General features: G+C 33.7%; 3 protein-coding genes and 1 non-coding gene across 13 annotated transcripts in view; 1 reads left to right on the top strand and 3 right to left on the bottom strand.

Moving 5' to 3' along the window:
* Positions 1-26,047: 26,047 nt before the first annotated feature.
* Positions 26,048-86,108, bottom strand: Fmr1 (synaptic functional regulator FMR1). 9 transcript variants are annotated; one of them, XM_072539986.1, is made up of 12 exons: positions 85,983-86,108; positions 84,746-84,862; positions 84,329-84,381; positions 84,122-84,272; positions 73,837-74,000; positions 73,487-73,735; positions 63,842-64,136; positions 59,166-59,309; positions 57,402-57,630; positions 35,965-36,144; positions 32,411-32,536; positions 26,048-30,012 (listed from the first exon to the last, which is right to left on the bottom strand). In XM_072539986.1, the coding sequence occupies exons 1-12, from the start codon at positions 85,998-86,000 to the stop codon at positions 29,828-29,830; spliced, it is 1,911 nt and encodes a 636-aa protein (XP_072396087.1). In that variant the 5' UTR covers positions 86,001-86,108; the 3' UTR covers positions 26,048-29,827. The 9 variants fall into 9 exon arrangements, with proteins under 9 accessions (XP_072396087.1, XP_072396121.1, XP_072396103.1 ...); XM_072540020.1 differs by having other exon boundaries at positions 26,048-30,000; XM_072540002.1 differs by having other exon boundaries at positions 32,420-32,536.
* LOC140432964 (small nucleolar RNA SNORA16B/SNORA16A family) lies at positions 80,123-80,257 on the bottom strand. The gene has a single exon (XR_011949867.1). It is a non-coding gene; the product is annotated as a small nucleolar RNA SNORA16B/SNORA16A family (small nucleolar RNA).
* LOC140447363 (WD repeat-containing protein 44) lies at positions 85,725-118,664 on the top strand. Its single transcript, XM_072539974.1, has 10 exons — positions 85,725-85,936; positions 91,808-92,202; positions 99,998-100,108; positions 100,613-100,806; positions 106,260-106,648; positions 108,570-109,107; positions 110,767-110,955; positions 111,030-111,428; positions 111,889-112,470; positions 118,344-118,664. Exons 1-10 carry the CDS (start codon positions 85,854-85,856, stop codon positions 118,485-118,487), a joined length of 3,024 nt encoding a protein of 1,007 aa, XP_072396075.1. The 5' UTR covers positions 85,725-85,853; the 3' UTR covers positions 118,488-118,664.
* Positions 118,665-138,300: 19,636 nt separating this feature from the next.
* The window catches only part of LOC140447347 (uncharacterized), a 502,598-nt gene continuing 496,719 nt past the window's right edge, over positions 138,301-144,179 (bottom strand). For both annotated transcript variants that reach the window (XM_072539955.1, XM_072539963.1), the window contains exon 4: positions 138,301-144,179. This exon is cut by the window's right edge and continues 10,034 nt beyond it. The gene's annotated coding sequence lies outside the window, so the exon portion shown is untranslated.

Here is a 144,179-nt window from a genome sequence, read left to right as displayed (position 1 = left end):
GTGCACTAGTAAAAGAACTAAAAAGATTAGTAATAACCTTGTCTTACTTATTAACTTGGAAAAGTCCTTTAGGCCTGATCTGGGTACTATATGGTCTTATATACCAAGAAATTCCCTACTTACAAAGAGATAGAGCAGAATTAAGAAACATGGCGCTGCTAACTTCCAGGTATCTAATATCAGAGGACTTTAAACAAAGAACAAAGCACAGAACACATTTATATAGTATTCCATCCTAATCAACGGGTTTCAGAATTGGATTTGAGTGTGCTGACATTCTAGTAAAGTAGGGCAAGATTCAGTATCTAAATTGTGACTGGGGACATGAAAGCCAATCTGTAAAACACATTATGTGTGAATGCCCTCTGCGAGCATTTTCAGGACCATAGAGTGGCTTCCTTTAGAGAGATAAATTGAATACGTAGTCTCGACATTTGAAGACATAAATGGATAAAGATCATATGTCACAAAATGATGTTTTTGAGCAATGATCATTTAGTGTCTTTTGTTTCAAGTTAATTATTTATTTTATAAATTTGCATTGCTACACTTTTTTAACTAGTATCTGAAGGTACTTTTTTACACTTTAAATTGAATTAAAAAAAGGTTACTTCAAGCCAAATATTTAAAATTTTTTGGACATATATCCATAATCCACATAGTAAAAATAATTAAAAAATGTTAGGATTAAGTGAATAAAAGAGTTAAGTATCAAAAATGGGCATTTATTTAAAAAAAAATACAGTACAGGATGTAAAATTAATAAAAACAAATTTTTTAGTAGTTTCATCTTTTCTTTTTGGGATTTTCTTTATTTTCCTTAATCGCGTTTTCATAAAACCATCTATACTCTTTGGGAACAAATTTTATTTGGTCTCTTAAATTTTCCAGTTTTTCCAATCTTAAACCATCAGTTTTATTTTCTAGTCTTCTTGGTCTATATTCACTTTTGATCAGATGTGCTGTCCTTTTTTTTTCTTAAATCTATTTGCTGAAATGGCATGTAGTCATTAAGACATGTCTTATAGAGATAGAAGCCAAATTCGTCCACTCTTATCCATTTTACATTATCACGAAAATTAATCTTTTGTTTTGAACTATTTGTTTGGTTTTTACATAAATAGAGGTTCGTCAGCAGATCTTCAGAGTCGTAGAAAAAATTCTTCATATTTACACAAATGTTATCTTTTGTGCTTGTCGATGTAATAAAGTTACGATATTGATCTGGAATAAAAATTGACTGTTTCCTTAGAACTTTTTCTATCCTTTTAAAGTCCTTGTCAGAATCTAAATAGCTGGGGCCACTTCAGGAAATTTATGCTCTATTATTTTAAAATATCCATTTAAAATGAGGTATTGATATAGACCTACAATTATTTTAAAGACCTTTATTATTAAAGTTTTTGTTCTGATCAGAACATGAATCTGACCATAATATGATCAAATGATTAATTTGGGGATGTTATTCATTTAAAAGCTTACAAAATCTGAATAGACAACTCGCTATTTCAGTACTACCTCGGTAAGTTACATCTTCAGTTCACGTAAGAAAGTAAGATTTTGATCCTGATGAAGTTATGCAATGTATACCAAAATTATATAGCCACATTTGACGTAAATATAATGCTCTTGATGTTGAAAGCTTAGGTAATGGCATCGTTTGTTGTAGATCCATTGGGATGTAGCACATATTGTTGTCAGTTATTGGCTTTTGCCTATCTACTTTTTGAAATTCAAATGCAATGTTACAGTTTTCTTTATGCTCGATAGTATTTTCTCCAGAATCACGTGCTACATGTGTCACTTTTTGGATATCCAAATGATAGACTGAATTTAGTATCGAACACATGGAGATACATGGAAAGTTTAACTAAATATTTTTCACCAATTTGTTGTTCATCACATCTTTTTAGGCATAGTTCATACATTATTGTTACATTTAATAATTGTGACAAATACTTTCTATTCTGATTTTTGTTTCGAGAATAGTGAGAGCTCTCAGCTGAAGACATTTAAACATGTTGAGTAATGTAATTTACTACCTCTTCTCGGATTATTGGTATGTTGCCCTTGTTTACTTGGACTCGGAGCTGATTGACCTTGTTTAAGTTGGTACAGCGAACAAATTGCATTATTACAGACAGATATTTTTCATTTCGTAAGTTACTGAGTATTTAAAAGAACATTCTCTTAACTTCTGCTTTTTACCTCTAGTACGAACTCGGTGCATGAAACTTGATTTATGTCACTGCTTTTAAATAAAAGACAGTTTTTTGCATTATTTTCTAATTTATAAAACCTTTTTAATATAGATTCTCTAACTTTTAGGCTGAATTTGGTTCCACACTTTAATCTGCACGTTGCTTTACATAATACTAAGTCTTCTTAAATTTTTTTTGCTGGTATAATTTTGAGGAACATATTCCAACCCTTTTTCTTTTTGAATTGCTGTCTTTTTTTCTTCCATTCAACAGGGTTGCGTTCTCTTTTACGAGCTTTCTTCTCTTAAAGCTCAATTTTTTTTGCGTCCTTTAAGGTTTGGAAATAGCAGGTCCTTGTCCTTCTGCGGTAACATCTACTGCGCTTTGACTGTCTTCAATGTTGGTTTTTATTTCAAATTCTTCTGTCTTATTTTCTGCATTCACTTCTACTTGGTTGTCTATATTCTGCATATTTTGTTCCCTTTCTTCATTTAACATATTTTTGTTAGAAAGTTTTTCAGAAAATATAGTGGTTTCTTCATAGTAGTCTGATTCATTCGAATAGCCCGTACCTGAAGGACCGAATTCATCACTGGATGACACATATCCGTCTGGTTCGGTTCCTGACTCAGTGTTTTCTAAAATTATAAAACTATATTAGTAAAATTAAAATAAATTTACTACATACTAAGGAATTAAAAACCTTTCTAGTCCGGCTTACGTATGGTATCCATGTGTTTTTTTTTCATTTTATACCAAATATCTCAAAAGTACAGAACAAATTTTTGCTTATTAAAAGCTCTTGGAGAATAATTTTATTAAAGTTTGGACAATGCATAGTGTCTATGAAATCTTGAAACAGCCCAAGTAACTAATATTGCAACAAAATAGTTAATATAGATTAGAAAATATCTAAATAACTTTGATATTATCTTAAAAAGAAAATTATTATTATATTACCTTGTCAACGAGACTGGAAAGGTCAAATAAATATTTCCTTACCGACAAAATTTCCGAAAGTTGATGGTATCTGAATGTCTGTACAATACTGTTTATTGAATAGCTCGTCAACTTTATGGGTATTTAAATCAGGAGGAAATACAACTAAAACCAACAATATTATAAGTATGTGATAAAGACTGCAGTAAAAAACATTAACTGGTAGATACTTTGCATAAAACAAGTATTAAATATACTCATATAAACCTTTATATAATAACGTAAGTAATATTACCTTGTTTAATAGTATTTTCTTCTTTTTGTTGTAGATATAGCCTGTAAATTATTATCTACTTAAAAAAAAAAAGAGAAATTAAACGATCTCTACCTGGCGAAACCGAATTCAAAGTTTTACCACTGTGCCTTCTAAAACTTGCAAAGCAAACAGCTTGATTACTCGGCAAGGGAATCTAAAAGTGCATTCCACATGCCGTTTATTAATCATAGTTAAAATTCGTAGTGAATTCAGTTTCTGGTACTCCAAACGGAGTAAAGTAATAAAACATAAAATAATAAAACAGATGGTTTATAACTTAAAACTGTAAAAAGGTTTTCACAAAATAAATTACACAGTAACACTGATTTCCATAACATAACCTATAAAGTTAAATGTCAGAAAATCAACTGCTGAGCTACTAAACATCTGAGTGGATAAAGGTAATATGTCCGCGATTTTGGACATAATACTTTTGTCCATTAGAATTCGAAAATTTAGTGTGACATATTGCTTTAACATTTTCCTATTTTTTTAATTAGTTAACAATAGGTAATTTTAAAATTTTAAAAAGTTAAACAGCACATTAGAAGAACAAAAAACCAATAAAACAATTTTCTTAAAAAAGTGACATATGACCTTTATCCACTTATGTCTTCATTTCATTTATTAAATATATTTTAGTGTTATTGGTATTGTCTTAATGTTTATTTTATTTATAGAATTTTCATCTCTTTGAAAAAAATAAAAATCCTTAGTTGTGAGTAACCAAATATATTATTTCTTGTTTCTTATATTTATATTGTTATTATAATATATCTGTTATTGTCAATATTTTTTCTAAAATTTAAAGTTCTGGTAGCAACTCTAATAATTTATGATATCTTCGTTCCAAAAATCTGAACACTTGGCTACTCCATTCCTGTTTCCACTAACCTAAGAAGCAAGTAATGTGAACAATGTCGGCAGCATGGTATGCCGATAGTCTCTTTACGGCACTGCTAAGTAACGACCTATGCCACCACACACACAAATTGCCTATAATGATTTCACAGTAACTCTTCGACGGATATACTTCAAGAGTGCTTATTATTTTAACTTTACTTAGGCGTATTCACTTATTGTTGTTGAAAATAATGAATGGGAAAGAAATCTTTTGAGAGTCAGATCGATAAGACACACAGGAAATTCACCAAATTATTGTAGGTGATTATTATCTTACATTAATTATGAAAAATGTGTAATATTCTGAACAATGTTTTATAATAATTGTTGTGTCTATGACAAACAAAAAATAGGTAATACAAATAATCCAACCATAGTTACAACCTTGAAAAAACATTAAAGATAGCAGTCGAATAAATTGGAGCCGAATATAAGTTGGGAGAAACAAAGTAAAAAAATAATTAAAGTATGTAGGGGAGAGGTAGGTACAGTGAGACGGTCGGAACACTGAGACAAACGCGGTAGAGCTTACCACGTTCGGTATTATAAGGTAGAACTAAACGAACATGCCTATTACCACCTTAAAGTGAAGCAAACAAGAAACCATTAAGATTCAACAAGAAATGTTTTAGTTATCGCTGGTCATTTGAAGTGAGTGCATCGTAGTAAATATACCGTATCCACGTGGCCGCTGTTTTCACGAAAATTGAAGTTTCTTAGACAAGGTAGGTTATTCTAACTACAAAGTAAACCATTTTACGAAACAATTAAATTAAAACAAACAATTTTTGTACATATTTTATTAGTTTTTTTATATATTTTTATTAACGATTTTTTAAGGAACAGTGAGACAACACAGCAGATGGAACAGTGAGACGCGTCTCACTGTTCCTTTACTGTCTCACTGTTCCGTTATAGTTGTATAAGCCAGGTCATTTGCAAAATAATTTCTCTTACAGAACGAAGATGCCAAGAAAAAATAAAACAGATCGGAAAATAGGAAGATTCTCTGAAGATATGATGAGACAGGCTGTTGAATTAGTACAAGGTGGCACTTCTATACGGCAAGCAGCACGAATAAAAGGAGTATCTTTCCAAACAGTCCACAGATATGTTAAAAAATATCAACAAGATGAGAACGTCCGTTTATGTCCTAATTACAAAGTAAAACAAATTTTTACTATCGAACAGGAGAACGACTTGTGCGAATATATAATTAAATGTTCTAAAATGTTTTATGGCCTATCAAGAGAAGATACCCGAAAACTGTCATATGAAGCCGCAGTCTACAATAACATAGTGGTTCCAGCAAACTGGCATACTTCAAAAATCGCTTCACTTGCCTGGATGAAAGGATTTCAGAAACGTCATTCCAATAATTTATCCCTCCGGACCCCAGAAGGTTGTAGTCTTGCAAGGGCAACCGGTTTTAATAAATTTAATGTTGAAATGTTTTTCAGTAAACTTGAAACCGTTTTACAGCGTTTCCCTGTGTTTGGAGATGGTAGTCGCATCTTTAATTTAGATGAGATAGGAACCGTTACCGTTCAAAAGTCCCAAAAAGTGTTTGCAGAAAGAGGTATACGACAGGTTAGTAAAGCCACAAGTGGCGAACGTGGAACACTCGTTACAACATGCTGTATTGTTGGAGCATCTGGAGTAGCTATTCCTCCTGCTCTGGTATTCCCAAGAGTACACTTTAAAGATTTTATGATAAATGGGTCGCCTCCTGGAACTTTAGGACTAGCTTCAAAAACAGGTTGGATGAATACAGAATGCTTTGTGCAAGTTGTTAGGCATTTTATTAAGCACACTGGTAGTACTAGAGAAAACCCTTCTTTATTGCTAATGGATAATCATCAAAGTCATCGATTGAGGCAATCGATTTATGTAAAAATAATGGCGTTACAATCCTGACTATACCGCCACACTGCACGAACAGATTACAGCCGTTGGACGTAGGTTTATTTAAGCCATTTCAGACTTTCTACAATGCTGCAGTAGATGCATGGATGATAAACCATCCCGGTCAGACATTTACAATTTACAACGTAGCAGCCTGTGTGGGCACAGCATATCCACGAGCAATGACGCCAGTTAACATCGCAAGCGCTTTTCGAAAATCTGGAATATTTCCATTCGATCGGCATGTCTTCGCTGAAGAAGATTTTTTGTCAAGTTTTGTGACAGATAGGCCGCTTGTTGCAGTTGAAGCTGCTGCTGAAAAGATAAGTGAATCTCCAGATGTAGAAAATCCAGGTCCAAGTCATACTGCTACTACTACTAAAACCTTTGTTAGTCAACAGTTTTTAAGGGTTATCCTAAAGCTCCGACAAGAAAATCTGTAGAGGGCAACAAAAGACGCAAAGGAAGGACGATGATAGCTACGGATACCCCGGAAAAAATGGAGCTGATTAAATCTAAAGAAAAAACACCAAAACAGAAAAAAGTAGCACGGCGCGTATTAGATAGTGATTCTGACGAGCAAGACGAAAATGAGATGGAACTACAAGATTTCAGCGGAGGGGAGGATTTTATTGGTGAAGATCCAGAACCAATTATTTTCGAAGATCTTGATCGCTGTCCAAATGATGGGAATTATGTGCTCGTTGAATTTAACTCTAAGCAAAAGACATATTATGTAGGCAAAGTCTTGTCTCAAATAAAAGAAAATGATTTTAAAATATCGTTTTTGCGAAAAAGCGCTAAATGTGAAAATAGGTTCTTCTTTCCAGTTGTCCCAGATGTCTCACATGTATTAAAAAGAGACATTAAAATGATTTTGCCGCCCCCTTTAATGCAAGGGTTAACCAAGCGCCAAAGTTCGCTTTTAAAATTTGAATTAAACTTTGATAGTCTTAACGTCAAATAATGTTAATTGTTACGTCTCAGTGTTCCCACATTGAAAGGAACAGTGAGACATTTACTAATTTTTAATTTTTATATTTTTGAGGTTTTAACATTAATTTTTATGAGAAAACGACATGATTTTTCAGTTCTTATTTATATACCAAATATCATTGTACAAGTTTAAAGTAGCATTTAATAAAAAAGATATTGGCATTGAAATTTTTTCGTCTCAGTGTTCCTACCACTCTCCTACAGCTGGTTCCTAGCGTATTTTGTCTAAAATTGGGCAGTGTATTTTGAAGGATAAATTCTTCTTAAAATCTTAAAATTTGTCAGATATCTGTTTAACCTCAAAAAATGTCTCCACATGCTAGCAAATAACTAAAAACAAGAATTGTAACAAAATTAGAAGATGGTTGGTCACTATCTGCCTTAATCTTATCTATCTTAATATTGATAAAAGATGGAGAGAACAAAAAACTATCGAAAGAGAGCAAGGTTCTGGAAGACCAAAAATATCTACCGATTATGAAGATCGTACGTACACTTTTGGAGAGATTAGAAGAGAATCCTTTTGAAGATGCAAAAACCGCAAGAATTGTCACAGTTTCCGGGAAAGTAGACACAACAGAAGCAATCAAGACTTTTTTCTCTGAAAAATGGCTTTGGTAGAGCCAATTAGCCAGACTTGTTTGTGTTTATTGTTAAAATAGACTGAATTTTAATTATTGGTGATTGCAGATTTATAGTCAAAATTTTTTTGGTATCAGTTATCAATCATATAGCTAATATTTTTATGGATACATAAATTTTGTTTTGATATATTTTTATTTTGTTTGTTTATTCTTTTATTATCCTCTTGTTTTGTTTTTTGTTTTGTTCTCTTTTTTTGTGTTTTTTGTTTTTTTTTGTATTTTTTTTTGTTTTTTGTTCTATTTTTATTTTCTTAATTGTATTATGTTTTTTTTTATTAATTTATCAAGACTTATATTTGCTTTATACCAACAGTTACAAAATCACGATTTTTAGGACAGGGTCATATATTTACAGATGAGAAAATATTTCAATCCTCTAAAAAGGGCAAAATAGGGATGTAGAGACCATATAATAATTGATTTAATCCTCTATGTGTTCATAGATATCGAGCAGCTGGTCATTTTAGAGCCAATGTATGGGGATGGATTTCATCTAGAGGAATGGGAATGGTATGGCGTATTGATGGCAGGTTTGGTGGGCAGACTTATCTAAATATTCTAGAAAACATAATGTTTCCCAGTATATCCAGAAAATAATTTTATCCTCCAACAAGATAATTAATTGTCCTGTTCACACTACAAACATAATAAACCAGCGGCTCCAGAATAACAACATCTAAACCTTACCATGGCTGAGCTACAGTCCAGATTTAAACCCAATCGAAAATGTCTGGAGGGTTATTATAAAACGGTTGTATCGGCGTAATTTTATTCCTTAAAATGCTGAAGAGCTGTGGCACGGTATACAACAGGTTTGGGAAGAGCTCTCTGAAGAAGACAATTTCATAGTTCCTTTCACGCAGATGGACCGAAGACTACAAGCTGTTATCAATGCTGATCGAGATATTACAAAATATTCATTTTATTTTTACATACCTAAATTTACTATATATTTTGGTCTTCCAGGCCCTTGCTTTCTTTCGAGAGTGTTTTATTAATAAAAAAAACTGTGGTTCTGCTTATGTTAAAATGTTTTGCTGCCTCTGATAGTGCCCTGTTATCTTTTAATCTGGTTACAATTCTTGCTTTAATATATTGTTGAGTTAAGTCGTTTGTTTTATTCCTTAATAATAATAAAAATAATGACAACCTTATTTTATGTAAAAACTATTTTTATACTTCTTTATAAAATGCGAGAATTCAAAATAATATCAAAATTTAGACCTTAATAATTATTACAATTTATGAATTAACATAGGTAATCAATTGTTTGTCGTTTGTTTGTTTAATTTATTATTTGTCTGTCATAATAAATATAATATAATGTCAGACTAATCAAATATACTACTCAAAATGATCAAATCTTACTAAGAGACGTATCAGTTTATTTAGCCCCAGCTGTACCAGCTGTACATTATCGAACAAAACAGAATGCAATTATTCAAAATTTAAATAACTAGATCCAAAAGGTAACTTTATATATTTGGATACTTAGGGTAGCTCCATAATTTCGCTGACGATGCCAAGCCCGAATAAAGGAGGAGGCTAATAACCTCTTCATAAAAAACTATTGTTACAGAACGTCAAAATAGAAAACCCATACTAAAATGACGAAGACAATGACAACAAATTATTACCTTTTCTAATACTTAAAAATCTTTAAAACCATATTAGGTATAGGTTTTAACGCAGCAAGTCATCATTTAAGCTTTTTTTCTGGAAGACGTCTGTTATAAATCATAAATAAATCAGAAATCATCATCCATTCGGTATCCTTGATGTCATTTATAATGTTGTGCTCTAACCATTACTCAGATGTTCTCGCAGTATATAATATCCCACTCTTACCTCCCCTTATAATGATGTGCAGAGGAGAGAGGTCCAGTACAGAGCCCCTGTAATTCAAAGACAAACAAGTTTTTGTCAGCTTGCTTAGCTTGAGGATGCCACTTTTTTGCTGAACCTTTGGGCACCATACCTCTGATGCATATATAATTTTTGGTTTTACCACCATTTGATAAATTTAATATAACATGTCTGAACAGGCCAGGATATGATTTTTATCGTTGTTGAATCTAACTATCAACCCTTCCATGATAAGATTTCACAAGAGATGAGACAAGACTCGCCCTGCGGACAGCTCTTTACTAACTATGCTGACACTGTATTTCCAGTTGCATTATCACGCGGCTCTTCAGCATGCAGTCTATTTACCCACAGCTTGTTCCATCTATTCCTATCAGCCGAATTATCCTTTTGATTTTTTAGTATAAGTAGTTGTCGAATGCTCCCTTTATATCTATAAATGCACCCAGCATCACCTCTTGGTTTTCCAGTACGTACTTTAATCTCTATACCTGTCTCTGAGATACGACAGTGCCCTTTTCCGTAGAGAATCCTACTCTATGCGCATATTGCCCTGATGTATTGGAATTTTAACCAAACACGATCGCTAATGTGCCTATTGAGCAGGTTTTTTTTAGAATCCCCAGTACAAATGATATCAAACTTATCGATCTCAAAGACTTGTCTTTTTCATGTCAGTTTGGCTACGTTTGAGTATAAAAGTTAGCCTTATGTGCCTTAATGCTCTTGATATGTACCCAACTTGTATTTATAATTTTTGAAAATGTAGTTTTTCTACTGAAAAAGAATTGGACAGATCTCCTAATCCGGTAATTTATTCTACTCAAATTAGACCATATTCTAATCCACCATTTTTTTGTTAAAAGCCAGTTTTCACCAGAACTGCATTAGAGTGAAGGTATTATATACATGCTCATTATTTGTTATTTCAAAACAGATATATCAATGACAAGATACCTCATCTGGTTCATGTTATTTTTTAGTAGTTCTGGCGAAGTGATGTGGTTACTGTTATATCAATTACCTCCTTTCATTGAGTAGTTTGAAAGTTTGTTTGTTTTACTGACTCAACTCTTTCATTGGTATTTGTGCTACCACCTGTTAGGTGTTGTACATTCGCATCACAATCGATGAACAATTGCAGTCCATTTATCCTCTACGCTCTTACTAGTTGTTTCATATCACTTGTTGAAGTTTGTTTCTTCGTTTGGGATAAGCAGATAAACTTTTTGAAAAATATATTTCTGTTAGCTGTTGTGCCCTTCCAGGTTTCAGAAAATAAATAACTTCATCCATTGGAGTCCTTGCAGTAAGTAGTACTAACAAATCAACATCTTCACCAACTACAATTGTTGTGTTTGTTGCATTAAATGTTTCAATTGCTCTTTCAATTATGAGGATATCTGCTTCATTTTTAGTTTGTTTTACTGCAATCTTCACTGCAATGTAATAATTTCGGAACCCCATGATGTTTTTGTAGTTCGACGACGTTGTTCTGCAGCTTTAATATTTTTTATCAAGTCACTGTAGCCGACAAATACTACCGTCACTGTAAGCCCATAATGTCTGCGTAGATACTGAACATATTTATCAAAAATAACGCTAAAGGCTAAAAACAACGTGATGTATTAGGTATCCTCCATCAATAATATAAGTAGCGTTTATACGATCACCCGTAGTATTGATTGATTGGAAGAAATCGTAAATTGCTAGCTTTGTTATTTTACGCATTCCACCTACATCGAATAGGCTAATTCATACTCAAGAAATTTTTCAATCTCATCCTCAAAAGTTTCAGTGATACTCATGCGTTGAAATAATAATACAGGGTCTATAACTACTTCTTCTTCGTGAACTTTTAGGTGCTACTCGCAGCTAAAAAAGGAAGTACTTTTTCAGCACGTTTTAATTTTATATCATTAAATGTTTGACCTGCCATTCTAGACATGAAAGCAATACCGACTTCATGAGCTTTGTGGCAATTAATCTTATTGTCACCAACAACTCCAGAAGCAATAGATACGATTTTATTAATTTTAGAAAAAGTATCATGTCATGAAAACCAGTCTAGAAGTTTTTTAATATTTTTTTAACATTTTTTTTACTCCGCGAATCACTTTCATCTACATGCTAATCGGTTGTGTCCATTTGAACATTAGCAAGAACTTCCAACCCCTCCACACAGTATTCATTGCATGTATTCCGTAAACCATACTTTATATATCACACTTTTTTCGTACTTCTTCCTCGAGAAATGCCCCCATCTCTTTTCATAGATTTTACCGTCGATTGTTAAATAATCATATCTGTTGAAGTTCCACAACCAACAGAACACTCAGAACGTCGGACAGTAAAAAATCCTTCTGTAAACATTTGATAAATACTAGGATCCATTAACTCGTTCAATTGAAGCATGTCTTGTAGGTAAGTACAAGTGCGCAGACTTAGTATAAGGTAAATGTCCAGATGCATGGAAATAAGGCAGCATTTCTTTAACGCAGTTCAATCTCCTATAAGTTCTAATTTACTAAACTCCTTTGCAATGGATACCATCCGAAAGTATTGTACCCATGATTGTGCTGTTGGGTCTCATGCCTCGATCCGTTAGTAATTTTCCACATATTTTGAAAGAATGTTATTTAGGATATTTTCTTATTTAGGATAGTAAGTTCTTTAATATTCTTAATGCTAAAGTAAGTTGAAGTATTGTATGAGCTCTAACTGCTCTCGCGTAAGCATGGCCATTAAGCATTTTCTCTAAAGATTTTGGGTGCATAGACTTTAGCGAGTACTTCCTTTAAATCACTTCTTTGCATAATATAACCGATTGCTCCAAAAAATGATATAAGCAAATGAAATCCTCCTAGTCTTATTATAATCTTCGATACTTCATATCGTTCAGGGGCAGCAGATACAATCTAATTCAACCTCTAATTTCAACCCTCTGCTTGAATAAGTGGATTCCATGATATATTTTGTCCATTAATAATCCGAATTCCCTTTTATGAATCCACGTACCACACCTCATGCCTGTACAGAAACTCGCATATTATATACTAACTTGAGGGTACCTACAACCAGTACCGATCCGATAACCATGGAAATTTTTCTTTTTTTTTAGGAAAAATTCCCATACCGACTAGTGTTGGAACCCGTGAAATACTCTGAGTTTTTATACTCGCATGTTAAAGTTCTTACCAGTGAGCCATTGAGTTATTAAATTTACTTGTTAGTTTGCCACAAATATCAAATAATCAAGGCATTTTCATCTGTTTGTCACAGTTTGCGTTTTACTGAGATTTATCCTCTGGCCTATTTTTCTGACTGCGCTATCTAATTCACCAAGAATAAATTATAGATTTGGTTTCGTTTCATTGTTCAATTTTATTCTAGTTCCGTATTTTTTATTTACGCTCTCTGTACTTCTGTATTCTCAATTCGACTATTTTGTAAGATTTTTATTGTGCCAGAGTTCCACATAGTATTTCAACTTTTTCGAAGTCACTGTGAAATTCAAAAGCGCGATTGGTAAAGTAAGATTATTTCGCGGTGTTACTCCTCGAAGTTTATCTATCTGGCCTTCTTTTTTATCTGCAATTCTAGCAATCTGCTAATGAATATACTTAGGTGCAAAATAAGGGCTGCTTCGAACTGTTAACAATATTTTTATATTAAATAATTTTTTATTTATATTATTTGGATAAATTTTGGACAAGTCGAAGAAAATTTTTACCAGATTATTACACATCATTCAAATTTCGGAATAATACTAGATTTAAATGTATGCATATTATATAAAGAATAACAAAATGGTGTTTAAATTACAGCTGATGAATGTCACTCAAAAATATCTTGTATACAAGCGTATATATACAGTGCCCTTTTAAGAGAATAAGGTGTCTTCAAAACTTTTATGTCTGTCACTGGTACGTACTTTATCCCTTTTTCTATTTAAACTGACTTATTTTTTTAATGTAGAGACGACGCTGTCTGTTTTTCAATGTGCCTCCAGTAAGTTGTCTTTACATCATTTTCGTGGTCTTCCTATTGGGGAACCGTCTCTTACCTCTTTACTACTCTATTTGTTGCCATTCGGCTTATATGATCGTTCCTTTCTACTCTTCTATTTCTGACCCAGTCCTTGATGTTCTCCACCTTGCATCTATGTCGTATATCTGTATTTATTGCTCTGTCCCATAGTGTTTTATCTTTTTTTTTTACTAAGTGTTTTCATCTCTGCTGTTTCTAACATCCTTTTTGTCCTCTCTGTGTCAGGTTGTGTTTCTACTGTTTCTACCGCGTATGTCATTGAGTTTTTTGTAAGTTGTTTGACTGTTTTGCAAGTTCTGCCTTTTATTTCTTTTCCGATATTTTTCTTTCTCCATATTGTTTCATTCAAGCAACCTGTGGCTCTGTTCACTTGATCTTCTACTTCTGTTCCGTAGCTAGATAACGTAATGCCTAGATATTTAAATTGTGTTAAACTAGATGTGTTTCGTTTTTATCAGTTCGTTCATTTCTTTTCTTTGTTCTCTGAGTTGTTTGACTGTTTTGCAAGTTCTGCCTTTTATTTCTTTTCCGATATTTTTCTTTCTCCATATTGTTTCATTCAAGCAACCTGTGGCTCTGTTTGCTCTGTTCACTTGATCTTCTACTTCTGTTCCGTAGCTAGATAACGTAATGCCTAGATATTTAAATTGTGTTAAACTAGATGTGTTTCGTTTTTATCAGTTCGTTCATTTCTTTTCTTTGTTCTCTGATCATTCTCCATATTTCCTTTTTTACTTGTCTAACTAAAGTATTCGTTTCATTTTTGATTCGTTTATAGTGGTTATATGCCTTTTGTGTTACAGAATACGTAGGTTTAAGTGTAAACATCGCGAAAACAAAAATAATGACAAATTTTTATTTTATTTCTTTATTAGATCAGTTTTGACATGTTGTTTATTTGTAAACCATTGTTTAAGTGTGCCAAATGACACAGGATCATGAATTTTCATTAACTCTAGATGTTTTTAGAATACAATAAAAATAATATGTAATGCCTGTGGCGCACCCAGAAACCCCCCCCCCCCCAGGACATATAAAGTAAAAAATATATAAAGAATAGTAGGAAAATGTGACTTGTCTTTCACACACAATACAAAATATTCAAAACCCTAATTGAATAATTAAATTACCACTTTAAATATGTAGAACACAATAATTATTGTATAAATACACAATAATTATTAATATTTTTCATTATATTTAGATATAGATACCTAATATTAGGCTTATGACAAAAGTAGACAGAACGAGTCTGTCGCGAATAGCATGCGCCTACAGGACTGTATCTGTGGCGGCCTTGTGGACTATCACGGGTTGTATTCCTTTGCATGTGTTAGCAGTAGAAAAGAGACATCTCTATGAGAGAGGAGAGCATTTGATAGCTATAAAAAAAAGAATAAAGGGAAAGATTAATGGAAAGATGGCAAGAAGAGTGGAACAACAAGAAAGATGTTGCCCAGTGGACCAAGATGCTGATCCCGAGCCTAAGGGACTGAAACATAATGTATAAAAAAATTGGTATGAACCCTGTGACTGTAGGAGAGATGATCGTGAAGATGACGGGAAGTACGGAGGGATGGAATAGAGAAACACCAACCGGGCCAACGACAGAGATAAGATCTAATTACTATTTTAATGGGAATAAGCCGCAATTGAAGGTTAAAATAAGTTTATTGACGTTTGAATCTTTGATCTTTGATCTTGCATGATAAGTTGTTTATACTCCATTAATAGAAAAAAGAATAGCGGTCTTCTAAAGATCTAAAGAATCTAAAGATTGGACAAAAAGTGACAAAAAAGATAAAAGTGACCAAAGGACTTCGCCAAGGCTGCTGCATTGCACCTACACTCTTTAAGATTTATTTGGAGGGGGTTTTGGATATTTGGAAAAGAAAATGTGAACCTATGGGTGTTAAAATTGGAGACCATACACTGTACAGCTTGCATTTTGCTGATGACCAAGTAATACTTGCAGAAGATCAAGATGATATCCACTACATGTTACGAAAAATAGATGAAGAATATACTAAGTACGTAGTAGTGGGAGGTGAAGGAAAGCACTTAGAACTAGGAAGCAAACAAATTCAAAATACTGATAGCTATAAATATCTCGGTGTAAACATTACAAACAATGGTCGGAATACAAAAGAAATAGCTACTAGAATTGGTCAAGGAAATTCAGCAATACGTCAACTGAATAGTATACTTTGGAATAACCACATCACCCGAAACACAAAAATTAGGATATACAAAAGTATCATAGAAAGCATTGCTACATATGGTTCAGAGCTTTGGGTAATAAATAAAAATGACGCATCCAAAATAAAAGCAATAATTATTGGAGAAGATGTTGCCAACTCACTAGAAGAGATAGAGTAAGGAATACTGAAATCAGAGAGCGTATGGGCATAGACATTGACGTCCTGGAAACTATAGAATGCAAAAGGCTGAAATGGTATGGCCAAGTAGAAAGGATGAATGATCAACGATGGCCAAAGAGAATGTTACAGTGGATCCCCACCAACCGCAGGAAAAAGGGAAGACCAAGAAGATCGTGGAGACAAGAAGTAAAAGATGCAATGGAAGATAGGGGTCTACAAGTAGATGACTGGAACGATCGCAAGCGTTGGAAGCTAGGTTGCGAGAAACGGCGGCAGCTGTAATAAACTCGTTATATATATATATATATATATATATATATATATATATATATATATATATATATATATATATATATATAGAATAGCGGTTGGTACCGAAGTACATCTAGCCTTCATCGGCCTAGAAAATGCGTATGATACAGTTCCAAAAGACTTAAATTGTGGCAAGCTTTATAACAACTCGACATTAGTCCATACCTTTTAATAATAATCACAGAAGTATACAGGGATAACACTACTTACCTAAAAATCGGAAATAGACTATCAGAGTCAATAAAAGTAACTAAAGGACTAAAACAAGGATGCAGTATGTCACCCTTACTGTTTAATTTATTTAATAAGGGAGCCCTCCAAAATTGGAAAAACCACTGCCAGGGAATGGGAATTACCATAGGAAATGACGTACTGTTCTCCCTGAACTTTATGGATAACCAAATCATCCTAGCTCAAGATTCTTATGATCTAGAATTTATGATAAAGCGTCTATACAGACAATATGTAAAATGGAGGTTACAAGTCAGCATGAAGAAAACAGAATATTTAGTTATCAATTCAGATGCTAGGTTTGAAGTGTTGATAGACGAGGAGATGGAAATCAAACAAGTGGAAAAATTTAAATATATAGGTGCACTCATTGCTAAGAACGGCTTGATAGAAACCGAAATTAAACACCGAATTAATCAGGGACGTAAAATTGTAGGATGTCTGAACTCCTTATGGTGGGATTGCAATATTTCAAAAAGGAACAAAAAAAGAATAGGGCAAACCATGGTTAAATCAGTTCTTTGTTATGGCTCTGAAGTATGGACAATTAATGCAGACCTGAAGAGAAGATTGTTGGCAGTTGAAATGGATTATTTGAGAAGAAGTGCTAGAACATCAAGGCAGGAAAGGAAGACCAACGAATCTATAAGAAATAACATAAATGCTACAGAAACGGTCATTGACAGAATAGAAAGAACAGGTTCAAAATGGTTTGGACACCTATTGAGAATGCCTGACAAACGTTGGCCCCAAAAACTTCACAAATGGAAGCCCCCTGGAAGAAGAAAAAGATGTAGACATCGACGCTCATGGAATGAAGGAATTAGAAGAGCGATGCAATCGAGAGGTTTGGAGGGGAAGCATGCCTTGGACCGGGAGGATTGGCGGAGGAGAACGGAAATACGGCGATAGCCGTCTCCAAAATCTATTGTATTTACAAGTTGGATTAATGTCAAACGTCACCAAACTTATTTTAACCTTCAATTGTGGCTTATTCCCATTAAAATAGTAATTACTTTAAAATGCCACAAGAAAATAGCTTCAGAACAATAGACAAGATCTAGATAAGAGAAGGGAGTGTTCCAAAAATGTCGTCACCCTTACAGCGGCCACCCCACTTTCGGAGTACGGTACGCGCGACAGTCAACTGCGCACAAGTAAGAGAGTGTGTTTTAGTTCGTAGGCAGTAAAATAGATACCTGAATCTTTGGCACTGCCATCATTAAACTAAAACCCAAATTTTAGGGACTCAAAATGGAGGTAGCATAAGAAAATTTCAAAACCCCCCCCCCCCCCCTCAGATAAATTCTGGGTGCGCCACTGTGTAATGCAATCGGTCCAAAAAGTCAACCTATCGCTTAATTTGGACTTTGGACCAGCTTCTTTTTAACGTGCCTTTATAAAGTCCCCTTGACTTTGGACTTGATAAAGGCACGGATTAACACTGATATTTTCTCTGTCTTTAGCTATAATGAACAGTTGTTTGACTCTTCTTATCTCGGTCCATCCTCTAACATTCGTTAACTATGAGGATTGTTTTCTAACAATTTCCCCTGCGTCCGTCGATTCAACTCATCATAACTAGTCGAAGAATATTATACTATTTACCCCGTATTATATGTCAAAGACATACTATTTTCCTGGATGTGATACTATCAAGCCTCAAGAGTCCACTGCTGAACATAGGCCTCTTCCTCATGTTTCCAACCCCGTCTATCTTGCGCCGCTCTTATCCAGTTTTTATTGAGTCTTCTTAAATCGTCAGTCCATCTTGTAGGTGGTCGACCGACGCTTCTCTTGTCTTCCATTCCAATAACCTCTTTGTCCATCGCCCATCTGTCATTCTGGCTATGTGTCCTGCCCATCTCCATTTTAGTCTAGCTATCTTCTCGATGATGTCAGTCACTCCGGTTCTTCTCCGGATGTCTTCGTTGGTTATTCTGTCTCGCAGAGTTATTCCTAACATGGACCGCTCCATTCTTCTCTGCGTGACTCTCAGTTTGGTAGCTGCTGCTTTTGTTAAGGTAAGTGTTTCTGCTCCGTACGTCAAGACTGGCAGGACGCACTGATCAAATACCTTTCTCTTTAGGCATGTGGGCAGCTCACTTTTAAAAGTTTCTCTCAGTTTTCCAAATGCTGCCCACCCAAGGCCGATTCTTCTCTTCAGTTCATGAGTCTGGTTATCCCTGCCAATCATAATTTCATGTCCCAGGTATTTACCACATTTTAAAAACCTCAAACTGTTATTAGTAGATATTTTTAAGGTCCATGTTTCGTCATCATATAAGTCAACTGATGATATTTCACATTTAATCATGCATTTCCGAAGTTGAAGTTTCAAATTATCTTACCAAACTATCTAAAAGTGACCTAATTTTTAAAAAAGTTGCACGAGCCATATCAATTTTACATTTTATCTCTTTATCTTTTTTCAGCTTAACTTAGTACAAGTAAAATGTTATTCGATATATCTCGTATCGCCACCATCTTAATAGCTGAATTGATTGGCGATACGTCTTTCACAACTAGATCTTTACTGTTGGAGAGGATATTAAATATATATTAAGACGTGATGAATTAATTACGTGTTTGCATTTTAAATTACGAATACCGACTACGAATTATAATTACCTCGATCGATGTGTTTACCTTTTAAACAAATTCAATAAATTATTATGTTTGCTCCGAACGCCACCTGTTAACGTATTAACAAAGCATACGTTGTTTACATATGACAAATGAGCTGTCAAATTAAGACTAAATATTAATAATAAAATATAAATATTGTTTGATAAAAAATTTAATTATTATAGAATATAAACTAAATAATACGTTTTAAAAATAATAATTGTATTTATATGAAATTATTTTAAAACGAGAATTATAAAAATTCAAACGGTTGATTTAATGTTGTTATTTAACGGATGATATTTGTAACTTTTATTACATTTCGACAATCGTTACGAATCGAATCTTTTAGTGACAGATATTCTTTTAATTTTTTACTTCTCATTTAATGTCTATATTAAACGCATGATACTATGATTAAGAAGATAAGATATTGCGCATAAGTCGTGACGCAATTGGAGAGTTGCACGTTCGTAATGGCAGTTTTTTGTATATGTCAATAAATAATCTTTAATAAATAGTTTGGAGATATCCTTTTGTGTACGATTATTGTAATTATTAAACCTTTATTTAATATTATTATTTTGCTAATTGAATAATTTCATGACAGAATGCATAAAAATCCCATTTAACTATAACAAGAACTCGATTTTCTTCAATGACGGCATGCGCGAATACGACAGATTTTGTGCTACGAGAAGATCCTATCTTGTTAGTCATAGTATCATGATTAAACGTGCCTAGAGTAAATATATGATGACTAAAAACGAATGATCGAGAGTAGTGAAGGTTTTTTGAGAAAATTTGTTTTGAAAAGGTCTCGATTGAAAATTGAAGATTAAAACGGAAAATCCAAACTGGCTTTTTCAGTGTTATTTGAATCCGACATGGTAGGACGTTGGTTGTAGTATTTTCCATTGTCTTTCCTTTTGTCATTTACCTTTAACCGTTGTCTGTATTGTTTGTGTAAACAAAAGTCGCTACTAAGGGCACCTTAGCGTGAAGCGTGTGTTCCTGTTCAATCTTTTTGTATAGTCACCCAATAGTGTTTTCAATGGGAAGGTTAGGGAATTGAGTTAATAAACGAACGGTTAGGAAATTGTCAGAAATGAATTTAAAGGAAGTGTAGGAGTTAATTATTTTTACGTATTCAACCAATTGTCTCTGGCTAAATAGGTCTTGAACCTAAGGTAAAAAAAAACCGAAGTATCAACATTTTTGTGATTTCTATTTAGTTTTTGTGAGACATTTATATTGTCGTTTAATAATATCGTTTCTGTCCAGTTTCATTACCGATTATGTTTGACTTTAAATTTTGTATTGTTATAATGATTTTACTGCCTTGTAATTTTAAATCTTTGTCATCATATTATCGCACCTTGAAAACAAAAGTGGCACTATACTGAAAACATAAATTTTTAGTTATAGCGACATCTGCATTACTTTTGACTAAACGCTCCTATTGCAGGGACTCCTGTTCTAATTGCTCGCATAGTTTCTCCTAGAAGTCGCTGGTGTCACTTTTGACTTTTAGGTGTTTTGTCAAAGTGGTAATTTAGAAAGTGGGACTATATCATTTTCCGGCGGGTTGTTGAGGGAGAAGTACGTCAGGGTAAGTAAAAAAGTGACATTTTTTGTTTAGTGCCGGTTTTCACGTAAATTATGTACAGTTATTCTGCCTAGTTAATGAATGAAAAACTGACATTTTAAGTATAGTGTCGGTTTTTGAATAACCTAAATGACTAAGTTCTTATACCAACGAATTAAATAATAGCATTATTCGTTAAGTGCCATTTTTTCTAAGGAATGGAATGAGATTATACTGTTTTTGTAACTCGATAAATGTCAAATTTAGTTTAATGTCAGTCTTTTAGTAAAAATAATAGGAGAATCATGCTGTATTTGAATAAATAAAAGACATTTGCAGTTTCTCGTGTGTAGTGGTTTTATAATAATGTAACATAAGTAACTGTGATTATTTCTTGAAAAAGTACACAATTTTATTGTTAAATACACCATCAAAATATCGCTAACTGCATCGACTTTTTTTGTTTAAGGGGTTATAATCATGGACAATTCACATTACTCTGGACAATTACTCAATCACTCATTACTGGACAATTAGTAGCTCAAAATAGAGGTAGTCAAAATCCAAGTACCTGAAAAAATGGAAGAAAAATGCCGAAGTTTAGTTTTTACAGAAAGTAAATCCAACCATTTACAAACATACAGCAACGACTTCGGTTCGTTTAACAATGAAAACTTACCCAGTGATGACAGTGCTGACTTTTCACCCGCTTGGGACGATGACAGAACCTACGCACCCCCAAAAAAAGATGCCGCAAATCTAACTCTTCATCTACTTCCAGATCTTCATCTTCTTCCAGCTCGTCCTCCTGTTCTACAAGATCTTCTACGTGTTCTTTAAGTTCTTCCTCGCATTCTTTCACTAAATGTGTAGGTTACGTAGACGAAAAAAACGGGTGTGACAGTCCAGTGGGACTGTTGGTGGAAGTTACACTTCTATACACGCATTCGCGGTTACAAATTTATTTGGGAGTCCATCTGCACAATCATTACATATGTAATTCTATAGGTAAGACATAGCAGAAAGAGAAACGGAATTAATAACAACTTACTAACAATGAAGGATTGAATCAATATTTTGATGAAAATGTATATTTTTATTTTCATATATGTATGAAAGGAGTAGAATGCAAAAATTTTTTTACACATACTCTGCAGTAAAATTCATTGTTTATTTTGTTATTAATATAATAATACAATACAAATTAAACTGCAATATTCATAAGTATTTAAAAATGTGCAACATAATTCCATATAATACAATACAAATTAAAATGCAATATCCATAAGTATTTAAAAATGACAATGTAATAATATTAATAAAAAAGTCCTCCCCGACTGGGAATCGAACCCCGGTCTCCTGCGTGACAGGCGGGGATACTGACTACTATACTACCGAGGACATGACACAAACGTATTTCAAAATTGACAGTTCTGGATCATACAGTGATTTATTGAGATTATTATATTGAAATACAAAAGACTAATATAATTATGAATATTGAATAAATAATACAAAACATATCACATAAATAATAATATTAATAAATATTTTATTATATGTATAATATTATATGTATATACAGGGATGAGTGCCTTAAGAACCGGCAAAATAACGCAAAAGATAGAAAACATAATACGTTGTGAAATAAAAAGAGATGTAAGTAGTAGAGGTGAGAAATTATCGATATAAACCTATAATTTACTTTACATTACATTAGATCTATCGAAAGTTTCTCACCTTTAGACGTTAGCTTATGAGCTGGTTGACTTCAGTCATAGTAATACGTATCACGTAATGTAAGTAAAAACAGTTCAAGTACGAGTATGTTTTTATCCAAAATTAAAGTATTGATCAATAATAAACTGTGATTTGAGACGTCGCATACACTCTTCTCAATACAGAATTATCATAGCTTGTTATTCTGTATTTATCAAATTACTACTAATTAAACTGTTTACTTACATTTGCTTTATTGCCTTCAATCAGTTTTTACTTTATGTAAATTAGAGGTTTCTATCGATAATTTCCCACCTCTACTACTTTCATCTCTTTTTATTTCACAACGTATTATGTTTTCTATCTTTTGCGTTATTTTGCCGGTTCTTAAGGCACTCTTCACTGTATATCTTTATATAATATAAATAATATTAAATTATATATACAAAAGGAACATTTTTATATTCGAGAGAGGAAGAGAGAGAAAATATATCTTCTGTCTCTCTCTTACTCATTATCTTACATATGTAATGATTTCACAGATTCACTCCCATACAAATTTCCAACGTGGAGCGCACGTATAGAAGTATAACTTAAAAAAATCAGAACTTTCTTGAGAACGAAATAATCATACATGAAGAAGTAGTAAGTAAAAATAGTGGTGATTTGACGACAATTATAAATGAAAATAATTCAATGCTTTTAACGAGGATTTTAATGAACATATGTTATATCTAACGACATTGGTGATGAGTTGCTAACTATAACAGATAATGAAAATGTTCGGATTGTAAATAATAATGCCGTGGAGGATATTCCATCCGCAATTGGAAATAGGATCGTCAAAAGTTAAAAGACTCTGGACAAGAATATGTTTCGAGTTCTAGATCAAAAAAGGTGTTCCCAGCTAAAACTATAAAAGGTTCTTGTGAATTAAGTTGTCGCTTGAAATGCCCCGAAAAAATAATAAGGAATCAAGAAAACGATTATTCCATGATTATTGGGGAATGGCTTCGCTGATCAGACAAAGAGAATATATCGCGCGTAATATTGAAGAGATCCATCCAAAGTATCAATACAAGAAAGCAGATTCGACTAAAAAGTTAAAAAGTGCGTTCTATTTTGATGTCAATGGTACTAGAAGCAAAATATGTAAAACATTTTTTAAAAATACATTAAATATAACAGATAGATGTATCAGAACAGTTATTAAGAAGAAAAATAATAATATAACTGGTATACTAGAAGGTAAACAGAGAGGTAAACATGAAAAACATCAGAAAGTGCCAATTGACTTGACAGAAGGAGTAAAACGTCACATCAATAGTACACCTCGAATTTATATATTTATAATATAAATATATAATATGAATATATTTATAGTCATTATTTGAGTAAACAAACAACGAAAGAAAATATAGATGACGGAAAAGCCTTAATTACTATTTAAATGGGAATAAGCCACAATTAAAGGTTAAAATACGTTTATTGACGTTTCAATTTCCACTACGGAAATCGTTCTCAAAATACCGTATTTTGTATTTTGAGAACGATTTCCGAAGTGGAAATTGAGCCAATAAACGTATTTTAACCTTTAATTGTGGCTTATTCCCGTTTAAATAGTAATTAATTTAAAATGCCACAAGAAAACAGCTTCAGAACAATATTAGGAAAAACCTTAACACATATTTATTTTGATTACAAACAAGAGATAAAAATAAGCTACAAAACATCCAATCTTTGATGATTTTAAAGAGCTTGACTTGAATAAAGGGATCAATAATATGTATTATGAAAGTATGTTTTGATAATATTTAAGTTTTTTAATTATTTTAAGTTCGAATAAATGTTAAGTTTCATTAATATTCATAGTTTGTTTACTTTTACCAAATAAACGATTTTTCTTTTTAATATGACACAATTTCGTTTTATTTTTCTATCATAAGGTAAATATTAACTTGACTTTTTATTCTAATAATCAGAACTTTTATGTAAAACAAAAGTGGCACTATGAGGAATTTTTTTTTAAAGATTTTTTTCTAAATTAATAGTTACATTATTAACTTGCCTTCTTTGGTAGAAACTTACTGTACTTTAATCAAACTGTTGAATAACATTAATTATAGTATGTAATTCGATTATTTTAGTTCAACATCCATTACAGAACTGTTCGAAAAACTTTAAACGGTCATACTGGTGCGTTATATTGAGGTAGATGTTTTATTCTGTAATATGTTTTTCGGTATCATACATTTTTACATTTTTTGACGTGACAACGTCTTAAATTAGGTTGTGGCTCGGAGTCACTCATGAAAAAGTGTAACGCCCGCTCACGTCTGTTACGATGAGTCACCGAACGAGAGAGAGGCCCGCCGGACCGGCGAATGCCTTGCGTCTCTCTCCCACTCAAACATGATCGGTCCGCTGCGCGCGCAGCACTAGAGAATTAGGCGCGTTGAATCGGTGCGTGCTTGTGTCTCTGTCTTTCTCGAGCGTTCTTGGCGTTGGAAAACCTAGAAAGCGTCATAATACAAGTTCACACGTGTGGTTAAAGTATCGTCAGCTGTGTCTGTAGTGAAAATGTGGAGTGCTTAGATTCGTCATTTACAACAACTACAACAATAAAGGTAAATAATTGTACACTAATATTTCATTATCGTAAACTATGATTGATTGATTAATTGTTAGATTGACACAAAAGTTGAGAAACTGAGTTTATAGGTTATGTCATACTATTGACAAATGTTGATAGTGTTAAGTAAATTATTAGTTTAAATCACTCTGCAATCAATCGTAATTCAGTCGATTCAGTCATATCAATAAATATTCTACCGAGAAAAAGACGTTGTCACGTAAAATCTTCGCCCGTGTAAAACCGACTTTACAGGCAACCGATTTTTTAGGTTTATTTTATTGACTATTGTATTTTGCTTTATATAGGTAAGCAAGTTAATATTAATAGTTTGGTTTAAGTAATATTTTAATATATTGTAACGATTTTGAGTCCTTTATAAATCTGTGTTTGAGAATTATTGGCGCCCATTTGTAACAATTACCATTTCTTGGTAAAACTGTTATCGATCTAATATTCATATCCTTACCCACACCAATTAGGCTGCCGAGAATGAGCAACGAGTCCTTCGTAACGTTCCTGTGTACAATCGCCTCCATTATTCCCCAATTTTTTGTAACATTATAATAGTTAAGAAGTAAATGTTTACTAGTTTCCTTGAAGCAAAAGCATCTAGTTTCATAATTGCTTCGTGCGTAATTTTTAATACTGAATCTAAATCGGTCATCAGTCATCACCGACTATTGGAGAGATTTATGAAGTAAAGGAAGAACATATATAAGGAAAAAAAATCACCTGATTTTTGACTCATTTTATTGATGCAAAATGTGTTGTTAATACACAGCAGATAAACATATTGGTGTAATTTGAAAATAACATGAGCAAATGATCAAAACGCCATAAAATCTACAAAAAAATCAGGACGTGTATTTACATTGTTACACTTAAATATTACAAAAGAAAAGAACAATCTGTAAGTATTTTACAGTGCTACAAACTACCAAGAAACAAAATAAAAAATAATAAATAAAATATATAAATACATAATTGTCACAGAAATATTTAGTTAACCCATGGCAAATAATATTCGACAGGTAGAAGGTCATTACAGTTTCGTCATAGAACGAAAATATATATGGTTAGGGCACAGCTCGAAGGCAAATCGGTGAAATGATGATAATAAACTTTTGTAAATTAAAGATCATATAAAAACGATATCTAGGGATTTGAGAAGTTTTATAATACTGTTTAATGTACGAGAAGTATACCGTGATCTCTTCTGTTGATCTTTACGACTTTTATCAAATATTTCGTTGGTGATGCACCAGAAATGATTATAAAACGACCTCTATATTTGTTTATGTTTCCAGATTTAAAATAAAAGACTTCATTTAATGAAACGTAGTTAGTTGAAAGCCCTCAATAAGTGGATCAATTTCGGTGTATCCTCTAATTTTGCTATGCAGCAATTCCTTCCTGAGATAATCGAAAAAATTTAGTGTCACCAAGGCAATTACTTTAAAAATAATCTTAACTAAGTAACTCATATATATGCAAATAGTTATAATGTTGCTTTTAAGTTGTTCAGATATCTTCTTTCGATTTTTGATAGTTAAAGTATCACTATTTTAAATAAGCGAGAACTTCAAAAAGAGAACGGAAATAGTGGACATTTTCAAAAGCTACATTTTATGTGTCTCTTTTACAAAAGTTACCATGACTGTTTCTAAAAGAATTATCTTATTCTGAAATAGGTAAATAAGCCATAAGTTCGTGACCCGTGTTTTTTTTTTGTTAACTCGAGAACCCCTTGCTTTCAAAGTAGGAAGTTTGCTGAAAATGATCCGCCAATTGAGGGCTTTAGAAGATGCCACAAACAAACAATTCCGGAAAAAGACTTCAAATATTACAACAGAACCTTTGGAAGCACTGTACACTTTAAGGTTTCTGTTTTTGGTGATACTTCTTGAGCTCGTAACCTCAAAATATTGCTTCTATCGATCGTTTGCACGAAAACAGTTCCACTGTCCAAAAATTATCAAGGTTTGTTAGATAAAATTTGTATTTAGGGTATGCATGTCTATAGTAAAATATCCGTGACCCAGAAAACTTGATGTAAACTTCTAATAAATTTTGTCACAGTTATGTATTTAGATAATAAACCCAACCAGGAATTTTCAGGTTTCATTTATGCTGGTCCTCTATAGCTTCTTAGCCTCTCGTAAAATAATACAAGAGTACAAATAGTGTACATAAAAGAAGCAGAGATATTAGCAACCTATCTATAGACTCGCACAAGCTCTTCCACAGAAAGGCGGACATTATAGTAAAGTCTAATTCCATATATATGTATATTACAATCATTTCACCGAAGTTGCTTCTTATCTTATTGATGCCCCCTAGCAAAGTACCTACCGATAACAAATCTTATCGTGTGCGCAAATAGGGAGAGTAACATCAATGTATGAAAAATTAGAAAAGTTGTCACAAATCTTCCAGGTTATATGTACTAAAAGTCAATCACACTCACAGTCTTCTAGCAGCGAACTTGGTGTGATGGTTCACAGAACCAAGCAGTCTTTCAAGGTCTCATCCGAGGTGGGGTAGCAGACCACCCACTATTTTAATATTATTTCATGACTACACCGGGAAAAGATATGCAACACAAAAATTAACAATAACGAAAACTAAATAATGTTCTTATTCTGTAAACGGTAGCCCAAATATGCAAGTTTTAACCACTGTAAGGTTTTCTGCAGAGGTGTTATATAATTTATTTTTATATGATCTCAAAGACTTATTAGACAACCACAATTTCGTACTAAATAAAGTGCTTTGAGGAAAATACTGTAAATCATTTAGAGTACTTCTATATGCCTTTCATCCGACTGAAATTAATAACCTGCACATCTCCGGTTTTCTAATAATAAAACATGCATGCTGAATGTTAAAATTATTAAGAAATTAGGAACTTTATGAGCAGAGATAAGGAACGTTGTCGCTTTACTCTGTTGTACTAAAAAGAACAAAAAAAAAAGATGTATGGTTGAACACCCATATATTATTTAGCTCCCTCTATTAGGTAGTCGTTAAAAGAACAAATAATTCAAATAACAGTTTATCTAGAATAGGATCTAGAAACATCCAAGAATAATCGCAAAAATCACAGTAAGGATGCCTTAAATACTCAATACATAAACAATAAAGTATGGACATTTTCAACCATAAAATGTTTCATAGTTTGATCGGATATTACAATGTTAAATTAAACGAAAAATTCTGGAAACATAGACCAATGAATGTCTTCAAAGCATCCTCGAATGAATGAAAAATTAATCATAATATAATAGTGAAAAATAATGGTTATACACCATAATCTTTAGTCCAACAAAACAGGTTTAAAAATATCACAAGAAATGGATTGTTAGTCATAATTTAGAAAGTTTTGTGTATTCTTGTATGACTTTTGTCAATATTTACCACTACGGTGTTGAAAAAAAAATTTTTTTTTTCATTCTAAAAACATTAAAAAATATCTCGTAATAGTTTTGAATTATGCATTTTAGCGATAATGTGCATATTGCTCTGTAGAACTATTGTCGAACTCCAAGAATTCCTTAATTTCCATAAGCAAAGCGTACGAACACGGTATATAAGTGTATATATACATACATACTCTCCAAAGTGGAAATAGTGGAAATTCTCTTTAAAATATGACATAATATACAAAGCCCAAAGAGCAAAATGACTAGTGGTATGTGCACTATTCCTCATGGTGCTCACAGTATTAAAAATACTCTCAAGATGACTAAATATCCGGGGGGAAAAAATTCTTGGCCCCACTATGCAAAACCGCCATAAAAACGAGAAGATACGAAAGTGAGGTAACAAAAAGAGATGGTAAACAGGAGAAATAGAGAAAAGGCCAATGAAAATAAAAACAAACCCACAACGGGGTAACTATTTTACAAACAGTTTAAACACTTACATCAAAGCAGTACAAGAGAAAAATATTATATGGAAATAATAATTGTTGACACAAAAATGAAGTGAACATGTTAACTCACAGTCTTACTAGTTACGACAAGGACAGTAGAATTAGGAAGAGAAAACCATTTTTTTTTACATAAAAACAAAGTGGAATAATCGCGGAATACAGAATTCTACAGAAAACACGATAAAAACTAATAAAATAGAAAAAATATTAAACTTGAAAAGCACAAGCAACAGGATATAAAATTTCTGAAGATAATTACAGTATTTAAAATATCAGTATGACTAAATCATCCAATAAACCTTCAAAACACTTTATTTCATCTTTACAATCTTTCATACAATACTTAAGTAACTTATTTAAGTACTTTTTCACTTTAATAATTTCAAAAATTACATCTAGACCGTTTCGTCAAAAAGTAACTGCCTAAATTTCCTCCGCCTTAAAAATAAATATAATAAGCGCAGTATCACCCTCTATTAGGAATAATCCAAGAAAACCTCACAGTGCATTAAACCTAAGAGTTCGTTCTACCGAGAATAGACGATAGCGCACAAACTTCAAGACATGCGATGTTGGGCTCTACGTGGCGGTACCGTTCACCAACGTTTCCTTGGGTTTGGGATCGTTCCTGCGCGTCTGGGGAGGTCTGTTGGAGCGGTTCTTGGTGTCGCGAGGCTTCGATATGTTGTCGTGATGGCCGTTGTCGTTATGTGAAGCATCGTTGATTCCTGCAGCGCCGTGGTGGTTGTTTACTGCAACAAAGACTACTTTAAATAAGATGGGGTGAGATTTTAAGTTATATGTTTAAGGGGTAGTCGTATTTACTGTACAATCATTTTCTTACAATATACACTGCACGGCAAATGTAAAGCATATTTCTTTAACTCCCAAAACATCATTTAGTAAAAAATAAGGGGCTATTATGTATCGGGGCATTCTTTTCGTTTTTCTGAAAGGATTTTATTTAAAAGGTTATGAATGATTCCAAAAGACTTGACTATGAAGCCAGTGACAATAAAACTGGTGACGATGAATTAAATTGTACAAAATTATAGTCTATTTTTTTTATAAAATGAATGAATAGAACCGTAATTTTGACATGTGACCAGCATGAGTATACAAATATTAGGAAACTTCGACTGGACGATTACTACTACTATTATTACAGTTTGACGAATCCAAATTGTGACAATGTTTTCATCTTGAACTTGAAAAACTTTTTTTTAAGGAGAAACAAATATTTTCATAGCAATTCTTCTTCTTAAAGTGCCCTCTCCTCAATGGAGGTTGGCTACTACAATTTTAAAATCTTCTCTATCTTCAGCTGTTCTTATTAGCTGTTCAAAATTTAGCCCTGTCCATTGTCGGATGTTTCTGAGCCACGATAGTCTTTTCCTTCCTAGGCCTCTCTTTCCCTCGATTTTTCCTTTCACTATAAGTTGGGCATATTGGTACTTATTATTTCTCAGTATGTGGCCTAGGTATGATGTTTTTCTAACTTTTACTGTGTTAAAAAGTTCTCTTTCCTTGCCTATTCTATGCAGCACTTCTTCGTTTGAGGTATGCGATGTCCATGAAATTTTGAGCATTCTCCGGTAGATCCACATTTCAAAGGCCTCCAATTTATTTACGGCAATTATTCATAGCAATAGACAGTACAAAAAGCGAATATCTCTAATGCACATATCGCGGAAAGAATTGAAAGGGAACGAAAATTATGTGTATGTGTGTGGTTGAGATAAAAAACGAATTAACTAAATAGAATCCGTACAGTACCACAGATCGGGACAATGTGGAATGGATTGGAATGAGAGGAAATAGTTTGGATTGCGAACTGAACACATTTTCTGTGCGTCAATAATGCGCTTATAAAATTTATCTTATAATTGCAGTCTATTGTCAATGACATAATTGATTGTACAGTATATAATAGTTGGGTTAGAAAAAGCAGCAAAATATGGAAATATTTTCCATTGGAAATTACAACAGGAAAAACTACATGAATGGTGTTACATAGTAAGTAAATGGTAAAGTTAAAATTGACCTAGCCTGTGATATAAATACAAAATAGGTGTGGTCCTCCAACCATAAAGAAAACCACTAAAATGATTTTTAATTAATTTGTACAGTAATAATTCATCGTTTGGTTTAACGTTAGGCTCTCTTCATGGTTTCCAGACCCACTATATACAGTAATCTACATGGTTATCGATGAGTAATATCTTTAAAGGACACTCCAAAATTGTGGTTAATGATATATTCTTTCAATATATGATTGAAACGTTTGGTACGCATGTATATTAAACAATTATTAAAATGGATCTTTCTCTTTTGTAAAATGACCTCAATTAAAGGCTTCCCTGGGGGTCTTTCCAATATATTAGTCCAAAAATGTTTCGAAGATATGCCTGATTGTGGTAGCTATTTCTATAAGGCGAACACGATAGAATTGAAGCTAAGGACGATTCAACTCCGGGTATCAAATGACCTCCATGTTGCATTAGTCTTAGACAAGAATAGACCAGGAATAAACATTGGCAAAGAAGAACTACTTGAAACAAACGTACAGCAACGTAGATGTAGGGTGTGCACAAAAAATCCTTCCACATCACCTGAAACTCACGGGTGTGATACATAGATAGCGTCTTTTACCGTTTATAATGTACCAGTTTCCAAACACCAATTGTGAAAATTTAAGTTCAATCTGGCAATTTGTTTACAAGTTAAAATGGTTTAAGTCACGCAATTTTTGCAGTTTTAAAAACAACAACAACAAAATCTAAATTTCCTGTATTGATAAAGCATAGCACAAGGTAATTTGTTCATTGATTACGTTGAAACAGAAAAAACCATTAAAAATATTATACGACATCGAAGCGATTATAGAATAAATTGAAAAAAAAAACAGCCAAAATGAAGAAGAAAATAGTCTTAATTTATTAAGACACTAACAAAAGTCCTTGCCCATTTCTTTTGATTTACAGATTGAATACCTAGCCCTGTCCTTTATTTGTTCTGATCATCTCGATGAGTTCCCATAGATCTTTTGCCGGCTACATTGCTTTACAATCTCATTATTTGCAATTAATTTTGCTTACCTAACCGTAAATGGCGTTTACTATAATTGCGTTTCAATCATATTTCGATTTAACCCACACTTACTCTCGTTACCTGGTTCACGGGTCATCGATTGGGAGGGGGTACGGCTATGCTGTCTTCCACGACGCCTGCGCCTGCGTTGGGATCCACCATCGGCAGGTAACGATACATCTGCGCTAGATACTGACTCTATGCAGAGCCATTGACAAAATTCTTATTTATATACTTGTACTCTTTGTCGATTGAATAAAGAAAGCTCTATATTATATATATATATATATATATATATATATATATATATATATACACCAAGTTACTAAGTTCTTTTTTATTATACCATTAATAAAAATGCCAAAACAAATTATATTCAATGTTATGCCGGGGTTTTTACCCATGTATTTAGTGTCTCAAAACATGTAAATCCAGTAAGTATTATTTACATGTCTGTATTAACGAGAATCTTCTAATAAACGAAACCAACGTGGAACAAGTGGACAAATATGCATACCTGGGAACAATGATTAACTCCACAAATGATTACAATCAGGAGATAAAAATAAGAATAGAAAAGGCTAGAGCAAATTTCAACAAAATGAGAAGAGTTCTATGTACCAGGGATTTAAAACTGGAACTAAGAGTTAGGTTGGCGAGGTGCTATGTTTTTTCGACCTTATTTTATGGAATGGAATCTTGGACCTTGAATGCTACATCAATGAAAAAACTGGAATCATTTGAGCTGTGGGTGTACAGAAGAATTCTGAAAATATCATGGACAGAACACGTCACAAACAAAGAGGTTCTGAGAAGGATGAACAAAGAAATGGAAATTTTAAATTCAATAAAAACAAAAAAATTGGAATATCTCGGACATATTACACGTGGAGAGAAATACACCTTGCTCCAACTGATCATGCAGGGAAAGATCCAAGGAAAGAGAAGCATAGGGAGGCGTAGAATGTCATGGCTGCGCAACCTGAGAGAGTGGTACGGATGTACATCAAATGAACTTTTCAGAGCAGCCGTCTCAAAAGTTCGAATAGCTATGATGATTGCCGACCTCCGCCGCGGAGATGGCACTTGAAGAAGATTAACCTTGGTCAAAATTTTAAACTTCATGTTTGCTTTAATTCAAGTGGTTATACTTTTAGGATAGCGCTGATGATGAAATATTAATTTCGAAAACGTTCTGTGCTGTAGCCCGATAGGGTTTTTTACCTTTTATAAAGGAATTTTTAAATAATTTTTTTTGAAATCCAAAATTATCTTCAAAGCTATTCCTTAAATAAAAAAAAATAGAGTATTGTGTAGATGGCCTCGCTATTTAAAAAAACTGGAAGGTTGATTCGGGGAAGTAGGGGGTTACATTTGAGGGCATGAAATTTTCATGAAAATTCGTCCCCCTCATGGGTGACGAAACTCATGGTTTCTGATATTCTGGGAGTCAAATTTTCGTTGGAACACACTGTATAGGAATAATAGAGGAATTCTATGAGCAATAAAAAAATCGTCCTCTGCCAGACAACAGAATAATACGATATTGGAATACAAGACTGTAGTAGAAAAAACGAATGCACAAATAGACAAATGAGAACGATTATCATGAACAATCCGTACATAGTCACCCCATCAAAATACGAGGCGTGTTTTTTAAGTAAGTACCGTTTTGGAATTAAAAAAAGACGTGCAAAGATATGGCAATAATTTTATTTTTACATGAAAGCCTGTACCTTAATCTTCTTTTCTACATAATTTCCGTGAATATTGAGGCACTTGTCATAACGTGGCACCAGTTTTTGAATGCCCTCCTGATAAAATTCTGCCGCCTGACTTGTTAACCACTGCATCACAAATGTTTTGACTTCGTTATCGTCTTGTCGTCGAAGACGCTGACCGCCCAGGTGTTTCTTCAAGTGCTGCAACAAATGGTAGTCGCTGGGCGCCAGATCAGGGCTGTATGGAGGATGATCTAGAGTTTCCCATTTAAATGATTTGATGAGATCTTTGGTCTGATTAGCCACATGTGGACGGGCATTGTCATGCAGCAAAACGATACCCTTACTCAACTTGCCACGTCTTTTGTTCTGGATTGCACGACGCAGATTTTTCAATGTCTCACAATAAGACGCTGCATTGATTGTCTCATTACGAGGCAGAAACTCCACTAGCAATACTCCTTTTCTGTCCCAAAAAACTGTGCACATGATTTTCCGGGCAGAAATTGTTTGCTTAAACTTCACTCTTTTGGGTGATGATGAATGTCGCCATTCCATGGATTGTTGTTTCGATTCTGGTGTGACGTAGGCCACCCACGTTTCGTCACCAGTAACAATTTGGTCTAAAAAATCTTCACCTTCACTGTGGTACCGCTCAAGGAAAGTCAATGCACTGCCTAAACGTTGGGTTTTGTGCAAATCCGTCAACATTTTTGGAACCCAACGTGAACACAATTTCCGGTAATTCAAGTTCTCGGTAACAATGCGATACAAACACTACGAGAATACTGAGGAAAGCAGTCGGACAATGATGAAATTGTAAAGCGTCTGTTTTCTCTCACCTTTTCGTCCACTTTCTGCACCAAATTTTCATTAACGACCGAAGGACGCCCACTCCGTTCTTCATCATGCACATTTGTGCGGCCATCTTTAAATGCTCTCACCCATTTCCTTACCATTCCATCACTCATAATGTTTTGTCCGTAAACTTCAACGATCTCACGATGAATATCGATCGGTTTTACGCCTTTAGCACTAAGAAATCGTATAACAGCCCGTACTTCACAATCAGTGTGACTCACGATTGTTGGAGGCATCTTAAACACTGGAGTAAACAAGTATACAATGAAGAATCAGACTGTAATGGCGTCAGTGCGTAGACAAGAGATGTAGGTAACCAGCGCTCATGCGCGGAACGCCGACCGTAGCGCTGCGGCGGCGGAATCGCAAAACGGTACTTACTTAAAAAACATGCCTCGTACCAGTGAGATGGGGGAATTTGTAGTCAATTTTACCAGCAGAAAAAAATGATCATAAGCTCAACGATATTTGCACATCTGAAGGAAATTGAAGACTCCAGAGTGTAACCACTAATATAATATACCATTATATTAGCCGAATGATTAGATTTATATGAAATTAATCACTTGTCAAATTGAAAATCGCTCTCAGATGCAACCGGCTTTTAAAAACCGGCAATAAACAACTAATTGAAACGATCACAAACGTAAAAAAATTCTGTCTTAACCAGCTGAAGATTTGTTGAAAACCTGTCACTGCATTTTTATTAAATAAAAACAATCTGGAGATAATTTCATATGAGCACTAGATAAAAAAACACTCCTAAAGCTATCGCTTTAGACGAGTTTTGTTATTTTTTTAGCATAAATTGCTTAAATTTTGAATTTTTCTTTTAAATGCCTCATTTATAAAATTGTTAGGTAAATTCACCAAGAGGTACAATAAAAACGTCAGTATTCAAATAGATTTGACATGAAAAATGACATTTTATTGAATAGTCATTGTCTTGTAAATAAATAAATAATATTTAGACAAATAGTCAAACCCGTACGACGTAGCTGCATTAACTCTTACAACTAGCAACCAGATAAAATATTGTCTTACCTCTATCGACACTGGAAACCTCTTGGCTATCTAAGACAGTATCCTCGTCATCTGTTGTGCGCCTTCTGTCGTCACGCCGCAGATCTCGGCGCCCACCTCTACCTCTAGGTCCTCCGTAATAACGTGGCGGTAAGTCGTGAACGCGTTCGTCTGTTGTATCTGGCGTTTGATGTCTCGAACCTAAGAAATTTAATTATAGATCTCATTGTAAAGGCCTGCTTTATGATAAGAAAAATGAACTAAAAAGCCGTAGGATTACTGTGGTATGAACAATAGTAAAGTTAATTCTAATATATATTTTTCTGTTTTTTTTTAGGGTCGACACGCCTTTCTGGTAGGGATCAATGGAATGAGTAACACCGAGACGTAAGTCCTTATTTCTTACCGTCCTAATAATCCATATGTCTTCTTTTCTTTAATTGGCAGATCCATTTTTGATTTTGACTACAACGTTAAACATTTTGTTTTTCTGGACAGCGTCGGAATTCGATGTATGAACTCACTAGACTACTCACATTGAAGAGGGTGCACTAGCCCGCTTGGCGATCGGACCAGTAAAGGTAAACTCTGATAAAAATCAAAAATAAAAGACGTACTGAGGTTATAAATATAATTTGTGCTTGGTATAATTTGTATGGATTATTGTCAGTCTGGAAATAATATCAACAAAACATAAAAAAAAAATGTTAAAATAGTACTTTAAACTTAGTACCATTGTTGGGCCATTAGCGACATTCGATGCAAATTGCTTTGGATAAAGCGGGCAGATACAAACAAAGAATACTGTTCTGAAGCTAATTTCTTGTGACATGTTACAGTAATTACTATTTAAATGGAAATAAGCTACAAATAAAGGTTAAAGTACGTTTATTGATGTTTGAATTTCCACTTCGGAAATCGTTCTCAAAATACCTTTAAATGTCTATACTGTTTTGTTCTAAAAGAATATTAAATTTATTTAAATGTATATTTCTTTGTTTCTTATATGAATTTTCATATACTATATGTAAACTAAAAATAATTTGATCAAAATCAGAATTTGATATTACATCGGAAAGTAAATCTTCAATACTTACAGTATCTTGTTCAACAAAAAATAAATTAGATCTATGAAATTGTAACCTTTCACGGATCATGGACAAACTGGCTCTATGTAGAATGTATTTTGAGAACGATTTCCGAAGTGGAAATTGAAACGTCAATAAACTTACTTTAACATTTAATTGTGGCTTATTCCCATTTAAATAGTAATTACAGACAAAGAAATCCTAAAATGTCCGATTTTCTTGCATATTTCAAGTATTTCCTATAGCTGCTTAAAAGAGTTTATTAAGCATTTAAACATAAAATCTGGTTTACATCTGATTATGTATGTTGATGTAGATATATACTGCATTATAAATTTAGCGTTTCTATAACATTTGCTGAATTTATTTTGTACCTATACATGGTTTCCGCATTTAAAATTCGTTAGTTATAGTCTCTTAGTACCTGTTCTCCAATCGATGTGTTTAATTGCATTCTTGTCTTATTGACATTTGCTTTTATTCAGATATATTATTGATTTCCTTTTGTCTTGAGTTAATTTTGTGATTTTGTAAGTTCAAATTATTTCGAATTGGCCACATTTAAAAATTCTTTTTTGTACAATAAGATAGGTAAAGCCGCCAAGGTCATTTGTAAAGTAATTCGAATAGGGGAAGCTCAATACGATGCTGTTCTTGACAGCATTAATATCAAATTAAAAAACATTGGATACGAAATCTAGTTATATAGTTCTTCATTTATGCCCACGATTGTCTAATATTTGCTTTTCTCACACAGACCTCTTCCAAGGCGGAGTTACAGACGAAATAGAGAGTGATGTAAAACAGGTTTGTGTTCTGTCACCGCTGATATTCAACCTATATTCAGAGAACATCTTTCGTGAGGCCCTACATGGCACGATAGAAGGAGTAAAACTAAGGATAGAGTGCATGAGGCAGGTCGCACATGGTGTATTATTATAAACAAAAAAAAATGGATGGCTGTAGGTAAAATAAATATACAACCGATCCCGATACCAATCAACGATTGTGAGACATTAAAGGTACACTTATACCATGAATAACATAGAAGTCTTTAAAATGTGGTGTTACCGACGAATTCTCAAAATTTCCTGGACCAGACGTACGAGTAATCAGGAAGTCCTCGGACAGCTAAACAAAGATCGAGAACTCCTGAATATCAAATAATAATGTCAAAACCAGAAGGTTAGCTGCTTCAATCATATAATAAGTCAATAAATATTACATCCCTTGGCCGATTATTCAAGGTAAAGTTAAGGGCAAAAGATAGCCAGACCGTAAAAATCTCTCATGGTTACGAAACATAAGATATTGGAGCGGAACAAGGAGCAGTTGTTCCGTGCAGCAATGAGGACCAATTCAACGAAATTGTCATGGAGATAGCTAACGCCTGAAAACAAGTATGGCACTGAAAGAAGAACAGCGCACGGAAGAAACCTGTAAACTATTAATTGATTTGCCAATACAGCGTAAGCAACCATTTTTAAGTTTGAGGAAACTGCTGTTTCATTTTACCCTCAACATATTTTTCCCAGCTATGTTCTAGTATTTCTAATACTTCTCGCAAGATAGATTTTTTGGGCTATGCAACCACTGATCTAACGCATATGACATCATTATCTAAAACAAATCTTTTATCACGTGAATCTTTTGTTTTGGAAAAAAGGTGAAAATCTCTGCCAAATTTAGATAATATGGCAGATTCTCAACTAATTGGAAGCCTACTTGAGGGATTGCAGCTGTTGCAATGGTAGACGTGTGACTGGGTTTATTCTGATGATGCAATAGAATACCTTTGCGCCTTCTTCCTATGATTTCCTTTTATGGTGTCACGTAATTTTGCAATTAATGGACATAATAAGCAGCTGTAATTGTGGCTCACTTTTACAGGAAATTTACTAAAGTAAGTCTTCATAATCCCATATATATTGCTTCTTACTATCTGTTTTGATCTCTAAATCGCAAAAATGTAGACTAAATGTTTTCATTTGTGTTAAATTCAGCAGCATGGACATTTTTACATTGTGTAGTAGCGGTTGTGGACGCTCCACCTGCATGTTCACCTGTACATGAATGCCTACCATATTTAAACTCACTACACCATATTTTTACTGTCATATGATAATGCATATTCCCCATTTGTACCACAAAATCGCTATGGATATATATAGCTATGCGTGGTTTGATTGCCGATCATGGATCCAGATTTTTGATTATCGAACTATCCAAGTACTTGAATAACATGCCCTGGTGGACCTAACTACAGCTGTCAGGAGGACCTCATTATCTAATTGACCACAGATATTTGGTAGCAAGCAGCCAATCGATGCCATAAGTATCGTTCGAATTTATTTAATGTAGATCATTGGTAGGATTGTTTTTGCCTACTTAAATATTATTTTTTATTTTTAATAAATATGATTAGTTAAATAATTGTTTTATTTGCTATCAGCTAGGGGTTCATGGTTTGATTCCTAGTTTAAGACAAGACGAACTCACACTTGAGATATTGAGCTAGGCGAAGCATAAACGATAAGCTCCCATGGTTGATTGATGTATTCTTTTTAAAATAGTATTTCCATTCTCTTTGGTAGTCTTATCGTTACAAACTGTGTCACTTTTCCATATAATTTACTGGTCTTCACCTTTAGTATTTAAAATCTAATAGCGATCTTTGTTATATATTATTTGTAAATAAAAAATGATGTTTAAGCTTTTGCATATTTTGTTTATTACATATTGTTATCACCAAATTTATCAAACGCAGTTGTTAAATACCTGTCAATGAGTGTCACGGAAAAGGCTTTTTATTTGCTAATTTATTTGGTATATGTAAACACTGTGTTATGGAAGGAAACAAATGTCTGCCAGATATTAAAAGCTCGCCGATATCATAGAAGAGAAAAAATTCTTCGAAATTGAATATTCGAAAATCATCCCAGAATAGAATAATTTTATAGATGAAGCTGATTTGATGACGGGCTTTATGCGACAATGTAACAGTCAGGATACAATTCCAAATACTGATTAGTATGTAGAATATAGAAATGTATGCATGACAAAATGTCATATAATTTCAGTGAGTTCTCAGAAGAAAAAATTTCAGTGAGTTTTTAGAAGAAAAAAGCTTTTGCTGAGGGTCTGATGCTGATGATTTCCAATTTGGGGATATATTAAAGTAAAAAAAAAAAAAATCGTAAAAAACCGAATCAACTATTTTGTTCCAAGTACGATCTCAATTTATGACCATATCGGGACGGTCTTCACTATTTCCAAGTTGGCACTAATTCCAGGCATAATTTTCAATAGAAAATTTAAACTGAAGTTTCTTTCACCTTGAACCGATCACTTTTACGATCTTGCCTGTTAGAGGATTAAAGCAGGATGGATTAAAGTTATTAAAGCTTAAGAATTATAGAAAATTAAGTCACAAGAACAAATAGTTGAGCAAAGGACTGTACCAACCCTTTGAGCATTCATGCACATGCCACAACCTGCTAGGTATTAGTAAATAGAAACAAACATCAATAATTTAGCAAGCGTTAAAAATATCTTCAACATATCTATCGTCTTGCTGAAAGGGTATACTATAGTCCTGAGCTCATCTAATAGAAATAAAACAAAATCTATTATTTGAATCAAGTTATATTTCTAAAAAAGTCTCACAATAAGATACAAGACATAATTAGTGAGCCAGTCTTTGCCTTTTGGCGTTCAATATCGTCGATTTTACAAAAACGTTAGCAAACTCACCGAAAGCATATTCTACTCATCAACTATTAACGTTCAAAACGAGTCAGAAGAACGAAATCACTCCCTCTCGGCGGTCTATAATATACTATAAAATTGTTTCCGTACAAAACTGACAAATCCGAATGACCGGAATCAGAGAGCGATTTGGAAACAACGACCCAAACGTATAAAGTTAATTCATAGAATTTACAAACTTGAATTACTCACTATTCGACTATATACTTGTAGCTTGCGTCGGTACCCTTCCAGCAAATTTTAATATATGTTGACATATTTAAAAGCTTTTGGGTTCACTAACATGTATTTATTAGGCTAAACTGAAAATAACTTTTCTTTTTCGAAAAATCAAATATATACCCCTAACGCTTTATACTCTTTCACATTGTGAAATAGCGTTTTACAGTATTGAGCGTATTCACTAATGTATATCACTACTTTAATACTTAAGTTTAGTAGCAAATCAAAAACTTCCGACTGGAAGCATTATTGCTAGCTTACGCTGGTCAATACCGTTTTCCATTACAGAAGTTGCATTTATTTGAATGTGATGTGATCAAGGACCATGTTCAAATTCATATTACTACAAAATATAAATTGTCAAAATTGGTTTATTTTGTATATTGAAAATTAAAAAATTGGAAAACCATTGAAATAAATGCAATTTTCGTCTGAACAATTACTGGATTTGAAAAGATATATGGCTTTAGATAATTATCTTTGGTAAATTATTTTAAAACGTATTACCATGCTATGGCACAAGATTTAAATGACAAAAATTAATTTTTCTATAATAAAAATCTTTCAAGCATTAAGCCACTGTTTTTTAAAAAATTGTTATTTCCATTTTAGCCTAATGTGTATCCACCCAACAGCAAACCGTAAGGATCATAAGCTTATTAAAGCCCAGAATTTAGTTTTAATCGTATTATACATGCGTAAAATCACACATTTGTTAGATTGTATCAAAATAATAGGAAAATGTATCAAAAAATCGTTTCATATGGGTGACAATAAAGAATGCATATTTTACTTGCAGATTTGGAAAATATTATTGTTTTGCTTAATAACTTACAAGAAAAAAAAAATAAAGCTGTATATTAGAGAATATTTTCTATACACTCAGCCACTTCAATATAGCGTGCAAGTTGCTTGAGCAACGGTTTCTTACAGAAAAAGAAGTCAATTGTTAGTTTGAGGACTGAAGATTGATCGGTTTTGATTACTAGGTGATATGAAAAAAGGGAAGCACTTGTAAGCCTTCACATGTCAAAAAGATTTGTCAAAACTGGTATGATCAGCAAAAATCTATTTTGTGTTTTGTACATTTCGAAAAGGCTTTCGAACTAGTCAAAAACTCACAAGTTACTATAATCCTTACGCGATGATACCAAACGACAAAAATCAGGTAAACAAATATTCAGCAATATAAATATCTACTAAGGAGTCAAAGGGGCTGTGTGTCATCTGTTATTTAATTTGTACTCGAAACTTCTATGCAAAAAAGCCTTAGAAGGAAATAGTGTCGGCATAAAAGCATTTAAATTAGCTGGAAAATACATGTGAAAAGTTAGAAATAAAAATTAATGTTCAAAAGACCAAACCAATAGTTATATAAAGAAAATAGAATATCCCACTACATATGAAGATAAACATTGAAATAAATTTACGAATATAAGTACTTGATATGCTGTATTTACTATAAATTTGATTCGAAAAAAGATGAATTCGTCAGAATTGCTCAATTCAGCAATAATTTTCATAGGCTAGGTGGATTGCTTCCCGGTCTCACGTTACAATTAAATTTAAATTAATCATGGTAAAATTACACTACGGAAAAGGGATGTGATCTACGGCAACAACAACTTTAAATCGGTTGAAAGCATTTAAGATGTGGATATAAAAATTCTAAAGTTGCCCTGAACAGCACATGTCACAAATGTAATAATGTAACGAATCAATAATCAATAAAGAAAAGGAATTTCATAAAACCTTTAGTCTGCAGTATGTGGTGGCAAAAGAAAGCGACTAAACGCTTTTAAGTGTTTATAGAGATAAATATATTTAACAAAGCGTACCACGAAAATAGTAAAAAAGAAAACAATATTCTTTTCTGTAAGAAAATCATTGCTGAAGTAACTAAAATACAATGAATGGAAGGAGACGTGGCCATATATTGAACATGTATACTGATAGACACTTTTATTTTTTTTAAATATAACTTAACCCTTAACTGGTAATGCGGGGTCATACAAGCTCCAACAGATTTTTTAAGTGACATACGACCTAGCTTATTTAGCGCGACTACTTAACCGCCTTAGTACCTTTCCGTCAGTGTGTTGTGTGATATCGAGCGGGATAGTTATGAGCAAATAGGTAAATTTTTACAATTATACGGAAATAACTGCGCCGTGGGGACACTATGACCCCATCTCACCGGTTACGGTTTTTTTTTTATTTTCAGTTGAAAATGGATCTGTAACGATATAATAAAATGTATTCCGATGATCCTAGGTTTGAACAATGGGCTCAAAGTATTCTAGACGCGGATGAGAGTGATTTCAGCGATAACGATGACTCAGACAATGATCCCGACTATGTCAGCGAACACGAAATTGATTCAGAAATTGAATGGGAACCGGAAACCGTGGAACCTCTATTGGATGTTAAAGATTATATCCCGCAAAATGCAGCACCTTCTGAGGTTAATTCGGACTCGGATCCACATGAGCAGCAACAAACTCCAGGCCCTTCGAGAACGTACTATGGCAAAAATCGACTGCAGAAGCTCCACCTTCAAATGTAAGAACAAGAAGTTTCAACATTATCTCTCATCTTCTTGGGGTTATTGGGCCAGCCAAGTCTCTTGGGAAATTGTGTCTCCAGAAAAGTGCTTGGGAATGTATAATAACAAAAGATATTTTAGAAGAGATTGTTCTTAGAACAAATGAAACACTTGCCAGGATTAGAACGAAATATACCGATAGTAATAGAACGGTTCTAAAAGATTTAGACATTATTGAACTGAGAGCATTTATCGATTTGTTATTTTACTCACCCATATTTAAATCTAATACGGAAGACTTGAATTCGACATTCGCCACCGACGGTACTGGTAGAGAAATTTTTAGATGCACCATGTCAGTAAAACGATTCTTAATACTTTTGACAGCGCTTAGGTTTGATGATGAAACTACGAGGGGAGAACGTAAAAAACCGAAAAACTTTCCCCCATTTCATCAATTTTCAATAAGTTTGTAGAAAACAGCAAAAAAAATTATTGCATAGGGCAGTATGTTTGTATTGATAAAATGATCATTGGTTTTCGGGACCAAACCCCGAAAATATGGCTTAAAGATAATGACACTGACTGACGCCCGAACCCATTACTTTTTGGATGGGTATGTATATACAGGTGCTAGAAGTGATGGCCAAACATTGTTAGAAGAGGAAAGAAAATTTAACAAACCAACGCAATCAGTTCTTCGTCTAGTAAAATGTATTGAGGGTTCTAACCGTAACGTAACAGCAGACAACTGGTTTACATCCTTAGAAGTGATAACTGAGTTGAGGAACCGAGGCCTAACTTACGTGGACACTGGTAAAAAAAATAGAAGGGTGATACCTATTTCTTTTTTGCCAACTAAAACGAGGCTCAATGGATCATCTCTATTTGGATTTGGCGATAGAGTTACATTAGTTCCATATGTACCTAAACCACGAAAAGCGGTACTTTTGATGTCTTCAATGCACTACAGTAATGCAGTAAGCTATGAAACAAACAAACCCGAAATTATCGAGTTTTATAATCAAGCAAAAGGAGGCGTCGATGCATTAGATGAAAAATGTAGTGTATTCTACACATCGTAGAAGTCTAAGATGGCCTCTTACTTGTTTTTATACAATTTTGGATATTTCTTCCGTCAATGCGTTTATAATATACTCATGCCTACCTGGAAACCCCCAAAAGTCGAGGTATGAATTCATCAAATCTCTGGCTCGGCAGCTTGTGCAGGATCATATGGAAAGAAGACTAACGATTTCTCAAATTACAAGGCAACTGAGACATAATATCACTTCCATTTTAAAAACAGACATTTCTGAACAGAAAAATGCTATTTTAGAAAAAAGAGTAAGGTGCTCAAAATGTTCACGATCATTGGATAGAAAAACGAAGATAGTTTGCGTTAGTTGCAAAGCGCAAATATGCCACATGTGTGAAACACACATTTGCAAAGATTGCCTATAAGAATGGATTGAAGTTCTAATGATTTTTTTTTGTTTTTGGTTATTTTATTTGTGTTGGTAGGTTAGAATGAATGTTTAGGTTTATGTTTTCAGAAAAAAAAAAGAATTTTTTTGTTTCTCATTTTTTTGTTACAGGATAATGTTTAGTCTAGTTACAAAATAACTCAGTTTTTGAGGCTGTTTCTTAATTCAACTTTTTATGCGTGATAAGTATTTCAAATATTTGTTAAATTTATGTTATAACAAAATGAACGTCTTTAAGTTATTGAAGTCATTTTTTTTAATATAAACAAATATCAGTGTCTAATTTTGCAAAAAAATTGGGGTCAGTGTGACCCCAACTCATCATACACGTAACAAAAAATGGACCTCACCAGTTCTGGGTTAAGTTATTTTTAGCACCCTCTACCACTGTTTTTAAGTAAAATATTAATATTTTTTGCTATAAAATCTACAGGTAAAATAAAATCGATTACTTATTAATAAACCTTTTTTGATAAATAAATTTTTTGATTGGGACCTTTTACTATAAACATTTTTAAATGTTTGAAACAGAAATATATTTGGGAAACTTTAACGTCCACAAAATCAGATTTATATAAACATTTTAACATTATTTTGGGTTTATACGCCAAATCCACACAAACGAAAAGCATGCAAAATAGCTTGTTTGCTGTTGAAGGTGTATATCTAGTTGGTGTGACAATCCAGATAAGGGAAGGTGCAGATGTTATCGCTAAAGCTTTATAGCATTTTTTCCTCAGAAATATGATCTTTGTAGGATATACCAATACTGCAGGAATTTATTGTGTAAATTTTATATTGTTGTGGAAATATTAAAATGCAGATTTTGAATATCCAAGTTTTTTTTACTATAAATATTGTTCATTTCAAATATTACATACATACATGTCTGTATAATGAATAATTCGCTGAGAATGTTTATTTCCCACCTCTACGAATTGTTTAATTCTTATAAATTCCATAATCATAACCCATAATCCTGTGTTTAAAAAGTCACACGACATATTGTTCTCTTTGGGTTACTCGCCTTTATGTGGACTCGCTATAACCATATTCACTGCGTCGTTATATAATGACGTAAGCGTTTAAAGCTGCCAATAAATATATAGTCAGTTTTCCATAGACATAGCCTTTTGTGGCAGATGTATTAAGACATCGTCGCCCTAGTGTTTTTTAGAGGTCAGAATACTCTATATTTCCTAGAAGCAGTCCATAATTGCGAAAAAATCTGATATTAGTGTCGAAACGGCCCACACAGTTGTTTCTCCCATAAAAAGTGACAAGTCTTGTAAAAATCTACTGATTGCAGTCAGATAATGCAGCAATGTGAAGTGTGAAAAAACTAGACATAATGTTTACAACGAAACGATTTTCAACCATTAGGCGTTCTGTCTTTTTTCTGATATCCAAAGCAGCTGTTTAAAAACAATGTAAATTCCATCAATGCATTAAAAACTGGCATATTCAATTTCACCAAGTTTTCTTACATAGAATATTACAGCGTATATTTGGAAACATGATTAAATGAATTTAATTGACCGCTTTTCAACATTTAATATGACGGTATAGGTTTTTGTAAGTTTTAGAATGAATATGGAATAAATTTATAACTATTTCATTGAGTTTTATTGTATAGTTCATTGTGGGGGGATTTTTTGAATAATCTGTACAATGTAATATTGTCTAAATACAGTACAGTCCTAGTCTCTCCTGTGTAATTTTTCCATTCTATCGGGAAGATATTTTGTCGTTCGCCATAAATTCAGAGAAATATATTTTGCAAATCTATTTACTAACGAATTTGGCTATTAGTTTGTGCTGTTATTTATATTTCCATCAAGAGATGATATTTCATTTGAAATAAACAATATTGTGTGTCGTTGCTGGGGTCCGTAAGTTCATTGGATAGTTTCTATTACGAATTTTATTTCAAAAACCCCATTAAAAACACAACTGCACCTACCATTACATTTATATATTGAAAGTTACAAGTCCATTTATTCAAAAAACAAACTCAGCGAATGTTTCAATTCACTATCAAAAGAAACAAGAAATTCATGTTACATATTACAAATACCATATAATATAGTACCGGGTATAATATTCTAATAAACTATTCTTCGTGAGCTGGTTATTTCAAGATAAAAAACAAACTTATAAATGATTAAGTTTATAGTACACACAAGCCAATATCGAGCGAGTATGTAAAGCAAAATAAAGGAAAACTATTAATAGTAAAAAATAGCAGGTTGTGTCTGGAAAATGTTAGTAACATATAACTCACCGATTGTAACGTAACCGGTGGGAGAAATTCTAATAGTGCCAAGTGAACAAATGGTAAATGAAGGTGCAAATTTAGGGATGGGCTTATTACCGGACACAATATTAGAGTTTTAAAAAAGATGCATTTGTCTAATTTTAAAACGTCATAGTAAACTGCTCTATCTAAAGATGAAGCTATAATAAACACACATTTAATTGAATCCAAAATTTAAAGATCAAGTCTTTTTAGGTTCCAATTTGTAGAACATTCTCAGTTGCCTTAAACGTTTAATGTATTGATTTTATTTCTGGCTGAGTTCTAACCTAATATAATTCTAATTTTGTTTGAAGAATGATTTGATATAAACTATAAAGGTTTGGAGCAACCGAATTTAAATTAAACAATGTATTGATTTTCCAGTACGGTGTCAAATCCTTCAGATAATCCAGATCTTCAGTCAGGTGATTTGAATGTTGTGCTAGTAATGTATCTAACTTCTCGGTTTTCTGGCACAATAACTCCTCCCCGGTAGTGATCAATGAATGAGCGCCACTGTCTATCTCTTAGTTATACTGCTCATTATCAGCCTACTCAATTAACTCATGATTTTATACTTTTGCATTTGAAATATTACTCACTTTAAGGGAAAGAGGAAGAAAAAAGAGGACCGGTGGACGATGCACGTCCTAGTTGAAAATTTTAGAGCAGTGTATTGGCAAAAAAACAATAGAACTCTTCAGAACTCCTGCAGACAGAGTAAAATGGACCATGATGATCACCGATGCCCTTAAAGGAAGAAGCACACACGAAGAAGACTCACTTTAAAAGTGTACAAACCCGCTGAGCAATAAAAGTAAAACTTAAGGATCGAAAAAGAAAAGAATGGATTAGAGACGTAACTAAAGTGATAGATATTACAGAAAATGTGGTAAAACTTAACGAAAACCTGTGTCATATCATTCGACAAAATTATGAGAGATGGAATATGCGGATAATAATAATTTTGGGGAGCCATGGAATAAGAAACAAGGAAGCGAAGGCGCCAAATGAGATGGAACGACGATCTCTGAAACATGCTGGAACAAAGTGGATGACAATAGTACTAGATCGAAACCAGAGCGAGGTATTGTACAAAAATGGATGCAATAAGGCACGATAGCTAAACGAATTCTGTGTCAAATTTCATTTTCTTTAGCATTTCAGGCGGACTGATACAATCTTACAGTTTGTTTCTACAACAGCTCAATAGAGCATATTTATTGACGTAACAGCAAATAGGGTAATACTTTTAACCAAAAAAATACATCTTGACAAATTTAAGATCAAGTCAAATATTGAGCGTGAATGTAAATCATCATTTGGATCTCTCTATATATGTATTCATTTAAGTTTTGCGTCGTTTGTTTCTCCGTTCGTGGTCTTTTATCATATCATACTTTTATCTAAAGGTGTGTGGGTATAGACTTGGAAAATACTGCAATGACGCAAAAAGCTTACATATTCAGAGTCTTCGTTGTATTTGTTGCGTTGTACCATCGATATCGAGAACATCCTCGATCCATTCGAAGAAGTTCGGCCAAATAAATACTAATATTAATGAGTCATGTGACTACGATCATTGTCACTACAAATCGCTCTAAAACTATTTACATATTGGTGCACCCCAACCCTTTATCAAAGTTGCTCTCGCTATTATAGTTTAAGAGTAAATGTGTCTTTTATTTTTCTCGGAACTGAAAGCAAGAAGTTCCAGTTTAATAATTTTCCCCCACATAATTTTTAAATCTGAATCCGAATTCGTTATCAGTTTTTCTGTAGCTGTTGTAATTTTGGCTGAACTAAATACGGGACAAACATTATTTTTTAAATATAAATATACCCTACAGACCTTAGTACCATGAATAAGCATCTACGGTATGTGCATGTTTTCAGATGGTAGAACTTTTGAAAAACATCAGGAAATTTATAATGTCAAAAGTTAAAAGTAAAAATATTCTAAACTAAAGGTATATTTTTCTTTCTGCTACTAACATCTCAAAGACAAAATCTGCTGTATTATTGGCAAAGAGAGGCAACTGTACCAAATGATAACCACCGGTGATTCTAACAAAAATTGTGATTTTTAGCTGAAAGTTGCTTACAACTCAGCAATCGTTTTTGAAATAATTGAATATGTTGCAATGCTATGGACTAATAGTGTACATTTACTACAAGACATTAATTTATTACAAAATAAACATGGTCGTCGAGGTGTGTTAAATAAAAGTTCTCAATTGGAGGATCAATTTAGGTCTATTAGTCAGTGAATGATGTACTGAATAAGAATGAAACTTATAGACAAGCACATGAAGCCTACAATGTTCCTGTCGCTGTTACAGCTGGCAGAAAAATCCCCTGAACATCATGACTGCCAGATGCCGCTCTGTCTTGCTATAGATATACAAGCAAATATAGCCAACTGTCTTGCAGCACGAGCTAGAATGGGTTCACCTAGCGAATAAAAGCAGGTTCGCTAATTATAAGCAAATACGGTACACTGAAGTCATTAAAGACACCTTTTAAGAGCAACATTCCCGCCACGACTGGTACTTGAGCTTGTCTGCGACATTTTTATAATAAACTTAAAGAACCAGTTATGAAAAATTCGTTAAATGACCGAACTAAAGCTAATTTTATATTTAATACATACGAAAGTGGAAGAAATAGTGAACTTTGTCGAGTAAAAGTGATTGGCAAAAAGGAAAATACATGATCTACACTACAGTGTAAGGAGACTCGGGTAAAACTTTATTTGCTTGCTTAGTGGCAGATGGTTTGTATCTCCCTTTATTTATTCTGTTCAAAAGCAGTGTTGTGCAAGCCCATTGGGTATTGTAGAACGCCTAACCAGAAGCGTTGTATGGTGAGTCTAAAAACAGATGAATGGAAGAATCACACTTTTATTATTGGTTCATGAATTTATTTATTCGTCATGTAAAAGCTCTTAAGACTCAAATACGACAGACAGCGATACTACTATTAACAAGTAAATGGAATTAATTACTAGTGAAGTAAGGTAAAGCTGAAATTGGATAATCATAAGGTTGTTAAAAAAACGACAACTTATAGACCTGTTTGAGCCAAGTTACACTAGAAGATATAGTGTAAGAAAATTTATCACGATTAAAAAATATTAGAGTTTTTCCGGTGATGCTATTAAGTTCTTTCGAAGACCATTTCGATCGCTCAAAACTAAAAAGATATAAGAAAAATATTTGTGTTTGCTTCTAAAAAATTGCAATGTACACAATGCAGTTCTCTGAACCAACGCAATTTAGGTCATATAGGATCAAAATAACCATAATATGACCTTCACAAATCAGATGATACCAACTTATTATCGGACAGCGTTCTTCCTGTTATCGGAACCAAGCACTTCTACAGATCTTCTTGCCGAGATGGTTCCCAAAAGTGGTACCTCGTTTGAAACAATTCACTTATAACGAGGTTTTAACAACACCAGAAATTATAAAAAGACACTGAGCAAAGAAAGATAAATAAAGAAAATAAAACCAAGATAATAACATCCCAGACATATGAGAATGACACTAAATAGGATCAAGAAGATACTGAAATTTAGTGATACTGTACGAGAACCTCCGAAAATGTGTTATAATGAAAATGACTCAGACGATGATTCTCTACCACTCTCGTTACAACTTGAAAAAATACGCCTTTATTTTAGCAACATTTAAAATCCTAAAGTTTACAAGATAAAGATAAATATTGATATATATACATCGTCACGATGCTGTGATGACGATGCTAAATCAGTTGATGGCCAGTATGACTGCGTTTCACGCTAAGCAGGATGACATGAACGCCAGGTTGCTTAAGTTAGAACGATCATTTCCACTCATCACAGGATCTGAGGCTACTACTACAACTAGGCCTTTAATTGCGAGACGTCCATTACAAAAGCGACCTTAAACAACAACTGAAGATATAACAATATCAAATCGTTTATGATTTATGAACCCCTGAACATCATGACTGTCGAACGCCGCTCTGTTTTGCTATAGATATACAAGCAAATATAGCCAACTGTCTTGCAGCACGAGCTAGAATGGGTTCACCTAGCGAATAAAAGCAGGTTCGCTAATTATAAGCAAATACGGTACACTGAAGTCATTAAAGACACCTTTTAATAGCAACATTCCCGCCACGACTGGTACTTGAGCTTGTCTGCGACATTTTTATAATAAACTTAAAGAACCAGTTATGAAAAATTCGTTAAATGACCGAACTAAAGCTAATTTTATATTTAATACATACGAAAGTGGAAGAAATAGTGAACTTTGTCGAGTAAAAGTGATTGGCGAAAAGGAAAATACATGATCTACACTACAGTGTAAGGAGACTCGGGTAAAACTTTATTTGCTTGCTTAGTGGCAGATGGTTTGTATCTCCCTTTATTTATTCTGTTCAAAAGCAGTGTTGTGCAAGCCCATTGGGTATTGTAGAACGCCTAACCAGAAGCGTTGTATGGTGAGTCTAAAAACAGATAATGGAAGAATCACACTTTTATTATTGGTTCATGAATTTATTTATTCGTCATGTAAAAGCTCTTAAGACTCAAATACGACAGACAGCGATACTACTATTAACAACTAAATGGAATTAATTACTAGTGAAGTAAGGTAAAGCTGAAATTGGATAATCATAAGGTTGTTAAAAAAACGACAACTTATAGACCTGTTTGAGCCAAGTTTCACTAGAAGATATAGTGTAAGAAAATTTATCACGATTAAAAAATATTAGAGTTTTTCCGGTGATGCTATTAAGTTCTTTCGAAGATCATTTCGATCGCTCAAAACTAAAAAGATATAAGAAAAATATTTGTGTTTGCTTCTAAAAAATTGCAATGTACACAATGCAGTTCTCTGAACCAACGCAATTTAGGTCATACAGGATCAAAATAACCATAATATGACCTTCACAAATTAGATGATACCAACTTATTATCGGACAGCATTCCTGTTATCGGAACCAAGCACTTCTACAGATCTTCTTGCCGAGATGGTTCCCAAAAGTGGTACCTCGTTTGAAACAATTCACTTATAACGGTTTTAACAACACCAGAAATTATAAAAAGGTACTGAGCAAAGAAAGATAAATAAAGAAAATAAAATCAAGATAATAACATCCCAGACATATGAGAATGACACTAAATAGGATCAAGAAGATACTGAAATTTAGTGATACTGTAAGAGAACCTCCGAAAATGTGTTATAATGAAAATGACTCAGACGATGATTCTCTACCACTCTCGTTAAATATTGCAAACAATACGCCTTTATTTTAGCAAGACTTAAAATCCTTAAATTTATCCCATTGAAAAAATTTTCATTTTCTAAAAAACTAGCTAATAATTGCAATCATTGAATTGGCAAGTAAATATTAATTGAATAAAAATGTCTTTTTTAGGTTCGTGGCCTAAGTGTTTTTTTTTTCGATTACCTGTGAACCGCTGACTGGCAAAATTGGAGAACACATCTAGATTGATCGCTTTTATTTGACACATACCTTAATCTTATGTGACGCCTGTTTATTTTACTATATGTGCAATATAATAACACTATATAACAAATTTATATAGAAATTTCCAATTCCATTCAAAATGTAACATTCTTAATTTCAATCAACAAGGAAAATTTAATTTCCTATAGTAATCTGTACACCATATATCACAAAAATGTTTCTTAAAAAGCACTTAAAAGGTAAAATTATTTAAAGCAACTCTTTCGGATTAAATGAAAGTTTTCAGAAAAAAATATTCCATCTTCAGTACTGCTACCTAAAATAAGTATGACCACATTATTTAAGACCAACTTGAAAAGTTCAATTTTGACCAAGCTTGCAAATGTAAATAAATGGATACCCTTTACATGTTATTTAATTCTTATTAGATTACGTGGTTGCTAATAATTTTATAGCATGTAGACCCCAACCTAGTAACTATTAAACCACGTTGACTTTAACATTAGTCAAACGTTTTCACTTCTTTCTTAATTAAAGTGGTTACACTTATTTTAGGTAACAGCACTGAAGATAAAATATTTAATCCGAAAACGTGCTGTGATTTATCCCGAAAAGGTTCTTTTAGATAAAAGTTCCTTTTATAAAGGATTTTTTTAATAACAATTCTTAATTTCGGTTACCATTTAAGATTGTTCGTTATTTATCTTTATCAATTTTTAAATAATACAAAAAACAAACGAATTACTTTCCTCATATCAGTACTAATAGTTTTTAGTACAGCTGCCTCGCCTGACTGTAAAAGCCACTGAAAATAATAATGGATAGGCCAAAAGTAATACATATATACAATATATCGACAATCTGCCACCAGATTAAAAAAAAAATAATATCAACAAAGAACAAAAGTTGATGCCTGCGTTAAAGGACGACAGGGGTAAAGCAATCATGAATTTATTCAGACATTTATACGAATATAAGCATACGTTTTTAATATGCTAAAGAGCACAAAATTTAAATTTTTGTTTAACTCTATCAATCACCTTGTCTATTACAATAAACAACTCTCAAATTATCAAAAAAGCTACCCTGTACTGTGCTATCCGTCAAATATTAGCAAGAATTGTTCTACTGCTAGGAACTTACTTCCCATTCCTGGAACAAATGTTTCAAATGTTCTTTTTATTGGTTTCACAGAAAACTGCAAATGGCAAATGTACCCTTTTTATATTCGTCAAATATTAGTAACAATTGCCAAACTAGTCGGTAATTAACTGGAACATATGTTTTTTTAATGTACACATCACAAAAAAATGTGAATGTGCTTCTTTTTCAAGACGCAGTACTTTTACAGTACAGAAAACGTCAACAATTTTGAGGATAACTGTGATTTTTTCTCTTGTTCTATGTATGTACATCAATAACAATTATCATCAAATACAGAGTACTTTTTAATGGAAGTTCCTTGTTCTGTGATATTTTTCAACTAAAAGTAACAGTTATCATACTAGTCGGTACTTGCTTTAGATACTGGGTAGTACTTAACATTTGTCCTCGAACAAATATTTAAAATGTTCTTTTAAATTGAGAAATCACAAACAAAAGTAAATGGCAAACGCAACGATCTCAAAGGAAATTCTATTAAACACATTTTTTTCATTCTAGAAAACGTTGACTGTGATTCGTGATACTTGTTATTTGTCAATAACAATTATCATAATACAGAGTACTTTTTTATTGGAACATTCTATATTGTTCAATACATTTTGTCATTCGATAAAAGATGGCGCTATGAGATACGTCCTTTAATTTTTCTTGAAGGTAGTACTTTTTGGTAAACAAGTAAATGAGAAATTTCATGTACATCGGTCAACACATTCGTATATATACAAGATGTTCAAAGTTAAGGGGTCATAGCATTTTTTGTAATTTAAAAGATTCAGCATCAAATTCACGAACGAATATAGACAGTGTATAAGGACTCTTCACCTTCAATTAGAATAGTATTGTTCAATTGATCAGCAACATGTGAAGCGTTTTAGAAGGGATAAAAATAATTTTATGCAACGTTTCATCATAACGGATGAGACCTAGATGTCACCATGATCCTGAATCAAAACAAGATGAGTGTTGTGAATTCGGTACTTCGGCTATAAAGAGAGCGAGAGTCCAGAAATGTTAGCATACATTTTTTGGAACGCAAAAGAAATTTTGCTCGTTATTACCTACAAACTAGCAAAATTATTATTATACATAGTAACCTTTTGGACCAGTTGGATGTAAAAATTCGTGAGGACAGACCTGGTTTACAGAAGAAAAAATATTTTTTTACAATCAACGCGAAAGTCACTAAATGTTATGTCGGATTTTTGCACCATACAATATGATTTATATACCTGTGAGTTGATGTTCCCACCTGATGCGTCATCTGAATTCTCACTTCACGTATTGAATAAGATAATGTATTTCAGAACATAAAACGCGTTTTTTTTCATCAAATGGCAAAATTTATTAAACACTCTAATATGTTTCAGTATTTTCTATTTTATGATCGAAAATGAATGAGATTCGGTTACTTTGTGAAGAACAATAACGAGTTGGTGATTGAAAGAGTCAAATAGTCCACATCTTTAAAGGTGCCGAAGACTCATGTTTGACATGAGAAGCCGACGGGAGTTTCATTTGGAGTTGAAAAAAATTGTCATCGGCCGGGTCAGTCTATAATGTCACTTGAAAATTGTTTTCTGGCTTTACACATCTCTTCGTGTCAAATGTCATCTATTTTCGTTTATTTCATTTATTGGTAATCGAGCACAGAGCAGTCAATTCTCACGAACCATCACGTTTAGTATGAAAATAAAATCTATAGAATGGAAACTTTCTTATATTATATTTTTATATTGAAGGTGTTGAGTAACAAAAATTAAGATTATCAATAGTCCTCATGAGGAATCTAAGGGAACGATGTAACATGTAAAAGAAAACGATCACATTAGTAACATGATATTACCATTATGTAATATTTTTGTATAGTTATAGTAAAATAAACACAGTGGTCACTCAAGGTATATGTCTAATGAAACTTCTTAGTAAGTGGATAAATTTCAGTATATCCTCAAATTTTACATGTGGGTAGTTGAGAAATGATCGAAAACAACTACTAAAGTCAGGATAATGCATATGCATCGCATTCATTTAATATTTACTAGTCAATTCCTAATAAGGAGATATTTCCAGAAATAATCTTACAAACTTTCTAAAATAGACACATTTAATATGTGGGCTATTATCAAAAATTGAAAGAAGATATCTGGGCCATATTGTAAATGACATTGAATTACTATTTTAAGAATGTTTCTTAAAACAATTCCCTTATTATGGAATTCGAAAGTCAATAGTAAAGAAATACATATTACATTGTAATTAATATACAATATTAATTACAACTATTAGTGACCAAGTGGTTTTTCGATTATCTCTGGCAACCAGCCACAAGCAAAATTGGAACATCAGCTCAAAATGATTCACTACTTGAGGACTTGCATTTGACATATGATTAGCCTTTTACTATCAATATGTGTATTTTAGTATAAATATAATATAATTGTTAATTAATTAATTCACGATTAGCATTTCTTTCGGCATTCTATTTGTTCATAAGAGAAAACATAAAAATATCACTAGTACAGTAGTACTATTATAGTAGTAGTGTTCACTTTTGTACACTACTACTATAATAATTGCATAAAATGAGTTCAAACGCTGTCCTAGTTCGTCATAGGGTCACTACAGTGTCCACGGCATTTCAATTCACGACCGTTTGCATATCACATCAACATTATGTAATTTGAAATATTCTCAATCACAAAAAAACTTTGATATTTTTATTATCAAAGTATTAGGAAAGTAGATTGACTATATTATTATATCAACATTTTATCTCGGTAACAGATACAAGTTTTATGACCGTTTCGTGTACCAATTTTGCTTCATTTTTGTCCTTAGGTAATACCAAACTAGACTACTTGTTTAAGAAGCAAAGTAAAAGAAGCATAGCGATTGTGTTAAACGTCAAATATTTTTTGTTACATCAAGACCTTCAATATGTTTTAGAAAACATTTAAAATATCACAATGGGTATAGGAAGTTCGAGAAATTCAATGTATATTGAATATTGTAAATTATTTACAGGTGTTTCCATTCAAATGATATCAATTTTCAAATCCTATATACAAAAACTGCTCCGAACAACTAACAAAACGAAAATTACAACTATACAAAAGCAACGTGATGCGTAAAGCCGAGTCAGCATCCGATACAAAAAACAGATTTAATGGAAGTCGACCGAATAGGCCATGTGACATTCAATGAAAATCACTTTCGTTCCCTGTCGTTCCCCACGCTCTCGCCATCAACTCTGTGCGATCTGTCGCGGTTCATACCGCCCCCGCGGGGCGGTCGACCGTTAGCGGTATGGCTTCCGCTACCGGTACCGCCCCGTCCTCTGGTATTGCCGATATGTTTGCGCTTATCCACATTATTAACATAATCTGAAATTGAATTACTACCAGAATTGTATCTATCTCCGCCACCTCTGCCACCGCCTCTTCCTCGGCCGCCTCGGCCTCGCATGGAACCGCCTCTGCCAGATCGACTGTTGCCGTCCATGTCTGAATTGTAACCTCGGTCGTTTCGGCGACTCATAGAGAGGCTCTGCATTGAACCTAAGCTTGAACCAGTGATACTGCGCAGTTGCTGATCGATTTCTAATTTTTCTTGTCTAAGCTGCTCTACTTCCTAAAAAAAAACATGTTTAAACATACTCACCTAACAGCGTATATTTAGGTAATTTAATTATGTAGTAGTATATTATCTATTATACACTACACTACATTTCTACATCGTAAGTTACACATTAGTAGGAGAACTACAGAGCATGTAACTAATAACATAAAACATTGTTTTTTAATATAATGTATCTTAGAGTTTTTCTTTTTTTAACTGTTTTTCAACACAATGTCCAGGACAATTTTTCAAAATTTGGTTACTGGTTTACAGATAAACATATAAATATTTTTTTCATACAACAATTTGTTGGGGGGACAAAAATTGAAATCTCACGTTAGTAAAGGACACTCATAATAGTTGTTTACGAAGGAAATAGGGGCAGATTTACTTAAGATGCACCAAAACTTCTTAAAAATTCAGAAAATCGTTAATCATGCATATTAAGGCTGTTTTAGCAGTTCAAGTACACTGCGATTTGAAATGGGCGTATCACTTACTTTTCTACACTGCTTACGCGAGACCATCTTTACTCAGTGCCGCCGGCCGACGGGTAGTTTAATGACAACAAATACATTATTCTCCATTCAAATTAGTTTTAACACGAAATAACTGACCGTACGTTCATGAGATTTGACGTCACGAAGGCGATAACGATGAAACTAAGCCTAATGATGAGTAACACGTTTCACTATTAGATTTCAGTATTTCTTAGCAATTTTCTTTAAAATTGGAACACGCTTTTCTCGACTATTACTGGACACAGAAAGGTGAAACAAAAATCAACGATTACAGAAAAAAAAACTCTTTCGAGTGATGGGCGTAAATAGTTTGGTTATAATAGAACGTTAAACAGTATATTCCAATTTTTCAACAGAAGTTTCAAAAAAATAAAAAAAGTAAAACCATCAGTTTAAAGGCAACATAATTTTGAATAACGTGTCCAAATTTCGAGACATTTTGTCAGTAAATAACAGAGAAAACACTGTCCCTAGGTTTTGGTGCACCGATAAAACAGCCTTAATAAGAATGATTGGTACAATTGCAGTGGATGATTGCTGAAAACAAATTATTATTCATTGTCGTAGCTGACCTGGCTGACCTAGCTGACCTGGAGAACTTCGTTCTACCTTAGATTATGTGTCAAAAGTTCAATAAGCTCCTCTTCCGAGTCTATGAAGTAACAGAAATCTGTGAGTACTGTGATGAATCCAGTCGACTTCTCAATAGCGACTTTACCATTTCCAATGTCATAACGACTGCTTCGGAAAAACACAATTGCACTTTGATCTTACTGCATAAACACTCACATGTTAATTGTCAATTGGAGCGTTCTATTTTAATTTATTTTATCTTACTATCTTATTTTATAATATTTTGTCATATTTCCAACTCTTTGGAAGAATTATCTAATTTGGTGCAGCTGTTCTGAAGTTATGAACATTTCAGCGATTCATGTTTATTAATATAGATTTCTGTTTACGCAACAAATAATACATGTTTCGAGAAAATGTAATATCAAAGGGGAAACAGATTGTCAAACTTACCTTTAGGTGTGCTAAATGATACTGCAGAAGTACTTTCGCATTCGATATACTTTCTACAGTTCCAACGAAAACAAAAGGTACCTGCCCTTCCTCACGTGGAATGGTCGGTTGTGGCTCATTGTCACCTTCAATTTTAACCCGCACCTAAAACATTATTATATAATAATTCACTATACTTATGGTAGTATGTATGTATATGAATACCATAGATTTTAAAAGATCAATAATCAGCAAGACCCTTTTTGGTAACTCCACTGTAAAAGTAAGTAAAAACTAGGTAGTAGAAATAAATGACAGGCTTACACACAATGTATTTAGTTAGTAAGCGACGACCTGTTCCGACCACTACAGTTTTCTGGTCATCATCAGGTAACCGGTAAAGTACGATCTTTAGAATGCTGAAAAAATTACATATTGTAATTCTACCAATTTAAACAAACCTTACATCAGGTATGGTACAAAATGTGCCAATATCACTTATGTTAGTTAAAAAATGGAGGGGGGAGATTTTTTAATTTATTTAATGAATGTAAAAGTAAAATTAATATAAAATAATATAAGCTATACTTACATTCAGGGTACAGGGCTATTGTTAAATTGTTTATTTTTATAGACCTTGTACCAGAAAGCAATTACTGCTTATATTATTTTATACTAATTTCACCTTTACATTCATAAATACATTAATCTCCCCCTCCCCCCCTCTATCCCATACTTTAACTAACATAAGTAATATTGGCTAAGGTTTGTTCAAATTGATAGAAAAAAGTTTTTCTGTCATTTGAGTGCAGATTTGATGCCATAGCTAAGTGACATGTTCCAGCGTCCGTTGTTTGTATATCCAATGCATCCAGTCTTTTTCTTTAATTTGGTGTGTGGAATCGAGAACCTGTAAACATCTAATACTATGAGTTTCAACTTTGCCTAGGTGTGTGACAAGACTATTATCAAATGCATAGACTAAGCAAGATTCAGAACATTATTTTCTATCGTTAATCGAACCGTTTTTATTTTTTTAATAATAATTAACATTTCTAAGTAATATGTGTATAGGTTTTAAGTATGTCAATAGCAACAAAGTGCAAACTTTATAAAACAATAATACGCCCAGTGCTCACATACGGATCGGAAACATGGGCAATGACGACCCGAGATGAAGAGTTACTGCGAGTCTTTGAAAGAAAAGTATTGAGGACCATATATGGCGGAGTAAACGAACAGGGTCTGTGGAGAAGGCGATATAACTTTGAACTCTATAAACTTTTTGGTGATGGAGATATTGTGAAGACCATCAAAATAAACCGCCTAAGGTGGGTGGGCCACGTTATGCGGATGGATGAGAGTCATCCCACTAAAATAACTATGCTAAACAGGCCGGTCGGAAGAAGAAGAAGGGGGCGACCTAAACTCAGATATCTGGACGATGTACAGGAAGGTCTGAGGGAGATTGGAGTGAGGGGCTGGAGAAGACAGACACTCGATAGGGAAGGATGGAAGAATGTTTTGAAGCAGGCCAAGGCTCACGAAGGCCTGTAGCGCCAACTGATGATGATGTGTATAGGTTTTAATGTACAAAAAACTATTTTTTTGTAATGTACTTTCACAAATTTTAAATTTGAGTGGTAATGATTGAAAAAAAAAATCAAAGATTTCACGTAGAAAATTTATACAGTTAATTGAAAGTTCTAAAAGCTATATGAGGGGTAACTGATGATAAAGACGTTAGTAGACACTAGACGTTGAGTACCTTATCGGTGGACATACTATATGAATATGTTGAAGATACATATTTAGGAACAGATAATTTTATAGAATTAGACTGTCAACAAGGTTGGTATTTTAAATTTGTTTATATCTATATACTTAGGCATATATAGTTGAGGTAACAACTTCTTTCTGATTTAAGATTAATTCTTTTTTCTTTTGTTCTAGGATTTTTTTGTTAATTTTAATTGAAAACAAAGTGGCATCCAACTTTTATTCAGCTTTCTTTTTTTAACAGGTTAAATTTTTCTTTCTGGTTCCTTCCTCCTGGAAACTGTAGCATCTAAATTTCTTATCCACCACCAATCTCTCCACAAGAATTGAGTGCTTTTTGCATGTAGTACCTTCATGTACCTTAGTGCTGGCATTTCATATATGCACGAAATATATGATTTAATACTTATAAATTTGGATATAAAAAAGCTCACCGGGCAATGAAGCACGCGTTTGTTCAAGTTCGACCAAAAACTGAGCGTGTCTTAATTTCGATAAGTTTTCGATGATACATATGTGATTGCTAATGAAACATTGGTCCATTTTTGCACCCGATCGACCGGAAAGATTACAACGACTATTTTTTGGGAGGCGAAAGACCTGCAGAAAGGTCCAACAATAACTAAACTATGCAGCTCTAATGAACAGTTTCGATGTTGCTTTGAGGAAAACACCATCGTTTGTCAATAAAAACCAAGTCTTCCATCAAGAAAATGCTGTCGCTTATAAGGCCACCGTTGCACAAGCAAACTTACATTAACTGATGTTGGTCAGTACTTCCTGTTATCAAACTTTAAAAATTGCTCGAATGATGCCTTTGTGCAATGAACTGAAACTTCACACTATTTTGTGGAAGTAAATTACTTTTCAAAAGCGATAAAACAATTGACAAACGTGTTAACAAGAGCCAAAAAGAAAAATGAATGAAAAAATAAATAAAAAAAAGTAGTGCATTTTCTTAGCAGACTAAATGCACCATGTACCACTGGTGGATCCATGAAAATCATTAATGAAAAATTGCCTAATGAGAAATAATTTTACCAATAAAAAATGGGGCTTTTATACTAATAAATTAAGTTATGAAATGAAAATAGCTATGCTCTATATACAGCCACTAATGGCTTCATAAAGATTTGTACTGATAACAATAAATTAATAGGCTTAGCTATTTTTGCTTCATCTTTAAAAATTAGGTTAAGATCCCTTCAAACTGACAAATAAAATCAATCCAAATAAAGGTGAAGCTGATTCTGATACCATATTTCTTTTCTATCATTTTCTGCATATTGGTATGTTTTTAACACAAATGTGTTTTTTCAAAGATATTAGGCATTACTAGAAATGAAAAATTTGGCACTTTTAATTATGCAAATCCTCTACCGATATTGCTAATACAACAGATTCTTAAAACTTCAACTTGAAGTTTTTGGTATTGGAGGATGGTAGACAAAATACCAAATCCCACAAGAGAAGAAATTGAAGAAATAATAAGAGATATGAAAAAAACAAAAAAGCCCCAGGGAGAGCGGTATTGTGGCAGAAAACTTAAAATATGGAGAAGAGTCTTTACAAAACCAACTTCGTGAATTAATAGTAAAAGTGTGGGACGCTGAACAAATGCCCAAAGACTGGAAAAAGTCCATTATAATGCCGATACACAAAAAGGGAAATGGAACTGAATGTGTAAATACGAACAGCGGAATATCCTTGTTAGAAGTAATATACAAAGAGCTCGCCATAATAATAAAAAAACGACTAAAAATATGTGTGGAGCAGAAAATCAAGGAGAATTTCGCAAGGAAACATCACTAATTGATCAAATTTTTGATCCGTTGCTGATCAAATTTTCAAACACTAGACAGAAACAAATTAATAGAAACCCGGAAAAAATTCGAAGTCCCAGGAAAAATAGTGAGATTGGTTAAAATTAGAAAAACCATTTGTGCTGTGAAATGCAATGATACAGTCTTAGAAGAATGCGAGTTCGCCAAGGAGACACATTGTCTACCTTGCTATTCAACATAGTTTTAGAAAAAACTGTAAAGGTTAGTGGGATAAATAGGTCTCTTTTCTACAAAGAGCACCAATGCTTAGCATACGCCGATGATGTGGTTCCCATTGCAAGAAATGGAAAAGAACTGGTAAGTTTAACAAAAAGACTGAGGTGGACCCTATTGACCCCAGACAAGTAAGAATAAGAGCAACAGATGTGCTGAAGCCACGAACAACATAATTAAGGCCAAAAATATATCTCGTAATACAAAAATAAGAGTAAACAAAACTATAATTAAACCCACAATGCCATACGCTGCCGAGACATGGACTATGAACAAAACCATAAAACAGATTGGAAGCATGGGAAAGAATTCGCACTTTGCAGAATGTATGTTGGAAACGTAGTAGAGGGATAATGGTGAATCCTAGAACAAGTGAACAATAGTAGTGAAAAAACGTAGACTAGAATGGCTCAGACATCTATAAAGAATACACGGTAATAGACAAGTCAAGAATATTGGTTGGAAAGTACCCGAGTGCAAGAAAAAAGAGGAAGCCCAAGAAAGAAATGGAGGTATGTAGTGATGGAAGATATCAGAGAGATGGGAATCAGAGATTGGAATCTGATAACTAAGAACAGAAAATCATTCATCCAGCAATGGGTCGAAAAGGCATGTTAACGATATACATACATACACATAAATCAACGGCATATAATAGTAATCTTGTTATACCGAAAACTAATTACATTGGAAACGATCCATCAATGCTACTAGTTAATATTTAGACTTTGATGTTTGGTAAGGATCCATAACTGAGGCGAGGGCAGATTCACCTTAACTTGCATTGATTTTGACTAATTTCGATTCGTTAAGTGAAAAGAGATCCTCACTATTCTAAATTTTAATAAAAAAATTCAATACTATATTTACCACCCCGCTTTTGTCGACAATTTCTTGGATGATCCTGCCATTCTTGCCTATAACTTTGCCAACCAACGCCCTGGGAACTTGGAGAGATTCTTCGCTATATTCTAACATGGATCGCGCCTTTTTCACAGCCTCATCAGTCTCACCATAAATTTTAAACGTGCAAGAATTCTCCTCTAATTCGATATTGGTAATTCCATCTACTTTTCTAGCTTGTTGAATGTTAGCACCGTGCGCTCCGATTGCCAAACCCATTAAATCTTCCCTAACGATGAACTCATCTGAATACCTGAAGCAAATCATCATGTTAGTTATGTCATATTTGTGGTAGTATTTGAAATAGAAACATATTTGCCAAACAGTTACATGACCTGCCATAACCGAAGAAATTTACTGACTATAAAACCTAAATATATTTGCTAATAGTTTTGTCAAATATGTGTGTGTGTTTGAGCATTATATTGGCTTTGGAGTCAATGTCCATTCGCCATAAATAACCCTTACCTATATAATTATTTTGTATTTTTTATGTCGAATTCTGCTCTAATTTTACAAATATATTATAATTGTTTTTTTTTTTATTATACAGGGTGTTTCAAAAAAAGGCAACACCATCTCTAGGATAGATAAAAAACTGGAAAATATTGGGGTTTGCTTAGTAAAAAATGTTAAAGTTAGTAAAAAAAACGCCACCCGTTTCCAAGATAAAGGGTGTTGAAAAAAAGGTTACAATTTTTTATGATTTTGCCGAAACTACTGGCAACATTGTAATGAAATTTTATACGAATATGTTTTGGAAGCTGATACATCCCATGAATTTGTTTTTACATCTAACTCTCATAGAGGACGCTAGTTACAAGGTTCGTACCAAGTATTATTCAACATAACTTTTTTTAAGGATAGAATCATTAATCAAAATTCCAAGTGAACTTAAACATCAAACAATTTTACACCAAAAAGGTACTCTTATATTTTTGAAACCTTCTTATTTGTGAAATTAGGTATTGTTAATTAAAATGTACTCAAATGTTGAATACACCGACATGTTATTAGCCGTAGGCGAATGTTTAGAAAACTCTAATGAAGTTTTTCCGCGTTATGCAGAAAAGTTTCCTAGAAGAAACTTACCAAGTAAAAAAACATTTAGAGCCATTGAACGACGTCCAGAAACTGGGAATGTGAGACCAAATAAAATAAACTCTGGTAGATCATATTCTACCTGGAAATTTAAATGGTGATATGTACCTTGATTTTTTAAACAATCATTTATTCGAGATATTAAAAGTTATCGCATCGCTAAACGAGCGAAGATCTTTATTCTGATTCACGATGGAGCTCCACCGCACTTTGATAGAAGGTGTCGTAATTGGTTGAATAACCATTTTTCGAATCGATGGATTGGTAGAGGTACAGAAGCTCCGATTCATTGGCCTCCTCAACCGTTTAGAAGATTATTAGATTCTTTAGAAAAGAGGATATAATTTTGTATTCGTGAAAACGGAGGATATTTTGAACACTTACTCTAATTGAATTTTATTTTATGTTCTTAGTCTTTAATTTTCTTATGATTTTTTTTTTATTAACAACTTTATCATTACTTTATAACGATAGAAATGGTAGAAGAATTCTGCTACTTAGGATCACTGGTAGACTACAAAAAGAACACATCCAACGAAATAAAAAAAAAAGAATATGTGTGGCTAACCGCTGTTATTTTGACCTGGGCCCTCAACTAAGAGCGAGAAGTATGTCAATAGCAACAAAGTGCAAACTTTATAAAACAATAATACGCCCAGTGCTCACATAAGGATCGGAAACATGGGCAATGGCGACCCGAGATGAAGAGTTACTGCGAGTCTTTGAAAGAAAAGTATTGAGGACCATATATGGCAGAGTAAACCAACAGGGTCTGTGGAGAAGGCGATATAACTTTGAACTCTATAGACTTTTTGGTGATGCAGATATTGTGAAGACCATCAAAATAAACCGCCTAAGGTGGGTGGGCCACGTTATGCGGATGGATGAGAGTGATCCCACTAAAATAACTATGCTAAACAGGCCGGTCGGAAGAAGAAGAAGGGGGCGACCTAAACTCAGATATCTGGACGATGTACAGGAAGATCTGAGGGAGATTGTAGTGAGGGCCTGGAGAAGACAGACACTGGATAGGGAAGGATGGAAGAATGTTTTGAAGCAGACCAAGGCTCACGAAGGGCTGTAGCGCCAACTGATGATGATGATCATTACTTTATACCAGCACCCAGTTATTACTTCATAACTTTCAAATCAAAATATTCCGAAAACAGTACACAGTATCTAGTTTTATCAAGAGTACCTTTTTGGTGTAAAATTGTATGATGTTTAAAAAGTTCACTTGGAATTTCGATTAATAATTCTACCCATAAAAAAATTATGTTGAATAGTACTTAGTACGAACCTTGTAGGCGAGTATAAAACAAGCAGCATTCGAAGCCCTTGGAGAGAAAGAACATCTAACAAATAAACAGCACTATTATGAAATAAATGAGCCAACAAAAAGAATAATTGAAGAAAAAAAGCAACTATACAGAAAATGGCTTACTACAAACGATGAAGTTTATAAAGAATATAGAGAAGTGAAAAAACAAATAACACAGCAAAAGAATGAAGAATGGGAAAGAATCTGCTTAAATATTGAAACATATATAGGAGGTACAAGAACTTCGGAGTCATGGAAAGTACTGAGAGGATTGAAACAAAACTCAAAAGAAAAAATTAAATTGGGAAATATACAGGACAAAGAATGGAAGGACTACTACAAGGAACTATTAACAGAACAAAGAACATACTTCATTGGAAAAGAAAACAGGCGAAGACGAATCAGATTCCCACAACAAGAAATAGAAATAACAGATAGGGAAATGAGAACGGCCATAAAAGCAATCAAAAATAAGAAAGCACCGGGACCTGGAGGCATCTCACCTGAGCTTATAAAATACGGATCAAAAAAATTACACCGGATGATACAATGGATATTTCAGAAAGCCATAAATGGAGAACAGCTCCCAAAGGAATGGACGGAGGCATATATGACATATATTTAAGAAAGGAGATAGAAAACGATGCGAAAACTACAAAGGAATAAGCGTAATATCATCAATAGGAAGATTATATGGGAAGATACTGCGAGAAAAGATAGAGCAAGTGATAAAAGTCAAAATCGGTGAGGATCAGGCAGGCTTCACGGCAGGAAGATCATGCATTTACCACATATACACACTGGAACAACTGTTGGAAAAGAAAAAAAGCAAAAAATAGAGATATACACTTGGCATTTGTGGACCTGAGAAAGGCGTATGACTCTGTATCAAGGTCAGAACTATGGGAGGCAATGTATAAATTGAAATACAGACGGAACTCAGAAGCTACAAAAGCTCTGTATAAAGAAAATAAAGTGTCCATCTAAATGGGAACAAGAATCATAGGAGATTTCACCACAACAAAAGGGTTCCTGCAGGGTTGTTCCACATCTCCAACCCTATTCAAAATATACTTAAGAGAAAGCCTTGACTACATGGAAAAGAAAATGCGAGGGCATGGGAGTACCGGTACGGAACGAATACCTATATACGTTAAGCTTTGCAGACGATCAAGTAGTGATTGCACAAGACCAAGACGACCTCAGCTACATGATGAAGAAACTACAAGAAGAATATACCAAGGCTGGCCTAGATATTAACCTCGCAAAAACAGAGTACCTATCTACAAGTGAAGAAGACAGAAGATCTACAGATTGATGACAACGTAACAAAGGAAAGGATAAATTCAAATACCTGGGTTTTATAATCACAAAAAAGGCAACAACAGAGGAAGAAATTACACAAAGATTAGGACAAACAAGAACAACAATCCGACAACTTAACTCAGTATGGTGGGATAGACACCTGAATATGAAGACAAAAACGCAGATTTATAAAACATTAGTGCGAAGTATTATGACATATGGGGCTGAAAATTGGATCATAAACAAGAAAAACAGTAGTAAGATAGTAGCAACAGAGATGGAATGCCTGCGAAAATGCTGCAGAGTAAAAAGAATGGATAGGAGAAGTAATGACGAAATAAAGCAAAGAACATCAATAGAAACAGACATACTAACATATATGTAACAAAAAAGACTAAAGTGGTATGGACATGTAAGAATAACTAGCGACAGCAGATGGATAAAGAGAATAATCGAATGGAGTCACATAGGAAGGAGGAAAAGAGGACGACCCCGAAAATCCTGGAGGAACGAAGTAGACGACGCCATGAGTAATAGAGGCCTAAACGATGGAGAATGGAACAGAGAGAGATGGAAACGGTTGAGCGAGGAAAGGCAGTGAATACTGTAGAATCCGTAAATATATATACGAACATTGTAACTAGCGCCCTCTATGAGAGTCAGATATAAAAACAAATTCATGGGATGTATCAACTTCCAAAACATATTCGTATAAAATTTCATTAGAATGTTGCCAGTAGTTTCGGCAAAATCGTAAAAAAGTGTAACATTTTTTTTCCTCAACGTCCTTTATATTTAAACGGATGGTGCTACAAAAATGTTTTACTAAGCATGCCCCAATTATTTTTCATTTTTTTCTATCCTAGAGACAGTGTTAACTTTTTTTGAAACACCCTGCGTATTCATCCTATTTTTGACTGTTTTCTTTTGTAGTGTTGTTTTATTTTTTTTTTTTCTTTTTTTTTAGTTTTGGAATTTTTATTTATTTTTCTTTTAATTTTATATCATATATACAATATAATTTGAGATATTAGACAGGGATACAATTTGACGTTCAGGGGTCGATTAGACATCATCATCAGCAACTGTTCCATGCATCGTCGGATGTAAGCCTCCCTTAGGTGTATCCATTCTTTTCTGTTTGTTGTTTTTTGCATCTATTCGTGACCAGTCCTTCGCTTGATGTCATCAGTCCATCTGGTTTGAAGTCTGCCAGTTGATTTCATTCACTGGTTGTCTTCCATTCTACCTACGTGTCCTGCTCAGTTCCATTTTAACATGACAATCTTTTGGATTACATCAGTAACTTTTGTTTGTCTTCTTATTTCTTCACTGGACTTCTTTTACATAAGAGAGCTTCTAATATTGCTGTATTAATATGTATTGGCAGTATATATTGTACATTTTTCATTTAATTTAAAAGATTTTTAAAGTTATTATGTGAATCAAATATAGCGCAACCTACTTGTTGCTCTTTTATGCATCCGTCAATATATATCGACATCTGGAATGATACTTTTTTAAATCTTCCTTAATTACATATTGCCTAACTCTGTGGTCTAATTTTGAACAGTTTTGGAGAAAAACACAGTTAATTGGATGGATGTTGTAAATATTCAAACTATATAATGGATCTATATCTGAAGAGGGTATTTTTTGTATTAAGTAGGCGGTCCGACAGTTAGCCTCACCGCCCGATGGCAAGACTATCTCAAAGAGAAATCTACTATCGTGTAATACATTCTCGTAGACGACTAATGTCCAAATTTCGGCCGAATCGGACACGTAGTTGTTTCAACCGCGTGTAAAAGCGGGCGTGTCCGCGGATTTTAGAAAAATGGATAAAGAGCAATTTCAGTGATTCGATTCTTGTTTCTGCAAAGGAAATCCCGCAGCGAAATCAAAAAGCGCTTGGGTGCTCTGTACGGGAAGTCTTCTCCTTGGATGGCAACCCTCAAAAATTGGTTTAATGAGTTTCAACGTGGTCGCACGTCGGTTTTTGATGAGCTACGCCCAGTTGCCCCGAAATCAGCTACCACGAAGGATAACGTGACAAACATCCACGATATCATATTGGCAGACTGCTGACTGAAGGTACGTGAGGTAGCTGAGACAGTAGGCGTCTCCAAAGACTGAGTATGTCATATTCTGCCTAAAACTTGGGGCATGAGAGCGCTGTCGGCGCGATGATTGTCGCGTTTGCTCACACTGGACAACAAGCTTAACCGTAAGACAACTTCGGAGAAGTGTTTGACGTCATTTAAGCGTAATCCGAAGGAGTTTCTACGTCGTTTCGTAACCACTGACGAAACATGAATTTATTGGTATACACCAGGGCCAAAGAATCAGTCGAAACCGTATCGGCCCCCGACGGACGTGCTCCGAGGAGGCGAAGACTGTCCTTTCGGCCGGAAAGGTGATGGCCACCATTTTCTGGTATTCACAAGGGGTGACTGCGTAGACTACCTGGAGAATGGCAAAACGGGCATAGAGCTCTACTGTGCCGAATTATTGGGCTGGTTCGACGCAAAATTGCAGAAAACGGCCCTATTTGGCGAAAATAGTAGGCTTTTACCATGACAACGTACTGGTCGACACCTCCGCCATCGTCTCAGCCAAATTGGTCAAATTGGGCTACGAACTGTAGCCCCATCAACCATATTCTTCAGATTTGGCCCCGTGTGACTTCTTTTTGTTTCCAAATTTAAAAAAGGCACTCGTCGGGTAGAAATTTAAGTCGTAACAGGAGGTCATCGCCGCCATGGAAACCTACTTTGGAGAACCTTAGTAAACGTATTTTTCAGACGGGTTAAAGAAGTTGGAGCACCGCTGGGTCAAGTGTATCGAGCTAAAAGTAGACTATGTTAAGAAATAAATCGCCACTTTTCCAAAATTTTCGTTTTTCTTTTGTAGGCTAAGTACTTATCGGACCGCCCTACTACATTATGTTATGTATTACGCAGTATAACGCAGTAAGAGTTTTGTCAAAAAAAAGCAACTTAAAAAGGACTGAAAGGTTAAATCTGGAACAAATTGACTTGAAAGAAATTGGAAGTCATAACAAAAGAACTGCTGCTCAGATGTAGCAACCCATAACAGAAAATAAAAATCTGATAAGGGTTACATCACAGAACATGCTAAAACAGCAAAAGAGCTTTTGAGACAGAATAAATAAACCCCACAGAATTGGAAGAACTTTGTTATATGTACACACTGAAACCAAAAAGAGCATGTGAAATAAGTTATTGAGAAAAACCAAAATCTAAAATACATACATCAAACCGAAACTAGAACAGAAGAAAATTATAACAACCAAAATCAACAAGGAAAACCAGAAAGTACAAAACACAAATAACAAACTCTACCGAAAAGTTTTAGACCAATCTTTAGCCTTCCAAAAACAATTCGCTGCGTCTTCAAATCAAAATTCAGAAGAGATGTCTGGATGAAATTTTAACAGAAATTCTGAAAAAAAGTGAAAAAAAAAGTGAAAAAAAAAGTGATGAGATACCTAAAATAGTTTTTAAATAACTGCTTATTTAAATGTTTCAATTATCACTATAAACGTATCATAATCGCAGTATTGCATCACACTGTATCCCTTAACTGTTTAATCTGTTACTTAATAATGAATATTTGAGAATGATTTCCGAAGTGAAAATCGAAATGTTAAAATAAACGTATCTTCAATTAAAATTGTGGTTAATTCCCATGAAAAATAGTAGATAACATGTTTGTAATTGAGGAGCAGACTTTCAAATCGCACTTTGTCCATATTTTCACTTTCTGACTTGGAGGTGACGTTGGATTCGTCAAAACATCATTTATGAATTTACATACGCCTAAATATGCTAAACGTAATATTTCACGTATATTTTTGGCTTCAAAAACCACCTAGACAAACAAAACGCATTTTGTCCAGTAGCGAGAGACAAACAAATAGCGCTATTTTGCTTGCAATGCCTTTTTACCATGTAACGACTTTATTTTGATATCAGGCATTGTAGGAATCAACAGTATATGATATTATTAGTGCTTAGTAAGTTGTTTCTGATTACAATAATAATATTAAAATGAGTGGAGGTCAGCATGTTGTGGGTGATACAAATAGAGAAACAAGAAAAACTAAGGATTTAACTATTCACAAGACGCGTTTATTTAAATCAATAAAGGAGGAATCTGCTGATAGCGTGGCACATTGCTTTGATCTGCAACAGGTCCACAAACCCCTACAAGCGCCTATTACGGAAGCATTCTATGCTCAACAACTGTCTTTTTATGCATATTTTAACAAAAACTCCTGTTTTTGAACATGAAGCAGGAACAGGTGTGGTAGAAATAAGTTCCGCGTTGACTGACTTTCTAAAAAAGACTGATTTTGACCCAGATATTAAACATCTAAGATTGTTTTCGGACAAGATGTGGGGATCAGAATAAAAAATCCCACATGGTACATGCACTCAGCATGGCTTTTAAATGTTGCCCCAAATATTATTAAAACAATTACGATGACGTTTCCCGTTCGTGGCCATTCGTTTATGCCAGCTGATCGAGTTTTTGGTCAAGTTGAGCTAGACTTACGTGCCCATGCTTTTATAAAGTCACCAGACAAATATTATGAAATCTATTCTAAGAAAGGGCAAGCTAGGCTCTGATTGGACTTTCTATGACATAAAACATACATCACCTTCAGTCAAAAAAGTTATAGGTATCAGTGGAGCCACAAGAATAATCATAACTCGAGGCAAACAAACTGCTGGGGAAAGAAAAATCTTGTATAAAACAGAGTGTATAAAACATATGTATAGAAATGATGACTCGTCTAAAAAGTTTTCAAGTTTAATTCAACCACAAAAAAACTAAGTAACATAGTAATGCCGGAATTGCCAATGAAGCATGCTGTTAAGAAGAAAAAACTGGATAGCTTATCAAAATTTTTAGCTAGTTTATCAGACAAAGAATGGGAATTAGGTCCAGAGTTAACTTGGTTAGATCCAATTTTGAAAGAGCAGTTTAGAGAAAATACAATTTAAAAGACCAGACCTGCAATGAATGTAAAGATGGAGAAGAATGTTTCTGTCTTCTGGAGGACGACATCCATGTCATACGATTTTTTTTTACTATATTGCATTCCAAACACGCAGAAATGGATTTTCAGTTCATATTTTTATTTTAATCATTTAGGAATCATTTTAATCAAACTAGAATCATTTAAAGACAACCAAATTACGTTTTGTCCATTAATAATTTTTTTTTTTTTTTGAAAAAATGAATTAAAAATGAACAAAGTGCGATATGAAAGTCTGCTCCTCAATTATTCCGAAAAGTATGTACTTAAATCTTTCTTGTTTGTGCACAGCATTTATTTGCAGAATAACAGGATTTAAATTTAATTAAACGGAGACAGGAAATTTATATGCCTTTTATCATGTTTTTCCTATTATTTTATATTTAAATTTCACGAATTTTTACCTTATTTTATATATACTAACTAATTTTTCCACACATGTGAGAGGGTACAAATATTGCTACTTTCAAAAACGTGCACTTCATTTTCTACATCCATGCTCTCACACTTTACACCTGTTAAATACATAAACGACAAGTGACAGGACGAGCCAGAGTACTTTCTACCCACAAAAACAAAAATATTTAAAAAATACGACATGCATCCTCACATTCTCACCTGCTGGCTCGTCCTGAATAAAAAGCTCGTTGATGTGTGAATTTGTTTGGCCTGAAAAAAGAAAATCAGTGTTTTTATAATTTTTCTTTATTGGCCGAAATAGGATCTGAATCTGAAACGACAGCCCATTACCTATATTTTAAACATAAACTAACGTTCACGGAAACTGAAACTCTTTGATTTTACTTACCCTCCTATTGTCGCCAATTTGGTACTCTCCAGTTGACGGGCAGCTTCTTCTGTACGTTTTAATAAGAGCACTTTTTGTGAGAGGCTTCTGAAATGCATGTCTTGCAGCATCGACGCCAACTTACTGCTTGTCTCGCACCTAGACACTACGTTCAAAACTCCCTTTTCAGCATTATAGGTTATGATTCCTGCATATATTGCTTTTTGAAACTCTTTATGAGCACTGTCTATCTTGGCACTAGAAGATAAACTGCTCTGTTAGTTTACACGATCAGAATCGGCATTTTGACATTGCTTGCAACAGAATGTTATGAAATTAAAAACAAAAGTTGAGTTATAAAAAATACTTACTATTCACGAACATCTTCAGGAACTTCGATTTCAAATTTGTGGAACATATTTTTATCAATTGGAGGATTGTTGTTTTTAGCTCTAAGACGGTCCACACTAACTATTTCTGTGTACGTTGTTTCCCAACCCATGTACTCAAGGACATAGAAGTCGCCCTTCATCATCTAAAATGTAAATAACATATATAAGACAAATCTGTGGGTTGCATCACTCATTTTGTTTTTATTCTTACAAGAAAAAAATATTGTATTTTGTAATTGTATTGGAAATATCTTTAACGAACAAGGAATCATAATAATCATTCCAACAACCTTTGGCAGGTCCTACAGTAACTTTCTTAAGATAAACAGCTATATAGTTAGCAAAAAATCTAAAAACTGCCGTGATTAGATGACATACTAGCAGAGATATTAAACTCAAGAAAAACAAAATCATATAGTTGCTTACTACATTTTTTAATAAGACCTAAAATACTTGCCAATTACCGGAAGACTGATGTCTACCTTCTGGGTGTCTGGTGAAGAATGTCTACCTTCGTTACAATACCGAACCGATTGAAAGTTAAATCTTTGAATTTCGTGCAATTAGCTTGATAAGTCAATGTCCTCAAAATATTTTTCATACGAGGGTCGATGTTTTGCTCTGCTCTTGACCGAATTATAAACCAATAAATTATTTATCTTCAGTGCATATCGTAACTTGTTATATATAGACTCCAGTTAGAAAATTATAAGCCTGCGCCTGCACCTGTTAAAGCGTGCCACATAATATCAGTATCAAAATAGATAGTGTCAAGCAACGAGTGGTGATTAAATACTTGCGTTTAAAAGAGGGGATTTCAAATCAAATTCATAAAGATTTGATGGATATATTAGGGGAAACTGCAATATCATAGTGAAAATATTTTGTCACGAATTTAAATGTGGTAAACGCCGGCAGCGAACTACTGATAATATGTCTTGAAGATAATATAAGTTGTCCATACACATTACACTAAAACTCTGAGAGAAAAGCCCATTTTGTCAAAGTATTGGTTAGGGGTTCTATAAACAGAACTAAGCTCCTAAATGACAAGGGCGAGTATACCAATACAGGAAGAGATACAACTGAAGAGCTCTTCAGGGTGCACTTCTCTGGATCACAAATAGTTGAATCACCAATTGACTGGGAATCAGTAGGCAACGAGTCAAAAAGATTGTAAACTATAAAAAAGTAGCATGGGCAATAAACTCATGCGACCCCTATAAACCACCAGGAATGAATGCTATATATCCAGTGTTAGCACAAAAGGACCTGAACTTTTATACAGCAGAATATGCAATGTACTCACAAGTAGTGTACCCTTTGGGTACATACCTAAAGCATAAAGGGAGATTAGAGTAACTTTCATTCCTAAACTGGGGACAAGAGAACAGGAAAAAGCAAAGTCTCTAAGACCAATAAGTCTAATGTCATTCCCACAGAAGACATTAGAGAAAATGCTCGACAGGTATATTAGGGAAGAAACATTGGTACACATTCCAATTCATAAAGAACAACATGCCTATGGTAACGTTATAAACATTTTTTGCTATTTTTTCTTCAAAAAAGTAGTTGGCGCCCCCTCTCTTACAGAATAAATATTAGGCATCAGTTCATCTTTATAGTATTAAGTTTACAAGTTTTTAAATAAGTTTGAATGAATTATCTCTCTTAAGTCTCATATTTTTTAGCATTTTTCCGATTCTCGCGTTTTTAAAACATTTTTTTTCGTATAAAACAAGACACCGATTGAAAATCCTTTCGTTCAATCACGAAACAATCCTATAAAGATAAACTGTGCAAAGTTTCAGCAAGATCGGTGGATTCGTTCTCGAGAAATCGTGCCTACCGCACGAAAAAACAAAGTTCTATAACTCCGCTAATATTGCCCGAATTTCCTTCAAATTTGGCGTGAATTCTTGAAGTACTATACCAACGGTCGGCAACAGGCGGACCGCGGTCCGAATGCGGACCGCTAAAGGTTGAACTGCGGACCGTACTGCGGAATATCGATTGCTGAGTCAATCAAGTTCAAAATAAAACTGCTGTTAATCTTTAAATAGGAAGTGAAAAGATAAATCAACATAATAACAATTATGTATAAGTCATGAAATAGATAGACAGATTACCAGAAATAAAAAGAAGAGAATTTATAACACCTTGGTACGCAGTATAATGACCTATGGAGCAGAGAATTGGGTAATAAATAAACGAAACAGGTCCAAAATCACAGCAACTGAAATGGAGTTCACGAGAAGAAGCTGCAGAGTGACAAAAATAGATCGGATCAGAAATGAGGAGATAAAACGAAGAATGGCAGTAGAACAAGACATACTCAGCTACATCGAAGAAAAACGTTTAATTTGGTATGGACATGTGAGAAGAACAGTTCATACAAGGTGGATAGCAAAGTTTTCGGATTGGAGCCCAATAGGAAGGAGGAAAAGAGGTAGACCCCGAAGATCATGGAGGGATGAAGTGTACGAGGCCATGGAAAGACGAGACCTTAAAGATGGAGAATGGCAGAACAGAAAGGACTGGAGACGTTGGCTGAAAGAAGGAAGGCGGCGACAGCTGTAAAAATCCTTATATGGATAGGTAGTATAAGTCATGAAATATTGTTTTATAATAATATTGTATGTTTACAATAACTGAAATATATAAATCTGGGGAATTCTGTTCAAACTCTGGCAACTTTTAAAACACAATTTGGGGAAATAAAATTTATGGGCCTGGCAACGCTGCTGCCCACTGACTGACAATCGCTCACTAGTTGGTCAATGACATGCACGTAGCGCACTACCGTTAATTTGTTTTGTGATTACTCGCGTTTTCGTTCGTTTTATAAAACATCTTTTTGTACCTACGTTAATATGGATCCGAAAAGGAGAAAAGTAGACAGTGAAAATAGGAAGTTTCTGGCAGAATGGACTGAACAATATTGTTTTACACTGCCTGATAGGCCGCAAGCGGTTCCGGTGTGCCTTATATGCCATAAAACTATCACCTTAGTTAAAAGTGGAAATTTGAAGCGACACTGAGAAATAAGTCATCAGCAGTTCCACAAAAACTTTCCTCTTGACCGTAAAGAAAAACTTCGGGTATATCTTAATTCTTACGAAAAAACACAAAAATCCTCGTTCGCTGCATGAGCGACCAAGAAAAATCCATAGACGCAGCGTTACGTGTGTGCTGGATATTTAATAAATACTAAAAACCATTTTCTGATTCTAAGACAGTGAAGGAATGTATGCTGGCAGTAGCTAACTCACTTTTTGAAGAAAAAAACGATGTTGCCTCAGCAATTCAAAGCATCTCATTGTCAGCGCTAAGTAATACACGAAAAACGGAAATTTTAGCAGCGGATATTAAAAACTGTCTTCTTAATCTTTTGCAAAAGGTACTTTGCTACGCCATAGCTTTTGACGAATCATGTGACATTGCTGATGATAAACAAATGTCTGTTTTTGTAAGATTTCTTGATATTGATGGATATTTTAGGGAAGAGTTGCTAGCAATATTGCCGCTGAAAGGTAACACTCGAGGAGAAGATTTATTCAAGGTTATTGATGAATTAATTTTTAAATCTAACATCAGTTATAATAAAATGATTTCACTTTCTACTGATGGGGTCCCATTAATGATTGGCAAAGAAAAAGGTGTAGTAAAGAGGATCATGGATAAAAATTCAAATTTAATAACATATCAGTGCATAATACACCAGGCAGCCCTTTGTGGAAAACTTAGTGCTAGACTTAAAGAAGTCATGGACAGTTTAGTGAAGTTAATTAATTTTATGAGATCTCATTCTGCTCTTCAGCACCGACATTTCAAGGAGTTTCTTTCTGAATGTGATTCAGCATATTCTGACTTACTACAACACAATAATGCTCGTTGGTTAAGTAAAGGTCAAGTTATTGGACGTTTCTGGCTAATAAAAGAACATTGTGATCTCCTTCTTACAAAATATAGATACGCAAGGAGCCAGCGCACATTTTGAGTATATAACAAACAGACGCAACATGCTGGTTGTGGCTTTTCTAAAAGATATTTTAAAATATTTGAATGTGCTTAACAGAGAGATACAAGGAAATAGAAAATTAGTATGTGATCTGATAAAAAGCGTGTCGGCTTTTCGTCGTAAGCTGGATATCTTTGAAAAAGATATTGCACAACAAGAATTCATTCATTATCCAACTATTCTTGAATATAATAAAAATAAGGAGTACTCCGAAGAAGACATTGCAGTGTTCGTAAAATTTCTGGGTGATCTTAGGAACAAATTTGCTTCAAGATGCAAAGACTTTGCACAGGTAAGCAAACTATCTTTATTTCTAAAATCACCATTTGAAGTTGATGCAGCGACAGAATGAACATATGTGGCTGCTAAGCTGTTTAATATGTCAAAAGCATTACTTCAAATGGAGATTATTGAATTACAATAAGATTTGTCCTTGCAAGTTTATAAATGGGTATCCGCCGAAGAATTTTAAGCCCAAAATGTGCCAGCAAAATATGAAAATTGCAGAAAACTTACAATTTGGCCAATATATTTGGCTCAACGTATATGTGCGAAACGTCTTTCTCAAAAATGAATTTGTTGAAAAACAAATATCGCTCCCGATTAACGGATGCCCACCTCGAAGATACGGTCGGTTCGTAAACATGGCAATCATTGCAATTGACGCGCGCTAGTGTTCAACAAATATTCCGAAAGGACTTAAACTTTCACCCCTATAAAATTCAGCTTTGTCAATTTTTGAGTCTGACGGCCATTTAAAACGTAAAATTGGTCGATATTGGGTCAAAGATGATATGCGGTAAAAACATCAACGACAATTACACTCCAAAAAAGTGACCGTATGGTGTGCCATGTCCGTCTGGGTCATAATCAGGCCGTACTTTATTAAAGATGGTGTAGAACATACGGTTACTGTGAACAGCGCTCGCTACTCCACCATGATTCATAATTTTTTATGCCAATCCTTGCTACAGTTCCTTGGCTATGATGTCAACGAAACGTGGTTTCAACAAGATGGTGCCACGGCACATACTGCAGCAATGTAGATCAACGCAGTTACAGAACTGTTTCCTGGCACGGTTATTTCCATTAATGGAGATATTCGGTTTCCTACATGATCACCAGACCTGAACTCAAATGGGGGTACCCAAAAGATCAAATCGTCTACACCGATTCAGTACCAGAAATTTCAGTTTCTTTCAGCAACTGAAAGACCACATTACCAATGCTATAATATGTGACATACCCATTTAGATGTGCCATTCTTGCACTTGCACTAACTTCCTGCTACGAAGAAGACTGCCAGCATTTAAACGATGTTTTGTTTTAACAATAAATCCGCATTTTTTAATCTAACAAGTGTATTAAAATTGTTCTACAATGATTTAAATGTTTGTTTTATTCCTTTAAAACCCTAAACCCATTATGAGACACCCTGTATAAAAGTGTTAATTCAGTCAATGTTTATATTATAGGAATGAGGGAAGGAAATACTTTCCTCTCATTCTTAATTTACTTCTCTCATTTTAAACTTTTTTACTGAAATTTTTCATATTTGGATGTTGAATCTATTATATATCTTTATTCTTAACATTCTCTTAAAATGTCTTTTTTTCTGTGTAATACATTCATTACTGTCCAATTTTTTCAGTTAATCTCAAAGACATCCTTTATTCTTGTTTGAATATGATGACCAAATGATTATAGGAAGTAAACATAGGTAAAAGGAATTAGTACTGCAGATCAATGGAAAAATAGACAATATCAAATATGAAAAGTTAAAAAAACTCAAATCATCCATCCATCCACTGGGCACAAAAATTGGATCTGTGTCCATTCACATTATGGAAGGTTGTGTGGACATTTTGATTTGCAAGAATGGAAAATTTACCTCATTCAAGAATTAAAGTCCACAATCACCAAGCACTATACACTATGTTTGATATATAAGGAAAGATCAACAAAGGATTGCTGTTGATCTCTATTTTCCACACCAAATGCAACAAAAACTGGATCTTCTGATTGGACTAGACCCACCATTTATGCCAAAAATTGTAATCAAATAAACATGACAAAAAAAGTAATGAAAATTTTATAGTAATCAATACAATTTTCCTGAGATTCACTTAAATTTTAAGTTATGTAATTTCAAAAAGAATTATATTCGAATTATTTATGAACCATCTACAGAAAACCATTAGTTTAAGCCAAGCATTTATACAAAACAAGAAGGAAATTATGGGAAAATGTTTTCTACTTGGGTAATACTGAATTGTTTGTTGAAACATCCAGTGACCTATTGTAGAATCTTTTATATTGGCCACATTTTGACTATGTATATTCAAAATGAAGAATAGCACAGCTTCGATAGGGCCTTTTTAATTAACATATTACAGGAATAATAACACTACAGGAATTATTGTCAATTATTTATAATTAATGCTAAAGACAATACAAATTATAATAGTTGTTATTGAATTATCTAGCGATGGTTTTTAATTTATTTTATTTTAATTTAATTTGTTGTATTTCAATTTACTTTATTTTATTAATAAACAAGCATGGGACTGCATTTACTACTCCACTTAGTGTGTAGTCGCGCAATCTGTCGTTACAGTCCTTTTTATTTTATCATACCTCTGCACGATCCACCGCACCGATCAATGCATTCCGTCTGTAGCCCATAATAAGAAAGCTATGCTTCCACAATAATGACGTAATAAGATAATGCCAAAGATAGCTGGGCTATTGAATGAATGTTTAATTTTAATTGTTTAATGCTAACATATGAAGAAACCGATAAATAAGTAATTATAAAAGCAGGTGTGAATAGAAAAAAAAGTAAAAATACTGATGAATAAAGTGATGTGAATCACACAGAATATTTTGTCTTTGATGAACTGTTGTAGCATTTTGTAAATTAAATTGATATATTTAGTATTTATCAGTAATTTCTGCAGTCATCTACAATCTAATGCAAGCATAAGTAAATGACAAGGTATAAAATATTCATCACAAATCTCCATGCCCATGAAAAATGTTACAATTATTCTTAGAAATTTATATCTTTGAACATTTTATCAAAGTTACAATATTTATTTTTGAGTCAGCTCTGTAAATAGGGAAGCCAATAAACCATTAAGTTTATCTATTACCTAAACTATAATGAAAATAAAAATACAAAATTACAAAATAATGATTAAATGATAAGAGTAACTATTAAGGAGATAACAAAAATATTTGATTTATTAAATTTATAATTTTCAGTTTCATATACAAACATTACAACGAACTACAATCATTCTAACAATCTACAACAATCATTCTAATAATTCATTCACTCATTCTAATAAATAAATTTTTGATTAATTTTTAAAAATTTTATCTACACATATGTATAGATTGTATGTTTGCTATTATAACATATGAATAATGATAAAGTTATTTAGTGCTTAGTTCAGTGGCACATATTCAATTAACAATACAAGACAATTTCAACTTCAGTAGATGTTATTTCTTATAAGTGGAAGCCCGAGATTATATACATTCAGGATGTAAAAAAACTGGGAAAACTACACTGTATAATTAAACTGGAGATGGTCAATACCTTATGCGAAAAGGTTGGATTTATAATTGTAGTGTAGTATTATATTTTAGGTTAGGTTTATAATTGTAGATGGTATTATATTTTAGGAGGGTAAGACAGTTATATCTTCTATAACATTGCAATATGCTGTTCCAACTTACAAACACGGAACATACAGAAGAGCATTTGCTGACATTCTGTCACTTGTAATATGCATAACATTCACTTACATGACTGACAAATAAATTTGTGAATTACAAATTACGAGTCTATTTATTTAATCCAAGGGCATCGACCAAGATATCTACAAAGTACATACAGACACAACTAGTAATGAGAAGGTCACGAACGATCCATTCACAAAGATCTGATCTTTTTGAAAACCCGTGATTGATACAATCACATTCTGTGGCCCTATCGTTCGAATGACCCTATAAATTATGCCTATAAATGACGCTGTGTAGTGTTTACGAAACTAACTGTGTGATCGCGACACGTTGCTCGGTCAAATTAATGCATGAACCGCACGCCGCAAAGAATCATTCAAACGCTGATTTCAGTTTCTTAGAATGGCGAAACCATTACGCTGCAAAACTGTAAAATTATATACATTCGAATTGTCGAGTCAATAGTCCCGTAGTCTGTTCTGTTTATAAATTTGTAGGAAATAAAATACATTTTAATTGTTGCATTAACATTCATTCATGAACATAACAATATGGAATTTGTAATTTTACTTAACTTTTTCAAGTATTTTTTTTTATATTTCGATGATTTCTGAAGATGATTTGAGAAATACAAATCCTAATGTCAGCCTTAAACTATATTTCATTCTTAAATCTATAGTAACAATATCAAATTCTACATGTAAACAATATAATTAAAGTTGTTCTAATTAATGAATCTCTATGAACGGGTCCTGCATTATCATTAATTCATATACTCTCAGAAAGATTCATAAACATATCAATATTAAACTCTACACACTTGACCTTTACACAACAAATTTAATTAGTCGTTCATATGAACATATCTTTATGAACGGATCATTTTAATAAATGATCTGGAAGACCCGGGTCACTGAAACGAACCAGGTCTTCCCATCACTAGACAGAACATCTAGACCTTAGACGCCTTTTCAAAGGCTGATATGCTGACATCATATTCTGCTTGTGCTTAGTAATGTAACTGTGCTGATCTTCCTAACTTATATAAAGATTATCATTCCTCTTCATGAATCTAAGGTTTTTTAGAGTAAACTGTGCCGGTATAGTAAGAATTCCCAGTCTTTCTTGGTAAAAATACCAGCACTTTTTTAAAATAATTATTTCTTAAAATAATTTCCACAAGGAAAAATACTAATGTGATTGCCAGAAGACCTCAACAAATTCACAGGCCAATGGTTAAAGAATACAGAAAAAAATACAGTAGAATGGAAGAAATTAGGAGAACTTATGTCAAATATTGGGAGGATTAAGCTGGCATAAAGAGATAAGTATCTAGAAACTTTCAAATTGAAAACAGGTTGAACTGCTAAAACAGAACATAGCAAAAATTCAAAAGGTTGATTTTAGAACGTTGTATTATAAGTACCTGATTAATAAAAATATATAATTTTCCTAATCGTCTTTTTTATTCTTCTCTTTATATTTTTTTATTCTAACTAACTCTTATTCTTAACTAACCCAGATTTTATTTTACAGTTTTTAACAATACAATTTCTACATGTTTTATCTCTAATCTGTGTGGCATGTCTGATGCCCGATATTTTCTTATATTCTTGTTTTTTAATGAATATTATTATTTTGCAGTATTACTAAATTCTTTTTGTTTTGAATTATTTTTCTGCATTATTATATTCTAGATTCTTCACAACTTTTTGTTTAATTAAATTTGAAGGTTGTGTTTAAATGTTCCAATACAAGTAAAATTTATTTTATCTGTAACATTATTATAGAACGAAAAAAAAAACATTTAAATTTATTCATTTGCATCTATAACTGCACAAAGCATAAGTATGGCACAAAAAAATCCAGCGTAGTAAGTTGTTCAAAAATTTCGTAAGTAACTAGTTTTACAGTAGAAGTCACTACAAATTCTTAACAGGAAATTCGATTTCTTTAGGTATGTAATAGATTTCCACCTCCAAATCCATTAAAAAATAATAAAAAACTATTTGAAAACTACCACTAAAAATCTTTCTTGTTAACCTCATTAAGAAAATGTAGATATCATCATGTTTTATGATATACAAAATGACATTTCAATAATGGATACACTACAAAATATTGACATGACATTGAACTATACATAAATCTTATTTTTCTATTATGGAAATGTTATAATTAAATATACTGCTATAATTATATCTAAATTTGAACAGTAAGTACACCTCCTTTGGACAGAAAAGAATTTAAAATATATTAATGTTTACTTAAAATATTTAATCACAATAAATTTGTTTTTAATGTACTAAATGTTAAAAGATCAAGTATGACATATTCATTTACATCAAGATACTGAATCTTTTAATCCAAATATGAAACTAAACAAACAGTTTGTTGTAACTATTCATGTATAGTTAAAATATGAAACTGCTGATTAATAATCAACTTATCTGTAGGTGTGTACTTGAAACTTAGAAAAATTCTATTTACCTTTATCCTTGATTTCCACCATCCATAGGCTTCTTGGTTATTTGCTCTAGAATATACCTCAACTTCCATATTCTCTGTAAATTCTACCTTGGGGTCTGGTTTTGGGGGTAATTTAACTTGGCTAAAGGGGAATTTTGAGTCTGGCTGCCAACTAAGAAAAAGCAAATAATTAATAAAGTAGGAAAAATAATTAAACATAAAACATACCCATCTTCGAAGTGTATAAGAACCTCATCGTCGAAAACATCTATAACATAGCCCTGAAATAGAAAATATTAATATTTGAGTATTTGAAAAGTATAGTAATATGATACCCTAAACCTAACCTTTAGGCTAGTGATTCACGATAACCATCGACGAGTTCGATGTATCTGATAAATCTATGTTATAAATTATCACTAGAAAACCCATTTTCTTAACAATATTAAGACACATGGTGAACTCACGCCCTGTCAAATGGACATGGCGTCAAAAGAACCGCGTTTAGTGAATCACATTTTCCGAAAATACCAAAGAAGTACAACAAGTAACCATGACTAAATACCAAAAATAATTTACTAGACCGTTAGCTAGCTTATCGGCTGATTTTTAACAGAAAATTAATACGTATAAAGTGATACAGACCTTATAAAGAGCTCCGTTTTCGCCGCATACTTCCACAGTTAGGTCCTCCATGTTGATTTGGTTCTTGGAAGAGAAAACAACCTTGAGCGGAGAGCGTATTTGAGGTTTGCTGTGGTTCTGAGGTAAAGATCAAAATATTAAGGTGGGTTTAAGACGTATGTCTTCAGGGTGACAACCTAATTTTTATAAATCTTTCAAATGTCACCGAACAAACTTTTGATTGGTCGCCTACATGACATCACAAAGTTTTACAAAAATGATAAAGATTAAAATTTTAAAATTAGATGATCAGTTTACTAAAATAAGAATTAGCTATAATGTCTGTAAGTTAATTCTTTCATCAACATCTCTTTGATGTAGTTACATTAAAATTAAAAAATGTCAAAATCCCATTTTAACTGTAAATAATAAACAATTTTTCGAAAGGATTTGCGAGTAAACAAACAATAATATCGGCCAATATAATTGTTTGTAAATAATGTCTGTAATGTCACATTAGAAAATCTGATCAGGATGCAACTTCTTATTTTGATATTGAGCAAGGGAACAATTTTTTGGTACTTAAACAATAATAAGGGTCTGAGCAATTTTTAGCTAAAAGACTATAAGTGTTACATGGAGAGTATGATTAAAGGATTACTTTTTTATTTTTAACTTTTTAAAAAATATTTTAAATGAATTAATCATCTAATTTTATTAAAATGTTTTTATACAATGCAGTAGAAATCAAATGAACTTTATAAATCAACTTTTTTATCAAACCTTGCATTACGTTTTCTTAATAAATAATACAAATATGGTGGATTTGTGTACGTTTTTCTCTAATTTAACAAAAACTTAATTCAATATTGTTTTTAGTGTTTTCATTTACAAGGACATATTTAAAAAGTACTTTCGAAAATTTCCCTAACATGCTCGTGTAGGCTATACTTAAAGACGTACGTTGGTAATGTAGAATTTTGTAGATGTAGATAAATTAAATTTATGAACTGTCAACCTTTTTGTTGACAAGTCGAAAATCAAAAAAATATTAGACTTTTATCAAAATTTTGGTGATACACCCACGCAAATATGTTGGCCTTTTATACATTTTAAGATTTTGAAATGAATGTTCAACGTGATAATAATGTCTAGTGATAGTGACTCTGAAGAATTTTACGATGCTGAGGATAATTCACCCAGTAGTGCAAGGTACAATGTTTAAGCTAAATGTTTATAGCAAAAATTAAAAACTTACATTAAATAGTCCTCGCATATGCTTACGATATTTAAATTGAAAGCTTTTTAAAACGCCGTTTGAAATCTTCACCTCCTTTACTTGACAAATGATAAACAAATTACTATTTGACAATTTTTACATGAGTTCTTGATTAAATAATAATAATTTGATTTTTAGTTACATGTCATTGGACTTATATTATTTATATTGAATGATGTATTTGTTGGTTTTGAAAATATTTATACTTTAATCCATAGGCTGTATGTGTAATAGTTTAATAGCTAACTGTGCCTACAAATAAAACTTACTATCTGCATAATGTATACAATAAAAATAAGTTGCCCTCTTATAACTAAAATATATCATGGGTTAGATTAGCATATAAACTAAAGATGGGAATAATTTCAAGCAAATGGATAAAGTAATGTAAAATGAGCAAAATAACAAACATTGTTACTAGATATATAAATACAGTTTTGTTAAAAGAAAGTCATGAACCTAATACTATAGAGAACATAAAACATGAGAATATAACTAAATATCCAGAATTTATAAATGTTATGATAATAAATTAAAAAAAGCAATTTGATAACAAACACCTGTAATAAAATAAAAAAAATATTATTTAGCTATTGCAGTTACAACACAATTGTGAAAAATAGTACTGAATATCAGATAAAAAATTAGTTTAATATTGTAATTTATCCAATCGGGGAAAGGAGGAAATTAGTAATATAGTTAACCAAAAACATTTCTTTGATGTAATTATATTCTAATTCTTTAGGAATAACTAAGTACTTATTTGAGAATTTTATAATATATCTTAATTCCCTGTTTTTTGTTGAACTGTATAAAATAAAGAAGAATTTTTCATTTTAATTAAAACCTTGGTATAACTTGTTGGTAATACTTCTTTTTGTTTTTTGATGTAATCTAACAGAATCAGATTTCCAGTTTAAGTTTTCTTATGTTATAGTTAGATATTTTGGAACCCCCGGTTCAATTTAAGAATTTTTTTAGTTGCTAAGCTAGGTCAAATTGTTTTGCAGTCAACTGATTTCAGTATGCAATCATTTTTTCTGCTGGCCAGTATACTACGTTTTGTTCTTTGAATTTTTCTGATTGACTTCTCTCATTTTTTGAGTACATTTAATATATAAATGTTTATAGATAGAAAACATACCCAGTATTTTTTTAAATTGTTCATTTTCTGTAATACTATCAGTGAAACCATGTGAAGTTTTTATTTTATTCTGTGTATGGGTGGCATGTTCTTTTATGAGTTGATAAAATATTAAAAATGGTCAAGGATTAAGGCCGTATGATACTATTCATTTTCTTGTATCATTTCTTATATCGTTTCTGATATAGAAAGTTATTTATGTTTTCTTGTATCGTTTCTTGCACGTACATTTGTACTCTGTATGACACTATGCAAGTTCTTTTACCGGAAATTGTATGTGATTCGGCACATGATTGGTCGAAATTTTGACACAAAAAATAGAACTGCAGTACCTGAGGACCCCAAGCCAGATGCTACTGATTATTTTTTAAATACTGTGGTTCAAAAATGAAAGAAATAAAATGTCCCAATATTAAAACTAAATTGGAAACCACAATTTTTGAAGATATTCAACAGGCTGTAATGGAAGACAAATATAATAAATAATTTGGTTGTAATAATTTATTTGTTTTTTTTTTACAAATTATGTGTTTGAATGGCATGCTCTTGAAATTCTACTCTCTTATTTGCAGATATAAAATAATCTTTAAACTCATCACGAATTTTTAAAGCGCTTATGTATTGTTTTTAGTAATACATCTCTTCATACTTTCAGTAGTTCTGATGCTATTTGATCCAACCCTGTGATTTATTGTTTTTCAATTTGGCTACTGCTGTTCTTATCTTGGTTATTGTTGGTGGGCACTTTTCTCTGATGTCTGCTTGATCTACTGGTCTAACGAAGTTTTACATTTTTGCGCACAAATTGGTGCATTTCTTGTACAAGAAACTGCACCGCACACAAATTCTTGTATCATTTCTGATATAAGAACTATACACTTGTATAGGTCGTATGACACTATGCATTTTCTTGTATCATATCTTATATGGTTTCTGATATAGAAAGTTATTTATGTTTTCTTGTATCGTTTCTTGCACGTGATATGTGCTCTGTATGACACTATGCAAGTTCTTTTACCGGAAATTGTATGTGATTCGGCACATAATTGGTCGAAATTTTGACACATGTAAAAATAGAACTGCAGCACCTGAGGACCCCAAGCCAGATGCTACTGATTATTTTTTTAAATACTGTGGTTCAAAAATGAAAGAAATAAAATGTCCCAATATTAAAACTAAATTTGACTAACCACACTTTTTGAAGATATTCAACAGGCTGTAATGGAAGACAGAAATAATAAATAATTTGGTTGTAATAATTTATTTGTTTTTTTTTACAAATTATGTGTTTGAATGGCATGCTCTTGAAATTCTACTCTCTTATTTGGAGATATAAAATAATCTTTAAACTCATCACAAATTTTTAAAGCGCTTATGTATTGTTTTTAGCAATATATCTCCTCCTACTTTTAGTAGTTCCGATTCTATTTGGTCCAATCCCTGTGATTTATTGTTTTTCAACTTGGCTACTGCTGTTCTAATCTTGGTTATTGTTGGTGGGCACTTTTCTCTGATGTCTGCTTGGTCTAACAAAGTTTTACGTTTTTGCGCACGAATTGGCGCATTACTTGTACAAGAAACTGCAGCGGACACAAATTCTTGTATCTTTTCTGATATAAGAACTATACGCTTGTATGACACTATCCATTTTTTGGTTATATCAGAAACGATATAAGAAATGATACAAGAAAATGCATAGTGTCATACAGCCTTTAGGCACTCATTGTTTTTGTACTATATTCATTATAAATACTCTGTATTTGGTCTCTTTTAACATTCATTTTTTTAATTGTTTATTTCTCACTCCAATTATGACATCTTATGGCCCGATTTTTTATAATATCAATGCTGCTGGCTAAATAAGTATCCATCCCCAGATAATTAAATTTTACCGTTTCATGAAAAGGTCTGTTTACACACTTCCTTGGAATCTTCTGAGAACTAATGTTGGTTGTATGGGTGCTTCCTCATTTTGTTAATAGGAGATAACCTTTGCTAGAATATATGCTTTGTAAAATGTATGTACAATCCTACCACTTCTGATCCATCTTCTTTTATTCTTAGTTAAGGATCTTGTCTATTGGAAACTTTTCCTTTTTAAGTTAAGATTGTGAAAATGCCTTTCAAATAATCATTTGAGAATTGAGATTGACAATCTTGTTAAAAGATTTTGAAATTGTTTTTGTTTCAATCTAGAGAATTCTGTTAATCCTTTCGCCTTGACTTTTTAATTTTTATGAACTGGGAACTTTTTTGGGGTAATTAGGGTCTAAATGCTATTTTTATACAATTTACACCATTTGTCAAATTTATTGACCTATATTTTGATTAATATCAGTGTGAGATATATATGTCCCTCCAGGTTATAATTATGTACCAGTAGTTGCAAAACCAAATGAAAAAAGGAAACACAAAAACGTTTCTATCATAGAAAATCATTAAAATAACAGTATTTATCATGTATGAAATATCTTAAAACAAATCGTACATAATGCAATGTTACATTGACAGTAAGAAACATTTGTTCTTTTTTCTTTTTTCATTTTGTAACAGCGATGGCATCTTTGTTCAGTTGTTCCTTTAATGGGCAAATGCTCTCCTACATTTTGTAGAGACATTGTAGTTTTGATGGTCTACCATATAATCCACATCTTTTTACAGAAGCATTTTGTCTGCCACACCTGATCAGCTGTTAGGATAATGGCACAATAAATTGCAGAAGTGGAATTTTCTATGGTGTATTTCTTTATAAAGTATCCAAGAATTTTTAATTTTCTTTTAAATCAACCAATTTCAGCTCTGTGACAATTACTAATTACAACCATTTCTTTAATATCACTATGTACTTGTAGTTTTTTACTAATTTCTGGTAGCTGCCTTGCATTTCCCATACAGGTACCAAATGCCACATACTGTCAATTTTTCATTAGGTTCACTGAAGTAAAAACAATCAAAGCATACATATACTTCTGGACTTCGAATACTTTGACATAGTTTGGTAACCACTGTTTTGTCCAAAGTTCTGTTGGTATGTTCAGTTTTGTTTCCAGCATATATATTCAGGTCATAAATGTAACCAGTCAAACTGTCACATCTTTGCCACATTTTAATACCCCTTTTTATAGGTTTTGGAGGTAGATATTACTTGTGAATTGATCTGCTTTTAAATTTAGCCATTGATTCACCAACACATTGATAAACACTATCACAAGTCACAACCTAATATAGTAAGTTTTGCTAGAGTCTGTTGGCCTAACTGGATTATTGAAGTAGAGCTTCGATAGCAGTATCAAAACCTATCTCTAGAAATCTCACATTTCAATGCTTCATTCTCCATTAACTTATATGTAGACCAATAAAGTTGCATTGTTGGAACTCGATTGTAACTCATGACTAACAGAGCCCTCACAATTATCATTATTTCAGTGGGATCAGTTGGTTTAACATTATTTTGTTCTTTTAAAATCTCTAACATTAGAAGACTTCTAGGGAACATTACTACAAGCATTATTAACTGAAATGGAACAGAGCAAATGTCACGGATCAGTAGATTTTTTCGGAAAATAAAATTCTCATAAGATGGCTGCTACTCAATCCGGTAAACATCAAGTATTGTACTAGAAACTGTAGGGATGCCACCAGGTTGTTCTTGGGGCAACTCTTCAGGGTCTTCAACTTCGAAATTAGTCTCACTTTCTGGATCATTAGCCAATAAACATTTATTATTCAAATTCAAATTAAACGAACTACTAGAGGATGGTGAATATTCTGAACTGCTATCCTGAAAGGGCTCTTCTTTATCATTCAATTCATTCCATAAACTATCAGCCAAATATTGTAATTCATGTTCATCCAATTTTCTTTTTCTGTAATAAAATACAGAGTATGATTCGAGAGGGATAAATATGTTCCATATTAAAATTCTAGTGGGACTCATGTGTTCCAATATAAATTTATTTCAAAATAATTATCTATCCATTACCTATCCATTATAAAAATTAATCTTGTGAAGGAATAATAATACAAAATTAATAATACAAAAATAATAAAACACACTTCTCTTCTGCAGACACACCACTTTGTTTCAATTCCGAGAAGAACTGAATATTTACATAAATTGTGGTGGTAAGCTGAGCAGTAGGATGTATTGTTGTTGTTGATGGGACAAATATAACCCGTTAGAAGCTAAAGGGTTAAAACACTGTTGACAACATTTGTACTTACAATAGATATTTTCAAAGTTTACAGTATTGGAGAACATCTGCTCAATTTTACTGAATATTTATTCATATCCTTAAAAGTTCTACTTAAATTAATTGTAGAATTACCATCACTTTTATGTTAACATAACAAAGAAATAAAAAGTAGAAATTAATTTTAATTTCTTATTAGAATAAAATGACGCAAAAACAAATGAAGACATCTAACTTATACGAAAACTAGTAGCTAAATGCGAAAAGAGTTAATAGGCAACCAATTGGAAGTGACATTAATTAAGTAACCCATCATTTCTACTTCTCTTTATAACCCATTATTAATGGTGACTCTAATCATTCCTCTCAGGCACTGTTAACTGCAATCTTTCTTCTTCAATTATCCCTTTATATAAATGAATTCTTTTGCATGTATTGTGAGTCTAAAAATAATATTTTGTTTTAAGGAGAAGTAGGAAAATTTCTAAGGATAACAATGTAGGCAAAAGAGCAAGTTCTGAACCAAACATATCAGGCCTAAAAGAAGAAAAACAACAAGGCCCTAATCCCCCTGAATATGATACTACAAAACAGACTGAAGATAGATCAAAAGAAGTTCCAATTGGTGGAAGGAAAAAGTTCAAGGAACTTCGCCAAAGACTTCAGCATGATGATGAAGATTATCAGCCAGGAGGGAATATTACACCACCAAATAGCCAGAATTCATCTGTAGATGGAGTTTTTGCTGGTTCAAGTAGAGCTACTCATCCTTTCCGAATTATAGAACAGGACACTGTTAGTTTGCAGAGTCTTAATTCCTTAGGCAGAATTGGTAGAATACTAGGAGGAGTCCAAGAAAATGGTGAGTATTATTGCCATTATTTTTTAATTTGTTTACACTTTTAGAAACTGCCATGCAAGATGTAAAACAATACACATAAATCACAGCCAACTCTAAAAATAATCTGCAGTTTCCAAATTATTAGACATAATTTTTTAAGTACAAAATATTTCAGTAACTATATAATATATGTGTAGGTGTTTCATTAAAAAAAAAAACAGAGCTAAACTATATTTATTGTACAGTTCAATTCAGTATATCAATATCATCATCATACTGGCTTTACCTTGTGAGGTTCCTAGCCTCCTCAAGAATTTCTTTCCAGTCATCCCTATCTATTGCCTTCCTCTGCCAAGCACATATTCCCATACTTCTCACGTCTCCATTAATGTTAACAAGGAACCTTTCTAGCGTTCAAAGAGTGTTCTAATCAAGGAGCGTTTTTTTTGCTGGGTAATTTTTTTCCATCCACATACCTCAGACTTATCTTAATACATTTTACTATACCTATCTGGTTTCTGGTATATTTTATAAAGTGCGAAGTGTATCGTCTTCTCGACACTCCATTGTCATTCAAAGCTTCATAGATTCACCTTAGTACTTTTCTTTTGAAACATCCTAACATGTTTTTACATGTTTTTCATTACTTTTTGTTAGGGTCCAGGTTTCTGAACCATATGTTAGGACTGGGTGTATTGTTGTTTTGTAGAGATGTTTTGTATTATTACTTGATATAATTGAGGATTTAAGAAGGAGATTGAGCCCAAAATAGAACCTCTTAGCCATGCAAATTCCGGGAGACCCAACCTCCTGTATGCTGTATTTTTACCCTGTATTTGTATTACCTTATATTACCCTGTATTTGTTTTAAAAGGTTTAGACAGTTCCCCTTGGATTCATACCTTACATTCAACGTTTTCAAGAGTTAGTTTTGTTAAATTTACCAACTGATTTGGTACTCCTATACTTTATTTCACGTTGAGAACGGAATGTTTGGCTTATGCAGATCAGTGTTGCCAAAACTCTTAAGCACATATTGCTACTAGACTGCCGATATACAAGTCATTCTAATCAAAGCCGTAATCGACATTGTGTAGATGTAGTTAACTTAATTTCACTAATAATTGCATACATATAGTTGAATACAGAATAATGCAATATAAATACTTGTTTCTTTAATAGACATATATAGGTATGTAATTATTATAGGTCTGATAAAAATAGTTAAATTTTATTATTGTTTAACATTATATATTTATTAACACTTTAGATAAGATTTAACTAAAAGATAAAAAAAAAAAACAAGTGCCTAAGTTTTATCCAAATAAACGCAAATACTGATGCCCCCATTTCAGATTATCGGGTTGTTCCATTATGGTCGAATTGACTCCTCAGTCAATTTACAAACCTCTGAAACCAGCCTGGTATTTTCCTATTATTTGTTCTGCATATGGTACCATACAATGGCATAGTATAGTGGATAATATTTTATATGCTGCATTTAGAAGTGTAATTCCTCTGTGGTTAGAGCACTGAAAGATATCTCCCTTTTTGTATATGGTGCAAAGTATTCCAATCACTGGGGAGAGAGTTGTGTTCATATTTCTTTTATGAGCTGCTGTAGTATCATTATTGTATCATGACGACTTTCTTTATATAGTTCAGCTGGGAGATTATCTATTCCGGGTGATTTGTTCCTGGCTAGTTTTTTAAATGCGTCTTTAAATTCAAGAATCGTTAGTGGTTCCTCTTCCCTCTCGTCTATTCAGTTTACCTCATCTCGTTCATCTTATAGGTTTTCTTCTACTTCGTCTATATTAAGTCAAATAAATCAATTTCAGCGATAGCCTCTTTGCTCACATATGCAGTGTTATTTTTCCAATCTAATGTTTTATTTTCATTATGCCCTTCCTTATTTGTGTAGTTTTATCACCTGATCTGTACCCTCACTTAATTTTTTTTTATCTATTCAAATTATGAATGAAATTTGACAGCTTGTCCAAAGCAATGCAATACATTAAACAAAGAGATCATTATTAAGAAGGCAAATATTTTACACTGGAAACTTTGAGTTTTGACAATATTAAAATTACAGAAATAATGTCTATACCAAAGTTTTCGTATAATTTAAATTAATTGTAGTTTCTTGAAATTTTTTTCCAAAAAAATTATTATTACAGTCAACCATGATCTTAATGTTAGATTCTGAGTGGTAATTAAATATTCATAAGCTAATAACGAGAATAACATAATAAAATCACAGAACGAAGAAATAAGTTTGACTTAATTTGATGTAATTGGTTTTAATTCAATGATGGCATATGTGCAATGACTCACCTGACCGAGTATATTACCCTAATCACAATTTCAAGGCACATTTTCCGCATTAATTATGTAGACAATTACCAAAATTTAGTTGTTGTTTAATTGGATTTGACATGCTTACTATTTTATCCATAAATCTCTTTAAATTTGCTTGTGGTCTTTAAAGTACATCCAAATATTCGTTTGTTTATCTTATGCTATTTGTATTTTGTGCTATAAATGGTAGAATTTTTTTTGTGTCATAAATGGCTTTGTTAATGTTTTATCCTTGAAGTTAAGAAGTATTTAGAGAAGGAAGTTATTATTAATACTTTTAAGTTTTATTATTTAATAGACAATGGCACCTTACCATCTGCATTGAGAAGGAGAACATAGAAGTGATGTTTATGTCTCCAAACACAATTACGGTACTTCAGTCACTGGACCAAGGTCGTATCGTTACAAGACCTACGATCATTCACAGACCTAGTAGATCTTTCGATCTCTTCGAAGGTTCATGTATAAAAGGCTTCGAAGATTTGAGACCCGTTTGTCCATACCAGTGGTTACATCTCATCCATTCCACCCAGTTCGATATTGTTCTTTCGGCTGTACTTCTTGCTATGACAACGAAACGTTCTGCGTCTATGAATGTTTCTTTTCACTTTGCACCTCTTTTGGCAAGTAAGTCTATTTTTACGTTATCTTAAATTCCCTTGGCTTTTTTAAGTATTCGCCCAATTCTGTCTGTTACCCCCGATATATAGGCCAATAACGCTTTGCCTATACATGCTATTTCTTCGTCCTTTTTTCTAGAAGCGTTGTTAATCGCTTTATGTATTTCTCTTCTGTTTTAACTATTAGAGGTGAGCGCTTTTTCAATATGAAGAAGTTCACTTTGCAGATGCTGTGGTTCACAAATTCTCTTCGCCCTCTCCGCCAGTGTTTTGATGATACCTTGTTTTTGGCCTGGATGATGATCTGAGTTCCTGTTTAGGTATCTGTATCTGTCCGTGTGTGTAGGTTTTCGATAAACTTTATGTCCTAAGTAACCTTCCTTTCGATTTACTAATACATCTAGGAACGCTAGTTAGTGGGCTTCCCATTGCTACTACATCTACCTGTTCATAAATCTGGTCTTCCCATGAAAAGTAGGTGGTAGTGAGGCAAATACGGTATAATTTCACCATATCCTTGGAAACTAGTACCTCAATTAAATTCAGAACGTCTTCTAGGGCAAATCATCATCCAGACCAAAAACAAGGTATCATCAAAACTCTAGCGGAGAGGGCGAAGAGAATTTGTGAACCACAGCATCTGCAAAGTGAACTTCTTCATATTGAAAAAGCGCTCACCTCTAATGGTTATACCAGAAGAGAAATACATAAAGCGATTAACAACGTTTCTAGAAGAAAGGACGAAGAAACAGCATGTATAGGCAATACGTTCTTGCCCTATATATCGGGGGTAACAGACAGAATTGGGCGAATACTTAAAAGCCGACATTAGAAAAGCCAATGTAAAGTCCATTTTAAAGCCAACAAAGAAAATTAAGGATTGTTTAAGATCGGTGAAGGACAAACGCTACCCGTTAGCAACGGTCGGAGTATACCGAATACCATGCACATGTGGAATGGTATATGTGGGAACTACAAAAAGACACACAAACACAAGGATAAACAACATAAAAGCCATTGTCGTTTAGGACATATCGACAAATCTGCCGTTGCCGAACACGCTTTGGGAAGCGAAGAACATCGGATACTGTTTGAAGAAACTCAGATGCTGGATAAAACATCACAGTACTACCCACGGTTATATCGGGAAGCGGTGGAAATATATAAGCATCCAAATAATTTTAATCGGATAGAAGAAGGCCTAAGAATTAACAAAACATGGATACCGATATTAAAATCCACAAATACCCTTCCCGCAAATCACGAAAAAAGAAAAGCTACAAACGACGACGCGCCCTCTCACGCCGAAACCAGTGGAGGGGAGGCGACTAGAAAATATAAATATGACCTCCGTAGTACAACGCGGCATCAGTTTCTGCCTTAGATTAACTAAACCGTAGATATAACATCGACAAGTGCGCAGCCTGTCCGTTTCCCCTTAATCTCCACTCCTTACAAAATTAGTAAGTATATGAAAATGTTTATAAGTTTATTAATTTACTAAATTTATTAAATTATTGTATGAATATCGCGACGCGTGAGGGCAGCTGTGGACTGGTACCTCAAAAAATCGACGGGGTATCGATCCCATTGCACAACGATACCCCGTCGATTTTTTGAGGTACCAGTCCACATCTGCCCTCACGCATCGCGATATTCATACAATAATTTAATAAATTTAGTAAATTAATAAACTTATAAACATTTTCATATACCTGAAGTTGTGGTTCTATTAAAGAACCACAACTTTGGTTTGACACCGTGTTAGAGAATACTTAGTACCTAAATGATTTTAAAATGGGTAAGAGGTCTAAAACTTTTATTAATATCTTTTTCATATATCTAGCAGGTATTTTATAATAACCTAACCTGTACTCGGACTATTCTAAATTAAATACTGTGTACCTTTTTGTCCTATCAAAAAAATGTGTCCTATTAAATTTGTTAGCAAACTTCTCTTCTAATTAACTGCAGAACAGTAGACGAAAATTTAAGAGCCACGTTTCTTGTCCTCATATTTGCTTAAAGTTGAGCCCATATTAAGTCTATTCGGTTCAATTTACAATATTAAGGAGGAAGTCGAAGCACGGTATGCCCATTACTGCGAGCGTGAGAATGATATGATGCGTTGTCCATGATAATCACACTAAGTTTTGGTCATTTCTGAAGAAGAGATTTTTCAAACAATGATTCAAAAATTTACTATAATCTAGAGACGTGCCTTTAATTTTTTACAGATATTAATAATACATCGTCGATCCATCCATTTTCGGGCGATTCTGCGTGAAACTCGGACACTCTGCCGCCTGAGCTATTCGGTCCTGATACGATATGAGGTTTGTTTACCTTTTTAAAAAGTGTAAAGTATATTGTGTTTGGAGAAAACATATTCTTAATTGAAAAATGTGTGTACACAAACTAATTTTGCTAATATTGATATGAAATCAATCTTGATAAGGTAGTTCGACATCCGCAGGAAGCCAGAATATTAATTATCGTCTGAAGAAAACTAGTCGGTTGATGAACAGCTATCGCGATTACTAATGTTCAGGTTGGTAATTAACGATTCAGCCGAATCATCTACTCTATTGTCTAGATTCTACTCTATTTTATTTTCTTGTTTTGTATTGTTTTTTATGCATATAATTCTGATATAATTTTTCCATGATTAAGACTTCAAATTTTCAATATCTTTTCAAAAGATATAATCTTTTACACACTTCGTATAGCCCAGAGGACAGAAAACGATATTATTAAATCGTTCATGGCCACCAAAGCAGGTGGCACCTCTGTACGCTAACCACTGCAGTGGTCAAGTTTTAGGAGACATTCGTTGGACTTTCCGAGTCTGAATTTTTATCAGCCCGAGTGTCTAATGAAGCAGAGATGCTGAAATGAATCATAACACTCTTACCGATTCGAGCACGGGAAGTTTAACGAATTTTTCCTTCTAGGCCATATATTTGGCCATTTAAACAAAAGATTTAATCTTTTATATATATGTATATATATATATATATATATATATATATATATATATATATATATAAAATTAATGGGAAAAATCCCGTAGTTGGCTGTATACCATCGTTTAAAAAAAACACAGAAGTTAAAACACTTCACACTTGTATTGTGGTATAAAAAACATAGTTAAAACTTTATAAAAAGTGTCGTCAAAATTTAAGTACTAGCGTAACGTTTTCGATCTGAACAGATCATCCTCAGTGCCTTGTGTAATTGTAGCTAACAATAAAGTTATATGTGAGACCTCCTATATGGGTTTACATCATTCCAAATGTTACATTTTAATTACTTTAGGGACTACATGTCTCCCTGCTCGATTTTTTACACGTGGTACTTGTCAGTTAATTAAACGGACACGACAAAACGATTAACTGACAAGTACCACGTGTTTATATATATATATATATATATATATATATATATATATATATATATATTTATATATAAAAGTGAGGTTCCTACAGCCTCTGCCGCTTCTCGCATTTCGACCGCCATCGTTTTCTGTCATCCATTCGTCTTCTTTGATGGCTCTATCTCTCAATATGTGCCGTACATTTTCTTCCCAGGCAACTGAAGGCCTTCCCATTATTCTTCTTTTTTGTGGTATGTAATTTAAAACTTTCTTTGGGCAATCTATTTTCATTCATTCGCTTCACGTGACCATACCACACTAGTTGTCTCGTTTCAATTATGTCTACACTTTAATATACAGTATTTGTCCTCCTTCTAATAACTTCATTCCTTATATGATCTTTTTTGGATACATCACACGCTCTCCTTAGAAAATCCATTTCTACTACTTCTATTCTTTTTCTATGTTTTGTCGTGATCTGCCAAACTTCTGCCCTATAAGTTATAATAGGCTCTACCAAGGTTCGATAGATTGTCAATTTCGTTTCTTGTCTAATATCTTTAGACCATAGTAGAGAGTTTAGAATGTTTACCGCTTTGTTTCCCTGCTGCGTTCTGTTTTTGATGTCTCTTTTGGTAGTGCCTTCTTTAGATATTCTGGATCCGAGATATTTGTATTCATTGCATGTTTTTGTGTTTCTAATTTCTAACCCTGGATGTTCTTCATTATCTCCTATTTTAAGATACTCTGTCTTTGACATTTTCATATTGAGGCCCCATTTTTCATATTCTTTCTTTAGTTTTCCATGTCTTCCTCATCATTCGCTATGACTACCTGATCATCTGCGAAAAATAAAGTTGTTAGACATTTACCACCGCCTATGTCTATTCCCATTCCGGATACTTATTTCCTCCACTGCTCTACTACTTTCGTCAATGTTTGAAACAGTTTTTTCAAAGGTGCAGTATCGTATGCCTTCTCTAAATCTACAAACAATAGTTGGGTAGATACATTCCTTGCCTTCCGTTTTTCGATTACTTGCTGCAGAAGGAATATACCATCAGTGCACGATCTTTCTGCACGAAATCCATTTTGTTCTTCTATGTCTTCGTATTCTGATTCTACTCTTTCTTTTATTATTCGACCGTACCACCTCCCCACTGAACTGAACATACACTCACACAATTACAATGTTGTGCCCATTCTTTTTATTTCCACTATTAGCAGTTGTTCATTTACTTCAGTCCACGATTTAATATTGTTTTTTAAGATTTTTTCGAATGGCAATAGAGACTCCTCTCTCTCTTCTCTTATATATATATATATATATATATATATATATATATATATATATATATATATATTACAAAACAGTATTTTAATTTAATGAACATTAGAACTACTGTGTAACAAACAACTATTACGTAATCTAGAGTTAATGTGTTGTTTACTGTTTTAGATCCAGGAAAGAAGACGGCATCTGTTTCAGCGCTTTCATCTAGTTCTTTGGATTCAGAGTCGACGCAAAGTTCTAACAAACAATATCCAAGCACCCTAACTTTGTCTCCAGGTAAGCTTATTATATTGACAATATAAGATATATTGTAGAGCGCACTAAACTTTTTGGATATTTTTCCATAGTTACTGAAAAGACTTTTGACAAATAAAAGAAAAAGAAAACAGTTTTGTGTATAATAAATGCTACCACAGTAGTCTCCTCTTATCAAGGTGTGTAGGCTTTTGCTGTACGTATTTTGCAATGGCATATTATTTCCAGGGTTTGTAGACTTTATTCAAGATGAAGTCTTTATCTATATGAGCATTGTCTATGCTAATGTTTACCTTACTTTCAGGTAAAACGTGAGAATGAAATAATCCCGGACCACACTCTATAAACCCCTTAAAATCATATATCATTACAAAATACCAACCATAGAAGCCTATGCTACTGGATAAGGTACATTTTACGATGTGATAACACACTTTATATTTCAAATTTCAAACATTTATCACTATTTCAGGTTTCTATAAGAGTATTTAGGAAATTTTTCAAAAAATTAAGTGTTTTCCACAGGTCCCACGCAAGCTAGTTGCTCCGACAAAGCATGTCTTCCACTGCAAGAACCCGACGTGATCGCTAGCACAAAATCGTCACAAAAAAATTTCGATACTTCACATCCTCACGCTACGTCCAGTTTAGATGCACCAATTGCTCCACCTAGGCGCAAAAAGAAAGCCAAAACGCCAACTGAAACACTGCCGCTCACAGTAAGATTGTTTTTTGGTAGAAGTAGGCAAATGACACACAAATCATACGGAAATTTAGAGAATTTGAAATTTTACTCTTTTAACAGTTTGTAAACTAATCTACAAAATTTTTTTCGTCATACATACAGATTGCTTAATTGCTTCGATGCATCATTATTCTATTAAATTTTTTTCAAATTTGATGATTTGCGGCAGTATTAAATATGTATTGCTACATTTCTGTAATTCTCTCGTCACTCCAACCGCTGCGCGCTGTATCTAATATGGTTATCTCAATTATATTGAATTGGCAATAATAAAGCTGCAGGCATTAATACACGACGTCCAAGCATTGCACAAATGTTTTCGTTTTGTAAACTCGTAGGCAGCCTACATGTTTTTCCGTATACTAATTCGAAGGGTGTGTGGCTGTTGCTGAACATGTGCATTTGTACCGAAATATACGAAAAATAGAATATTGTACCGATGTACTCCAATTATTTAAAAATTTGGACAATTGTATCCTAAAATATGCTTTTAATATGGTGCATTGTCTAATACACGAATGGTTTCATGGTGGTAGGGTGTTAAGTTCAAGTGCTCTATTTGCAACAATGAGTCTTCTTCTTCTAGTGCCGTCTCCACTAATGAAGGTTGGCTATAACTATTACAAATTCGTCTATACGTTCTGCTATTCTTAAGAGCGTCTGTGTGTTTAACCCGGTCCAGTCGCGTATGTTTTTCAGCCAGGATATTTGTCGTCTACCAGGACCCCTTTTTCCTTCGATTTTACCCTTCATAATCAGCTGCAACAACTCGTTCTTATCATTTCTAATTATGCCTTTTAATGATGGTCAAAAGTTCTGTGTCTCTTCCCATTCTGTGCAACACCATTTCGTTCGTAATATGATCGGTCCATGATCTTCAAAATTCTCCTAAAAAGCCACATCTCAAAAGCTTCCAGTTTTCTCATTAAGTCAACATTAACAGTCCAGGCTTCGACCCCATAAAGAAGAATAGAGTGGATATAACATTTTATCTGACGAAGTACTGAAGAAATCAAAAGGCTGTCAGCAATCGCAAAAATCGCTATGGCAAAATTAACAAAAATTTGGAAAAGCCATGAAATAACTACCGATACAAAAATGAGACTAGTAAGAAGTCTAGTTTTTCCAATTTTTACTTATGCATCGGAATGCTGGACCCTTACTGAGAAAGACAAAAAGAACATAGATGTATTTGAGATGTACTGCTGGAGACGAATGCTGAGAATACCATGGGTGGCCCGAAGAACAAATGAATCCATACTGGACCAGCTAAACATAAAGAAAAGACTAAGAACACAAATATCAGAACAAATAATAAGCTATTTTGGACATGTGCTTCGAAGAAATGGTCTTGAAAAACTTACCATCCAGGGAAAAGTAGAAGGCAAAAGAAATAGAGGTAGATCTCCCACACGATACACGGACCATATTGTTGCTACCATTTGCGCTCCATTGTCAGAATGTGCTAGAATGGCAGAAGATAGAAAAACGTGGAGGAACATTGGGAAATTTAGCTAATAGCTTCATGATATCACGATACCTGCATTAGGTTAACGACTAAGAAGAAGAAGAAGAGAACATTTTATCATCCGATATGGGATTTGCTGATTGAGTCTTTGGTTACTCAGAAATTTCCACATCTTCAAAAAGGCTGTCTTGATTGCTCTATTCTTAAGCGAATTTCTGATTTCGGATTCAGATCTTCCGTAATCCAGACTCCTAAGTATTTTATTTTGTTCACTTTCTCAATATCTTCATTTTTTATCTGGATCCTTGTAATGACTTTGCCCCTCTTAGTGATAACCATGTTTTTTGTTTTCTTTATGTTTATTGTTAAACCAAACTGTTCCCCAGTATCACAAATTGTGTTTAGTAACGTCTGCAGGTCTGTATCACTTTCAGCGATAATGTACAGTTACTGTACATTAGTTACAGTACTTCTGTACAGTTTTCAAGTGCTTGCGTAAATAAATCTTCGGAATATATATTAAATAGTAATGGTGAAAGTACATAACCCTTTCTCACTCCTCTACTTATCTGTTGCGCATCCGTGCTATTTTCATCTAATGTTACTACAGCCTGTCGGTTCCAATAGAGATTTCTCACTATTTTAATGTCATTTTTGTCGAGTCCTATAAAAATTTAGTGTCACCTAAAGCTTTAATTCATAATTTTCAATTTTTACTTACTTTTTTTTATGAAAGTAGTCCGTGTCATTTGTTTCTGCTTCTTTGATTGGAAAACTCTTAACTCTACATTGCAATTTACGGAGCATCAGGTTTTCAGCGAGTAGCGCCTTGTCCTTATCCTCTAGGTATTCTAGAACTTCTACGCTACTTCGTGAGTCACTTATTCCCCAGATGTATAGTCACATATTCTCTCCCCCAGTAACTGAGTTCACTAAACTGTAAGGTCAGGCAGTTCAATTTCATTTTCTCCAACTGTTCTCTATCTTCACGTGCCATCTCCTCTAAGAAGGTTGGCAACAATCATGGCAATTCGCACTTTCGACACCGCTGCTCTAAAAAGGTCAGCAGAAGTGCAGTTAAACCAAGCTCTAAAATTAAATCAACCAGGAGATGCGTCTTCTTCCGAGACTCGTTCTACCCTGTATTCTTCCTTGCATTATTAATTGCAACAATTTATAACGCTCGCCCCTCATGACATGTCCCATATATTGCAGTTTTCTGACTTTAATTGTATTTAAAACCTCTTTATATTTTCCCATTCTTCTCAACACCTCGACATTCGTGACTCTATCCACCCAACTTATTCTTAATATCCTTCTGTAGGCCCATAACTCGAAGGCTTCCAATCTGTCCGAAACATCTTTCTTTAAAGTCCAAGCCTCCAACCCATAAAATAATACGGAGAACACGTAGCATCTCAGTAGTCTTATCTTTAAAGAAATTGAAATGTCCCTGCAGCAGAGTACTTTTTTCAGTTCGTTGAAAGAATTGCTTGCCTGTCCTATTCTTGCCTTAATCTCTTCTGCGTACTCATTATTTTCGTTAATTATTGTACCCAGAAATTTATATTTTTCAACTTTTTTAATTTGTTCTCCATGTTAGTTCTACACAATTTTCGATTTTTTCTACATGACTTTTCAATTGTTGAAGACTCCCACGCAGATGCGATTTCATAAATATAGTCCAGAATAGTGAATGACTTCCAAAACTCTTGTAAGTCATATCCTTCTTCAATTTTTTAGCGAAGTAACTTTGTTATATAGTTTCTCTTCATATACACAATGACGCGTTGGTCCATAGGCTGAACTAACTCAGTCGTATTTGGCAAACATCTTTCCATTCCAAAATAACTCTTCTAACACACATCTAAATTCCTTAGTTCTCTGTTGGTGACCGCTGAGCTTCTCTGTATGACATTATACGTCTTTCATCCCATGGCGTTGCTTAAAGCGACTAAACTATCTAGATGATGCATCAAAATGTTCTTCTTAGCCCAATGCATCAAAAAAACTGTTTTGCTTTTGCAGCAGTTATTGGACCTTGAATATGGTGTACCCATGTTACGAGCTCATAATAAAAAACTATCTCACAACATACGATGAACTCAACAAACAGCAAGCACTTTAAAAATCCCCTTCCATCAATTCCCGGCAAGCATAGTCAAGGGTTTTGCTTTAGCACACCGCAGAAAATCAACTTAGTCTAACAAACAAATAATGAAATTAGTCCTTCAAAGTCACGTGTCAATCATAGATTCTCTGATATAGCGAATTCGATCATTAGCGGCGTTTAGGAAAATATGGTTCTTTGTTGGTCATTTTACACTGTAATAATCTATCTATATACATAACTCTTGTCTAGTACGCCTTTTCAAGATCTATAAATACTAAGTGTAGCTCTCTTTTCTTCTCGCCGTATTTCTTTGTCAACTTTCTGTTTTAGGAATACTGTATAACCTTTTCATCCCCCCCCCCCCCCCCCGGTGTTTCCAACTCTTCATACAGCTAAAGCACGCTTTGCTTTCCGCTTTACTAACTTGTGTATCCTTATCTTGCAATCTTTTAGACCTCTCATACCTCTTTCTAGTTTCTTTCTTCTTCCTAATCTTCTGTTGTAGGTTCTGTAGGTAACCCTTTCTTCTACACAGCACAAAATCTATCTGACTTGCCCTTCCCCCGCTCCCATAGGTAACATAGTGATCTTCTGTCTTCATAAAGAACGTATTAATCACAATTAAATCCCATGCCACTGCAAACTCAATTACACTATTTCCTTCATTATTTCTTATTCCCATCCCCCAACCTCCATGAACTCTTTATATTTACGCTCTTTCTCTACCAATATGTCCATTTAAATCACCTCCAATAAAACACTTTCCGCCTACAGAATCTCGTAATCAAGTGCACTCAAAAATTCTTCCCGTTCCTGTTCTTCACACCCTACCTGTGGGGCGTAGGCACATATCATGTTTACGTTGGTACTGCCTCTATTCAGTTGAATACTCATTATTCTATCAGTTCTTGTGGTTGGCAAAACGTACATATTTTAGAGCCAAAATCATAATTAATTAATGTTACGTTTAAATACAATTTCATCTAAATATTAATATTTAAAATCCAAAAATACTTTCAATGTAACCTATTTCTACTTTTATATAAACTGGATGTTCCTTCCACTCATTGTTCAAAACAATACCAACTCCATTTGTACAATGACTTCGGATTACTGTATAGTAACTTGCATCTATCTTCAAGATCTCTTGATTACCTTTCCAACTCTTTTTTTACCTATCATACTTCGAATGTTGAGAGTTGCAATCCTCAGGACTAACTTCTTTGGCCCCTTCCGTCCTCTAAGGGGTAGCCCTAGCTAACTTTTAACGCAGGAATTAGAAGAGCAACTGCGCGTAGCTATGGGGAACAACCTAGCCCCTAAAATGTTTTCTGTATTCCTTTTTTCCATGGTTTTAGCAATGTTTTTTGACTGCCGGATGCCCTTCATGATGCAAACATTCCATCTTTATCCGGGCTTGGGACCGTCACTGGTAGCTACTGAGTTACTCAATTAACCCAGTTACTACCAGAAGCGGTTACTTTGAATACAGTATACCGGTTTAAATATACTATACCACATGTAACAATGACCAAAACAAGAACATTGCAGCTAGATGTAGTTTTTGACGATTAGTTTACAAACTCTCAAAATATATAAGATATTTATATATTTACTAGTGTGGGGCTGTTCCACTCATTGGAATATACTAGATAATTAAATCTAATGAATCTGGAAAGAGTAGCATCAGTATTTATTGTATTCTTTGTAGTTAATTGCTTCTTTTATTTTTAATTAAGCTTAGTTTTTACACGATCGATGTTTTGTGTGTTAGTTTTTTTATTTTATGCTTCTTATACACAACGGTTCACCACTCGATTCTACTCACGGGTGATTTTTATTTTAGAAATCCACTTCTAGCACTAATTTCGAGTCCTCTGAACTTCCTAGTCCCGCTACCACTATAGAATCACTAACTAGAGAGTTTGAACATTCTTTAGACAGATTGCCTTCGATAAAGTCAACCAAATCTGATAAGATTTTGGGAAGTGAGTCGCAGAGCTCCACCTTACGGTCCGGCCATTCTTTAGACATCAAACAAGCTTTGAAAGGGCAGTTCGTGGTGAAGCCACAGGATAATGAGAGTCTAAGGGCTCGACAGAATTCCAAGGAAGACGTAGATACTGACAGTCAGGATAAGTTGACCGTTTCCACGGAAAAGACGAATGTTAATAGCAGTCCGAGGGGGTCTGGAAATCGTAGTAGTGTTGGACATTATAGCTTAGGACCTCATAGGTAAGTTTTTACTGAATTAATCTTAGAAGCCAGTTTTGTTTTTTTTACTATTTATTAGTTTATGTATGATTCTTCATCTATGTGGCATATCTGTTGAGGTTGGCGACTATTAGGCCAAATTCATTTCTATCCTGGGGAGCATTTATTATTCAGGACATTCATTCGTGTCTGTAGATGTTCTTTCAATTCATCTAGTCTCACGGTGTCGTCTGCGCATCTTAATTTATCGTTCACAATTCCGTTAATTTTGGTATCTTAGATTACAGATCTACAGAAGATACAGGTTCTAATTTTAGTGTCTTTCATACCTATACTTAAAATCCACAAGGAAAATTAAATCCCTGTAGTTGACTGTATACCATGAATCACAAAAGTTTTATTAAAAAATACTTTATGAAAGATATAATTAAAAATCCCTTTCGGCCTACATCACAGAACGTTTTCGGACTAAAAAATCCATCATCAGTGTAATATTACCAGGTATACATGAGTCAAACCGCAAATATCTGGGTAAAAACCCTTAGAAAGTTACAAAATTGTTGTGTGTTACATTATTGCTAAATATATTTTGTGATATTAACGTATTTAAATAAGTTATTTTTAACAATAATGTAACACACAACAATTTTGTAACTTTTTAGGGGTTTTTACTCAGATATTTACCGTTTGACTCATGTATACCTGTAATATCACACTGATAAGACTTTTTAGTCTGAAAACGTTCTGTGATCGTCCGATACTTTTTCTGCCGATTGGTGACTTATCTCTTGGTATTTTGATGACACCGGTCTCCTCCATTCTCCTTATGTGGTTATTCCATTCTTTTTTTCTATTTTGTGTCCATTCATTTATACGCTGTACGTTACATTTTCTTCTAATGTCTTCACTTCTCTTTCGGTCTCTCAGCGTATTTCCTGTAATTCTTCTCAGTGCTCTCATCTTTGCAATTTCCAGTAGCCTTTGCGTTGTGGCTGTGTAGGGTCTTATTTCTGAGGCATGTCATTATTGGTCTTACACTGGTTTTATAAATTCTTGATTTGATCTCAGTATTAATGTGTCTGTTTCGCCATATAGTGTTATTAAGACATCCTGCCAGTCTATTTGCTTTTTGTACTTGATCTCTCACTTCTTTGTCCAAGTCTCTATAGCTAGACAGTGTAATTCCCAGGTATTTTATTTCCATTACTTGTTCAATACTGATGCCAACAATTTCTATTTTACATCTGGTTGGTTCTTTGCTGACTACTATTGTTTTAGCTTTCTGAGATGAGATTGTCATATTAAATTCTTTTGCTCTTATGGTAAATCTGTGGACCAGTCTTTGCAGACTATCTTTATCTTGGGCTATTAATATTGCATCTGCTTAACAGAGTATTTTGATTTCTTTGTTTCCCATTCTGTATCCTCTTCCTTTGTTAACGGTTTTGATGATTTCATCCGTGATCAAATTGGAGAGCTGGGGCTCAATGAATCCCCTTTTCTTATTCCGCTGCCTATTTCTATAGGTTCTGTAAGTTGTCTATTATACTCTAGTGATTTCTCAGTAATTTGCTGTATAACGAATGTTGCATCTGTAAGATTTATTCTAATAAATATTATATTCTATGTAAATTCTTAGTCATAAGTTTTAATTTGCCCAGACGATAACCCTGTAAGCTCTGTGCAAAGCCGAGTTTAATTCTATGTGTGCTCTTATGTTGCCATAAGAGCACAATTAAGAACGTGTGAAGAGATTTCGTCTAACAAGTTATTTCTTCACCCTATCGATTAATTAATTATCACCACGATTAACCAGCGACCAATCATTTTTAGTCAATAATTTAAACATAACAGTGGAAGATATTTTCTTGTGAATATACGTATTTTTTGCTTTTAGCTCACAATTCATGTATTGTATGCATATATGTCTATTTCTTTTTAGGGGAACACATCAAAACGATAGTAAACATTCATCCAAAGAACGGCGAAAGTCGGCCGGTGACGAAAACTTCCTTAAAAACCTAACCACACACGTCCGCACACACACAGACTCCGGCAAACAACTATCGGACTTAGAAATCCTAGAACAAGTGACAGTACTAAATCTAGACACCGGAGAGAGAGTTCCGCTAAGCGTTGCCGAAGACAAACTGCCACAATGCATCAACCCTTTATCTTTGCATATAATGCGCATAACATCAGAGTACGTGAGCAGTTCCAGCATGGAGAAAGAAAAAGAGTCTGACGAAGAAAGTGTGGGTAAGAAGTCTGAAATACCTGTAGTAGGAGAACATGATGTGGAAGTTGGAGGAATACGGCAAAAGACGGCCAAATTTAAACGCTTCCTAGGGTCTACGGTGAAAAAAACTATGCACAAGGCGAAATCAATTGCGCAGGAAGTGTCACATGCTCGTCATAAAGAGGACGCTATCGATATAGTTGATAATGTTCATCCCGGAGAACAAACATGTAAATTAAAGGTAAGCGTCACTTCTAAAGCTCATATTTGTTTTCTATATAGACGTGATTATTATAATCTTGATATTGCCTTAAAAGATCCTAAACTTTCGTGTAACATTCTGTTTGGATTTGAGTTTATTTCTTCCAGTATATTTTAGTTAAAAGCACTGATTGTTGTTGCACCGTATTTCAAATTTTATCTATTGCCTTCGAAGGCGTAAAATACGTAATATACTTACCTAATACTATACATAATATAAATAATATACATAATATAATATACATACCTACATACACACTTATAAAACTAAAATGACGTTTAACAAACAGCATTTTATTTAATTTAATTTATTTTATTTATAAAATAAGTAATATAAGTAAAATAAATAAAATAAATTAAATAAATAAAATAAATTAAATAAAATAAATAAAATAAATCAAATAAATCAAATCAAATAAATAAATAAATAAAATAAATAAAATAAATAAAATAAATAAAATAAATAAAATAAATAAAATAAATAAAATAAATAAAATAAATAAAATAAATAAAATAAATAAAATAAATAAAATAAATAAATTAAATAAATTAAATAAAATAAATAAAATAAATAAAATAAAGAAAATAAAGAAAATAAAGAAAATAAATAAAATAAATGAAATAAATCAAATAAATCAAATAAATTAAAAAAATCAAATAAATAAATAAAATAAATAAAATAAATAAAATAAATAAAATAAATAAAATAAAGAAAATAAATAAAATAAATAAAATAAATAAAATAAATGAAATAAATCAAATAAATCAAATAAATAAATAAAATAAATAAAATAAATAAAATAAATAAAATAAATAAAATAAATAAAATAAATAAAATAAATAAAATAAATAAAATAAATAAAATATATAAAATATATAAAATAAATAAAGTATATAAAATATATAAAATAAATAAATTAAATAAAATAAATAAAATAAATAAAATAAATAAAATAAATAAAATAAATAAAATAAATAAAATAAATAAAATAAATAAAATAAATAAAATAAAATAAATAAAATAAATAAAATAAATAAAATAAAATAAATAAAATAAATAAAATAAATAAAATAAATAAAATAAATAAAATAAATAAAATAAAATAAATAAAATAAATGAAATAAATAAAATAAATAAAATTAAATTAAATTAAATTAAATTAAATGAAATAAAAATAAAATAAAATCGAATGGAATCTAATAAAATAAATTGAAATAAAAACCATCGCTTCGTGCGTAGACGATAAGAAAGTTATGCTTCCTCTTCTCGATCACTTCCGGAGTGCCACATCCCGTTTTTTTGTATTTTTTAAATCCATTACAATGAAACATAATGATAATCAAAATGAAGTAATTAAACGTAAATAAAAGATCATAATAAATTCTATATTATATTTAACAAATTTTGAAAATTACTGAAATCAATTTTTTTTTAAATTAAGATTTTTTGAGTTATAATGTACTTAAATATATGGTGTTCAAAAAAAGTTTAAAAATTGAGTAATAAGCCGACATACAATTATCATTTCATTTAACCCACATATAGTAATAACGCGCTATAAGAAGTATTCACTTCTGTAGGCACTCAAGTGCCACGCGCCGTTTTTTATTTAATTTATTACGCATTTCGTTTTTTCAGGCTGCCAATTCACACAAAGGTCCATATGAGTTTGAAAAAGTTGAACACGTTCAAGAATTAAACGACGATCAGCACGAGGGGCCTATTTGGTGCATGAAGTTTTCTTGTTGCGGAAGGTTGCTGGCGACCGCTGGACAAGACAAAATCCTTAGGATATGGGTAGTTCGGGATGCCTATCCGTTCTTCCAGGTAAATAATAACAATCCCTGAATATACCCCTATTTCTTTTCTGAGTATAAATGTTTTTATAAATGTTTTTGTAGGACATGAGGACGAAGTATAATGCTGAAAAAGTTTCTCCAACACCATCACAAGAGTCTCTAGTATCTCATCACTCTGCCGAAATATCCAATTACGCAGCTTACGAAGGAATGACACCGGAAGAAGCCGCAAAATTGACATTCATGCCAAAACCGTTCTGCACCTATACCGGCCACACTTCCGATCTTTTGGACGTCTCTTGGTCTAAAAATTACTTCATACTCTCTTCTTCCATGGATAAGACTGTACGACTTTGGCACATTTCTAGGAAAGAATGCTTATGTTGTTTCCAGCATATCGATTTTGTGACTGCGATAGTGTTTCATCCTAGAGACGATAGATATTTCCTCAGCGGATCGTTGGATGGGAAGTTGAGGTTGTGGAACATTCCAGATAAAAAGGTAAATAGCCACTAAATTTACAAACTCACTTAGAAATATTTCCTATATTTCAAGATCTCAAGAGCATGCATTTGCGTTAATATGGTCATGATTCATTGTTTTTCGGGTTTTAGATCGTGGTGGTTGGAATTATTTTGTTCCTAACTTTCTTGGCATTTCAAAGGCTATGCAACAAAGGTCGCAATTGTCTTCTGCGAAATGGGGAAGACTGTTACGACCGTTGTTTCATCGCCTTTGATAATATCTATCGGGAGTCGCAAATGAAATGTCGGGACGAAATGATTCCAGTCTACGGCCAGTACTATCGCCAAAAACAATATATCATTACAAAACATCGGTTGTGAAAATCTACACTCCTTTATTTAGAAAACCACACACTCCGTGTGGTTAGTTTATATGCACGTCACATTTTCCCACGTAACTTGTCTTCGTTGAAATAATGTAATAACGCATGTTTTAGGTGGCTGTGTGGAACGAAGTAGAAGGTAACCCGAAACTTATAACAGCAGCGAACTTCTGTCAGAACGGAAAATTCGCTGTCGTTGGCACTTACGACGGTCGCTGCATATTCTACATAACCGATCAACTGAAGTACCACACGCAGATTCACGTCCGTTCCTCTAGAGGCCGAAATGCTGTTGGTCGAAAGATTAGCGGAATCGAACCGATGCCGGGAGAAGACAAAATCCTAGTAACGTCGAACGACAGTAGAATTAGACTGTATGACCTTAGAGACCTCAACGTTTCTTGCAAATACAAGGGCTACGTTAACATGAGCAGTCAGATCAAAGCTAGCTTCAGCCACGACGGGAAATATATCGTGAGTGGATCTGAAAATAGGGATATTTATATTTGGAAGACCAATCACGATTACTCCAAGTTTTCGTCGGTTAGGCGAGACAGAAACGATTTTTGGGAGGCAATTAAAGCTCATAACGCCACGGTGACTTGCGCTATCTTTGCTCCAAATCCAGAGGCGATCATCAAGATGATGGAGGAAAACCAAAGAAGGGTAATCGAGGAGGAAGAGGGTGAAAATAAGGTATGACAAAGAAAATATTTATTCTCAACTATTTTTTTTTCTTCCTTGGAAGCTTTTTTCTAGACCGATCATTTTGCAGCCAATTGGTTAGTGTATATCTTCCATTAACTATTTTATCAGTCTTTGGGACTTATGCAAATCTGTTATATCATACGTCCATGGTTATATCTAATCTATCTGAGTTCCCCAGCTTTCTGGGGCATCGCTTAGGATGCATCCACCAGGCACTAGGCAGGTCTTACATTTTCAAATTGGGGAGCGCAGTATTCACAGCGGATATCTGGTGATATGCAGATTGAGCTTGGTGTAGTTTAGCATGTATTCTCTCTCTCTCTCTCTCTCTCTCTCTCTCTCTCTCTCTCTCTCTCTTTCCCTCTGTACTATCTACTCTCTATTTAGTGAAACCTGAGTTTTTACCTTGTTTAAGCTTTGTGCTTCTTCAAGGATGGAGGTTTATATATTTATTATTTGGTGCAATATGCATGTTTGGTTCAGTGTGTAGACTAAGACCGAGTGAACTATAACTATAACCGCCTTATGGAGCCGTGTGGACCAAGCCCGCTACTAAGCACAAGTTCCTTGGAAAACGGTTCCTTTCAGATTGTTGGCCATTATTTGTTTGTTTGGAAAACCCATGGGGGATAGCTGTGGCTGTGTCCTCACCTAGGATCAGGTATCGTTGTGCAATGAAATTGGGAAACCCCAGAAAACCACTCTCCCCTTGTCCTTGTGATATTTAATTCGACTCTTAAGGAGTGTGTGTGGTGCTCACTGTGTACTGTTTTGGTGTTGTGTTTAGGTGTATGATTGTATTATGTTGGTTGTGCGTTGTGGATTTTATATGTTTATGAACTCTATATGTTTTGAGTGTGAGCGTATAGGTAAAGTGTAATGTGTATTAATGATAGGTATGTGTGTGTGGGTTTGATGTGTGTATTCGGTGTGCATGAGAATGTATTTATGTATGGAGGTGGGTGAAGGTTTGGTTTATACGCTTATTAAAGCAGGAGGTGGTTATGGCATATCCGTATAGTGAATTGGATATTTGGTTAAGGTATCGGATGGTTACGCTTCTCTTTTCAGGGAAGATGTTGAATAGGTTCATGGATATGAAGTGTATTAGGGATTTCATATCGGAGGAAAGGTCGTATGAAGGGATTTGTTTCGATGTGTATACTGGTTGGGTTTGATCGTAGTTATTGGGATGTGTGTTGCGGTGTGAACACCTTGGTGAAAAGGCGGGGAGGGGACCGTTGCAGTTCGGGCATTTGGGTTCAGATATTGTGGGACAAGCAGTAGACCTGTGCTCTAGTCCACAGAATGGACAATGTCCGCTTTTGCAACATTTCGATCGAATCGGGACGGAGTTGCTAGATTTTGGGATCTCTCAATTTAGCCGTTCTCCCTCGATCTTAATACCGCTCGAAAGTGCTTTGATGAATTTGGGTTCAGAGTTCGTGAAAACTCTGATATAGGAGGTAGGTTGGTTTGTGGAACGGGCTATTATACGTAATACTTTTGTTGTCATCTCGAGTGGCTCTGCGGAGTTTTGCCGTGATGTCGTGGATGTGTAGGAGCTTAGTAGTTCGCAGGGAGGCTGCCTTTTGGGAGGGGAGGACTTTAATTAAGTCCAAATTAGGGAAGAGGTTGTTTTCTTTGATGAGACGATAGAAGGGTCTCTGCTGGCAGATATCTGAGGAGATATGCTCGATTCTGTAACTAAGGGTGGGTGGTGGTTGTTGTGTGGGGTTTGGGATTGGGAGAATGTTATTTGTTGTGGTGTAGAGGGTGGTTGTGCGTGTGTATGTATGGGTGATGGTGTTGGTGGAGTGTGTGTTGGCAAAATTGTGTCTTGTGTGCGTGTGTGGGTGTGATCGGGAGGGTTGAGGGATGACGGATCGTGATATGGAGTGTCTGCTTTGGTTGTGGACGGGGTAGGGTGGTATTGCTCTGTGTGTGTTTGTGTTATTTTTGTGTTTTCTTTGGTGTTGTGAGTATTCTTGGTGTGATTTTGTTTGTGTCTATGTATTCTGAGGGTTTTTGCTTGGATATGAATATGTGACTGTGGTCTGTGGTGACTCGCAGACCCTTCTCCCACTCTTTTATGTTGGGAAGAGGGCCCGTTGTGTATAGGATGGCCTGGTTTTCGGATGCTTCCGTTTCCAGGTCGAAAGGGATATCTCCGAGGAGATTGTAGTTTTTGAGGGTTTTGAGAAGCTTTCTTTGGCTAGAAAACTTCCTGGGGATTAGTGTAATGTAGTATTTGTGTGTGTGTTGGTTTGGGTGTGGTTGGTTTAGGTTGGGGTAAAGGAGAGGGTGGTGGTATGGGCAGGGGTGGTAAGGGTGGAGGTGGGGTGGGGGGTGGAGATGGGTTAGGAGGTGGTATGTATCCGGGATAAGCAGACATGAAGGCGCTACGGATGTAATTTTTAATGGCTTCAGGTAAGGGTGTTGATTTGTTTGTTTTTTTTTTGTTTATGTTGTGCACTATTAATGTGAGGTGATCGCTGGCCGCCTCAGGACTTTGGTGGCAGATCTCTTCCAGAACCTGCTTCGATTCCTGTGGCGACTTTGGTTCGTGTCCATCTATGGTGATAGACACGTCTGATATGTGTTATGAGGTTGAGTGTGTGTCTGAATCGGTGTACCAATCTGTGTCTGGTGTTTTTGGTGGTTTGGGTGGATCTTTTTGGTTTTTTTATCGTGTTCGTGGCATGATGTGTTGTGTGTGTATGTGTTTGTGAGTGTAATAGAAATGTATTATGTATATGTGTGAATTGATGAATTGTATATTTATGTAGAATTGTGTTGTTGTGTAAATAGTAAGTGTGTGTAATGTGTGGAAGTGAATTGTGTATGTGTATGAATTTATGTAAATTGTATATGTGTAGTAACATGTAGGTGCGGTGATTAATATATATATATATATATATATATATATATATATATATATATATATATATATATATATATATATATATATATATGGAATGTGTAGATGTGTGTATATTGTGAGGTATGGTCGAGTTTGGGTGTGTGTGTGTGTGTGTGTACGTGTTGACTTTACGTGGGTTGAGTGTGCACTTGCGTATTTCGGTAGGGCTCTACGACGATGAGCTCCAGTACGGCACCAATGTCAATATTTCCTTGCCCCCTTATTTTTCAATAACTGGTTTCAAGGATTTATCGACCGGCTGGCGCCACGCCTGTTCGATTTTGATGCTAGATTGCCAGTTTTGGTACCTTACATGCACTATTGTATACCTCCACGTGCCAATTTTGCACTTATTGTTTGTTTGTGGTGGTCCAAACGTCCAGAAGGCGTCCCGTTGGCACCGTGGATCCGTTCGCGGGTTCACTACGATTTCGCGACCGTTGGCACACGCGATTGCGTTTTTCGCGACTCTTTTCGCGATTTGGACCTTTGTTTGTGGTTTTCTGGAACTTCACTGGTGTGCGTTCACGTTGCGAGATTACGCGCGACTGTGACAAGAGGGTTATGCCGCGATAATTTTCGCATTTTAGTTTATCCCCTTTGTTATAGATTGGGCATATAATCCCGGTTTTCCAGTCGCTAGGGATCTTTTCCTCATTGCAAATCTTGTTCATAAGCGTATGCATTTGTCTTACTAGGTGTTCGCCACCTATTTATTATAGATCAGAGGGGACGTTGTCAATACCTGGAGCCTTGTTATTCTTCTGTGCTAGTATTACTTGTCTTACCTCTTTCATTGTCGGGGGTTCTATATTTTCTGTGTCTCATTCAATGTGATACATATCTATATGCCCTTCATTTTCTTGCGTCCCTAGGAGAGTTTGGAAATAGGTTTTGCAGACTGATTTTATTTCTTTTGGATCACTCGTTATTTGCCCTTCTTGATTTCTGTATAGATTTGTTCGGGTCTGTATCCTTCTTTTAAATTGCGTAGATATCTATACGCTTCCCTTATATCGTTGCTTTGTAGATTTTCTTCCATTTTCTGTATATTACCGTTCTCGTATTTTCTTTTCTCTGTTCGGCATATTTTATCGGCCCTCCGTCTTGCATCATCGTAGCTTGCTCTTCTTTCTCTGGTTCTTTTTTCCATATATTTCTCGTATTCTTCATTTGTTTTCTGTATGGCCTTTTTACACACGTTATTGAACCATTCTCTTTTTGCATGTTTCTTTTTTTTTGCCTTTGGTCTTTCTTACTGCGTCAATTACTTTTTCTTCTAGTTACTTCTATTTACTATTTCTTCCCAATGTTCTTCGGTACCTAGACGTCTGTATTTGTCAGTGTTTGTGTTATTTCTGTCTCATAGATCTGTTGTTTGTTCCTAGCTGTCCCTCCTATTTCTTTGAATTCTGCATGTGTATTTTATCTGCACTAGGAGATAGTCAGATCCGCAGCATGCTCCTCTTCGGGTCTTTACATCTTGTATGCTTGTTGCGGTCCTTTTGTCTATCAAGACATGATCAATTTGGTTGGAGATTGTTCAACCAGGCATAATCCATGTCGCTTTGTGTATGCCACGGTGTGGGACAGAAGTCGAGCTGATTATCATGTTTTTTCTACTGGCAAAGTTGATAAGTAATTCTCCATTTTCATTGGTGTTTTGATGAAGTGAATGTTTACCAATGGTTCCTAAGAAAAGTTCTTCTTTACCTATTTGAACCTTCATATCTCCTATTACGATCTTAATTTTTATTTTTCGGTGAGCTGTCGTATACTTCCTCTAGGTGTTCGTAAAAATCTTTTTTGCCATGATACGTTTTTCTGGTGGGCAATGTATGTTAATGATTGAGAGGTTAAAGAATTTTGCTGTTATTCTTAGTTTACATATTCTTTCATTCACAGATTTAAAATCTATTATGGCATGTTTCATCTTATTGTCAACTATAAAGGCTATTCCAAACTCTTTTTCTCCGCTATCTTTTCCCCGCAATCTTTTCCGCTCTATAATATTGTATGCGTTTTTGTGTCTTTATTCCTTGCCCTAGGCGTTTAGTTTCTTGTATTGCTTCTAGTTCTACATTTTCTGTGCTCGTTAAGTAGTGACGTTTGTGCTCCTGTTTTACTCAATGTCAGGACGTTCCAGGTACCGAGTCCGTAGTCCATATTTCTTTGCTTAAGTATTCGTCGATAAGACCGATCTATACGAGGTTTATTTGAAGGTTTCGTTGTTTTGTACTTTTTACGGTAACGGCTTACCGGCCCAATGCCTAACACCCAACCTGGAGGACCAGAATTTTCTGTCAGGGTTTATTTCCTTAGCCGATGTTCCAGTTTTTAGGCACCAGAAACTCGCCTTTCAACCTCTCCCGTCTGCTACACAGCGCACAATCATTGTACTACATGCACCAAGTGGCTACGCGACAAAAGCCTTCGGGGACGTGAGAGTAGGATTTGTTGGCAGAAGCTGAGTTAATTCGCTGTTGGTACATTTTTCGGAATATTCAAAGTATCTTATTTTGGCCTGAAGATATTTCTTTCAAGTAAAGTGTTGGTTAGGAGGCCAGGGTGTTTTGTGTCCGTTGACATGCACACCCTATGTTATGTTCTCATGACAGGCTGAGATGTGAGATGTCATTCTTTTAACTTGCTTAGAATGAAGAGGGTAGTTTTGGGTTGTGCCACAGTGCCAGATTGTTTTGTTCAGCCCAATTTTCTTCAAGACTTCCCTCCATTTTGGTCAGTTGATGCATAGCCCCAATGGATGTTATGGCTATTGAGATTCCCCGGTCCTATGCGTGTGATAAATAGTTGATAAAATTGAGTAAATTGATTATATTCTTAATTTAGAATTTTTTTTCTTAGAACTTAGTTTGATTTAAAAAAATTTTGTGCTATGAAATTTTCATAAGATGAGTAATAAAATTGTTTATTTTAGATCGAGGACCCTGTCGTTGAACAGCACACCAAAGGATGCGGGGGTTACGTTCTAATCTCAGCCGACTTCAACGGATGCATCAAAGTATTCGTGAACAAAATGAAGCCTAAACACAGCTCGCTGCCGGTATCCGCAATGGCGTAATCCAACTACTACCAAATTATTTTCATGAATACTTAAAAGCAGCAGATTGACGTATTTTAGACATAAATCAAAAAGACAAGTATATTAAGAGAAAGAGAAAGTTGATCTTGTTGCTGTTTGGATTCGTGAAGAGTCTTTATTTTACTCTGTGGCCATAATATACTTTTTATTCCTTTATTGTGTATATATTTAATTGTTATTGTTTATACAAATGACAGTAATTGATTTTTAAAGCTTCTTCTCTTTGCAGTGCAGAACATAGTCGAGAGATCTCAAAATTTACCTTAATGCTTTAGTTCAGGGAGAATTTAGTTTATTCAAATATTGTTGAATTATTTTTATTTTCAAAAAATGTATCTACTCTATTATAATAGGGTGTCGCAGGTACAAAACAATAAACTCGTTTTCTACAGTATAATAAACAGTTATAGAACGGGGATAAGAAAGAAAGATACAAAGATAATAAATAATAACTGGAGGACATTAGGTAAGAAGGATAATAAATCCACTTAGAATATCTAATATCAATGTATTAGAATGTATAGAAAATTAGTGCTAATAATAAAAAAATACGGGTAGGAAATGAAACGAAATACGCACACGAGAAAATATTATTCATATGAAATTTAACAATATACAAGTGATCAATTTAATTATTAATATGTCAGGAAAATATCTGTCAGTGGACTCAACATAAAACAATGGAAGCAAAATAATATTGACTTCTCCTGGATTCTATGTGAAGCGCATTTAATTAAGCCAGTTTAATCTTAATTTTATTTAGAGAAGATTTATTTAGGATTTAAAGAGGTTCTGAAACTGTTTTCTTATGGCATATTCAAGTTTGATTGATTATCTAGGCTTTCACTAAGGCATAGCCTTGGTTTCCTTTCGAATACTCCATCTCCAACTCCTTCATCGGTGTTAGAGGCGTCTGTATACCTGCATTGATCTGCCATTATAAGATTTGTTTTATTCGACTCCTATTCCTCTATAGGAGACGTTAAGTATGACCTCTATGTGGAGGTGGTTGAGGTAGTTGACATCGCTCCTGTTATAATAAATGTCCTTTAGAAATTATATTTAGGTTGCATTGCATCTGGTACCATTTCAAACTCGAGGCGATTTTTAATTATCTTTCCAGATTTGACACCTTTATCATTTTGCCATGATTCCTTGTGTCTTATCCTCGTTCTGTATGTTCCTACCTTCGCCTCTTTCTCAATCCATATATATATATATATATATATATATATATATATATATATATATATATATAATGGAGGTAGGTCAAGTATGACCTTCATGGAAGTGGTTGAGGTAGTCGACATCGCTCCTGTTATGATTAAGCATGCTGGTCGTTCAAGCTTCTATTTGGTGGTCTTTTGTTGGCAGTTAGATCACCATTTGGGTTTCATACCCCATGCTTTCTCACATAACCTTCGACATTTCCAAAGATAAAGCTTCGCTGGATATTCTTTCCAGATAGGCTTTACATGTATGCCGCTTATCTAGTTTTGCTCCTAGGTATTTGACCTCATTATCCTCCGACAGTTTTGCCATACTGAGCGGGCATCCAGAAGATATTATCTAGGTTTCTCCTTGCGAAACTGCCAACTACTGTTTTTCTACGATTGATATAGTTTTCTGTCAATACAAAAGACAGAGTTGACTGTCGCAATACCCATTAAGGATATTTAATGTTCGTTGGAATGTGTTTGATAGAACATTTCCGTATTTTAATTTTATTATAATTACTGGACCATCAGCATAGGCCTGCACTTCTACCATTGTGTGCCAAAAAGAGAGATTAGGTCATCCACCAGGAGTGACCACAGGAGACAAAACACTCCCGTTTGTGGGCACCTCTTAGGTGCTTTTTCTTGTGAGCACCTCTTCTTGCCAATCAGCCTATTTTCCAGCACTGCTTTTATCCAGTTGCAGTGAATTAAAGTTGTTTCTATCCAGAATTCCGTTCGAATCATCGAATTCAAATTTGTAGTAGATTACTGAACCAAATGCGAAAAGTAAAAGTGTAAATTTTGAGACTCACTATGTATTTTTATTTAGAGAATAAGAATAATAAGTGAGTAACAAACTTTTAAAATCTTAATCTGAATTAAAAGTTAAAGCAATTAGTGAACGTTTGTTTTAAATATTGTTGTATTTTGTAATATATTTTGATCTAATCGATAATTTTAAACAAGCTGGGTATATCAAACCAAAAAAAAACCATTAACTATATATTTTAGGTAAGTTTTTCTAATAAACTAATAAACAGATATTATTACAGACACTTTTTGTGCGTTGGATCATCCCATTCTGGGTTTGGTTTTAACTACTTTTCTCAATTCTTCTCTCTTATTGATTGTCCTTCCTATATTTCTAAATACTCTTTAAGTCTTCTTCCACCTGTCTCCATCTCAGTTTAGGTCTGCATCTACTTCTTTTGCATGGTGGTGTCCATTCCGTATAACTCTTAAAGGATTGCTCCTCTCTCTTCTCATTATGTGTCCATACCATCTAATTCTCTGAGCTTTTATTGCTGTATGTTCTCTTGACCCATTCGTTCTTGTATGTCGTGATTCATCCATTATCTTGCATCCTCTTTGTTTTCCCTATTTATAAGTTCTGCACATATTCTGTCGTTTCCCGCGTTTTCCCGGTTTTTAGTTGGCATATTTTTTCTTTTACTTCTCTGTATTTTAATTCTTCTTCATCTTACGTGTTCATTATTGTTTCTCTTTCTTCTTTTCTATCCGTTTTTTGATATATTTCTTCGAAATACTTCTGCCACTTTTCTGCTTCTATAGCTACATTAGCTGGCCGTTTTTTGGTTACCTAGTTTTTAGGTATTGGTACAATGGTTGTAGATTGTGTCTTTTTTTCCTGTCTATCTCGTTCATAATTTCTTTTACTTTTTTATTTTTCTTCGATTAAAACAATTTCTTTGACTTTTTTCTTTGATCTTTGTATTTTTGTCGTTCCTCTTCTTTGCTTGTGTTTAATCATTTCAATCTTGTTTTATTCTTTTCTTCCACTGCTAGTTTGCACTCATCGTCAAACCAACTATTTCTTCTTTTATTTTGCATTTTGCCAACCACTTTCTCTGCTGCTTTGTTTATTCCGTTTTTGATTTTTTCAACTTTTCCTCCATTTGTTGCTTCTTGAACTGCATCTCTGTTTTTACTTCTTTTACAAATCTTCTTTTTACTTCTTTCTCTTCCAATTTATCTACTTCCCATCTTCTCTGTACTTTTCGTCTTTCATTCTTCGTTGTTTTTGTTTTACACTTTGTAATCACTAGCATATGGTCCAAATCGATGTTGGCACCTTTGTGAGATCTAACGTCATTTATTGATTGTTTGTGTATCTTTTGAATCAGTACATGGTCTATTTGATTCCCCTCCAGACTTCCTGATCTCATCCATGTCATTTTGTGTATGTCTGTGTTTACATCTCGTGCTACTTATATTCATGTTTAATGCCGCTGCTAACTTCATAGTCTTCCTCCATTATTGTTTATTGTGTTAGGTACTGAGTTTTCCTCTGTAACCTCTCTGTCTTTTTTTCTTGTCTGTTTGGACGATAAAATCTACTATAATGATTAGTATATCTTCTCCCGGTATTATCTCGGCGTTTTCTTCTAGTGTTTCATAGAGCTGTTGTTTTGACAAGTCATCGCTGTTTTCTGTGGATGTATAGACATTTATTACGGACAACCTGTTCGGTTTGCTGTTTATTCTTATGTGTGATATGCTTTCACTTATGGGTTCAAATTCCATAACTTTATGTCTCTTTTCTTATCACCATAAAAGCTATTCCTCCACATTCCTGTTTTTCTTCGCCTGCATACCCTACTGTATAATTTTATATTTTTTCATTTTGCTCATTCCCTTAATTTTCTTTTTTTTTTTATTTTTCTTATTGTTCTGAATACACCTTGACTCAAGTTTCTCTTCGTTTGCATTGTCTGTTTCCTTTTTCATCCATCCATTCTTTTTTGTCTAGTTTTTTGGAACATTTTCAATTTCTGTGAGTTTATTTTCTCTTGCATTCCATTTCAGCACTTTGTCGTATATTTCTAATTTCTGGAGTCTGATTTTTTTACTTTTGCTCCTTTTCTCCTTTTTTGAGAGTTTTTTAAACTATTACGTTAGAGCTGCATAGTACGCGCAAGTTATTGCTGTACCCTTTTTTTAAGTTATCAATGTGAATAACTTCTTTCGCATCCCAAAAAACGATGGCCATCTCTTTTAGACCGATCCAGTGGTCTTGACCTTCTTCGCTGCTTTAACGTCAAATTTCATTTAAGCAACGCCAAAAATTCCGTGGATCCGATATTTGATGGACCTATTTGTTGAATACTGATTACAGAAAGTAAATAAGTTAAAACATTCTCAGACTATTTAAAAAATAATAATAAATCGAAAATATACATGTGACAGACTCTCCAGAATAATTATGGATGCTCTATAATAATTACATTTACAAAACATTTACCCAAGTGCTTGAACTACAATTAAAATCTATAAATAAAAATTAGGTTATTACAAATTTAATAGATAAAAATGTAAAGGAAGCTTTAAAAATTATTTCGAAAATATTAAATCAGGTGTTGTTCATTGAATACAAATAATTTATTGTTTATAACTTAGTGTGGTGCTTTAAGACGCATGTGATTGTATTTTGTCTGTCAACATGTGCTGTCCCTTATTTGCTTCCATTTTTGTCTCTATTCTCTTGATCGCCTCTTCTTCCCATCCCTCTAAAATTAGCGGTTATTATATGTATTACGGCGGTTAAGCTACTGTTTTCTTGCTTTGTCGTTCTTTTTTGTAATAAGTTATAGTTTACCTGTTATAGACACATTACTTCCTCTCTAAAAATATATAAGTATACGTTTACTAATACTGAAACGTGGGGATTAACCCGACGTTTGTCTCTATATGAGCATTTTGCTAATATTTCATCGTCATAAAATGACAACGCCGTCTGGTTTTGACTTATGGATGAACTTTTGAATGTGGCGTCAGTCTTATCTGTTGAAATTGTTATTCTAGTATTCTTGTTAAAACACTAATTTAAAAACGTTATGATCACAGTTCGTGGTGTAAGCGTTTCCCTCATCAAACGATAAACGATGTTGGTTTAATTTGTGATGTTATCGTTTTGCTTATTCTGCTGAACAGATAAATGGTTTATAAATAATTACTACTACAGTACTTGACAATGCATAAATAACATTTTTGTTGTTTGATTTCAGAGTCAGTTTAACAGTAAATAGTTGTTTTTTAAATTAAAATTGCAACAACCAGGATCTATAGTTAATAAAATTGTTTCATATGTCTACGTCGTAATAATAGCAAAAAGTCAATAAATCCTTTACTAGTACACGAAGCATTTACGTAACGAAAATATACAAATTTCATATGGCAACAATGTATAGATCCAGTCGAGTCGTCTTCACCTTTCGAGGTTCTCTTTCACTCTTATGGTATATGTGTAACTATAATGTTATATTTTTATCTTTTTTTATAATAAACCTTTACCAAAGGATTTTTTTTTTAAAATCCGGATTTGGTGCTTTTATTTTTCAAAAAACCTGCAAATTCCTTTTTTTATCATTTAACAACCCAATATTTTTAAAATATAATTACAATTAGTATGTTGTCTGTACAATATTTAAGTATATTGACACTGGTATAATGTCAGATATGTCTTAGGGTTTGGTTGGGCTTCTGCTTCTAAATTCTATTGGGCTTCTGCGTCTCCTCCTCCTCATCCCTTGAGCCCTCGTTAGGGCGTGATGACACTCTAAATATTATTAGCGTGCTGCCTCCATTGGCTGCGATCCTGTGCTATATAGAGGGCTTCATGTAGGGATTTTCCCACCCGAGTCTTCATTTGGTCTGTCCATCGTGTTCCTCTTGATGTTCCTCTTGATCTCCCTCCTTCTATCTTTCCTTCTACTACCAATAGTTCCACGGTCCCCGTTCTTTTAGCTATGTGTTCGAAGTAAGTTAGGTATGCTCGGTTTACTTTTTTTAATCACCTGTCTTTTATATGAAGCTCTTCCAGAATTGACAGGTTATTTCTATGTTCTGTCCGGGACACGCGTAGAATTCTTCTATAGACCCACATTTCGAAGGCTTTGATCTTATTCCTATCGACTTTTTGAGAGTCCATGTTTCAGTTGCTTATGTAGCAATGAGAAAAATAAGGGCATTGGCCAACCTGAGCTTAGTATTCCTTGTTATTGTTCGGTCTTTCCATATTTTAATCAGTTTAGGTGTTGCAGTTCGGGCCATTGCTAGTCTACGCTTGATTTCTGAGGAGCGATCGCCATTGTTCGTTCGGGAACCCAAGTATATAAATCTGTTTACCACTTCGAAATTCGCCACTTGGTGTATGTGCGGTGGATTATTATGTGCTCTGTATTATTTTTGTTTTTCCGGTGTTGATCTGAAGTCCGAATGCTTCGCTTATCCGGCTTAGCCGTTCAGTGATGTTAATCATTTCTACTTCATTCGCTGCTAGTATAAGTATGTCATCTGCGTTTCGCAGATTGCTGATTTTTCTGCCTCCCATAGTGATTCGTCCATCCAATTCGTCTACTACATTTCTCGTTATATATTCGGTATGTATGTTGTATAATAATGGTGATAGTATGCAGCCCTGTCTAGTTCCTTTCTTTTATTTGAACGGATGTGAATATATTCGGTGTATTTTAACTTTGACGTGAGTTTTTATCATACTGATTTCTTATTAGGTTAACTAGGTGGTTCTGCGTCTAGTTTATAGTTAACAACTCGGCTGGGGTGTTTCGTTTGAGCCTTCGTCCGATTGGTTGTGCCACTTTCGATCGGAATCTCTCAAGAATGTCGATTCTGGATCTAGCTGCTGTTCCCCATAGTTGAATTAAATAAGTCCAAATGGGTTTTAGAATAACTTTTATATGTCAAAATGTTGTTGTCGATTGAGTTTTGACTTTCGGCCTATTAACCAGTATATTTTGCTGAGTTTAAGACCCAGCTGTTTTCACTTGGTAAGGATGTGTTTTCTCCAGTTGAGCCTGTGATCCAAAAACATTCCCAACTATTTTATGACGCCTTTCTGTAGCTGAGGTTGACCGTTTAACGATACCGGAGTTCAGTGTCCCTTGCCATTTGTAAATGTTACCTGCGCAGATTTTGTCTCGTTCGCTCGTAAACGCCACATTTATAACCAAGTTTGTATTGCATTTAACATCAGCTATATTTTTATAAATTTAAGAGTACCGCTGTATGCTATTACGTAGACAAGTTTTAACTTGCAAATGCATGTGGATACCGAGTTGATAACGAGTGGCGTTCATAAAAATAAACAAATATGTCACTAAACACATCACAAATTATTCCCTTACTCCTAAATGTTTTAATAATTTTGTAGGTACCCGGCTACCTATAGCGTCGTTTTAAGGTGTTTTTTTATTTCAGTCACATTAAGGTTAAATCGATGAATAATAAGTGCATGTCTTATTATTTTTGTCAATTTCCTTAGTCTGAAACCATTTTGGTAACCCCTAGAAACTTATTTTAAATCTTGGTTTTATTATTTTCGCTAACCCTTTTTATGTGGTGTTCAGTATTGTTCTGTAATTTTTATATTTCTCTTGGTTTTGTTTTTTTAATATGGGCAATATAATTCCTGTGTTTTATTCCATCTATCTGACAAAATATTTTATGTTTACACTTATCTCTTCCGCTGTCTTTTCGTTACCTTGCTTTTCTAATTATGATCATATTTACTGATGTTTTATTGTTTAGAAATCATTAATGAAGTCCTTCTGCTTTTTCTTATGATTTTTCTGGTTGTAAGCCCATACTTCCTATTAGGGATGGGAAAAACCTACCGGTTTTAACCGAAAACCGGTTTTTTTACTCCGCAATAACCGGTTTTATCGGTTGTTTTTTTGTCCCGGTTATAACCGGTTTTTTATTTTTAAAGTAAAAACCGGTTATTAGGTTTTTAGGGGTGATTAGGATTAGGTTCGGTATTATTTTGGATCCCAATCATAATTATTATTCTCAAGTAATTATTCCAAACAAAACTATAATTCACATTTTATTTTATTTTATAAATACACAAGCAAACTTGTAACCTATTGGATTAAAAAAACCGAAAACCGGTTTTTGCAAAAACCGGTTTTTTTGGCCGGTTATAACCGCCAGGTTAAACCGTAAGCAAAAAAAACCGGTATAACCGAAAACCGGTGTTTTGTCAAAACCCGCCATCCCTACTTCCTATACTTTTAAGACGCTTTTAATAAAAATGTTTGATCTGTTTCAATAACTTAAATCTTTTGTTTTCGTTTAAATATTCAATTTTGTAACAAACTACATTTGCTTATAGTCAACTATTTCTTTTTTGGATTCTGCTTCTCGATCTAATCTTTCTAGCTGCTCCCACAACATTTTCTAACATTTACATCATCATCATCATCATTCAGCCTTCATTTATCACGTCCACAGCTGGACATTGACCTCCCTTAAACTTCACCTGTCTTTACGATTTTGTGGTCTTTGTTCTCGCTACGTGGCCTGCCCAGTTCCATTTCAGTTCCTCTATGCGTTCCACAACATCAGCAATACTCGGCCTTCTTCGCAGATCTTCGTTTCTTATTCGGTTCCGCAACGTCACTCCCAGCATATAACGTTCCATTCGTCTCTGTGCCACTCTCAATTTAGAAGTCGTAGTCTTGGTTATAGTCATCGTTTCCGCCCTATAGGTCATGACCGGCAATACACACTGGTCAAAGACTTTTCTTTTGAGGTAATTGGTATGTTGGTCGTAAGTGTGTCTCGCAGTTTTCCAAAGACTGTCCACGCTAAAGTAATTCTTCTTTGGATTTCGCATGTTTGGTTATCCCTGCTGATTTTTATTTCATGACGCAAATACGTATATTTCTCCAGTTCTACCACTTCTTGAATAGTTAAATGGTTAGGGGGGACCATATTTGTCATAAATTTAGTTTTGGTAAAGTTCATTCTGAGCCCACCAATCTTGGAACATGCAAAGTCCAATTCATTTAAATCTTAACAGTCATATTGGCATTTTTGTAAATATTGTAAATAAGTTTACTATAACTATTTCGATCGTGTCGAACGCTTTATGAAAATCTATGAAAGTAAATACAAGAAGTTTTTTGTATTCTATAGATTTTTCAATGAGTGTCTTTGCTGTATGGAGGTGATCATTGGTACCATAATTTGAACGGAATTCGACCTGCTCCCTCGGTTGGTAGAAATCTATTTTTTTCTCTAATTTTGATGTCACTAACCAAGTGAAGAGCTTGTACATGTGGTTTAATAGGTTAATATGTCTATAATTTTCTAGGTCCGTTATATCTCCTTTTTTTATCATTTACGCATCTTCTTAATCATAGTCGATGACCTTTTCTTTACCCTAGATATCTTTTATATTGAAATCATCTGATTTCCATCTTTCTGTACTTGTTTTTAATTTATAACAATATTCTTTCAGTAAAAAATACTTCTGCCATCTTCCATAGATCGCATTAGTTGTAACAACCCGATTTCTATGTTTCTGTATCTTTTTCAATCTATATTATTGACATCTTTTTAAGTTTAATATGTTTTTAATTATAATCTCTGATTTTTTTTGAGATATTTTTTGTCATTTCCTATTTAAGTATATACCTCTTTTGCTGTATCATGACCTCATTACCTCTGTTGCTATATCATTATCCACAAGTTCATACATTTTTCCTTTGCTTTAAATATTTCGTAGTTTTAAATATTTAATATAGTAACCGTATACTTCCTAATGTTTTTTTGTCATTTCCTACAAATTTTACGTTTGATAAAACTATTTTCTCAGATGATTTTTTTTTATCTAGTCTGACTTATTTTTTCTTTATTTGGGAGTTTTGTTTTATAAATATGGTATTCGTTATTAATTTTTGATTTATCGTATTCATTGCCTCTGGCATATTTTATGTTGTATTCAATGAGTTTTTTCTTGATATCTGGCAAAAAGAGCAATCTTTTTATACAATGCAATACAGTTTAATAAGGTAAATCGTGTGATTTTGGTGCTTACCATTTTAGCGTAATTTTTGTATGTAGTTAGGCTTAGAATAGTTCATACGTACTTTGTTTGACCCAGTTATGAAGTTATATAACAGATGTAATATATTTTTAGTAATTTTTAATCAATTTTAGTAATTTTTATTCCTAAACTTTGGTTTATAAGAGGCTTGCGATATTAATTTTAGCTGTTGTTTTTTTGTGTACAATTTGTTGTTAATAAATAGAAAAAAAACAAGAACTTGTTTTATTTTATGTCATATTTAGTACTGAATATGACATTTGAATGACATGAAGTTATCAAAAGTTACTAAAATAATTCAGAAGGCAGAGAATTCAGCAATAAAAATTTTCATAAAGTTTTGAAACTGTTTTATTGTGGTATATCCAAGTTAAATATTGTGTTTATATGGGATTAAGCCACAATTGATCGTTATGATAATTATTACATTTTTAACTACAGAAAATTTGACGCTCTGACTTTCAATTCGAAAATGCTGCCGAACTTTCCTAATACCAAGAAATCAAAAAGGTTACATAGCCTTAAGGTTGATACGATTCAAGAATGCTACATACAAAAGTTACATAGCCTTAAGGTTGACACGATCCAAGAATGCTTGGATTCCAACTTGGACCAAGTGGACTTGCATCAAGTTAGTTGCCACGGTTAAATGAGTTGGTTGTCAAATAACCATCGTAAAAGAGCGGAAGTGATTGTGGAACGTGTTTTAGTGGTTGCTGATATGTTGATACATTAGCTTGAAATCCAGAAAAAAAGGAATAAAAAAGAAAAAATGCCGCACTTCTGCATCCTTATTTATATAATTTCCTTTGTCCGTACATTCCATAATGCTTCTTCAGCTTCGTATAAATTCATGAATCTAACACTCTCCCTTGCAGACCATTTTCTTTTTGTGTTTACTTCTCGTTTTCGATTTTTCGACACCGACGCCATTTTAATTTTACAATACCACACTACTTGGATTCAACGAAGTTGGTCCAGCGCCCTACTTTTTCTTGATGTGAATATCCGTTATGAATGTTGGAGATCATCATGGCAATCTTTATCTTATCTGCAACAGCGCGGAAAAGCTGCACAGATGTATTGAATCAGATTCTGAGGTTCTTTAACCAAGATGACCTTCTTCTTCCTGAACCTCGTTTTCCAAATAGTTTTCCTTGTAGGATAGCTTGAAGGAGAGCATATCTGGACTCATGTCGCATAATATGTCCGAAGAATTATAACTTTCGAGATTTGATGGTGGTCAGTACCTCTCGGTTCTTATTCCTTCTTCTGAAGACCTCCTCGTTTGTGACTCAGTCAGTCCACGGGATCTTAAGTATTCTCCGATATAGCCACATCTCACATGCTTCCAGTTTTCTGCACATATCTTAGTTCAAGGTCCACGATTCAACGCCATAAAAAAGGACAGAGAAGACGTATCATCGCAGCATTCTTAATTTTGTATCCAAGACAGAGGTTGTGACTCTTGAAGAAGGCCCCCATCCAGTTGTTGGTCCATTCTTGATTTATTATGGTGCCGAGGTAGTTGTAGTACGTCACTCTTTTTACAGGGGATTGGTTGACGTAGAGTTGACCTTCTGTTTTCCTTTTCTTGCTAATTATCATAAGCTTTGTCTTCTTAACCTTTATATTGAGTCCATATTGTTGACTGTAATACGTGATTTTGCTCATAAGAACTTGTAGGTCTTCTAAGTTGTCCGCAAATACTATGGTGTCATCTGCATATCTGATGTTGTTTAACCGGCAACCATTTAGTAGAATACCATTTTCAGTTTCGTGCAAAGCTTCGATAAATCGTCGCCGTGGATGTGAAGAGAGCTAACCAACAAAAGTCAGTTTCGAGATAATGAGCATTTTAGATTACCATGTCGAGGAACAAATACATTTTAGCTTATAACTTTGCTGCTCATTGAAGTATTCCTAAAATTTTTTTAGGATTTATCAAACAAATTGTTACCTACTTTGTACTGAACCAAACACTAATAAAACATTGATTTATATGAGGGTAGTAGGGTTTCGTTTACTTAGCTCCATTCACCACTAGATAACTTTTCACGAGTCATACTGTTTTTTTGTTGTGTGAAAAGATCTAAGTCTACGAAATTAAATAATACAAGGTGATAGTATGCTTAAAGTGTTTAATTTTGGATACAAAAATAACACAAAAGTATAATAAATTTAATTTAGTTTTTAGTCTTTAACATTGAATATTATTTAACACTGAATATACAGAAATCTTATTATTTTATCGCTACTCGGATTCCGAATCGTCTGCAGTGATTCTCTCTATTGGTTTTAAAAGTCGGAGGTAGTAATCATGGTAGGTGGCTGGGATAGTACCTGACCTACAAAGATCTTGTAGATCTTTTAGTTTCTTAGGCTCTATTCCTAAAGCAGAATGATACAGTTTCGGAACCTCACTGAAAACAGTGTTGTCAACTCGAGTGTTTCTACGAATGCACAATTGTTTGAAGTCTACCTGACTAAGTTGTGTTTTATAGAAGATTATATCAAGGTGTTCTTTTCTATATTGCAGCCATTTGATATTTAGCCACTTCATAACATCGCCATCGACTGTCTTTGTTTTGTTAATAATTAATTTTTCGCTGTAAGTTTTAAAATCTATAAAATGGCAGTAATTTAATTCCTTAACGACGTGTACAGGGTGATTTACTTTGGCTGTTCTTGCCACTGTGTACCACCCGTCAGGCACATATATATTTATTTTTCGTCCCCTACTTTCAATCGCAGAATGAACGCTGTCGCATTCCATTTCGGAATGTCCGAATTCCATGAATTTTTGATTAATAGTTTGTAAATTATCAAAAGAAGACAAAGCTTTTATAAACATTGCAGATAAAATGGAATTTCTATTTTGACCTACTGCAGTATCAGAATAAAATGTTACTTCACTCACTTCAGATGGTAGCTCAGAAAGCATGTTCCATAAGCATGTAGATACTTCTGATGATCCTTTTGTACCATTCAATTCATGCCACATGTAGTTAATAGCAACAGTAGTTTTGAAATTATACACCGTAAAATTATAGGTATTTAGTTTCCGTTTATAGTATAATTGCCCCACTTCTAAATGGGGGAGTCAGTAAAAGCTTTTTCATATCCATAGTGAAGGTGCTGAAAATATTATCAATTTTAGCACGATCTTTGTCAATTTTCTTATGCTCTCTAGCCTCCTTCTTTCGAAGTTGATGTAAATTGTATTCATCTTGATGTTTTTCTTTTTCGTCTTCGGTTTTATTTGTGAATTGCGTGCAAAAGCTACATTGGTCTTTTTTTGGTTTATGGAAACCATAGTTAAATTCGGTGCTGAATATATGTTTATAATAATAAAACGAGACTGAATCTTCCTGATACTCTTCGCAGTATTTTAAATAATCCTGGTGAAGTCGTTTTTCAGATAAACCAGAAGGTAAGTATTTTCTTTTGGTTAAACTTCGACAATAGTGAGAATCAATCACCGGTAGTGATTTAATGTGATTACATACTACCTCCTTTTGATTATCTGGAATTTTATTATTACTATTTATGATGAATACGACATTGTACGTTTTTAATTTGATTAAACTTTTCTTTGCAACAAGATTTTACACTCAAATCAATGTACCCAATCAGAAATATTATTATCATCTGCAGATCGTACACGTACACCTACTTGTCTTAAACCTAAGCTCAATTCCATAAAAATTGTATATCAATATAAATGAACAGCAATAAAATTATCTTACGATTATAACTACTCGCAGACAAAGAAGCTTTCAAATAAAATAAATTTAATACTTGTTACAATCGAGTACCATGAGATTTTGCTTTAACAGCAAACCCCAGCTAACGATAAGGTGACTAATCGACTGTGTCATAATAATTTATTTGTCTGTTGTTATTTGCACACTAAGCTCAGGCGTCTGATAGCTCTGTTCACCACTGACAATATGTTCAGTACCCGGTGGTGGTAAGTGGCATAGATCACTTCACTCCAAAAAATAAGGATTGTGAATTCACTTAGCGTCCCTTCACACTTTAGAATATAAACCATTTGAAACAACATATTCACTTAGATCTCTTCACTACATTATAAAATTTTTTTTTCTGATTGCGATGCTGCAGTTAGCTCATTTTTAAGAAAATGTGGGTTAGCTCTCTTCACATCCACGACGACGAAATATTCTTTCAGAGTACAGATTGAAGATTAGAGCAGACAAAATAGAGCCTTGCCTTCAATTCTGAGATTTGCTGTCTAATTATTTTCAGATCGTGGTTGTTAATTCCTGCTTCTTTTAGTATTTGCATCATCTTGGCGTGCTAAACTCGATCAAACGCTTTCTCGTAATCAACCAGACATGCGTATACGTCGCAGTTGACATCTCTGGAATAAGACTTGTACTGAGAACAAAGCCTCTCTAGTACCAACAGCATTCGTGAAGCCGAACTGGTTGGGAGAAATTTGACTTTCACACGGCTTGTAGATTCTCTTATGAATTTTCTTTAGGAACAATTTTAGGAGATGACTCATGAGGCTTATAGTACGGTAATCTTCGCATTTTTTGGTTCTTGGTTTTTTTGGAAGTGCAATAAACTCAGATTTCAGCCATTCTGTTGGTATTTCTCCAGAGTTGTATATGTTGGTTCTCTCATATTGGTTTCTTCCAAAATTTGCTGACCGTGCAGATCTCCATAATCCAGCATCTGTTCTTGATTTACCTCGTCAACGTCTTCATTTTCTTGAACATTGTCCTCAACTGCAGGTATGTATTCTGCTTCTTTAACAGTTTTTTAGTCGTAATAGATCCTTGCGATCTATGAACCCCTCGTATTTTTGGTCCACTTCGTGTTTTTGGTCCACATCGTGTTTTTAATCCACCTAGTGGTTTTATTACATCTTGTGGGTTCAATCCACCTCTTGGTGTAGATTTTCTAGTATTGCTAGTAGTTGTACTCCTGTTTTGATAATATTGGTTTACTTCTTCGACTGAAACACTTTTGCCAACAGTTATTAGAAAACAGAATTATTTTGCCCTCGTAACGTTTTACAAATCATTTTCAGGAATATACTTTTCTACGTATAATTTAAATTCTTTTCCAATATCTTCATTTATTTCACCCATTGGTCGAGCATGCAACGGAAGTTTTAGCAATGCGTTGTTTCTGTCAGTGGGATAAATTTCTGAAGCCTCAAACCCCTTTTTGAGATTACGAGCTACGGTGTCCTTTCCGAGGTCTAGAATGTTTTGAGAAGTTGGCAAAATACTGATTTTGGCATAGCTACTGTCTTTCTTCCTCCCTTGGTCGCTCTCCACTGAGTTAAAATATGGCGCCAATATGTTTTAAGATTGGCAAAATACCCCACATCCAGCGGTTGCAGTAAGTGGGTAGAGTTTGGAGGGAAAAATATTAAACGAACATAATGTTTCCTTGAAAGTGTTAATGTCTTTACTGAAATATGTGCTGACATGTTGTCGCCTATCCAGATCTTTCTACTTTCGTTTTTGTTGGCGTACGATAGAAAATGTGTTTCAAACCAGTCATCATTTACAGAATTTTCAATCCAGCTCGACTTTGAGGTGTTCAACTTCGTACTATTAGGTGCACCAAAAATCCAATCCGAGCACTTCAGCTACCTTTCATTATTACTTATGGAGGTAAAAACTCTCCATCTGCACAACACAAAGACTTCATTGAATTTATGATTCTCTCTGGATTCCTGCACCCTTTTCTGAATAAAAGTTTTCTTTTTGTTGGAACGTCATGGAGCCCTGTTTCATCGTAATTGTAAATATTGTTATGTGCGAAATTAGAAATTTTTATCTCCAAGTTATCAAAAAACTTACTTTCCAGTAAGCACAAGTACATATATAAAACAAACTAAGTATGTACTGATGGGACATAAAGTATGTACAATGTACATACTTTGCTGTACGAAGTGCATATTTAATACATACATAAGATGTACATTTTCCAATTTATGGTACATACCTAGTACATATTGAAGGTATGTACCTAGTACATACTATATATATACATATTATGTACTTACTATACACACTTATGACGATTTATGCAAATAAAAGTAAATATAGGTGAATATATCTTTATTATTCATATTTGAAGTACAAAGACAAGCAAAACTTATAAATCTTAAAGTTAACCAAATAGTTTTGATTTAAATATACTTCCTCACCCACAAAATACATTTTTCAGTATGACTATATAAGTTAAAAAACACTTGACTGAGTAAGATAACAGGAAACCACACTATAAGCACCAACACCAAAAATAAGTATGCGAATTGCCCCAAAATTGTATGTACTTAAAACGTACTGTGCTGTTTGGGTTATTATTTCTTCATTTACTTGAGCCCTCCTCGAAATATTCGTTTGAAACCGTTGAGAAAGTTCTGTGCGGTTTCTCTCCAAAAATAATTGGCTCCAATCCCAGCCTGGTAAATTTTCCTTAAACTGTGATAGGTACTTTTCTTCCTTGAGAATTTAGGTAACTTTGTGCAGTGCATTCCACTTGTAACTTGTTCTAGTACTATTTGTAGGCGTTGCCACACACAGTATAAGTTGTTGTCTATACTGTGGTGTTTGCTCTGTATATCCACTTTTAGTTCTGTACCGACGGACCCCACCCAGTATGTAAACTGTGTATCTGTTTTCTCGGCATTTCGGGAAATCCTGAAATACAAAATTAAATTCAATAAATAAATTTTCCCGCAATTTTAAATCGTCACGGTAACTTTGAACCGGTTTCAATGTGGTGCGAAGTTAGCTTGAAATCATATAAATTATCAGGCAGGCCAATTTTTGCTGCAATTCCGGGTTATTTTAATGAAACTTGAAGCTCTGATGTACCGAAAGTGATAATAAATCATTAAAAAATTAATTAAAATACCCTGCATGTGCATACTTACTTTTTCGACAGAATCGCTTTAAATTATTGTTTACAACATAGCAATTCACAGGTTACAGTTACAGACCGTATAAAAACTAAAAACCTGATAAATTAAAAACTCAAGGTTGACACAATACAACCAGAGAACCATGGTACAATGAAATGTGTATTCCATGGTACAATGAATACACAAGGTATGATACATAATGTTCCAAAATCGGTTCGCTTTCGCGCATGACGTAGTCAAGATCGCTTATTCCCGCAACATTTGAATGTAGTTGTATAGGAAAGACTTTTAATTATAAGTTTTTTTATATAATTTGGCTAATTTAATTATAGTAATTATAAAGAGATAATAAAATTATGTTATTATAATATTTATCCTTTATAAAACATAGATATCCTTTATAAGACAAGTTTTATCTATCTTTTATTACACGTAGGTACAGGTTAATTAACTTATACTCCAGAGTTCGATATTTCAGATGTTTAAAAAGATACAGAAAAGTGGTAATGGAGGTACACAAAATTTGTACGTATATATACCTACTGAACTAAACACAAAATCAAAATAAATAATGACAAAGTCAACTTTATTTATATCGAATGAGCTAGCTGGCCATCGAATATGAGTGTAATGAGGGCACACAATATTGCACAACATTTAAAATGACATTTTTGTAATATTCACACATAAAATTATCTTGGTATTGTTTATAATAATGATAACATTGTATATTTTAATAATGATAACATGATTTAACAAAGAAAAATATGTTATTTTGGAAGATGCTAAATTGATTTCCTCCGAAACAGTTCTTATTGCAAATTGCATAGCAGGCTGAGGCTAATTTCTTACTTAACAAATCGATATGAAAAAACCATTAAGGTTTCATGACTAATAATTAATAAAAATAAAGATTTGGACTTACGTCGTTGACCTAGAAGTAGTAAGAAGCTGCTCAACATACTTTTTGGACTCTCTGCGTTCGCCTCCTTGTACGCGTTTCTTTTGGTTGGTTAAAAGGGTAGCCGATGTTGATTTAGGCAAATAAAGACTAGGTACTGCCTCAGGATTGAGTTTTAGACCCTTTTTAGAAATGTAATTTAAAAGTTCCTGTTGTAGATTTCTTTGGTAATCTTCAGTTTTAAAATGTGTATAACAAATTCTTGCAGTATTACAATTAAAATTATCCTATCTACAACAAGATATAATCCACAGTTTTCTGGTCACGCTATCTTTAGGAAATGTATGAAACCTAAAGATTTTATCTTCATTGTCACTATTGCAACAAGCAATTGCACAGCGTACTTTGAAAAAGGTACAAAACCAGATATACAATGGCAAATAAAAACTTTCAGTTTTACAAAAAAATACTATACAGTATAAATAAATAGGTAGTAACTAAACACCATTTGTATAAAGACACATATATAAGCATATATCTAAATTATTTTTCTATTATAAAATAGATGACTCAGTCAGTATTGAGATACTTTAAAATATATTTATTATCTCATAACTTGCAATTTGCAATAGTCACCATTAATAACCGATAATATTGTTGAACTTTTGTTTTTATACAAGCTTTCTGTCTTGCCGGTGTAAAGTCGTCTGAAGTCGATATTTATTGTGTTTTGCGTTTGAACTAATTTGTGTCTTATTTTCATATTATTATATTGTTTGATAAGTAAATTTTGCATATAATAATCGGTAGGTTATAGTAATGTGTATATTTGTTATTTTACTAAATTTCATTATAACTCATCTAAAATACCATATTGAATTGTAAAACAGATTTTTCTCTATTGTACTCTATTTTGTTTTTATTTCAGTAAAACTGCTTGGAAGTGAGTGACAGTGAATCAGAATAAGCAAATCTACTACTATTTACCTATTCACAGTATTTCCTCTGCAGAAAATTTTTAAATTTCAAGGGATTTGCATACAAAAAGAGTACTTATATTATTAGTCTTATATGTATGAAAACAAAAATAAATATTTCGCCTGAATCTCTAGGAGAAGTAAAGGTTTTACGCTACTGAAAATATATTTTTTATTTAATTATAACCAAAACAAAACATTTAAAAAAAATTAGATCACTTTTTAACCATAATTTCAAAATTAATGTGTACGTTAAGCTGTAATAATGGGTTCGAGGTGGTTCAGGCGATCTTAACTACGTCACACTCCTGGGCCAGCTGTCAAATGTCATGCGCAATATCATACCTTGTGTATTCATTGTACCATACCAGAGAACAACCCAACTGTCTCTGTTATTCTAGGATACAACTTCAATACAACGATACAACGAATACAACATAAAATATTATCAGACTATCAGACGCCTTCAAACTAAACGGAAATGTCAATGACAGAGACATCTATTGAAATTTATTAAAATTAAACAGTTTTAACAGCAAGAATACTACTTATAACGTACACTAATAACAAAAAAAGTAAATTGTGCAAAGTTAGACTCGGTGGTTAGACCCTGTGGATCAAAGTTACCCCGAATGACTGTACCAATAATGAACAGAAAAAAGCTCTTTCAAAATAACACAATAATGTTTAACTTGACCTTCGACTTGAATAAAATGTAGAAACGACAGAATATTTAATAAGAACTTCATTGCTCCTTTGATGTATCTATCTAACACAATCAGCAAATAAAATATATTCCTTTGATTTCATTTCATTCACAATAACTTCGTTCCTTTAAATTTGTCTATGTATTTTGGGAGCGCTAAAGGAAAAAAATGAATAAATTGGATTATATACTTTTTATTCACATAAAGAAAAAATATCTTGGATACTAATCTACTTCTCAAGTTGACAATATTAAAAAATATTTGATTTTGATATACAGGGTGATTTATTAGTACCAAGATGCATATTTTACTCATTTATCTAAGAAATATAAAAATATTATATAAAACAGTTTGTTAATACCTACTTGGGTGTATATATTAGAATAATTCTAGAATATGTTGGGTGATTGATGTTAGAAAAAACAAGTTTTAATATATTATTATATCATTCAAATATACAGTGTGTTACAACGAAAATTTGACCCCTCCAAAAACTCAGAAACCAAGAGTTTCTGAGTTTGTCTACGTCAATTTATATTGGAAGGGAAACAATTTTTTATGCAAAATTCATGCTCTTAAATGTAACTCCCTACTGCCCCACATCAACCCCCAGTTTTTTAAATAGCAAGTGTGGCACATCATTTGAAAGCTAATTTTTTTCTCTACTACACTTTATTTTTTTTAATTTACGTAATAACTTTGAATGTAATTTTGGATTTTATTGATTGAATATCAGTAATAACAAGAACAACAAAAAAATTCACCAAATTAACTAGTTAAATGTTCTTAGTGACCTCCAATACTATAATTCAATTAACCTGTAAATCGACATTAACACGCTACTGTGTTGAAGATATATTTTTTTTCTTTTTGTAAAAATATCACTTTTTCATATGAATTTTTTTTAAAGATAATGAATCCTAATTATCTTATTTAGTGTTTACCAGGTTACCTTTGATTTATTATTTTTATTATTTATTATTATATTTATTATTTATCACCGACAATGGAAAACCTGGAGAGCGTCATTAAAGAAGCGATGGAGGGAAGCAAGATTGGTCACCAAGATGTCAACAAGATGCCATATTGGTGAAATGCGGATATCGAGGCACTAAGAAATGTATGTATAGCAATGAGAAGAAGATTAACAAGAGCAAGAGTTAGAGCAGGAATCAACCCTGAGATCATCGAGGAGATCGAGGAAGAGTACCACGCAAGGAAGAGGGAACTGTACAGGAAAATCCGTACAGAAAAAAGGCACTGGACAAAGTTGTGTGAACAGCTGGGTGAAGACATCTAGGGTCAGGGATACAAGATCGTCATGAAGAAGTTCCATGCGTATTCTCCTTACGAAATGCCTATGGACAAGAAGCTTGAGGCTTAAAGAGAGCTCTTTCCGGACGGAAGATGTCATGGTGTATGGAGGGATGAAGGAGCTGAGCGAGCTGTACCCTTTACCATGGATAAACTTATCGAGGCATTGGGTTCACTGAAGACTCGTAGGTCCCCAGGACTAGATCAGATACCACCTGAAGCGGTGAAGGGTCTAGGACGGGTGGAACCTGCATGGCAGCTGAAACACATGAATGCACTGCTGGAAGCACAAACCTTTACTGAGCCTTGGAGGACATCGAGGTTAATACTGCTTCCCAAAGCTAGGGAAAAGTATCGCCCCATCTGTCTGCTTCCATGCATCAGCAAGCTGTATGAAAGGATGCTGCGAGTACACATAGACGACATGATTGAGAGGTCAGGTGGTTTATCAAGGAGGCAATTTGGTTTTTGTAAAGGGAAAAGCACGATTGATGCAATCATGAGTGTACTCGAAGCATTGCGCAACAGAGGGGATGAACATCGCTGAGCGGCCCTGAAGTTGTTTGATGTTAGGAATGCATTCAATACGTTGCAGTGGAACGAGGTAATGAAGGCAATGGAGGAGAGAGAATGTCCTGGTTACCTGATGAATGTGGTGGCGGAGTATCTGTCCGAGAGAAGGATTATGGTGGAAAAGGGTACGATCGTGGACGTGACGGCAGGGGTACCCCAGGGATCTGTCTTGGGCCCGACGCTATGGAATCTGGCATATGACGGGGTTATGCACTGAGAATACGTAGAGGGTACAACCCCTTTCGCATTCGCGGATGACCTCGCTGTACTGGTAGTGGCCCGGGATGAGCCAGATCTCTAATACCGGGTTCGAAACGCAGGCGGCGTCGTAAAGAAATGGATGACGCAGCACGGACTGAAACTTGCGACAGGGAAAACCGAAGACATCATTCTGAAGGCGACAAGGAACAGACAAAATATTGAATTAAAATGTGCGGGAGCATGTCTAACACCTAAGAAACAAGTAAAGTATCTAGGAGTGACATTGCATCAGAATGGAAAATGGGGGGAGCACGTGCGGTAGGTGGTCCAGAAGGCTGCGAATAGTGCGGCTGCGTTGGGGAGGGTATTGCCGAACATTGGAGGACCCAAATACGAAAGGAGGAGGGTCTTACACGGTGTTGTACAGTCGATCGTCCTCTACGTGGCACGTCTGGAGCGAGGCGGTAGAAATAACGGCTTATAGGAGTCTCATAACACGAGTAGACAGAACAAGTCTATTGCGAGTGGCATGCGCCTACAGGACTGTGTCTGCGGCAGACTTATGAACCATCACTGGATGTGTTCCGTTGCATGTTTTGGCGGTGGAAAGAAAAGAGCTTTATGAGAGAAGAGGTCCAAACCTTACTGTGGCCGAGAGAAGACAGGAAAGGGAAAGGTCAGTTGAAAGATGGCAAGAGGAATGGAACAACACGGAAGATGTGGCACAGTGGACGAAAATGCTGATCCCGAACATAAGAGATTGGATGGACTGTGGCCACAGGCGACTGGATTATTTCCTGACGCAGGTGCTCACAGGACACGGGTGTTTTAGGGCCTACCTCTATAGGATCGGAAAGGCTCATACAGATGAATGCCTATACTGTGGATACTCGGACACTGTGACACATACGATGTTAGATTTCAGCAGATGGATAGTGGAAAGAAACAGAATGGAGAGAGAGAGAGACAGGTGTGAATTTTGTTACAGTGAGAGAAATGATTGAGAGAATGATTGATTTAACCAATAAATTGGTTAAATCCAAAATTATATTTAAAGTTATTCCGAAAATTAAAAAAATAGTGTCGAATAGAGAAAAAAAATACCTTTTAAACCGTGTGCCACTCGACCACACTTGCTATTTAAAAAAAAACGGGGGGTTGATGTAGGGCAGTAGGTGGTTACATTTGAGGGCACGAATTTTGCACGAAAATTCGTCCCCTTCTCAATACAAATTGACGTTTTTTTTTTTAATTTTGAAGAAACTTTTGGTTTCTGAGTTTATAGGGGGGAGAGCCAAATTTTGGAACACACTGTATAAAAACTATAATTAACTGTGTCGTTAATAACTATAGAATATAATAGATTCTTATTTTTGAAAAAAGAGTCATAGTTTTAGATCTTGAAAATAAAATAATATAGAGTTTGACCTGTATGATACGAGCATCTTTGGTAAGCCTTTAAAATATTTTTAAATTATCCTTTTATGAATTATTTATCTTCTTATAACAAATGAGTAATTTTTTTTCTTAGTACAAATGGTCTACCTCTTACGTAATATTTACATAATATTTGGTTCCGAATGTTATAAACTTAATACAATATGATTATGCTTTGATTCACATATTTAGGGGTCCTTTAGCTATGTCTCTTTTGACAGTTCTCCAAATACTTTAAGCTACAACGGAAATAAAATATATTTGATCTACCTTCGGACGTTTTTGTCGAGAAATATTTAAACAGGTCACTAAAAATTTTATAAATTAGAGAAAAAAATCTAAAATACCTAAACATATTTTTATTAATGATCTGAACTTATGTTAAATGTAAATCAAATTTAATAAATTAATCTAGAAACAATCTTTTATGGCATTTTTTGTATGAAATACTAATTTTATTTTGAGAATAAACCACGATATTTGTAATTAAAATTACAGATATAAATTAGCAGGAAAATATATTCACTCAGATTCCAAAAAATTTACTAATGCCTGTTTTTTTCCAAAGAAGAGATACATTTTGATATGTTAATTACAGAATTAGTTGAATTATTAAATGTAAATAAGAAATATACTTTATAAAAAAAACTAGGTAATGCATTTATAAAGCCGTATGGTATTACTCAAAGATATATAAAAATGAAGAGAATATTATCATTATCTATTTTAGTCTCCAACGTCTAGTGCTAATCATATGCATCTCGCATGCTTTTTCACTTAGTCCGTTTGCGCTATCTGAATTAAATTTGTAATTACTAATTTTATGTCCTCGGTCGATCTCGTCAGGCTCGACCTGTTTTTGTTAGCTTGTATTCGGAGTCTATACTCAATACATGGAGAAAAATTTTAAAAAGTTGAAAAATATAAATATCTGGGTACAATTATTAACGAAAATAATGAGTACACAGAAGAGATTAAGACAAGAATAGGACAGGCAAGAAATTCTTTCAACAAACTGAAAAAAGTACTCTGCAGCAGGGACATTTCAATTTCTTTAAAGATAAGACGTGTTCTCTTCTGAGATGCTACGTGTTCTCCGCATTATTTTATGGGTTGGAGGCTTGGACATTAAAGAAATATGTTTCGGACAGATTAAAAGCCTTCGAGTAATGGTCCTACAGAAGGATATTAAGAATAAGTTGGGTGGATAGAGACACGAATGTCAAGGTGTTGAGAAGAATGGGAAAAGATAAAGAGGTTTTAAATACAATTAAGGTTAGGAAACTGCAATATCTGGGACATGTCATAAGGGGCGAGCGTTATAACTTGTTGCAATTAATAATGGAAAGAAGAAAACAGGGTAGAAGGAGTCGCGGAAGAAGACGCATCTCCTGGTTAAACAATTTGAGAGCTTGGTTTAACTGCACTTCTGCTGACCTCTTTAAAGCAGCGGCGTCGAAAGTGCGAATTGCCATGATGGTTGCCAACCTTCTTAGAGGAGATGGTACATAAAGAAGAAGATTCGGAGTCTCTTTTCCAAAATTCTTTTCGATCACCGATCATCAACTGCTCTTGCTATATGACCTGCACAGTTACATTTCAGTTCTTTTATTCTTTCAATAATGTCTGCTATTCCCGATCTCTTGCATCTAGTAGTATTAGGTATTTTACTGTTTTTGTGAGTTTTACGGTTTCTGCACCATAAGTTAGCACTTGTAGAATGCATTAATTAAACACTTTTTTTTAGATACATTGAAATCTTTGACTTAAATATCCTCTATCTTTCGAAATATAGCCCAAGCTAGGTTTATTTTTCTGTCAAGCTTGATTATTAAATTATATTTAACAAAGAATTATATTTAACAAAATTTACTCGCTTATATTTTACATATGTTTTTGCCCACTCACTTTTACTGTCCATGAGTTGGATCCAACGAAGATTCTGGACCTCTAAAGTGTGATTCGAAATTTCTAGAGTTGATATATGTACAGTAGGTTCCATATTAAAGAAACAACATACAGTGTGGGGATGAATACTTTACCCCAATTTTCCATTTAAATTTCCAGTTTTTATGTCCTTTGAAATCAGAAGATTCTTACTTGAAAGACAGGATCACCATGTTGTATTGGGTCTCTACATTAAACCAACCGATTCTTTATCTAAATTTACCATTCACCAAAAACTATTTGGTACTTTTATATTGTATTGAACAATGTATCTATTACAAAGTTAACTCAGATCGGGTCGAACCAGTTGTTTACAACTTTGAGTTCTACATTACACGGTATCGGCAATTGACCAACTTGTTCTTGTTTCCCATTTGTATTATTCATTTAAATACAGACTTTGTGTTGTTTATTTAAAGTCATGCGTGTGTAAATATTCGATGTTTTTTTATAACAAGCCTATTTTAATGTTTACCTATATTTTCTTCACAAAACTCCGCTGAAATTTTGGCATTGAATTAAATTCCAATCCATATAACGTAAATATTCAAAACTATCTATATGGGACACGCCTCATTTGGTTGTCTCGATTTATTCTGATCC

The sequence above is a fragment of the Diabrotica undecimpunctata genome, chromosome 1, assembly GCF_040954645.1.
Source record: "Diabrotica undecimpunctata isolate CICGRU chromosome 1, icDiaUnde3, whole genome shotgun sequence".
Taxonomy (NCBI): Eukaryota; Metazoa; Arthropoda; class Insecta; order Coleoptera; family Chrysomelidae; genus Diabrotica; species Diabrotica undecimpunctata.
This window is presented reverse-complemented; position numbering and strand designations above follow the sequence as displayed.

Coding starts and splice junctions, on each gene's coding strand:
- LOC140447363 (XM_072539974.1), top strand. CDS start 85,854: ATGTTCAACGTGATAATAATGTCTAGTGATAGTGACTCTGAAGAATTT. Junction 92,203..99,997: donor AGGAGGAGTCCAAGAAAATG/GTGAGTATTATT, acceptor TTACTGTTTTAG/ATCCAGGAAAGAAGACGGCA. Junction 100,807..106,259: donor CTGAAACACTGCCGCTCACA/GTAAGATTGTTT, acceptor TTTTTATTTTAG/AAATCCACTTCTAGCACTAA.
- Fmr1 (XM_072539986.1), bottom strand. Junction 32,537..35,964: donor GGTTTCCAGTGTCGATAGAG/GTAAGACAATAT, acceptor GGCTCTGCATAG/AGTCAGTATCTAGCGCAGAT. Junction 30,013..32,410: donor CCGTGAACCAGGTAACGAGA/GTAAGTGTGGGT, acceptor TATTTAAAGTAG/TCTTTGTTGCAGTAAACAAC.